The sequence below is a fragment of the Furipterus horrens genome, unplaced genomic scaffold (genome assembly GCF_987537825.1).
Source record: "Furipterus horrens unplaced genomic scaffold, mFurHor1.1.pri manual_scaffold_5, whole genome shotgun sequence".
Taxonomy (NCBI): domain Eukaryota; kingdom Metazoa; phylum Chordata; class Mammalia; order Chiroptera; family Furipteridae; genus Furipterus; species Furipterus horrens.
In genome coordinates, this window is record NW_028327175.1 from 47,399,601 (window position 1) to 47,543,779 (window position 144,179).

The 144,179-nt window shown below is 39.3% G+C and overlaps 2 protein-coding genes and 2 pseudogenes across 2 annotated transcripts; 1 reads left to right on the plus strand and 3 right to left on the minus strand.

Moving 5' to 3' along the window:
- Positions 1-4,025: 4,025 nt before the first annotated feature.
- Positions 4,026-50,477, plus strand: ANKDD1B (ankyrin repeat and death domain containing 1B). Its single transcript, XM_090276397.1, has 15 exons — positions 4,026-4,353; positions 8,564-8,667; positions 11,173-11,271; positions 18,250-18,348; positions 18,455-18,559; positions 23,839-23,937; positions 24,668-24,766; positions 29,137-29,235; positions 34,355-34,453; positions 36,792-36,890; positions 39,791-39,889; positions 43,908-44,003; positions 44,344-44,545; positions 46,473-46,604; positions 49,818-50,477. Exons 1-15 carry the CDS (start codon positions 4,185-4,187, stop codon positions 49,877-49,879), a joined length of 1,662 nt encoding a protein of 553 aa, XP_090132523.1. The 5' UTR covers positions 4,026-4,184; the 3' UTR covers positions 49,880-50,477.
- LOC150008539 (small ribosomal subunit protein uS8 pseudogene) lies at positions 16,436-16,828 on the minus strand (annotated as a pseudogene).
- LOC150008540 (high mobility group protein B1 pseudogene) lies at positions 48,303-49,390 on the minus strand (annotated as a pseudogene).
- A 2,073-nt stretch (positions 50,478-52,550) lies between the features above and the next one.
- Positions 52,551-87,400, minus strand: POC5 (POC5 centriolar protein). Its single transcript, XM_090276396.1, is given in 12 exon segments — positions 52,551-52,894; positions 55,892-56,068; positions 59,988-60,265; positions 64,639-64,792; positions 69,270-69,449; positions 73,212-73,316; positions 75,987-76,163; positions 77,581-77,786; positions 78,840-78,923; positions 81,193-81,334; positions 83,768-83,863; positions 87,255-87,400. Coding segments are annotated over 11 exon segments (1,731 nt in total). The 5' UTR covers positions 83,852-83,863; positions 87,255-87,400; the 3' UTR covers positions 52,551-52,750.
- Between the last annotated feature and the right edge of the window lie 56,779 nt (positions 87,401-144,179).

Sequence of the window (144,179 nt, forward strand, 5' to 3'; positions counted from 1 at the left end):
TTAAGGAATAATCACTTTTCCTTGAAATACACAATTGGACTACCAGTTCCAGCAAAACTCAGATGATAGGGCGAGAATTGGAAGCATGCTTCCATTTATTAAGTAAGTCATAATATTGAACTGTCCCCCTTACAAGTGTGAACTCATGGCAATGTCTCATTGTTGCTGTTCACATGAGGCTCAGAGAGACAGAAGATCATTTAGAGGCAAATGGTGCTAACCCTTTCTTTCTAACTTCAGTCTCTTAAGTTTATTATAATTTCAAATTCATACGTATACATAGATAAACATACATTACACACACACACACTCTCTGCTAAACCTATATTGATTCTTAAATCCTGTCTACCCTTGTGGTGCCTCTTGAAAACATCTACCACTTTCCATTCCCTTTGTCAAGCCCTTACCAGTTGCTTAATCAACTGGTTAATAAATTCATTTCTCAACTTTCATCAGTTTTTTTCCCTTCGCTAAACCACCTTATGCATTTTATAGACAATGCTTCCCTAATATCACTTTTATGTCCGTGCGTGCGCGTGTCGTCGTCAGCAGCCGTCCGTCTCGAGAGACGATGGTGTAGCTTCTTAAGAGTCTATCTGCACCACTGAGAATGGCTGTGCAGTCCAACTCGGGAGTGACACGGTATCTGTCTCCTCCCGTGTTGAATCGACATCTTGCGATGACGCTGGAGTGTCCTCTCCAGTGAAGCTGAAGCTACAGAGCCTGGGCAGGGAGATATGGAGGATCTGCTGTTGCCCATGCAGCAGACCCCCCCTCTCTTCGCAGCTGAAGGATCCAAGGGAAAGACGGAGTCAATACAGTTTGGCTTCAGGTGTGCCGCAGGAGTTGCCGGTGTTGACTACAACGTCAAACCGCCTTAGGGACTCCGGCTCCGGATTTTCTGTCGGGGTTTACTCCCTTAGCCTTTCCCCTGAAGAGGTATGCCGCAAGGCAGCGGAGGTTTTTTGGAATCAGAGTTTTCCTTCTCTGATGTGCCCTGACTGGAAGATCGAACCAGCGACACCTAGCTCGCAGGCCGACGCTCAATCCACTGAGCCAAACCAGCCAGGAATATAAAGCTATAGTAACTAAGAAAAAATGTGTGTGTGTGTGTGTGTGTGTGTGTGTGCGCGCGCGCAAAAATAGAAAAATAACCAATGGAGAGAATGGAGATCTCCCAAACAGATCCACACACAGAGGCAACCTTTTCTTACAGTGACGGTAGCACTGTGGGGCCAAAGAAAGGAGCATCTTTTTAATAAATGCTATTGTAGGGAGGAAATGAAACTGAGCTTGTACCTCATACCATACACAAAATCTCCTCCAGGAGTGCTCTAGATCAAATTATGAAAGGCAACTGATGAGATAAACTATGTCTTTTTGACTCCAGTTTAGGAAAGATTCCTTAGACAAATCACAGAAATAGTGATAAACTGGACATTAAAGAACTTCACCTTACGAAATGACATCCTTGCCCTGACTGGTGTGGCCCATTTGGCAGGGCATCATCCCGCAAAGCAAAAGATCGCCAGTTCCATTCCCAGTCAGGGCACACGCCGAGGCTGCGGGCTGGGTCCCTGGCCGGGGCACCCATGAGAGGCAATCAATCAACGCCTCCAGTTTTATTATGAAAGGTCTCAAATTTTTTGCCGAATTGGGGACTTCCAGCCAATATGGAGGTGTAGACAGACACGCTGCATCTCCCTCCGCAACTAAGAAGGAGTACAGCTACCTCAAAACTGGAGGCAATCAGAGGTTCCAGAAAATTAAACTGCATGGAAGTCCAGCAAACAAAGATATAAAGAAGAAATACTCATCCAGACAGGTAGGAGGGATGGAGCTGGGGTGGAGAGGACGCGGTGTGGTGGTGGCAGCAGTGGCAGCAGTGTCAGGCCGGCAGAAAGTGCAGTCAAACGTTTTAAAAGTCAGGAGGGACACCTGGGGAGCGTTCCCAGCTCCTCACTGGACCTCGCAGCTCATGGTCCCAGCACCAGGGAAAATCAAGCCCCATTGCTTCTGACTGTACAGACCAGTGGGGGTGGGGTGAAGGCAGAAACTGCTGGTCTCAACATAGTCTGCTTGTTCAAAGGGCCCCACGGTCCTAGAACGTCCGCAGACCCACCGACTCTGGGAATGATGGCCAGGGCAGTAGCTAGAGGGGCGCCAGTCTGGTGCAGAAGTGGGAGAGGTGCCTGGAAAAGGGGCAAGCGCGGGGCAGGCAGCATTGTTCCCTCTGAGACCCCTCCCCCACATATAGTGCCACAATGTGGTGAACAGGTCACCCTGTACTGACGAATCCCTAAGGCTCCACCCCTTACAACTTAACAGGAGCGACAGCTCTACCTGGAATGCGGGGGCAAACAAGTACAGGAGCCTGTCAGAAAGAGGAGGCAGAGAAGTGTGGCCCAAAAGGGGGAACTGATCAAGGTTCCAGTGGGAGAACTAAGTGACGAGGAGATAGCCAACCTAACAAACGAGGAGACAGACAACCTAACAGAAGCACAATTCAAAACACTGGTGATAAAGATGCTCACAGGCTTGACAGATATGCTTGAGTATGGCAAATGCATAAGAGAAGTGAAGGCTATGCTAAGTGAAATGAAGGAAAATCCACACAAAACCAATGGTGAAGGAAAGGAAACTGGGTTTCAAATCAATGATTTGGAACATGAGGAAGAAAAATAACAGTCAACCAGTGCAGAATGAGGAAGCAAGAATTGAAAAAAATGAGGAAAACTTCCCAAATTTTGCGAAGGAGATGGACATAAAGGTCCGGGAAGCACGGAGGGTCCCGGGTGAGCTGGATCCAGAGAGGACCACACCAGGATGCATCATGATTGAGATTCCAAAGGTGAAAGATAAAGAGTCCTGGGGGCAGCAAAAGAGAGGTGGAGAGTTGCCTACAGCGGTGTGCCTATAAGGCTATCAGCTGATTTCTCAGAGGACACTTTGCAGGCAGGAAGGGACTGGCAAGCAGTATTCAATGTGATGAAAAGCAACCTACAACCAAGATTATTCTATCCAGCAAAGTTATCATTTGAAATGGAAGGGCAGATGAAGTGCTTCCCAGACAAGGTGAAGCTAAAGGAGCTCATCACCAAGCCATTATTATATGAAATGTTAAAGGGACTTACTTAAGAAAAAGAAGATCAAAACTATGAATACTAAAATGACAACAAACTCACAACTATCAATAACTGAATCTAAAAAATAAAAAGAAAATCCAACTAAGCAAACCAGAATAGGAGGAGAATCATAGGTACGGGGATCATTTGGAGGGTTATCAGCTGGGAGGGGGGAGGGAGAGAAATGGGGAAATGGTGCAGGGACTAAGAAGCATAATTGGTTGGTACAAAATACACAGGGAGGATGTTAAGAATAATAGGAAAGGGTGAAGCCAAAGAACTTATATGCATGACCCATGGACATGAACTAAGGGGGTGGCGTTGCTGGAGGGACGGGGGGGTACTGGGTGGAGGGGAGCAAAGGGGAAAAAAATTGGAACTCCTCTAACCACATAATCAAGAAAATATACTTTAAAAAAAGTTTTCCCCCCTCCTAGAATATGTGAAACTTCCCACTTGACTGCTGAAACCATCCTACAGGTGTGAGATGGCTTTCTTTTGTCTTTTTGTAATCCATCGTACACACTATGGAGTTCAGGGTAGAGATCCTGGTTGACCCTCAATATTCTGCTTTCCTTGCATATTATTAGGATTTTAGCGAGGCACATGATTGGTCAAAACAGATGCTGTATTTCCTCAATTCTTTATTTTATAAACAACTAAGAAAGCGATCATACCCAAGATGGGGAGTGCGGTGACTTACGACTGCATTAAAATTGGATACCAAGCTTTACACTCAGCTTCAGAGAAGAAACTGAGAGTGTCATTTTATTTAAAAGAAACCTTTGTAAGCCCACGTAGAAGTGGTTTAATAGTGAAGTTCCAAGAGTGTTGGTTATAAGTGCAACCGCCACAACTCTCAACATCGTACGAAGAATTACTGGAGTAGGAGCTGGGACCTTCCGCAAAATGTTTTACTCCAGGTAACACCAAACCGTATCACGCGCCCGCCACACCTGAAGGCGGACTTCCCCGCCCGCCGGGCCGGGCAAGCTGCCCAGATACCCGCGGGACGCACAGCGACCCGAACTGCCGGACTCTGAGGCCCGCGGGGCGCACATGGACGCCGTGGCGCGCTCCCCGGGCCGCAGGGCGGCGGTGAGGACGCTGCTGCTCGCCGCGGCGGCGACCGCGAAGGGGATTCAGCCAGGCGGGAGGGACCCGTCCGGGACCCCCAAGCAGGAGGGGCTTCCCGAGGAGGAGGTCGAGGCCGCGGGACACGAGCTCCGTGAGTTCGGGGACAAGGTCTGGCAAGTCTGGCGGGGTCAGGGGCGGGGCGGGCCGAGCGCTGGGGACTCGTTGGGAACTCGTGGGACGGAAGCCTCTCCCCTGCACCCTCCGCGGGCCGTGCTCAACTCCGAATCCCCCCGCGCCCACGTTTGCGTCCACATTTCCCACGTTGTTTTATATCGGGTTAAACCTGTCCCGTGGAGGAAAGGAAACTGTACCTCTTCCCACATAAGAAAGAATTTTTATAGAAATAATTAAGCCTTTTTACAAATAGCTTTTTCTGCTGTTATCTCTTTCTGACTCACGTATTGATTTATTGTGACTTTAAATAAGTCACTAAATTTTTTTGTACTTAAAGTTTTTAAAGCATGGAGCAAATCAACTATACCTTGGGAATAAATTTATATTATAAGCCGAGGCACGCTGTTGAAGAGTTTCCAAAAATTGAGAATGTATCTCTGGTCCATTGAAGTCTTCTGGGTTGTTTGTTTTACTGTTGACTTTACAGAGTTCTTTATATATTCTGAATATAGTTCGTTTACCACATGTGTGACTTGCATATATATTCCTTCAGTCTGTAGCTTGTCTTTTTATTCTCTTAATGGTACTTTTCACAGAGCAAAGTTTTAACTTTTGACGAAGTCCAAGTTTATCATTGTTTTCTTTTAGGGTCATGCTGTTGGTGTCACATTTAAGAACTCTCTTTGCCTAACTCCAGCTTATGAATTTTTCTCCTGTGTTTTACATTTACATCTAGTATCCATTTTCAGTTAACTTTTGTATGAGGTGTGAAGTTTATATCAAGATTCATACTATTTTTTTTTTCATTTGGATGTCTAGTTATTCAGATACATTTTATTGAAGTTATTATCCTTTCTCCATTGTCAAGGCCTTCAAACCTTTGTCAAAAATTGATAAGCCAGCCCTGGCCAGGTGGCTCAGTTTATTGGAATGTCCTTCTGTACACCAAAAGGTAGTGGGTTCAATTTCTGATCAGGGCACATACCTAGGCTGCAGGTTTCATCCTCAGTCAGGGTGTGTGTGGGAAGCAACCAGTTGATTTTTCTCTCTCACATTGATCTCTCCCTCTCTCCCTTCCTCTCTCTCTAAAATCAATAAACATATCCCCTGGTGAGGGTTAAAATAAAATCTAAAAAGAATCTATAGGGCTAGGCCTTGGCCAGGTAGGTCGGTTGGTTAGAGTGTCATCCCGATACCCCAAGGTTGCAGTTTTGATCCCCAGTCAGGGCACATACAAGAATCAACCAGTGAATGTGTAAATAAGTGAAACAACAAATCTGATTTCTTATACTTTCTCTGTACACTGTTATAAGCCGAGAATTAGATGATAGTAATGGTGGCCAATAACATAAATTAGTAGATCAGGATATTTGAAGAAAAAGAAAAAGGTATGAAATTTTGGAGAATGGGAGCCTAGGGAAATGTGATAGGGTTGCTGTGCTGAGATACTATTTGAGAATAGTGGGTAAAAAATGTCAGAGTATGTTTGTTATCTGTTGCATGTTAGTATGTATAATATATCAGTCAGGATAGAATAACTTTTCCTGCAGTAACAAATAACCCATAAACCCAAGTAAAGGTCTACTTCTTGCTCATACAACATGTCTTACATGGGTTAGGAGCATATCTGCTCTACCTAGACTCTCATGTCAAGAGAGTCTTGCAGGCTAAGAAGTTAGCCTACCATGGTATCATAGATGCTGGCAGAAGACATTTGTGGATACAAAGGATTTTATTACTCACAGCAAAAGCAGTAGCCAGAGTGCCAGTATTTGTGTCAGTTTTATCCAAGCCCCAATTCTCATAGTGAAATGCAAAGAGCGTTGAGAATTACAGAATTAATACCTACCTGTACACACAATTAAGTTGTGTTTTAGAAGGACCTTGACTTAGAAAACCCACGTATTTTGTAATGGACAGTAAGGATGCCTTATTCTCACTATTTTTGTAGGCTGTAAACAAAGCTGCCCCTTGCTCAGAGGAAAACATTCTCTCTCTCTTTCAATGCAGTTCACTATATAGAATCCTTGAGAAGATAGTCCAGAATAAGGCAGTCAGTGATTCTCCTTGTAAGATGTGCAGAAATGCAAGAGACCCATGGAGGACTGTTGCACAATACCATGCTGATGAAGGCACCCCTGCCTTGTGACTTGTAGTGGTCTGCTTAGGGCTGCCATAACAAACTACCACAGACTGGGTGGCTTAAACAACAAAAATTTATCTCATAGTTCTTGAGGCTAGAAGTCCAAGATCAAGATGTGAGCAGGATTAGTTTCTTCTGAGGCCTGTCTCCTTGGCATGTAGATGTTCCTCTTCTCCCTCTGTCTTCACATAGTCTTCCCTCTGTTGTGTCCGTATCCAAGTTTCTTCTCTTGGAAGGATACTTGGTCATACTGGATTAGGGCCCATCCTAATGACCTCATTTTTACTTAATTACTTCTATAAAGAACCTATCTCCAAATAAAGTCACATTTTGAGATTCTAGGGCTTAGAACTTACTTCAAAATAGGAATTTTGAGGGGACACAATTTAGTCATAACAACCCTACATTTAAACACATGGCTTCCAGGGTTGACAAGATGGGGCAAGAGAGACCTGGAAGGTGACACAGGCTTTTCACTGGCTTAGCCAGTGACACACCATCACTTCTGCTCTCAGTTCAATGGACATACCTCACCCAGCTGCATCTAGGCTGGGATGTGTACTCATCCGTGTGTTCAGAAAGGATAGGAGAACCAGATTTTGATGAACACTAGCTGTGTCTACCACAGCACGGCTGTGCGCTTTTTTCCAGTACCATTTAGGTGTTCAGGTGCAAAAATGGAGGAGATGGCAGTTGGGCTTACCCTAAGAATTAGGATTCTGACCAACTAGTCTGATGAGGGGAGAGAGTGGTGAGGGAGGAAAAGGTGTTTACGTGAAGTGATTTCAGAGATAGACTATGGGATCTAAACTGGGTAAGGAGGGAAGTGAGGTCATAAGGGATGAGTATGAAACGGTGGAGGAATAGTGGATCGGAGGACTTGATGAGGCTGCAGAATTTCTGGACTGGGAGAACTCGAACTGAATGGATGAGGCGGTGTTCAGAGAATGAGATTCTTGAAGATGTCAGAGGTAGTGTAGTTTCTTGAGTCAGGTCAAGACTATGACCCTGAAGTTAGATGGCTAAGGTCAGATAGATTATTAGAGGCAGGGGAGGAACTGAGAGGCTAAGGTGCTGGATTAGTCATCTCTGTGGATGTAGAAGTCACAGAGTGGTAACAGTAGGAGAGGCAGAAAGGAAGAGAGGGATCTAGGTGATAGAAAGAATAAAGATACTCCCTGGTCTTTGACTGGACTTGGTGACATTCTAAAGAGTCTTGGGCACATACTAGGGAAACCACTCGGGAACATATCTACAAAATCTCTCTCAGGGTCCTTGCTCTGTGGAGATGGTCTGTTGTTGATTTCACGTTGTTCCAATTCTGACTTTATCCTCCAATGCTGAGGTTGTCCCCTGTGAGCCCTCTATCTCCCCTACATGGCAATCAATCAATCAATCAATCAATCAATCCCTAATCCCCAATCCCCAATCTTCTCTATGCCAGGTAATGAAACCTACCATCTGAATGTGTATATGTGTGTGATATATAATGTTTCTAGTAATTGTGAATCTGCTTTTATTTCCTTCCATATAAATGAGAATAAAACATGTTCATCCCTTTTAGCCTTTGTATATATGATGTGCTGCATTTTAAAGTTTTGTTTCAGCTGGCCTGGCATCTTCACAGAGTTCTGCAGACAACAATTTTATCTCTGTATGGAGCATTTGGGCTCCTCCCTGTCTAATCTCATACAAACATTTTACAAACAACGTCCCCTGGGAAGTCCTTGGCCACCCTACAACCTCCTAGAGCCAGATATTACATTACTGACTTCAGGGTGGTCCTCGGGAATATATTTTCTTTGGGACCAGGAATATTTTTAAGTATGTGAAAACACTTGTAGAGCGAGGAGAAAGCAGAATCTTAACAATACAGCTTTATAAAATATTGAAGTAGAGTTCCCTTGTTCAGAATAACAAAATGAAAAAGGCTCGAGGTTGTTGTTTCAAGTTTTTAGAGTTAAAAGGTTTACCACATGAGGTTTGCTTTTTCTTCATCCCCCTAAATTCCCCTAGTCATGCTTGCTTGTTTGCTCTCTTTCAGTGTTGCCAAATGAGAGAAGCTTCCAGAATGCTGCTAAAAGCAACAATTTGGATCTTATAGAAAAGCTGTTTGAAAAAAAGGTTAACATTAATGCTGTGAACAATGTGAGTAGAAGTCATAAATGTGACAGTGACTGCTCTAAGGATGGCTTGGTTTTATACAGGTCAACTGAAATATAATAAAAATAAAAATGATTGTGCTGGTTAGATAAGAGAGATCTCTTTGTTGGTAATTCCAGAGTATTTTTGCTAAAGGTGAAATCAAGCACTGTAATAGGCTCCGGGTGGTTTAATTTATCTAAACAGAGGGGAAGTGCACGGGGCCTTTATGCACATCTGTGCAAAGTCTGTGGGTGGGCGGTAAAGCCAGCTGTCAAGGTTATGGGTCTGGACTTGGTCCTAGCTTACAGCCTGTGGATGACTTTGGCACTCACATTCTGGAAAGGCAGAACATCTTTTGCTACACAATCTGGGTTGTTTTCTCTCCAGTTATGTCCTTTGTGGTTGGTTCTTCCAAATTTAAAATCTAAAGGAGAATATGGGTTTTCATTCTACTGCTTTTGAAATATAGTGCTTCTGCATGTTGGGCAATGGGGTCTTTTCTGAAACCTGTCTCTTACTTAGTTTTTCTTCAAATGCTTGGGTTTGGGGGAGAAGCCCATGCCAGAATACGAATTTCCTATGGCTTGGTTTTCTGGGGATTTCCTGACGGCCCCTCAAAGCAGAGCTTATTAAAGTGAACTGGCTGGGGCTGTGTCAGTTGTTTAGAACAATGTGTGGAGTGGTTCAAAATAGGGATGGCGGAGGTAGATGTAGTGCTAAACAAAAGAGAAGATTTAGGGCCCATGCTTGTATAGCCCCCTTCCAGGGCACTTAGAAGGTTCTAGCAATACATTCCCATAGTTATATGGTTTTGTAAAATTTGAAAAAATGAGAAATTTTAACTACAATCAGTTAAGTTTTCTGACTCAGGCATTAAAGAGGGCTCACTAAAAAGTGTAAACTTCAAGTTTCCCAAAACTTGAACCTCACTGTCCCAGGTAGTGAGGTCATAGAAACTGAAGTTCTGCATCATATGCAGTGGAAGGATGTTTAGCAGTTGTTCATGTGTGTATGTGAGGAACTATGTGTTTATGTGTATGTGGGAATTTGTGTCTCTGATGTGTATATTATGTGTGTGTGTGTCTTATGCGTTATGGGTGTATATAGACATCCTAGAAAGAATAGAAAAATAGCAAATTTTGCAGCATAATAATTTTAGTAACAAAAAAGAAGAAAAACATCAAGCAATCAAGGAAGAAAGGGAGATAAAAGAAAAGAAATAAGCTAGGACCTTTGAAGCTATTATTTAGAGTAATTGTTGAAAAAGTAAAGCAATAATCATTTTTCCAAGTAGCAGGAAATAGATTCTTCAGTATACTTTTGTAACCATTTAAAGTTTTTTACATACAAGTTCCTGATATTTTAAACCATGTTTTTATATTAAAGTACTTGGAGAAATAGTACAACCTAGACCACGTTAACTTACAGTCAGTGTGGCAAGTTATTATAAACTCCTGTGAAATGTGTTATATTTTCTAAGGGTATCTGTTTTAGGCCTGTTTACAGCAAATTGTTGACATGGTGACTTGTAACATTCTTTAAAATCTGTGATGATAGAAATGGAAAAAAATGTGGATGATTTTATTGAATTATCTTGGATATTGCTTTGGTTTGCATTTTTATTCACAAATAAAGTTAATAGGGAATTGTATAAGCCAAAATTTGACATGTTAGAACATAGCTCCAGATTGTAGACAATGTCAGGAAAACTAATGTTTTGTCAAACTTATTTTATCACCAATTTAGCTACCAAGGAAATCAGATATTTAAGCAGTTCTCCTATTTTTGCAATAAATTACTTATGTGAAACAAAGGCTGGTAAATCCATGCCCAGGCACCCTCTTTGGAAGAAAAACAGTGTCTAGAATATGGGATATATGACATGAGTTTTACTTACAAGCAAAACATCCATTGTCTGAAACACATTAGTCTGTCCCTGGACATATCTGGAGCACCACGGTGGCCTTCCTTTGAAGCAGAAGATATTCATAGCTTTCTTTCTCTGCGTCTGTCTCATTCTCTCATCTTCCCTCTTTCCTTTCAGAAGCAATTTGTTTGCCTCAATAAAATTTACAGTCCAAAAAATTACGGAAGAAAAACTATATGTATTGAAAATCTAGAAAAAGTTTTGTTATAACGTTATCAATATATTCTAACCAGAAAACATTTATGATTGTTAATGATTGTGTATACAGGAAAAACTACAACTTTTGCTCCCTAATTGAAATGCATTATATTATTACAAGCAATGATAGGTTATGCAGTGGATTTCAGCCTGGGGCATATCCTCTGGTGGGTTGCCAAATTCTCTGATATTATCTGATAATAAATGAAGGCGAGATTATGCTAGACACAATTCTCAATACTTTCAAAGACAAAAATGAAGAGGAGATAAATAACAAAAATACAAGGACCTGATAGAAAATTATGGTCATTCAAGAAACGGGAATCTTAAAAAAGGGCTAAATAATAATGAGAAGGTTGAAAACACAAATTCTATTTCCTCAGATGAACCGCACAGCCCTGCATTTTGCAGTGGGGGCAAGTCATTTATCTGTGGTGGATTTCTTGCTTAATCACAAGGCCAGGGTGGATGTTGCTGATAAGGTAAGCTCATCTTCCTTTTGTAAAATGGATTGGAAGAGAACGAATATATGGGAAATCTGGTGACTTTGGTAATCTTTTCTTCATATATACACAAAATATTTCCATCGGCAGTGTTCATTTGGGAAAGGTCTCTTTGAGAATATATGTAATTGTGTGCTCTTTGTATTTGGTGATTCAATTGTTTACCCATTACCTATAGGACTTGGGCCTTTATTTATTTTCCCATATTGACCTTATGGCCAGTAGCATGCATTTGTAAGAATAAGATGGTTGCCCAAAGTATAATCTGGGACATGGAAGAGAAGCTAACTGGCCTCAGGGACTTTGCCCTGTGAACTCTGATAAGTAAGTAGACTTGTTAAACACATGGTATCTATTAGGCACCCATCTTAGGACTTCAGTATTTAGCTCTTCAACCTGGTAAGAGAATTAATACCCAAGTTATAGATGAGGAGCCTGAGATACAGAGAGGTTAAATATCTTGCCCCCAAAATTACATCTAAGAAGGGGTGGAGACAGGACTTGAACTTGGCTTAACTGATTCCAGAGACCATACCATTAGCCACAAATCAGCCTATTTGCCTACCGAAATATGAAAACCCATCCTGAGGACTTTCTACCTACTTTTTCCAACTTTATTTAATACTTTACTATGGCACAAGGAAACCAGTTGGGCTGGAGAAATCCAACATCACGTTTATCATCCCCAGTTGCAGAAAAAGATGATAGCCTTGGTTTTTAGTTAATTCAGTGGACCATGGTTCTTAAAGTTAAATTGTTCAGAAGATTACCACAAAGCTAGTCTATTTCCTCTCTGAAATGACTCTTTGGAGGGTAATGTCTTTCAGGGCTTGGATTTAGTATGTGTTTAGAAGTCTTTAAGAGAAATGAATGAAGTCAGTTCAAACCACCTGTCCATTTTGTTAGTTTTGTATGCAGTTATAGATGTGGTCTAGACTTGATAATGATGAGAGTGTCTCTGTTTCATGAGTAGAGTACATCCCTCCCTGTTTATTTTATTGCTCTGGTATTGGTGGACAGTAGATTGATCTGTAACTAAAAATTGGCACCAAAAACACTCCCACGTTTTAAGTGTAATATGTTGTATTATGGTAATGTTACTTAAGGAGCATGTTTTTTAGGTTATTTGATTATTTTTCACTGTTAGTTAGCCTATAATAGATGCTTTGGTCATAGACCTGATTGTCAAGAATCTATTCTTATTTTGACATTGAAACCCTGTACAATAAGTTTTTATTTTACTTTAATTTTTAAATTAGTGTACTTACAATTAACATTCTTTTTGGTAAACAGTGCTATGAATTTTAACACACTTATAGATTCATGGAATCACCACCCCAACCAAAATACACAAAAATTGCATCACCCAGAAAATTCCCTCATGCTGCTCTTATAGTCAAACCCTCCCCAGCCATGGCAATGACTTATCTCTTATACATCTCTATAATTTTGCCTTTTGGAGAATGCCATATAAATGATATTGCACAGTATATATAACCTTTGACACTGGCTTCCTTCACTCAACAAAATGCCTATGAGGTTCATTTATGTTGTTGTCTGTGTCAATAATTCCTCCCTTTTATTGCTCAATAGCATTCCAGTGTGTGGATGTACCACAGTTTAATGATCTATTCTACCAGTTGAAAGACGAGAGTTGTTTCCAGTTTTTGACTGTCACAAATAAAGCTTCTATAAACATCCGTGTACAGGTATTTGTGTAAGTGTAAGTTTTCCTTTCTCCAGTGTAAATACCTAGAAGTGAGATTACTGGATCAGACAGTAAGCTATGTGTAAGAAGCTGCCAGACAGTTTTCTAGAGTGGCTATTCCATTTTCATTCCCACCAGTAGTATAGCAGAGTTCCAACTGTTCCACATCCTCATCAGCATTTGGTATTGTCATTTCCCCCTCTTAATTTTAGCCATTCTCATAGGTTTGTATGGGCTTCTCATTGTGGTTTTAATTTGCATTTCTTTAATGGGATATTGAGCATCTTTTCTTGTGTTATTCACCTTTTGTATATCTTTTTTGTGATGTATCCAAATCTTTTGAATATTTTCTTAAAATTCAGTTGTTGAGTTTCAGAGTTATTTATGTATTTTGGATACAAATCATATCGAATACATGATTTGAAAGTATTTTCTCACATTCTGTAGCTTTTTGTGTTTTTCAGAGCAAAAGCTTTTAATTTTAGTGAGGTACAATTTACTTATATTTTAAAAATTAATCTGGATATTGGTGTTATATCTAAGAATGATTTGCCTAACTGAAGGTCATGAAGATTTTCTCATATTTTTTTTCAAAACTTTTATAGACATGCTCTCCCTCTGGGAAGCAAACCATGCCATTCCCTTTCCCTCTTCTTCCCTCTCTTATTCCTCCACAGGGACAGAATCTCCTAAATTCTAAGGGTCCCCATGAGACTTGCAACCAGGGAAGCAATGGGCAGCAGCAGCTTGTCCTGGGCTAATCCCCTGAACCTGTCCACAAGGCCACTTTTTCTCTGATTTTCCAATGAGCTAAGGCAGCCCAGCCTAGGCTCTCTTCTGTTGCTACTTGTACCCTAGGCCTTTCCTTGTTTCACTGTCCCCAGCTTCAATAAACATTCCCTCATAGTAAAAAAACAAATAACTTTTACAGCCTTGTGTTTTACATTTAGATCTATTGTTCATTTTTGAGTTAATAAGGTGTGTGGAATAGCTTTAGGTTCTTATTTGTTTGTTTGGTGGGTGGACAATTTTATCAATGCCATTTGATAACAATGCCACCACATTTTCAACACCTTTACAGTGCTATTTGGATCTGTCCCACATGCCTGCCATTCAGGAGCCAGTCTGAGACCTGGACCGTGATCTAGTCCCTTGTTCAGTTCTCCAAGCCTTTAGGGTCAGGTCCATGTACAGGTCAGAGGTGAGGCCAGGAATTCATTCACAACATTATGGGATTGCTTTCTCAATCTCCCACCTCTACAAGATGATCTCTCCCTTATTCTCCAGTTCCAGGGCCTCTTGCCCCCTTTTCTGGTGCTCCTACTATAGAGCCAAGGATGTAGTTTCCCGGCTCCATTGCATACTTCCCACAAGTGGTTCGCTCTTTGGGACTAAGAGAGGAGAAAAAGCAATGGGTTCCTGACCCCAACCCTCAACCCCTTTTCTGACCGCAATCTCTCTAGTCAGAGAGAAGGATTCCCACTGTCACAGTTCTAGGTGCTTGCTCACTCGCTGCTGCTACCCCTCCTACTCTAAGGTTCCAGCTTTGGGAGTAAGGCTTGCCTGGGGCAGGGCCAGAAGGGAAAAAAGAAAAAGGATTTCCTTTCCCTTCTCTGTCCTTTAGGGTGCCCTTCCACTCTTTAGACCAGAGAGGGCTTCTCTTGGAGCTCTTCCTGTCCATGCCCAGGGGGCAGTTCTGCGATTTGTGCTGCCATGAGTTCAAGTAGGAAGGTATGGAAGGAAAACACACAAAATCAGGAAATTTTTATAGTTTATAGTTTGGGTTCTGGTTTTCTTCCCCAATCTATCCGAGTTCTCAGATAGCTTCTCCATGCATTCTGTCCAGAGATTTTAGTCACATTTGGTGAGAGAGACAGAGTAAAATATGCTTACCTCATCTTAACCAGGACCAAAACCCCAAATCTTTAACATGCTATACAAGTAAAGAGAATCATATAGTAAAAACCTATGTATCCATTGTCCAGGTTGAGTAGCATCTTTTCTTTTAAATGCCACATTTCTACTATATTAACTATACTATTGGCTTATGTCAGAGTGTAAGTCAATTATTCCCAAAATGTTTTATCAAATTGTTCTCTTGAGGCTTTTCCCATTTGGAAGCCTCTTGTAACTAACCTTGTGAAATTGAAATGCTTTCAGTAATTTCTGATGTATCACTATACTCTGCTTTGAAGAGTTCACTAAGTTAAGTATTTCTAGAACTAGTTTAATTATCCATAGTGGCATTAGTACATAACTAATAAAATGATTTTTGTAATGCATGCAGTCCCATGTTTGATCAGACCTGGTAAATTCTTTATGTGGGTGATGAGCCCTGAGTTTGTCTTGGCAGATAAATCTGTCTTGTAAATTCTAACACCTGTTTGCGAGGGAGACAGCAATTGAAGCCCTTCACCATCAGTATTTATTCAGTGCCCGTTGTGGGTAAGTCTCAATTCCAACTACTGGGGACTCAACTATTGATAGATATAAGTTCTTGCTACTCAAAGTGTGGTCCTGGGACCAGCAGCACTGGCATTACCTGGGAGCTTCTTAGAAATGCACTCTCTCGGGCCCACCCCTCACCTCTTGAATTAGAATCTGTGATTTAAAAAGATCCCCAGGTGTCCAAAAGTACTGGCATGAGATAAAGTCCTTGTTTCAAGGGGCCAATAATCTGCTGGGGGAGCAAGGACAAGGAGTGTAAAAGGTGTGTGCCTTTCAAGACGCCACATAAGGATCAGATGCATAGCCCACATGCTGAGGACTCCAGGTTCAAAGTGGACAACATCTCCAAGTCTTGGGAAGAGGCAGACTAGGTAAAAGGAGGCTTTTCCTCCAGATGTGAGCAAAGGATCCCATGTGGAGTGCAGATGACTCTCAGAGAATAATGACAAGCATCTTCTCTCAGAGCTTCTTATTTCTGGGAGACTCCTCAAGTGCAAGTGTTCCCCAGGGGAAGTTATTGCCCTTCTCACCTATGACCAGACTGGCAATGAGGACCAGCTATCCGTGGTGATGGTCATTTAACACTTTACAGAGCATCGTGTACCAACCACTCGTGTAATCCATGACACATGCTCATAAACTGTCTCAGGCACGCCAGTTTGATATCAGAAGACTTAGTTTTATGACGGTTCTCATGGGGGAATTGACATCTGTGAGCAGTAATTCTTTGTCCCTGAGGAACAATGGCTCCATGCCGAATTTTTGTTTTCAGAGATTCAAGTTGTTTGCAGCTGAATTTCTGGCCTTTGGATTTTATGATCAGTGTTTGAAATGTTTATGTGTTGGCAGCTTTGAAATTAGGAATAACCTCTTAGGGAAAATTTGAGCTCCTATCAAAATGTGATTTATCCTCTATCCCAAATGTCTCTGGCCTTTTTTTTTTTTTTTTCCATTGAGGCATTTTATTTGCACATATGTATTACAACCCTAGAAAAAGAACCCCAGAATTTTCCCTCCTGTATGTTTTCGTCTTGCTTCTTCGTGGTCCATGATGCCCGCTGAGGTTGTCAGTACAATGAAGCCAAGTTGACGGGATGGAAGCAGGTTGTTTTGCCATTTTTCCAGATCTTTGAGTTGCACATCAAATCTGGGGCTGATTACTCCACACTTGTTCAACCTGCCCATGAGGTTCACAACAATTTTCCCAGCTCTGTGGTCATCAATAATTTCAAATTCGCCAATGCAGCCATGCTTCATCATCACAGTTAGAAACCGGACAATGACTCTGGAGCACAGCCTGATAAGAACCTGGCGCTTGCCTCCCTTTTCAGCATTGTTGATACTCTTGAGAGCATCGGCCAGGACATTCATGCGCACCATTATGGTGGCACAGAAAAATGGCAGAAAGAGTCTGGCCTTTTTTTGACCATATGTGAAACTGGATTTAGTATTACTGAATATATAGCATTGATTTCTAGAGAAGGCTAACCTCAACTAGTTATTGTACATCTTGTTCCTTGAGGAAAAAGAGTACAGAAATTGGTAAACATTTTCTTTTTAATGGAATTGTAAATATTTAAATAGACTATGTAGGCCTAACTGCATAGTACATAGCAGCAACAACATAACCTTTTTTCCCAAATATTTTCAAGTTACAGTTTGTTGAATACACAGATGTGGAATCTGCAGATATGGAGGGCCAACTGTATATACGTATACACATATGAGGGTTTGTTTTTGTCATTGCTTGTATAAAAATGGGATTATATTATATATATATATATATATATATATATATATTTAACTATTTATTTATTTTTAAAGAGAGGGGGAGGGAGAGAAAAAGAGAGGGAGAGAAACATTAATGTTTTGCACACCCCCAACTGGGGACCTGGCCAGCAACCCAGGCATGTGCCCTGACTGGGAATCGAACTGGCGACCCTTTGGTTTGCAGGCCGGTGCTCAATCCACTGAGCCACACCAGTCAGGGTGGGATTATATTATATTTTATCTGCACCTTATTTTCTGCATTTTAACAGCTACCTTGTCGAAATCACTCCAAGTCAATTGTTACAGCTCTAATTTATTATTTTTAATGGCTTCATGATGTGTTTCCTAATTTGTTCAGCATTCTTATCTCGATGGACATTAACCTTGTTCCCAGTTTTAAGGGTTCAAATTAATATTCTTGTTTATATAACATTAAACCATAAAACTTATTTTTATGGGGTAGATTCCCAGGAGTGGGATTGCTAGTTGTATTTATAATTTTAATAGATTTTGCCAGATTGTTTAAACATTACAATGATTTCATTTCCACTGATACCATTTTTGGTACATTTTTCAGTTGGTTTAATTGCCTTTTTCTTGTTGATTTGTAAGAGTACTTCAAATATTAGAGGAAGTAACCATTTATCTTCATTAAGAAACATTTAAAGAATCTATCCTTTGTTTATTGATCTTATCAGTTTTTACTTTTATAACTTCTGGATTAAAACACTGCACATTGCTGTCTAGATTTTATTCTAATATATTTGTTGTTTATTTGCTTTTGTGTGTTTGTGATATGACATAGGACTTAATTTTATTTTCTTCCAGATGGAGAACCACTCGTGCCTGCACCATTTATTAGATATATTTGTTTTCCCCATATAATTAAAATATCACCTTTGCTGTATATGAAATCCTCTCCCTATTTCTTAAATTTCAATAGTTGATGTCAACTTGGCTCCTAGTGACTTAAGATAGTGTGTTATGGCTCATCCAAGTGATGGATTCTTTTCTCTCTCTTCTTGGGGAAGCATGGCTTGACAGTAATTCATCTTGCAGCCTGGTCTGGGAGCCTCGAGATCATGCTCATGCTGGTTAGAGCTGGAGCAGACCAGAGAGCCAGGACTCAGGTGGGTATGTGGGTCGCACCTGGTCATAAGCTCCCACCTCACAGTGCAGGAGGGGGAGGTCCTATGATCACTATGTAATTATCTCCTGTACCCTGACTCTCTTCAGGATGGAATGAATGCCCTCCACTTTGCAGCTCAGAGCAATAATGTGCACATTGTGGAGTACCTCATTCAAGATCTGCACCTGAAGGACCTGGACGAGCCTGATGAGGTGTGCTTGCTCTGGCAGGACAGGTCTCACATACACCCCCACCAAGTTCTCCTTTCTGCCCCTGTTGGAGATTCCAGTGCAGCCAGCACAAACCTGCAGCAAGTTCCTCCATTGTCCTGGCAGACCGCGGAGCAGAAGGGAAGTGCAGGTGTCAGTGGTGGCCCTGACACCTGCGTGTGGGGAGGGCAGGAAGTAGTAAGAAGCCACCAGGGTGTGGACAGTATCCACCCTGTTTTGTGTTCAGAGTGGGTGACTGCCTTTTACTCTATTATGCCTGACCTTTTGGGAATCCATTTGACCTAAGGCTCTGTAGTAATGAGTCATGAAATATAATGCAATTTTACCATGTTTGTCTATACTCCTTTTCTTATCATTGGGAGATATATAATAGCAGTTTCCACTTTTGAGTATTCATTAGTGTTCTAGGTACAGAGGAAAGCTACTTACATTCATTTCAGTGAGAGGCTAGAGCCTGGCACACATGGAAGTTAATTCGTTGCTGAATGAATGAATTATCCTATTGAGCTGCACAATAATCCTATAAAGAAAGATTTTGCCCATTTTTAAAATTTTTTAAAAAGATTCTATTTACTTAGTTTTAGAGGGAGTGGAAGAGAGGGAGAAAGAGAGAGAGAGAGCGAAACATCAGTGAGACACACTGACCAGTTTCCTCCCGCATGCCCTCATTTGGGGAGCTGGCCTGCCATCCAGGCATGTGCCCTGACTGGGAATTGAACCAGAAACCTTTCAGTCTGCAGGTCAGCATTCAATCCACTGAGCCACACCAGCCAGGGCGACTTTGTCCATTTTTAAAGGTGAGGAAGTTGAGGCTCAGAGAGGCTAAGTACCTGACCCAAAGTCCCCAAACTAGAAAGTGACAGAGCCAGGAACTGAGTTCAGGTCTGGCTGACTCCAGTCACTGTGCAGGTACTGTCTCCCTTTTCAGATGACAGGGGTCATTGCCCATGTGCTAGGGATTGTCTTTTATCTGCAATATCTCTTAGACTTTTTTTCATAGGATAGTATTCTCTGTGAGATTGCCAGTTTTATTTAGAACAGGGCCACCATTTCACTGTGCCTATAGGACATTATTTTCCATAAAAGTCTTGAAGTTAATCAGTAGGATTTACTTCAGTTTACTCCATTAAAAAAAAAACTTTTACATTGTTTTCTGACCACAGACTTAAAAAGAACAAGAATAACAAAAACTATTTTTTCAAATAAAGTCTATAAATTTCTTTTACTTCCTCTGAGTGTGACTAAGCAACTATTATACATTTATAGCTTGGAGGCAGAGAGACTTGGTTAATGGTCTGGGCATATATTAGCTATGTGTCTTTAAGCAAATTCTCCAGTTGCTGGAAGCCTCAGTATCTCCATCTGTGCACTGAGAATAATAAAACCTACTTCATGGTAGCACCAAGGGAATGATGGGGGAGGGTGGGTTGACCTCCATATAATATTTTTTTCCGGCAACACTTCCATTCTTTGATATAGACAATTGATATTCTGTTAATTTTATGTAAAAATGACTATGCCGATGAGCTTCATGGTAAGCTATTCTATTACCCCTTTCCAATCAGATACCACCCCTGCGCCATTCTTATGTAGAAAATATTGGAGCAGCCACTGTTGGGTTGCTTTAATGGGTTAATAACTAAAGCACTTAGCAAAGAGCCTGGCACATGGTAAGTGCTCACTAAATGATAGCTGTTATAACAATTATTATAGGATAAAATACACTATCTGATTTCCTTCAACCTATAATCATAGTGAAATAGCATCTAGTGTCAGGGTAAAGAAGCTGAATCATCTCAGTTTGATTGACCCTAAGTAGGGATGTAGCCTCCAAATGAATTCCATTCAGTTCAATTCAGCAGATATTTGTTCAGGGCCTGTTATACGCAAGACACATGAATGGTCTTCCTTTTCAGTGGAGTCTGGCTGCTTTTATGGGAGATAGCAGTGTGCAGGGAGGACCAGGCAGGCTGAAAGGGCTCAAAGACCAACGCATATTTGTGGGGATGCTTCCCTACTTCTGGAGCTTCTGCCAGCCAGCAGCTTTCTTGTCTCTTCAGCTGGTCTGGGTTTCTTCTATTCCACCCTTCTTCTTCCTCCTCTGACTCTCTGTTGGGTAAAAGGCCAAGGAGCCATGGCAACAGATTGTGCAAGCCACCTGTCTAGCTGAGAGATCTTAAAATAGAGATGGGTTTAGAGACACAGGAGGAATGAGCAAATAATGAGCCCACTGGGTCGTCTAGGGAGAGAAGAATCTCTGAGTTCACATTTAGTCCTGTCAGAAACCTGGATTGATCAATGCAAAGGACCGAGTTTCCTCTTCCTCTGAAATCTGTGAGTGGGATCAAGGCTGTTGGCATAGGCCAGTAGGAACTGGGGACTTAGGGTCTCTCAATTCATCATGAGGTGTTTTGTCAGTGTTTGCTTAAAGGTGTTATTGGACACACCTGATAGAAAAGGCTGCTCCACCTTCACAGTTGGCCCTCTGGCCTAGCGTCTTATCAACAGAAAGTGATTGAGGGCCTGTTTGTTTGCCCAGGGTTAGTGAGATCCCTCTTTAGCCTAGAGGGAACTCCAGAAGCTAACAAGGGAAGGCCTGTTGTGAGGTCTTTATTACTAAAATGGATTTAACTAGACCAGGAGAGTTTGGGTGGCCTAGTTACATGGGAGAGATGGAGGGCTTTGGAAACTCTCTTCTGCTTTCTCCCAACCCTACAGCTCTAGAAATCATGTGTCCTTTCCAGGAAACAATTAGAGCAGCCAGAAGTTATAGGTAAATTTGGCTAGATATTTTGAATCTCCCATGTAAACTTCTGTCCAGTGATCAAAAATAAGTACTCTGACTAACAGGGCTGGGCCGGGGTGGGGGTGGGGACACAGAAAGGAATGACCTCAGAGGCCATTCATGTATTGTTGAATATTAACAAGAGTTTTGTGGTACAGTGTTAGGTTGGTTTCAGCTGCAGATAAATGGGAACTCCCGTTGGTTTAAAGGAATCTGTATGGGAAGTCTCTAAAGATAAAAATGCAAAGAAGCTTTTTTTGGGAGTGCTGGTAACAATGAGCATGAGGGGTTTGAGAAGACACATCTTATTTGGACCTGAGGCCAGGGTGTTTAACAGCCTTAGACTTAACAGACCTTCGGGCTCCAGTGTGTAAGGGAAGAACTAACCCCCGCCTACACCAGTCCCACGCCTTCACATTCACTGCCGGCTATTTCAGCACTTTCTGCCTGATGACATGTTCTTTTCCCTCTCAGATCTCTAATTACTCAAGCACCTGCTGCTTCCCCCCTTCTGTTGGTGTTGTGCTGTGAACTGGGAGAGGAAATGTGTGGTGTCCACGTGCACACAAGGCGACAGGGGCTCTGGGCTGGGTTCCGGGGGCCGCCTTCCCTCAGAGGCTGTCCAGGGGCCCTCCCTGGGGTCCCTGTGGGAATGGACGGGCAGGCTGGACTTTGGGTGCCCATTTAATGACTGTTTATAAAACTTTTTGCTGAATTTGGGAACTTGTCAAATTTGATAACCCTGGCAATAAACTTAAAAATGAAAAATAATTTCTAATAAACAATTGCTACTCCTGAGACTTATTTCTGTGCAAAAAATAATTTAAATGCATTGAATTAAAACATATTAGGTTAAATATACATTAAGTTAATAAAAGAAAAAAGGAACAGGAATTCTGAGCCCTCTTTATTTTTGTTAATTAGGAAATGGAATCAGGATCCTGAGCTGGGAAGGCATTGTGCCTTGTGTGGGGCCTGAAGTCGGGGACTCTGAGACCAGGCTCTGCTCCTCTCCCGGCTGAAACATCTCCCTGTCTCCTTGCCTTCCAAGTGACAGACAGTCTTATGAGATTGCAGAGTAGCAGCCTATCCAGTTAAAAAGGGTTGAGTGGCAAAAATGAAATAAGACACGATAGGAATCTATATTTTAAAAACATATTTTTGAAATTCCTGTTGTTATTTTGCCTATATTTTCTGGGATGGGAGAAGAGATTTATATCTCATGTTGCTGTTACTTCATCTGTATGCTATTTTTAATATGTTTATAAGATATAGGGAGCACCTTTCTGTTTACAAGCGGGTATGCTCTCCAATTCATGAATTGTTGAATAAAGCCAATGAGGTCTTTAGCTTTATTTATTTATTATTTATTGATTTATTAATTTTCTTCTGATTATTGGGGAATCATGAGCTGTGTCTTAAATTAACAGTGACCATGATCTTTTCATTACCCCACCTTAGCAGGAGATCAGATGGTAAATCTCAAGCTCAGGGACCTTCTTATAAAGAGGCTTGTATCTTGTTTTGCATATTTCAAACATCTTGCTAAGCTTTTAGTTAATAACACCCCAAGCCAATTAGAGTTTTCTTTAGATAAAGAAAATACTTCTGCTTCTATTTTGCTGCGGCAACTTCCTTTTTCTCCTTTTAAATATATTGACTTAGAAAATCAAAGTTTCTATGTGTCTTTCACTTTTCTTGATGACATTCTGGCTATTGCAAATGCAGTCTCCATTTGCAATGCAAAAAATTGAAGAAATTACCATACTCAGAAAATTCTGCTGCATTGAAATTTCCTTCCCAACAAATCACACCTGAACATCCCTGTTAAGCTGTGTTTTCTGGATAAGGCCTAATTTCTTGATTCCATTTTATATAGACCTCTCTCAGGAGTTTTTCTCTTGATCCTTAGTGAATGGTGGAGATAAACTCATGTGTAAGCAAGCAAAGCCCTAGAGGGAGCAGTGGCTAACAGGTCATGTTTGAATGAGCCACATACACATTGAGCCCTGGAAAATTTCTGCTTCGAATGTTTTTGTCAGAAAGGCAAAGCCTAATGTGTGATATGCAGGTACCTGAGACTGGTCTGGCATGTAATAAAATACTTGAGTGAAAGAACTATTCGATAAACACAGAAAGTTGGTAAAATTGCTCCATTTGAAAGAGAAACTTGTCTGACTGTGAGATGGCACCTCCCCAGGGGCTGAGGAGGACCATTTCCAAGCAGTGCTTCTCTGCCCCCCCAAATGATTCTGGAATGATGAGGAATTCCCAAAGTTTTGGGGAACAGCTCAGAACTGGATCTGGTGTAGGGTTAGAGAAATTGTTATCACCCTCCCCAAGAAGGACCTAGAATGCTGACTGGACACACCATCTTGGCTTTCTCGCCACCCTCAAAATGCTGCCTACCTTGTCAGGTGTCTTTCTTGTTCAATAAGGGTGTAATATACATTGGAGGTTTATGATTGATTTTCAGAAAGGAAGAAGACCATTTCTTTTGGCTGCTGAGAGGGGCCACGTTGAAATGATAGAAAAACTTATCTTCCTTAATCTGCATAATTTAGAAAAGGACAAGGTGAGTTGGACTTTTATTTATTTATTTATTGACTTTTATTTCTTTAAAGAACAAGAGGAAGGGGACTGACCAGTTGGCAGTAGAGTTTTTTAGTTGTTACTAGAGTCAGAGAAAATCATGGACTATCCAGATGAAATGAATGCACTTTTGCAGTGGATTGGCCAGATTGAAAAATTTTGATCCATTCGTGGTTGTGAAATTAATAGGCCACCTGGATTTTTCTTCTCATTGTCTACTCTACGCCTCTCTTCTCGTCCCCTGAAATCTGCACCTGGACTGGGGAGGGAAACCCCAGATTGACATCTATGTGTATGTACACATCATTGATTATTTTCTTAGGACAGATTTCTAGACATGAAATTCTAGGTCAGAGAGCTCTGTAAATTTTAAAATATTGTGGTATATATTGCTAAAATTTTCACCAGTTTATCTCCACAAAGGTTACATGGGATTACTTTTATTGTCCTCCTTTTGCTAGCAAATTAGCAGCAAAGGTTGAACAAAGAGTATGGAGAGTTTTGTTTCGTTTTTCTCTATTCAAACAGCTATGTATTTTCATTTAAAACAATAAAATGTTATAAATTTTACTTAAAACTGTGGATAATGTGGCCCACACGCTGGACCACAGCTTTAACCAAATATAACTTCTCAGAAGCCCCATTGCAACCTGACCAGAGAAGGGGTGTGTTCCTCGGGGCGGGGACTCTGCCTGAGTGTGTCTGTGTTGTAGGAGGGGAACGCTGCCCTGCACCTTGCAGCGAAGCATGGTCATAGCTCTGTGGTGCGGGTGCTGCTCACCGAGTGGGAAGAGGTGAATGAGACCAATGAGGTACGTGGAGGTGCTCGTTGAATTTGGGCAAGGGGCTCACAAGCGGAAGGGTAGCAGGAGTGACTTTAGAGAAAGGAATGGGAGGAAGACAAAGATGTTAGTGTCACAGGGTGTAAAATGTGATGCTAAAAGATTCTTACTGTTTTCTTTAAAGTAACCTATAGCAATTCATTTGTTAATCCATTCATTCATTCACCCATTCATCCAAAAAATATTTACTATGTGCTCTATGCTAGGTAGAGTATATATTCTTATCTGAGAAGCCTATAGGGCAAGAAGGGCATGCCAAAGTAATATGTTGGGCTAAATTAAATAATAGATATCTGTACAGCTTGCTGGAGGGATGCTGAGGAAACTTTCAGAAATTACCCAGGCTTCACAGAGGTGATATATTATCTAGGTCCATTGAAATGGACATTGGTAGGAGAAGGTTTGAGGGGAACACAAGCAAGCGCAGAGTATTTCAGACAAAGGGGAGAGCCCATATAAAGAAACTGTGGCATGAAAGAGCATGGCATGCCCTGGGGATTACAAGTTCAGTGGGGTACTCATTAAGGACACGTGGGCTGGGAAAGGTGGGAGCTGAGTGGGCCAAGGGAGAGAGGTGATGAAAGGCTATGCTTACCAGGAGGGGGTTTGGTTTTGACCTCTTGGCAGCAGAAGGGTTTTAAGCAGCAGAGAGCGGAGGGGTCCATCCTGGGTGTAGCTGGGTAAGTAACTGTCACAGTGGTCTAAAGGGAGATTGGTGCCTGGAGAGGTTGGAGGTGGGGAGTCCCAGTCAGGTGACTGTGCAATTGGCTGAAGCAAGAGCTGTGGAAAGCCTCTCATCAAGGCACTCACAGGCAGCAAGCAGGAGGAGTGACAGAAGGAGGCAAGGCCCACAGGACTTGGGACCAGAGATTAGGGGGAGGGGAGACTTTCTGACCTCCAGCCTTTGGCTTGGACTACTGGAGTGGGGGGTCCCCATCCCTAAGCTGTGGAGCACAGAGGAGGAGCAGGTGAGTGAGGGCCTTAATAAGGGTTTAGATGGGTTCACTTTGAAGTACCTGGGGCGGGGCAGGTGGCGAGCGGCAGGGAAAGAGAAACCAGGTCTGGGTTCAGTGGAGAACAGGGAGGTGAACCCTGGATATGAGGGTCAGTGGACAGGCTGTGGCCGGGGAGGTAGGTTTGTGTCAGCCCCACTGGGGAGTCAGTCACGTTTTAACCTTTGGGTCAATGAGTTTAGGGTTGGTTCTCTGGAAACTCAGATGAATGGGGTCTTCTTGGACTTAAATGCTCTGATAAGTTCTAAACTTGGCACAGTTCCTGAGAGATATTATATGAAGTAATATATAGTAATCATTTAATTTAAGACACCATTGATTTTAAGGCACATCATTATTTTATATAATACTAAGAAAAATAATCCTGCCAATTAAAGTATGGGACAAAAAACTTCCTTGTCTCTCAGAATATATACTTATTGAAAGAGTTTTTTAGACTTTTATCTTAGATTTTTAAAATTATACATATGTAAAGGAGCAAATAAGGAAGTTAAGTATTCCTGTACTTCACACATTGAGTCCTATTTTTCTAAATCACTTTCTTACTCAGAGTCTTGATGTCCTTGTTTTACCAAACAAAATATTGTCCTCTGTGCCATCAAAGGTGCTGTGACACAGCATTTCTTCAAAGGGCACCCTACTATTCTTTCTGAGATCGTTTTCTAGGCCAGCAACAGCCATTATGCACATAATAAGCAATGACAGCTCTATCATGTCTACCACCTGGCCAACAGAGTATGTGAGATGGATCCTGATCTCACAAAGGTTAACATGGGAAAGAACATGTGACTTATAATTGGTGGCATGTGGTCATAAAAACAGCAACTGTAGGTAACATAATGGAAACCGAAGGCTATGCAAGGAAGCATGTGTGATGCCTGGGATGGCAGTATTCCCGTTGGGCCAGGGAAGCCCATCAACCTGGTCCACTGCATAGCTGGACCTGGGCATGCAGAGGTTAAAAGCAGGGCTTTGACTGCTGCTCCTGGCTCCATCACTCTTCTAGCTGGCTGCTCTTGGGTGTGTTACTTAGCCCCTTTCAGCCTCAATCTCTATATAAAATAGTCTCATAAGGCCACAGTGAGCTTTAAATGGAAAGGCTGTGCCACACACGTGGTATGTGTGCAGGAAGTGATATCTGCTGTTACTATGGTGTTATCTGGGTGCAATGAATGGGATGAATTAGTATCAGTAGTTTATATTGTTACCACCTTCATTATTTTCTCTCAATATCTAGGAGAATGTAAGCCAGGCTTTTAGCTGAGGATCCTGGCCAAAAATAGAACCTCCATTTGTTTATTTTTGTGTGTGTGTTCACTCTTTTCTGACCATCTGGCATGATGATCAGGTTTAAGTGATTTAACTCAATTAAAGAAGATCCCAGGAATTTGGTCTTTTTGAATGAAAGTCAGGACCAATGTTTTAGAAAGTCAGAGAGAACATGAATCACCTCGGGTAAATCAGAGGCATGATTTGCCTTCACAAATCAATATAGAGACTGAGTCCAGTAGTCACAGGATTTAAAGCTTGCCCTGTTCTGTTTTAATGCTTTACCACTGGAATGTGCGCATTTGGGTTTCATCCACCTTTTAACTGTTTTCCAGTTAGGGCACATTGGTGAGAACTCATAACGTCCAACAAACTGTAATTGCAGGTTATAAGCTTCATTTGCACGAAGTAAAGCATCTGGCAGCGTTGTTAGCCTTTTGGATAAGGCCCGTAAGATTCATAGGGTTTCAGGCTGCCTCTGTTTCTTGAAAGACGCTGTTGCCAGAGAAGCTGGAGTTGACCCCACGTCAATAGGCGCTAGAGCAGTTGTCGCCACACGTTTTTTGGTAGCAGACTCACACCAGTAAAGGAAGTTCGTGCGTGCGCCTATCACATCTACATTTATAATTGAATTAATACGTTACAAAACATATGTCGGAAGTAGAAATTTTAAAATTTTGAGATCAGCATAACTAGCAGTTCTCATATTTTTCCGACACTGCAAGGATTATCCTGTATACATCTGATGTGTTTTCCTGCCAGTTTCCTTCGAGTTCTTATGCATGTATATATTTAGTTTATTACTTTAGTTTATTTCAGTTTTTCTTTATTATATGCTATCTACATACCTTAGTTTGAATTCCTCACTGTTTCTTTTCAGTATATTCTTAGAGGTAGGATTGTTGGATCAAAGATATGAACGTTTATTAGGCTCTTAATATGTTAAAGATGTGAATTCTTTCCTTCACAATTTTGCAAATATTTTTCCACTGGGGTTTGCCTTTTGGCATCTCTTTCCCTGGAAAAATGAGAAGGTAGATTATGAAGAGAAATTCCGTTGTAACAGATGGTTGTTCAGGCACCGAGGTGAAGCACCGGGGATACAATTTTTCCATCTTGTTGGAATGGGAATATGGGTTCCATGCTCTTGCATCCCTGTTAACATGACTGTTCATATCTAAACAGCTACAAGTAAAACTGTTTTTAAGGATGTTATTCTTAACATCCAACAGGGAGAATGGTTGGGGAATGAGGAAGGAATTCTACATTCCTTCCCGATATTTTTAGGAAAAGATCTGCCCAAGGAGGGGGAAATATCCAAGCAGCTATTGTGTGAGACCAGTTCCTTCTTTCCCTCTCTGTGTTTTGGCCTAAACTAAACTCACTTTGTCTGACTAGTGTTTAGCATGAATTTCAGGAAATTTAATTACTGAGACAGCATATTCATTTTTTTGTGTGACGTACAACATTTTAAATCAGTTTTAAAGGTTAAAGCTATACTTGGTACAAGTGTACTTCTATTTTTGTATGTTTCATTGCATCATAATTTCTTTTTCTGTGATTTTCTTTCTTATCAAGCTGTTGGCATCTGGTGGGTAGGGTCTGTGTCCTATTTGTCCTTCCAATCCCAGTGCCTAATATCATCTGACAGATCGTAGGCATAATAAGTGTTTGCTGGATAAATTAATATGTAAAGGCTAAGAGAATGAAGTTGGAGGGAAAGTCTGAAAGGAGGCGGCATAACAAAGTAGTTAAGAACACAGATGTGGGAGCCAAACAGCTGGTCTTGCATCCTAGTTCTGCCACTTTTCAGCTGAGGCTCAGTTTCCGTATCTGTAAAAAGGGGGTAATATTAATCCTGATCTCATGGGGTCGTTGTGCAATTTAATTCTGCCAAAGCATATAGCCTTGGCAACGTGTGCTGGCACATAGATGCTTAATAAGTGCTATCCGTTATTAAGAGTTATGCACAAAAGATATAGAGAAAGCACTTTATTTCTCAAGGAATTTCATTCCATGCCAAGAGGTAACTAATTTTAACATTTTTCCTTTCGTTAGAATGGAGAAACACCATTCTTCCTGGCTGTTGCAGGAGGTCACGAAGAATGCAGCAAAGTGCTGCTGGCAGCAGGAAGTAATATCAACATTCCCAATAAAGTATGTAGTCCGTGCCGCATTCACTCACACGGTGCGTGCGGGACTCGCGATGCTCTCTGGGGAATCTAGTCCTGTGTTGATCTACTCACTGGCTTTTGTAGAACTAATATTTATAATTTGCTTTGTTTTGGGTAAGAATCAGTGACTTATATCTGATAATACTTTATTAATATCTCCTCAAAAACAATGCCATTCTCCCTATTTATTTGGGGAAGGAATAATTTAAAATGAGGCAAAAGGAGCAGATAGTTGTTACTTCTCAAATACAGAGGCACCCTTATTCTGCTTTGTTTTCACCCTAGAAACTAGTGCATGCCTGGCTTATTCATAGTAGATGTTACAAATATATATATATATATATATATTGTGTGAAAGCCCAGGGCTCAGTCTGGAGCCTAGAGAAGACAGGATGAAGCCTTCTTCTAAATACAAAATACTTTGGTGCTAAGATCCTTTGACACCTACTTTCTTTTTTTTTAGATGAGAAAATTTGAATTTAGAAAAGTTAAGAAACTCATCCAGGATCATACAACTAGTTAATTGCAGTGCAGACTCAAGCTCAGTGCCTGAGCTTCTAACCATTGCTATGGTTTTGCCTTCAGATGGTTTTATGCTCTTTTTCTGTTTTTCTAATTGATTTTAAATTGCAATGAAAATAACAAAAATCTTTGAATAGTACCAAAGGGTATATGATGAAAGTATCTCATTCCACCTCCACATCTCAAGTTCACCTGTTCAGAATTAACATTATGAAAAGTTTATTTAATCTTCCATGGAAAATGTGATTAAACACATGCACATATACACACTGACACCACATAAATGGTAGCCATATATATTGCTTTGCACCTTGTTTTTGTTTTTTTTTAATTTTATTTATTTATTTTTTAGAGAGAGGGGAAGGGAGGGAGAAAGAGAGGGAGAGAAACATTGATGTGCTAGAGAGCCATCTCATATACACTGGGGACCGAACCTGCAACCCAGGCATGTGTCCTGTCCGAGGATTGAACTGGCGACCTTTCACTTTGTGGGACGATGCCCAACTGAGCCACACCTGTCAGGGTCTTGTTTTTGTTTTAATTGCCAATATTATCTTGGAGATCTCTCCTTATTAGCACAATGTGTGAACACTTCTTCAGAAGTGTTAAAGAATAAAGTCCCAACTGTTAATGTTTTACACCCTTGTGTTCTGCTGGCAGGAGTATACATTTGTTTAACCCTCTTGAAAAGCAATTTGTTACTTTCCTTTCACCCTCGTTTGAGAAATTATTTTAAGGGAATACTCTAAAAAGGGGGAAAGCTGCATGTTAAAGGTACCTCCAGTAGCCCAGAATTAGGTACAACCTCTAAGTTCAATGAATAGTAGGGGAAAGGCTGAATAAAAATTTGGTTCACCTATTTCTGGGAAAATTATGTATCCATTAAAAATATTAATGATAAATACTAAATATATTACAATATAGAAAAATGTTCATGATAGAACACTAATTGAAAAAAACAACTTTATGCATATATTTTCATCCTATAAAATTTATATATACATGGACAAGGTTGTGAAAACATGAAAAATGAAGGTAGTGTGAGGTGAGTCCCACTGACATTGCAAGGTTATTTATGCAATAAACAAGCACAAAGTTAAGAATTCTTAGGGCCCGGAAACTATTCAGAATGTGTGCCCTCCCACCCTTCTGGACTTCATGATGTGGCCCTCAGAGGCGTTTTGCTTTGTAATGTCTTTTACAAGCTCTCTTCTCCCCACCTGCCTAAAACTACAGGCTCCATGTTGTCCATATTTTTATGGCCTTGGCCTCATCGAGGCAGCCTGGAAATTGTCCTGAGTCCGTTTTCCAACTTTTGTGTTATCTTGAGGTTTCCCTCTGAGTTCATTAGCACACTTACAGGATCTATAGCCTCAGCCCCCACTGGCTGTCACACCCGTCTCTGCTCAACCTAGTGAGGACCGCAGGGAAAGGGGCCATATGAAGCAAGAGGCCAGCAGCATGGATGACATTACCCAGGGGACACACTAGACCCATTTTGCTTTCACATCTGTAGGTGATTACTGTGTTTGATCTTGGAAATGCTTCACCTGCTGATATTGATTAGTCTTGCTCTCCAGATTGCTTTTGTGTCTCCACCCCCAACCAAGGGGGGTAGTGAAGGGTTGAATCATTTCTGAGGCGGTAATTGAGGAAGATTATGGATTTAGCTGATGGTAGAGAGTTCCTCCATTAGTGCTGGATGGAGAGACTGCGCAGAGTTTGGGCAATAGGCTCTCCTCAGGGCCCTCCTAGCTGCCCTGGGTCCAGTGAAGACATCTGTAGACCCTAAGCATTCGTATTTCTGGAGACTCTATCCTCACATCTTATTAAAACTATTTAAATTTCCCCACATTTCAAGTTAAATTATTATTATTTTTCAGCTGAAATTATTTTTAAAGGATCTTTTTATTTGTGCTTTCATCATTGTTTGGGTATGATAAACTCCCCTAATTTATGATTGACTGATTTCTTAGATCTCTGTTTGTGTTGGGAAGTTTCAGGAAGGTGAAAAACTTTAACCTACAAATTATTTACAAATGTAATGTGTATTTTATGAATATTATATTTAACAGTCTGTGAAGTATGAACATGTCACTTAAATATTTATTCACTTCATTTCTTTTGGTATCTTGAAACCAACTTTTTAAAAAAGATTTGAAATATTTCTTTGGCTCTGAAAAGTCTGTAGGCCCTGTGCACTGAGCCTGTAGTACCCCATGGATAATTGCCACGGACTCCCACAGATGTTCTTGCTACAGCGTTCCTGGCTTTGGGTTCTTCACAAACTTGTTTCTCCTTCAGGTCTCCCAGTTGGGGCCCCTTCTTACCATTCTGATCTCAGCCTAAATGTCACCCTATCCAAGAAGCCTTTCTTGATTACTCGCTGCCAAGTAACCATCCAGTTCTATTTCACTTGTCATCGTAGCACTTATCAGTAGCTGATATTCACTTAATAATACCCTGAGTGTAATAAATTTATTCTGATGATTTACTGAGCTACCAATCTACAAATCTGTAGATCAATTTGTTGTTCACCCCCACTGGAATATAATATCAGAGATACTCATATTTGCCTAGTCAAAACCCTGGCACATAATAAATGTTCAGTATTTTTTGTGAAATGATTAAAATGATAATTATGATCACCATACACATTTCCTAGCTCATTTATGACCCCAGTATTTCTGTGTTATGAGAGAAAGAGGTAGGATGGTATGATAGGCAGAACAACGGCCCCAAAGATGTGCACCACCTAATCCTTGGAACCTGTGAGTATGTTATGTTACATGGCAAAGGGGAATTTACGTTGCAGATGGGATTAAGGTTGCTCATCATCTGACCTTAAATGAGATTAGCCTGTATTATCCAGTCAAGCCCCAAGTAATCATTAGGGTCCTTTAAAGTAGAAGAGGGAGGCAGCAAAGGAGGTCAGAGGGAGGCAACATGAGAAGGACTCAGCGCACCCATGCCAGCTTAGAAGGTGGAGGAAGGGGGCCATGAGCCAAAGGATGTGGGTGGCTTCTGTAAGCAAAGGAGTCTTCTGAAAGTCTCCAGAAAGGCCTTTATTTTAGTTCAGTGAGGCTTATGTAAGACTTCTGACCTCCAGATCAATAAGGTAATATATTAATTCTGTTTAAGCCACTAAGTTTGTGCCAATTTGTTATTAGCAGCAATAGGAAACTAATATAGATGGTAATATCATTTTTACAGAGGAAAACAAAGTGGCCCATACTTGAGGGGCCACTTATCCAGGGTGATAAAGGCATTTAATATCAGTTCAAGCGGGATTCTAGTTGGTTCAGAATGTGTATTATTCCTATTAGCCTTTGTTCCACTTATCTCTTGCTTCATAATAAACCAGCCCCAAAGTGAAGTGACTTAAAACAATGTACATGTGTTATTGTCTTTTGTGGCTGTGAGGGTTGACTGGGCCCAGCAGGGAGATTCTCCCTTATGTCTGTTATGTGGTTGCGGTCACATGCCAGCCAGGCCTTTAGTCCTTTGAAGCCTTAACTGAGGTGGATGTCCGCAGTGGCTCAGTTACGTGCCTGGCACTTGAGGCCAGCTGGCAGCTGGGGCTCTTGACTGGAAAACCAACATGTGATATCTCCATATGCCTTGGCCCTCTCACAGCATGGCACCTGTCTTCTGCGAGGTAGGGAGCAGACACTGCTGGGCTAGGGAGGGGCCACACCTGGAACTGGCACATTGTCACTTCTGCCATGTTCTGTTGGTCAAAGCAGTTACAGGGACCATCCAGATTCAAGGGGGTGAAGAAATAAACTCCAGTGCTTGATGGAGGAGTGGCAGGGTCACATTGCAGAAGAGCATGTGGGATGGGGGATACTTATGCAGCTATTTTAGGAAAACATAATATCCTACCGCATCCTGATTTGGAGGACTTGAATATACTTTGTAGCAATCTTACGATGAATTAATCAATAACTGTTCCTTGACCTTGTATCATTGCAAGGCACCTGCTAGGCCTTTTGGAGGATGGCAGGATCATCACCTGAAGCAGTTTGGCGTCTAGCGTGGGCACTGAGTGGAGACACTTGAGCTCGGGGAGCTGTAGGAGGCAGCTGTTGGCAGTGAAGGAGAGGAGGTGCTGAAGGATTTGAGAAAAGGGCCATGAGGGAACGCTGCACGGAGGCAGCAATCATGCTAAGCTGTGGCAGAGGGGAAAGCAGCTAGCAAGTAGTCAGGGAGGCAGGAGGCTGCCCAGGCTTTTCTTAGGGGCAGCGCCAAGCCAGCTGTTTTGGCTCAAGGTGGGGGGTTGCAGGGTGTGTAGAGAGAAGGCTTGTCTCTAGTCTACTTTGTACTTTCTAGAGAAGAGAAACAGAGTTTGAACTCATATTTGCCTGAAGCATGTGTTACCTAGGACTCTGACTCTTTTAATGGGAGACACTTAGAAGCAACAAAATACCCCACCCCAAATTATCGAAGACACGTTGGATTTTCTTTATTAAATCACTGTACTTTTTCATTGTATTATTTGCCTGCCTTGTGATCCACACCAGAAAGCATGCCCCGTTCTAACGGGATCCCCCCGTGCCCTCTCCTTCTGTCTGTTGCAGCTCAATGTCAGTGCTTTGCAGATAGCAACCCAGGATGGCCACGCAGCACTTGTCAGCTTTCTTCTCAGTGAGAACGTTGATCTGCACCCAACTGGGGAAGTGAGTCTATTCTAAAAACTCAGGCTTTGATCCTGGCGCTGTGAGGCTGGCTGTGCCGGGAGATGCTCCCGCAGATACGTGGTGGGGATGAGGTGTTCACAAAGGAGGAATTCTTCCTGGGATGGCTGACTGACTTCTTTTGGAGACTGAGTCTTAATCTTGAGAAATAAAATCCGAGGGTCGAATTTTAGAAAGTAATTGAAGTTCCTGAACAAAGTGAAATCTGTGTGCTTTAAATATTTATATTTGCTGTAATAAAACTTTCTCATGTGTCTAGAGATGCCATTATTCTTGGATTAAATTTATCAGTCTGGAAAAATGATGAAGCTGCTGTCAATAGGAAGGGGAATGATTATTTTTTACTCCTTCACTGAACAATCTTGTTTTTCTTTTGAAAGTCAATCCTTTATGCTGATTTAGGCTTTCGGAAGTTTGAATTGGCTTTGGTAAAATTTACAAAGGTTCTCTGTGCTGGAATTAGATGGGAAACATTCCTCTATTTTTCATTCTATTTTCATTTCTCCTGTGAGAATATCATTTCCTCTGATCTTGCTAAGCCATGTGATTTGAACCATAACAGATAGTTTTCAGAGAATGGCGTTAAAGGGATTGGCCCTGAACTATCCTGGTCCATCCAAAGATGCTTCCTGTGTCTCAGGAGTGGCTGGGTCCCAGCAAGGCTGGTGGTCCCAGCAGGAAGGACACTGCCCACTTCCTGGGAGGAGGGATGTCCTTCCTCCCTCCCTCCCTTCTTCCTTGCTCAGTGCATCAAGAGAGAAGGTCTATCTGAGCAAAAGGGTCTTGCACAGAAGGCCTTCCCCTGACATTGACCCTCCAGCCCCATCTGTGTCCCATTCACCCTCAGACAATCTTACTTACATAGCCATGGCATCCGACCTGCCTCCTCTTCTCCTCTTCCTCGGTGCTGGGGACACGCTTGCCAACTCACTACATCTCTCTATCAATCTCTCCGTTTCCTGGGAAGGAGCCTGGTGCAATGTTGACATCAGGAAGAGCTGGGTTCAAATCCTGTCTCTGCCACTTCCTCACTCCAATGCCTAGTGGAAATTATTTAACCTCTCTAGAATTTTTCTAAACTGCTAGGGTTATTGTGAATGAAAAGCTGTACTTAACACAGAGTACTGTTGGGGAAGTGAGCGTATAGTGAGTACCATTATAAGAATACATTGGACGTACATAACTGATGTTTATTGATGTCTGCTCCACTTGAGCACCAGTGCCTCCGTCCTCATCACCCTCACTCACAGACATCTATCTGCCTTCCCTCGTTCCACTCACTTTGCTTTCTGCTCAGCAACTGGTCAACAGTCTCACTGGATCTTCCGCCCTTGTTCTTTCACCCCTGTACCCCACTCCTGTCCTCTCTGCTGGGTGCCCCTCACCTCACTCTCTCTCACAACTGTGTTCTTTCCCACCATTTCCCCCCTTTCAGCTGCCTTCTCTGCCCTGGAAACATGTTTTCTCTCGTGCCTTCTGGGGCCAGTGGCAGCGAGGTGAGAGGGAGACAGCAGGAGGCCAAGTGTGTGATCATGGAGGCAGGCTCTGCTGCCCTGAGGGCTGGTGAGGAGCAAGGTGGAGCTGTGTGAGAGCATCAGGCTGTGGCTGGAAAATGAGTTTTAGCCACAAACGAGGAAAGGGGAGCAGGCTGCAAGGGCGCAGTGGTTGGACTCCATGTAGGCTGGAGGGCTGAGCACAGGAATGGTGTCCCCGCCTGACTGGGGAGAACTTGAGATCACATCAATTCATGAATTGCTAAATGTGAAGGCCATTTTCCTCCTTGTGGCTCTTCCCACTGCTCTGTAGCTCTTTGAAGGCTCTGAGAAGTCCTGCACTTACACCTATTGGATGTTTTCTTAGCCTTCATATTTGAGCTCAGGTGTCAGTTCTTCAGGAAAGCCTTTACAGAACAAGGTCAGCCATCTGCCCACATGCACGTATGCTCTCATACTACACTCTACTCTTCCTTTCAAACACTTATCATAATTTGTATTTGTATATATATTTTTTGTGACTAAAAAAGTTACTATTTGCTTACCCCACTAGATTCGAAGACTTCTGAGACAGGGCCATGTTCACCACTCAGTCCCTAGCCTGGCCCACAGCAGGGGCTTGGTATATAGTTCTAGAAGGAGTCATGGGGGAAAACTGATCACTGATGAGCAGGTTTGCTGCACAGCCTTGGGTTGAAAATGACAGCTGAACATTTACATTCACTACTCAGGAGATTGTCAGGAAATGTCTGCTGAAATGAGTTGCTTTTGATCTGAATGATGAAGCCAGAATGTTTTTGATTTGAAATTTCCATTTCTTCCTGTAGCCTAAGGAGTCCCCTCTTCATTTAGCTGTCATCAACAACCATGTCACCATAGTGAACAGCTTATTAAGTTCACAGCATGATACTGACATCTTAAATCAGGTAAGTCAAGCAAGTCAGAACCTGGAGTGTCTATTTTCTTATATGTTTCAACACAGTGTGTGTGTAGGGGTAGTTTTGATCAAGTTCAAAATGCTTTAAAATTTTTTGGGAGGAATGTGCATGTTCTTTTAATTCCTTTTTTTTTTTTTTCTTTTTCTGTAACCCACAAACAAATACTTTTCTTTTTCCAGTGTACAACTGGGATTCATTCAGTCAGTACATTCATTTAACAGGCCCAGCATTTCTGACAAACAATAACTCAGAGGTAAATTGCCAGAAACTCTTTAAATCAAAAGCCACTCCCCTGGTATGAAATGTTGTAACTTGGGGGAGCCCTTCACCTCCCAAAGGAAGCTTTGTTTCTATGTTACAGACAGTAAATGTGTCTTCTTTTCTTTTTTAAAAAGATTTTACTTGTTTATTTTTAAAGAGAGAGGAAGAGATGGAGAAAGAGGGGGAGAGAAACATCAATGTGTAGTTGCCTCTCGCACACCCCTAACTGGGAGCCTGGCCTGCAACCCAGGCATGTGCCCTGACTGGGAATTGAACAAGCGACCCTTTGGTTCGCAGGTCAGCGCTCAATCCACTGAGCCACACCAGCCAGGGCTAAATGTATCTTTTTTAGCCCAGAGGCAAAATCTTGGAATAAAAAATCATCATGAATTCAATCCACTGGAGAAGAAACAAATGCCTCATAAGTGGAGCCCGTTACTGGCTGGAAATGACAATGTGCAGGGGGAAGAATAAACAGGATGAGGATGGGCACTCTCTGAATCAGGATCTGCTCCTGGGGTTGGGATGCCCCTTCCAGGGGCTGTACGGAGGGATTGGGAAGAGAAACTCTCAGAGAGGAGCCCTTCTAGAATCCTGAGGACAGAGACCTCCAGACTCCTGCCTTTCTCTTCCTCTTCCCAAAGAAGCCTCAGCAGTGCCCTCTGGGTGGGGACCAGCAGGCCAGGGGTGGGCCATCCTAACCCACTGTGTAGCACTCAGTTTCTCCTTTGTCCAACCAGAGTGCCGACTGAGATCTTTGCAGTCTTCTCCTGTGAGGTCCTTTGTGCCTTGAACTGAATGGAGACTTATTTCCCCTTCCGTCCCTTCCTTCCCCAGGACCTTCCTCCTCCCCCAATCTTTTACTATCCCAAAAGTTTGGGGGGAGAAAAACTCCTCTTGTTATTAAATATACTGATGTGTTCGACTGTGTTAATGCCCCCAGCCTTTCCTAATGGGTGGGCTCTTTGCTACATACACAGACAGAACTCAGGTGTGATTTTGGTTTCACTGCAATTGGCTAGATCCATTCCACAGAAGGAGGGTATGTTAGACTACCATCCAGTTATAGAACTAGACTTTATCATTTCAATTTTTTTTTTTAGACCAGGAATACACTCAATGTATAAAAATAAGAAAATAAGCTAAAACCTTATCATTTGTTTGTAATGCCCCTCAAAAGAGAACTCTTCTTAGTATTTTGGTGCATTTTCCTGCCTTCTAGTACAGTGAAGTAGTCATTGTTCACACATGCACATTCCAGTCCACACTCCTTGGCTGCCAGGTTACAGTGATGTTATACAAACCATTCTTGTTATATTAATAATGGTTGGACTTTTTCTGGATGGACTATATATATATATAGTTTTTTAATATATATAGTTTTTTAATATATATAGTTTTATATCTATATCTATATATGTATATATATAAAAGCCCTGGCTGGTTTGGCTCAGTGGATTGAGCGTCGGCCTGCGAGCTAAGTGTCGCTGGTTCGATCTTCCAGTCAGGGCACATCAGAGAAGGAAAACTCTGACTCCAAAAAACCTCCGCTGCCTTGCGGCATACCTCTTCAGGGGAAAGGCTAAGGGAGTAAACCCCGACAGAAAATCCGGAGCCGGCGTCCCTAAGGCGGTTTGACGTTGTAGTCAACACCGGCAACTCCTGCGGTGCACCTGAAGCCAAGCTGTATTGACTCCGTCTTTCCCTTGGACCCTTCAGCTGCGAAGAGAGGCGGGGTCTGCTGCATGGGCAACAGCAGATCCTCCATATCACCCTGCCCAGGCTCTGTAGCTTCAGCTTCACTGGAGAGGACACTTCAGCGTCATCGTAAGGTGTCGATTCAACACGGGAGGAGACAGATACCGTGTCACTCCCGAGTCGGACTGCACAGCCATTCTCGGCGGTGCAGATAGACTCTTAAGAAGCTACACCATCGTCTCTCGAGACGGACGGCTGCCGACGACGGATATATATAAAACTTGGCTAAATAGTGTTGTTTTCTTGTTTCCTAAGGCTTTTAGTGTTAAATAAGTATTTTTTTCATTTTTAAAAACAATCTTTGAAGCCAGTTTTTATTGTGACAGAATATACACAACATAAAATTTACCTTTTTAACCATTTGTAAATGTACAGTTCAATGGCATTGAGTACATTCGCATTGTCGTAGAACTATCAGCTCCATCCATTTTCATAACTTTTTTCGTCTTCCCAAATTGAAACTCTATACCTATTAAATAATAACTCCCCAGCCACCCTCCCCTCAGCCGCTGGCAACCACCATCTATCTACTTTCTGTCTTCATGAACTGGACTATTCTAGGTAATTCATATTGAAATCATTAAAAAATAACCTTTTTAATAGATAGTTGCCTGCTATTCCAATATGTAGACACACCACAGTTCATCTAATGGATCTCCTTGTTAAACATGTAACTTCCTATCAGTTTTTCACCATCATAAACAACACTGCCATGAATATCCCCTAGACCTACTTAAAAATATGTGATTTTATCTTTTTCCTTTTCCCTGTGTAGGACACCTCAATTTTCCCTTTGTTTTTTCACAATGCTAGTTTTTTTTCCCCTTAGTAGTGTAGTTGGGTTACATTTTTGACATTTCTCATGGCAGAGGCAGCAAACTCCTTTGCACGTGGCTGCTGATCTCGGAAATGTGGAACTGGTGGAAATTTTGCTGCAGGCAGGCTGTGATCTGAAGGTTGTTGATAAGGTAATTTCATGGATTTCAGTCTGTTCAGCTGGGATGGTTGCTAAGGAGGCCTTTTGACTCTATGCCTTGAGCAGTAGCATAACCTTTGTGAAATGGACACAAACTGGAGAAAACTTGTGTCTTGATAGTCAGTGAAACATCCCAATTTTGATTAAGATAGGTCAGTAAGAATTTTTACTGTGAATAACAAAATATGTATTTTTAAAATTCAAATTATTTATTAATTTTTTTGAAGAAAATACATAATAGATTCATATGGTTCAAAAAAATTTTAAATACATATAATTAGTAAAGGTTTGGCAGTATAAATTTCCCACTATCCCTGTCCCTGGTTTCCATACTACCCTTGACATATATATCCATTATACATAGCTCTGTTCTTTCCAGAGTTTCTTTATGCAGAGACAAGCAAACATAAGTATATATACTCTTCTTTCATTCCTCTGTCCTTTTTGCAGAGTGGTGATATACCTCTGTATGTTGGTCTGCCTGTAATTTCTTTGCTTTAAGAATTTAAATTGGAGATTATCCCATATTAGTGCTTGGAGAGTTTCTTCATTCTTTTTTACACAGCTGCATCATAGACTGTAGAACTGATGGACATTTAAATTGTTCCTAAGCTTTTACTGTTACAAAAAGAGCTTCAATGAAATGTGTATACATGCATGTCTAAAGTTGTTTTAAAAAGTTTTTGAATTGTAAAATAAACATAACATGAAGTTTACCATCTTAACTATTTTTAAGTGTGCAGTTTAGTATTGTTAAGTACTCTCACACTGTTCTGCAGCCAATCTCTAGAACTTTTTCATCTTGCAAAATTGAAACTTTGTGAACAACTGCCTATTTCCTCCTCCGCACCAACCCCCCAGCCCCTGGTAACCACCTTCCAACTTTTCTCTAGATACCCCATGTAAGTATAACCATACAGTATTTGCCCTTTTGTGACTGGCTTATTTCACTTAGCGTCATGTCCTCAAGGTTCATCCATGTTGTAGCATGTGTCAGAATTTCCTTCCTTTTTACGGCTAAATGGTGTTTATTGTATGACTATACACATTTTATTTTTTCACTCATGAACGGATGTTTGGGTTACTCTCACCCGCTGGCTATTAATGTAGACTTGTTGGATAAAGCAATGCAGGCTGAGCCATTGGTGGGAAGTAAGACGACGGTCCTTAGGTTCCAGCCTCACAGACAGGTGCAGACGCAGGAGGCTGCTGTGTGGCAGCCTGTTAGGTCCCCCCACACACGTGGTCTTCTTTCAGTCTTTACATCTCCCCTGTGAGGTGGACAAAATAATCCCAGTTTTCAAGACAAGATTGGAGAGAGTTAATGACAGCAGGGTACACACCTAGAGCCTGGCTTCAAATTCAAGGCCGCTGGCTCGTGAACTGTCGGCAAAGGGGGCTGTTTCCAGAACTTGCAGTTTTCCCTATCCCTGTCTTCACCCATGCTGTTCATCAGCTCAGCACATCTCTCATTCCCAGAGCAAGCCTGAATCCATCCTGCTCTACTTCAGAATCACCTAGTTTACATTTTTAGGATCTGAAGTAGTGATATGCTCTTTTACTTTTCTCTGTATGCCAGTTTTTTAAATTATCTCTCTCTCTCTCTCTCTCTCTTTTTTTTTTCTTGATCATAAAAGTAATACAAGCCCTCTACCGACAATTTGGAAAACACAGAAAATCATAAGGAAAACACAGCCACCATAATTTCATCTCCCAGGTGGAATCCTATCAGTTGTCGCTTGTTAACTTCTGATAGAATTTAGCATTAGTATTAACATTTAATGTTGGTATTTTCCTATGCTTTCTTTTTGTACTTTATTCTATTTTTTTCATGAATCCATCACAGCCCCAGGGAAATCTTGTGGGCAGAGAATCTAGATAGCATTGACAGGGAATTCATGTTGGGTCTCCTTGTGCTGGTGGACTGGCTATTCCAGTAAACACCATTAATGTTAAAACCTGACTTTGTTTTCAGAACAAAAGCCCTCAGTTCACTAGACCTCACAATTTGGTTTCCCCAGATTCCCATTCTCCTCCTCCCTCTTCCTTCTCAGGTCTGGAATACAGTTGGCACCAAATACATATTTAATTAATGAATAAAAGCTACTTTTTCTATCTGCTCCCACAATATTTACCAATGATAAGTGATGATTTCTAAGACTGAATTAAGATCTGGATGGAAAAAAGGAGTCTAAGTTTGGTGTAAACTTGACTTTCCCAGAAACCTATTCTCTGGGCCTGAGGCGTCACAGGGCTCCCAAGAGCCTCTTGCCCTCATTGGCTTCAGTATTTGAATTTCCACACCGGCAACACTCCCAGGAAAGGTTCCTAGCAGTCTGAAAACTCTGACTCTCAGAATGTTGTCTTCCCCAAATAGGCTAATTATGGTGACATAAATGGCAAAAGCCAGAATTTAAACAGTGTACAATTAGAGGCTTGCTAAATGCCTGCAAAATGCAGTTCTTCCTAATTTCATGATCGTTTCTTTTGATCAGAAGCTGATTACTTTCAGCTCTAATTTTCAGGCTCACCTGGGTCTTAGCACCTGGACTAACAGCCAAATAATTTGGATTGGTAGGAATTGCAAAGTCATATATGAAAGAATTATTGGGATACATTTCTGGATCCCTAAGCATAGAAACATCGGTTCCTAAGATTGGAAGTTCTTCTGGGTTTATGTCTGACCATTCATTTTAATTTTCATCAGGATCCTTGAGCAAATTTCATGGGTTGTTTGCAAAGCAAACGAAAACTACCACCTTTTGCTCCAGAAAAACTGTATGGATGTCTAGATTGTGTACTGCATAAAATCTAGGGGGAAGATATTTAGGGACACTGCTCACAAACCTGTATGCCCTGGCTTTGAGCTATATCCATCTGGACAAAGCTGTGGCTTTTATAATTTGTATAAGGTACCATATGGGCACCAGGCCACTCATGCCCCAAGTTATGTCGAGAACAGCCCCTATCGATCATTCTGTTTGGTTAAGATTCCCACCCTCACCCTTGGTTAGAGGCAGTATGATACAATAGAAAAAAAAATATAGTTAGGAGTACAGCAAGCTGAATTCTTTACTGTAAATTAGTTGTGTTCTCATGATTGATATTACTTTTAATAAGATCCAGCCCTTTTCTGTCTTGTTACTTTGTGCTTCTTAACACATGGCTTTTACGTCCTGGTCTAAGGTGGCTGTATAAGCTCCTGCCATCATGCCAGCGTTCCACTCAGGAGGAAGAGGAAAGGAAGGAGAATGACACCTTTGCTTCCTTTAAAGATTCATCCCAGAAGTCGCATGTGCCACTTTCATTGACATACCATTGCCAGAACTTAGGTCACATACACAAAGCAAGGGAAGCTAGGAAATGTTTGGAATGGCCAAGTGCCCAGCCGACCCAAGGTCTTTTTCTATAGAAGGAAGGAAGGAAGGAAGGAAGGGAGGGAGGAAGGAAGGGAGGAAGGAAGGAAGGGAGGGAGGAAGGAAGGAAGGAAAGAAGGAAGGAAGGGCTATTGAGGGGTGGGGACTTGGCCACTGGCTAAGGCTTCAGCCACAGATGGAGTCTGCCTTTGAGGAGAAAAATGTCCAATCATGTTATTTATTTGCTGAGGACATCCCAGTGCAGTAAGCCAGGGAGACCGCTGCGGGTACTGGAGAGATGTTCAGGTTCTCATTGATAGAGCATGTGTAAAACATTACTTGTTCATGGTGGGTCCCTAAGCTCAAATTCTTTGCTTTGCCCAGTTGATACAGCACCAGACATTGCCAATATCTAGCATTTCTTGGACAGTTTGCATGTGTCATGCTCTGTCCTAAGGGCATTACATGCATTATCAAATATACCTCTTACCACTACACCATGGGGTAGTTACTGATATGGAGAGAACCTAAGGACTGGCCCAGGTTCACCTTACAATGAAGCAGTAGGGTCAAGATTTGAACCCAGGCTTTCTTGTTTTTTAGAGCTCTTAATCACGAAGCAATACCATCTGACACTTTCATTTTAACTTTCAGCGAGGGAAGACGGCCTTGGCTGTGGCCTCCAGGAGCAACCACAGCCTTGTTGTGGACATGCTCATAAAAGCAGAGAGGTATTATGCCTGGAGAGAGGTAAGGAAGACCGATTGCATTAAAGACACATTTGCTGTTGTGACATTTCTTTAGCTAAGGTGTCACCTCTGTTTTCTTTGGAGGCAGATAAATAGCAGGTTGAGACAGAAGCAAGGGACACAACACTGAAAGATCCCTTGTATTTCCTGTGTCAGACAGATAGTACTCAAGCTTTTTACTTCAGACATTTGTCTCCATTTTGAATGACAAAAATGACCAAATAGCAGGTAATATCGAAAACTGTCTTAGTTACCACCTTACCAGCTATATCTGAAAATATATGTTCTGTAATAATGCAATAAGCAGAAAATGTCTGAAATCATCTGATGCTCTCATTTAGAAGCACTGTGAGAACATCAGGGACCCAACCACCAACTTTCCTCTGACATTCAAGCAAGATCACAGTCAGGAGACCAAGCATATTCGCAGTCTCCTCTGGAACCTGGCTTATCGTCTGCTGAAGGCCAATGAGTGGCAGAAGCTGGCCCGTTCATGGAACTTTACGGAGGAGCAGATCAGAGCCATTGAAGAACAGTGGTCAGGTGGGCACGGCCTAGATGCTGTGGGCAGGAGGCATCCCGTATCAAGAACAGCAGTCCTTTCTGGTGACAGATCTTTCAAGTGCATGCTAGGGGTACAGATCCTGGCTGGGCTCCCTCCCAGGATTCCAAGCCATGGACTCATTTCAGCCAGACTCCAGATGTTGGGATTAGTGAGGTCAGGTCAGCTGGAGTCCTTAGCTTCGTGTTTTTTTGTTTTTTTTTTAAAGATTTTAAATTTATTATTTAGAGAAAGGGGAAGGGAAGGAGAAAGAGAGGAAGAGAAACATCAATGTGTGGTTGCCTCTTCTGCACCCCAAACTGTGAACCTGGCCCACAACCAAGGCATGTGCCCTGACTGGGAATAGAACCAGCAACCGTTTCGTCTACAGGCCAGCACTCAATCTACTGAGCCACACTAGCCAGCACCTTAGCTTTGCTTTTTAGTTATTTGGCCACACTTAGAAAATATCGAAAGTTTGTTTGGCATTAACCAACTAATTAAAAACAGAAGCAAACCCTTCTCTTGATAAACCTTTCTACTTATAGCACTTTCCATACATGGATATCATGAGATATGAACAAATCCCATGCTGGGGTTGGTTCACATTATTGATTGCTGGGCATTGTAAATACAAAGCCCATGGGCACGTGCGACTTGTACCACAAATGATGGTGTTTTTAGTGGCTAATCCTAGGACATGTTTTTATGTGAAAAAAAAAATGTTAAATATTGACTATAGTTTCCAAAAAGAATTCTTTATTTTTCCTTTGTCATTAATTAGACATATATTGTGTTCTGTGAAGTCTTTAGGATAGTTGTCTTCTGGAAATCTCTCTTGACCTAACGAAATGATTTGGAACTATAGTGTACCCTCAGAATACTTGCCATCAGGGTAAGGGAAACTTAAAATGTTTCAGTCCAACGTTACGGAGTGCTTAGAGCGTGTTTCGGCCGGGTGAGGGTATATCTGCTTGGTAAACTATGGCGATGTTTGAGGGAGTTGATACTCTTGTTGGCACGATATCAGTAACATTCACAACCTACTTATAGTATCATGGCACCAGGGAGTTTGTGGACTTTTGAGCAAAGGAGTGACATATTAATGATGGTGTTTGATAAAAATTAGTTTGACAAGGGTAAGATTAGGAGGATTCACCTATGAGTACATTACTTAAGCAGGCACTTCGTTCTCCCTGAAACGCCTGCCCCTCTAACAATCTGTCTAATGAACTTCTTCCCCGGAGCTCAGGCCTTCTCTTGTGGCATCTGTCTGCTTGGGGGCACACACTCAATAGAACTAGAAGCCTGTCATGTGTTTGCAACCATGAACTCCTGCTTGGAGTGCCAGTGGATTCTCAGCTCCACATCCCAGCACTCCCCCAACACATCTCAGGGTTATGTATCCAGTGAGTACTTGCCCAGTATTCACTGCCCTGGATGGTGGGGGACGCAGACTTCCATCTGAAACTGGAGTGGCAGGATGATGCATGCTTGCTGCTGAGAGCATGGGAAACAGACAGCAGCAACTGCAGCACCCAAGAGCTTGTCAGACGTGTGGACACTCACCCCAGTCTGACTGAGTCAGAATGTGCCTTTTAACAAGATCCCCAGGTGAACTATGCACTTTGAGTTTGAAAAGCTCCACGTCTCATCGATGCAGCTATAAAGTCTTTGTCTGCTCCTATGGCCTGGTAGGTGCAGGGGAAGTGCTGGCATCAGTCCAAACGCTGGCCACCCTGAAGCAGCACCAGTGGGGTCAACTGGAAGGACTCTCATTCACTCTGCCTTTGACCTAACAGTCGTCAGAAGAGGAGTGAATTGTCATCCACAGTCATAGAGAACACTTTGTTAGAACTGAGATCATGGTAATAAAGAGACATCATCAGCAGGTGATGTTTGGCCTCTGACTTCTTGTATGTGGCACAGGAAAGGACAGCTTCCGCGAACATGGTTACAGGGCTCTGCTCATCTGGCTGCATGGGACCCTGGTGATGCAGGACACGCCGGTCAAGCACCTGTATGAAGAGCTGCTACATGCAGGTTTCGCAGAGCTAGCTGGTGAGTGGCTGTGTTCAGTAAGTAAGACACTCCTCCCTTAAACTGTCAGGGCACCCTTGACAGAAATACTAACAGCAACAGTCCCAGCTTGGTGATCCTTGTGGCTCACTTAGGATATGCAGCTTCTCCTTTGGTGAGTGACTAATCAGTACTTGTCCTGGTTTTATTTTTGTTTTTTTTTTAAGCCCTGTGGTTCTCAGTGTCTATCTCAGTGTCAGCTGGGTATCTGAAAGAGTATAGGAGTATTTTTGTTTATGTGTCTGTGTGGGCAGGGGTGGGAGGGTGGGGAAGGTGACAGGGACAGGAACGCTGAACCATGTCATAAGGTTATAGGTTCTCTGCAACTAACAATTGTCTCACTCCAAATGCTATTTGGCTCCTGTTCGAAAACTGCAAGTTAGTGTATTTTAAAATGTTATGTCTAGGTTGAAAGAAAAGAGCAGACAGGCTATTGCTTTGCCAGCTGAGGTTACTGCTAAAAAATCACTCTGTCAAAGATTGTATTGCCAGGGAAGATGCTTTGAAAACTTATCAGTAAGTTATGTGTTGTTATAACTTGCATGTAATAATAACCATTCAAACAAAATATAGCAACATCTGCCATTATTTTCTTTTTTCTTTTCTTTTTTTTAAACCTCTGCAATTATTAGTTTATTAGTATCATCCAGGACTCAGATGTTCATATTCCTCCTGAAATTACACGAATGCAAATGGAAAGATCCAAGTCAAAATTATATAACAAAACAGCACTCCATCACAAAAGCATGTAAAATTACAAGAACGCTATTTTAAAACACTGGCACTTGTAAGAGAATGGTGATGTCAAAAATTACAATAATCACCAAATTGTTTTCTAAATGGCTAAGCAGATAAACATGACCTTAATGAGTTGTTTTATAAAAAATTAAGTTCAAATAAATTGGACAAGTCATACCGTGACACTAAGTTTAAGTGTCCTCCTCCCTCATTATCTATTTGATTTATAAAGGGGCAAATCATAATTCGGAAAATACACGTTATTTTAAATGTGGCATACAATTTTAAGTTGGCCCAATTAATTAAAAATACCTTTAATGGAACCTCATTTTCTAAGCGATCCATATTTAAATAGAAGACATTTACAGCCAGCACTTTTTTTTTCCAGAGGCTTTGCCAGGACTAATGTCAACAGAAAACTTCATATGACAGTCTGGTATTTTAAGCTCATGCTTTTGGGGACACATTCTCAGGTCTTCTTTAATGTGGGAACTGCAAACTAACTGCCATTACATGGTAATGGTAGTTTTAAAAATGTAGAATCCTCATGTAAAGATTAGAACATACTTTTCTATTAGTCCTTCAAGGACAGACTTTAAAAATGTTTGATTCTAATCCCATGCTGTGAGTAAGGTGGTTACTTTTCACTTGCTAAATGTAACTGGGCTATGTGAAATTTGATTATCAACTGATCACAATTTTAGAGCTTCAGTTATGGATGAAAACTGTCTCAATTCAACTCTTGTTACCCTCATCATGAGTATGCACGGTCTGTAGACAAAAGCTTTTTATCCACTAAGTATATGAAAAGATAAACACTGTAATAAACCATGATCCAAAATCTGCAAAAGCAAGACTAGCTTCCCCTCAAGAAGAAAAATTTCAGACCTATGAAAAGGACAACAAAACTAATAAAAAAAAAATTGTATTTACTTAGAAGCATTCAGAATGTCAACAAAACAGCTGCAACTTTTTTTGCAATTACAGAGTGGTATTCAGTTAACAGAACAACAATTATTTCATATAAGCTGCATCAGACAACTGAAGATGAAAAAACTACCATCCCCATATATAACTAATTTGTGCTGTGCACCAACAAGAACCTGCTTTAAACTTCCATGCCAATTTACAACCCCCTTACTGTACCAGGCAAGGTTAGTGGCTATTGAAAATACCACCAGGACAGGGCTATCTAAAGACACATTCGGTAGTGTGTTAACTATACATAAAAAGACACTGTACAGTTTAAAAACAAATCTTACACAGCCTTACATTTCAATTTTTTTCTTTAAAAGGAGTGAGTTGTGTACAGGGGGGTTAAATGCTTTATAGACAAGAGAAAAAAACTGCGCTAGAACCAACTTATTCATCATCTTCTTCATCTTCCTCCTCTTCATCTTCCTCCTCTTCCTTCTTTTTCTTGCTTTTTTCAGCCTTGACAACTCCCTTTTTTGCAGCATTAGGCTTTCCTTTAGCTCGGTATGCAGCAATATCCTTTTCATATTTCTCCTTCAGCTTAGCAGCCTTCTTTTCATAAGGCTGCTTGTCATCTGCAGCAGTGTTATTCCACATCTCTCCCAGCTTCTTTGCAACATCACCAATGGATAGACCAGGATGCTCTCCTTTGATTTTTGGGCGATACTCAGAACAAAACAAGAAAAAGGCCGAAGGAGGCCTCTTGGGTGCATTGGGATCCTTGAACTTCTTTTTTGTTTCCCCTTTAGGAGGAATATAAGTTTTCATTTCTCTTTCATAACGGGCCTTGTCCGCCTTTGCCATGTCTTCAAATTTTCCTTTCTCTTTAGCAGACATGGTCTTCCACCTTTCTGAACACTTCTTAGAAAACTCTGAGAAGTTGACTGAAGCATCTGGGTGCTTCTTCTTGTGCTCCTCCCGGCAAGTTTGCACAAAGAAAGCATATGATGACATTTTGCCTCTTGGCTTCTTAGGATCTCCTTTGCCCATGTTTGATTACTTTTCCTCAGCGAGCACGGAATCGCCCAGTGCCCGTCCGGCTCGCACTTGCCCCGGTGCTGTCTCTATGGAGCTCAATGTACTGCAATCTGCCATTATTTTCATGATGCAGCTTTACCTGAAGATGAGAACATAAATGAATGGATGATGCCTGCTTTCTATGACATCATCCTTGTAGTGTTAGGGTTGTTCCCTCAACTTTATATTTATTCGTTCCTGAGAAAGTGTATCCATAAGAATTCTCAGAGGGTGGCTAGAGGCAGTTCTCTGAAGTGGTGAAGGGCATGAGCTGTGGACGCTAACAGGCTGTGTGGTCTTGAGTTCCATAACCTCACTGTGCCAGTATTCTCAATTAACTAGAAAAAGAAGCTGTTTATGATGAAGGGCTGATGTGGGATTAAGTGTATAATAGTGCCTGGCACATAGTACATGCTTAATAAATGTTAGCCACTAATAATAAATGTTATGCTATTTTTTTTCCAGAAAAGATCCGTCAATTCAAAAGTGAAACTGACTCAAAGCCCAAGAAGTGTGCAGTTTCATAAATGCCTAGAGAAATTGTATTTAAATGATATTCTACTCCGCATGCAGTCCTTTTATATTTGGTTCTTTAATGCCATGAAGTTCCTCTAGCAGTAGGACTGATTTTCCTTTCATGAAGATGGTGGTAACAGGATCCTTTAACAGATGAAAAAATGGTATACTTTCTAACGACTGAAAGGGGAAGTCAAAAATATTTTCTTGCTTTTTGCTTAAGGCAAGTGATATATGACTTCCCTATTTCTTTCATTTGATGCAACATATGTGAAAGCATAATCTAGGATTTGGTACATCATGCAGGTGGGAGCAGCATTGTGGCACATGGGAAAACCAGGGGTTGAAAGATAGACATGATTTTGAGTCATAGTTTTGCCACTTATTAGTTAAGAACCTTTGGGAATTGTAATATTCAAATTCCCAATTCTTTGGTTTCCTTCTCTACAAGATGGAAGGAAGAAATGCCCACCATGGCATTTTGTGAGGACAAGGGGAGAATGCCTGTGAAATGTGTAAACTCATGCCCAGAGTATTGAAATCATTAACTGTTATTTCTTTTCTAAGAGAAACTGGCTTTGGAAATTTTTAGTTGCTGTTGGCTTTAAATAACATATATGTGTAATATATTACTTGAAAAAGACCATAAGTATATAAACTGACACTTTTTCTCTCTTGGAGATTTAATTATAGGTGATTTTATATTCTTTGTACTTCTTGGTATTTTCCAATTTTTTTCACAATGAAAATACATTATTTTTGTAATCTAAGAAAATTATTAAATAAATATGAAGTTATGTCAGCATATATACACCTATCCATTATAATTTACAGCTCTTCATTCTTGAATTCTGACTCTAGGTCTCTAAGGCCAGAAATAATGTTGTGGGCAATTTCTGTCCAGTTATTCTATCATGAATTATAGTTCTACATTTTTGGCCCACTTAATGTAATGAGTATTTAAAATGGGTAATATGTTCACATGATTCCCAAAAGTTTTTAACAAAGGTCTTCAGTGAAAAGTCTTGTCTCCATCTGTTCTTCAACCTGGCCAGTTTCCAGTGACTTCACTATTCTTCTTTCCCCCCAAATCTGGTAACCCCTTTATATATATATAAAAAAATCAATACCTATTCTTTGTATAAAGTGTTTTAATTGTTGAATTTAAGTTTATTTAGGCTAACACTAATTACCTGATGCTTTAGACACAATATAGTTTCTGGAGCTTGGGTAAATTAAAAAAAAGATACTTATAATATTCTTAATTACAGTATTCATAATATTGCCCTCAGTTTGTCCACATGGTTATGGCTTGCATACTGAAAACTGTTCCTAATTGTAATCTAGGTTCTTCAAAAAGCAGAGCCCAAAGCCAAAGCTTATGTGCCACTGCTTTTTTCAGGAATGAAAATTCAAGGAAACAGGAAAGAAGGAAGAGGGATGATGTAGGGAAGGAGGGAGCGCCAAGACCAGAGTGAATTACTAAATTGGCTGCTACTTGGTGTCAAGCACAACTGATTTGACGTTGAGGGTACTCTCTTCCAAGAGCACCCTCTGCATCTCAGGACAGTTCACATAGGCGAGAAAGGAAGATCTGATCTGTTCCCCACAATGGTGGAACCTGCCCGCCTCATGACTGGACTGGGAGCAGAGGAAGCACCAGGGAGGGGGGTGCTCTCTGTTCAGGCAGCAGATGAGGTGCTGTTGGTTTGTGCTTGCACCTGAGCTGTTTGCCACAGTAGTAGCTGGGCTGGAACCCAGAACAAGTGTTGCATAAGAAGGATTTAATACTCTTTTTGGCCAGGTACTCCTAATAATTCACAAAAGCCTGTCTTTTTAGAAACTGGGGTGTTTGCCTCTCTCCCATTTATTCTCTGATGTCCTGTTAACAATGTACAGCAGTAAGAAAAACTGCTCCCTCTAATACTATTAGAGCCTAGAGGTAGGCCATATTCAAAATGGAAGAGACTTCAGATTATTCAATATAGTAATTTCTGTTAAAAATAGGAAAATTGAGGCCCTACACAGATTCTTCAGAACCTACTTGTTTTCATGTAACCCATAAGTACTATAACCCAGGCAGCTGGCAATAAAACCATTAGAAGCCTGCTCCGATTCTGGATCAGTTTTGCCCAGATGGTTTCCTTCCTAGTGGCCAGCCATTGGAAAGTCTCTACCAGGCTTGGAAGATTTGCTGAGTTGCCCAGGGCTATACTACCACAGAGAGAACAATAGGAGTTCAAAACTGTACAGTTTCAAGAGGCAAGGGAGAATATCAGAAATAGGATCACTCTAAAAGGAAATTTTCTTCTGATGCTTCTGTACCTGTTTCTGTGCTGGTAATTTTTTTTCTCTTTTAACATTAAAAATTATTAAGAGGTACTGCTATCCTTATTTGTAACTGCTAGAGTACTAGAAAAATGAAGACAAATATACGAGTCATAAAAATATCCTTACTCTTGGTCTTTATCTTTTTCACTTAAAAATACCTTAGTTTCTATTAGTTTTAATATTCTTAAAGTAAACTTTTCAAAGTTTACTTGGTAATATTGGAAATGAGTTACCCATTTGGAATAATGTAGAGAAAACAGAATTTACATATTTTGATGATATCATCAGCCATGGGCTGAACCTATTAAAAAATATAGTCCAGTTTCTTTTTTAATTTAAAAATATTTTACTTAAGTTAAAAAAAATAACCTTAAAATAATTCTACATATAGTTACAAAGGATGGTGTGGCTTGAAAAAGTCTTGTGATTTTTAAAAGATGAACATGATGTATCCACGATGTTCTAAAAATATGGAAAAAGGTGAAACTAAAGACTTCTAATCCTTGGTAAAACCAGAGGACTTAAAAGATCTTAATATGAACATATTCGTTTTAGTCAACCACTTTGATGGAATGAGCGCTCGTGAGAGACTGAGTATGAGTTCATCTGGGTCCGAGAGATCTGGAAGCTGAGGTAGTACTTTCAGGATGAATAGTCCGGGGATATTTTGCTGCAGTGGCTTGCGGAATGGTTTGCTGAAAAGATAAAAATCTGTTTTAATAACCCTATAAAATTACACATATTAAATATCATTTTATCATCTATAATGTAATCCAACAATTGTTGTTAAGTGTCAGTGGATACAAGCAATGGATTGGATGAAGCAGCCATTAAAACAAAGAAGACGTGGTCTTTTTCTGTAAGGAACCCACGCCATTAGACCCCTGTGCTCAATACCCACAATTTAGATCAGAGCTGTATTCTAGAGGAGCACAAGAAGATCCACAGGAGCCATTCATTCCTCAAGGAGGACTCAAGTGGGTGGAATCTGACAACATTTATAGAAGCTAAGCATAGAAAGGGACTTTGTGGTGTTTGGAAGAAGGGTCCGCCCTAAGCTCTCCCCTCTGCTCATTCTATCCAACTTCCCCCTCCCTGTATCTGATTGTTAATCAGCAGAGTCCAGTCCTGGGGAACATGTGTGGGAAGACCTGAGGGATCCAGTGTGGTCCTTGCTTCAAACCAGCATAAAACATGTCCCTCAAATTTTACCCGGTTCACCTGGGAGCTGACTAAATATTTTATGATCACATATGAGGCAGTCTTCCCAGAGGCCTGGTGCTCTCTTGATACGGACCACAACTTTCTAAATAAATAACTAGAAGCTGAGTACATATGTTGAGGAAAGGATATGCACACTACCTCCACGCTCAGAGGAACATCGTAGACATGCGCACCGTAGCATTAAAGTTGGACACATCTGCCTTCATCTATACATGTAACATGTTCAAGTTCATACTATGTTCATAAGTACAAATTACATGTATACACATGGGTAATATGTACACATATACGGCTTTCCTGCATTATATCCAATACAGCTTCTTAGGAGGCAGTAGTGTGATCCATTATGCAGATGAGTTCTCAGTCCATGTCACTGACTAGCACATGTAGATTCTGTTTAGGGTCTTCCACTTAGAAAAGTCATCTCTAAAATACTTGAAGTAAAATTATATATATTTTATTAAAACATTCACTATCTATTTCAAAAGCTCTATGATACAGCTATGCAGGTCTTCATTTCTGATTCTGCTCTAAGAATAAAAGCATCTCTTTAATAAAATGGAAAAATAACATTCTTAAAGTATTTTATATAAATGTTTCTTTGTACAAAAATAACTGTGTAATCATTACAAATGGGAGATATTCTTGCCACTAGTATGAAATTGTAGTTGCTAACCCCCTAATCTGACCCTGTCGAAAGAGGTATTTTTCCTTGAGGAGGATGGACAAGAGGCACTGCAGAAACAGATTCACATTACCACCGGTATCATGACCTACAAAATCCGGCGCAGAATGTAGCAGCACCAGGAGCAAGCAGTCATCCAGCAGATGGGGCTAAAGTGTCAGAGATTTGATTACTGGTTTATCAGTATAAGTGTTTCTGGTAGTTCTAGATCTTGATTCCTGGGAAAAATGGAAAATTGAACAGAGGACTGCCATCGTCTGTCACATCATCCAAACTAGGTAATGATGGGAGCAGTTTGTGGCTTTCTGGTCCATGGCCAGTTACTGGAGAACTGCAGGAGCTGAGTAAGCAACGGGTAGTTTGGGAGATAAACACCAGAAACAGGGGTTATAAGTCTTTAGTTCCTTATTTCTCTTCTGTAAAATATGAATTTCTATTATTAATCCAAAGACAAAAGGTTGTCTAAATTAAAAAAAACAAACAAACGTTTGTTCTCTTTAAGCCTTCTTCATCTTAGTGGACATCTTTATATATATCACAAGTGCTGAGAAGAATAGAAATGTGTTCATGTCTTCTCATTTTTGGTTTTCTCACATATTAAAAAATACATAGGAAGCCACCTAAGGACTTTCAGAGTCTGTCCTACTTATAACGGCTATGGACCCTCCCTCCTCCATGTCCTCTACCCGGACCTGGTGCCTCCGTCTCAGTCTTCCACTCCCCTGTGCCCATACTTTGCCTGAGACTAAATTAAAAAAGTCAATCCAGCTTCTCTTGATATAATCCAGTAACCAGACAGAAAAAAAAGGACTTAAAATCATTCCATATGTCTTTATTTTGCTAATACTTTGACATACTAAACAGGCAAGAATGTTGTCTAATACTGAGAATTTATATAGAGGGCTATTCTCTTTTAAAATCAATCCTGTTTCTCTTTAGGGATATGTTCTTGTAACTTCTAAAAATTAAACTTTTTGAGGTATTACTGATTACATATAGTTATAAGAAATAATATAGAGGTATCCCTGTATACTTCTCTAGTAATTTTTATTAAATTTGCTTATAGTTTTATAGTTTACAAAGTGCCTTTCTACATCTCATTTAATTTTCACTATCTCATTTAATCCTAAATTCTGACAATAAACTCTGGGAGCTAAGTACTCTTATCATTCCTGTTTTACTTAAGAGAAAATGGAGGCTTGCATATTTATCTTGTTTTCTATATGATCATAAAGGCAATAAGTAGCACAATTGGGGCACTAACTTATGCTTTTTAAGTTTATTTTTGCTTAAATGTACTTTTCTTTATAGCACATGAATTTATTGCAAGTTGAAATTTTTTCCAAACTAGAAACGTGCTGACAATTGTATTGAAAAAGGGGAAGATAACTTTTTTAAAAGAAGCAAAAATTAAAAACTAAAGTAGAGAAATGTCTCTTGTGATCAAAAAGGTGCTACATGAACAGCTAGTTAATGAGTTAACAGTTTTTGTTTCTTTTTTAAATTAATGAGGAATCATTTATATACTTTATCCTTCTGATCACTGACATACTAGATTATTTTTTGTATTTGACAATTTTTATACTGTTGAGAAGAAACAATGTTTCTGAAATTAATTTCCTAAAACAAAAAAGGCAGATTCTTAGAAAGACCTAACAGTAAAAGGCAGAATAAGAACTGGTCATCATGAATGTTGATCTTCTCAACATGTCATTAAAGTCTTTGTTAGTCTATAAATCTCAGGAAAAAGATTTTGACAAAAGGTTATCAAATGTGGACTTACCACTGTGACTGGATGATGTTTTTCCACGACAACTGAGCTCATGGGAGGAGAAACTCCCATTATAGCCAAACTGCTGCTAACTCTATTTTTTGAAGCAAAATCACATCTCCCTGTGATCCGGGCTGTAATGGTTCTTCCAGCTTTCTGCTGTGCAGATGTCACGACTCTGGGTACATACTAAAAAAGCAAAGAAATATCTAGTTGGTAGAAAATCCACAGAAAAACTGAAAACAGTGAGACAAAAATCAAAACAGAAAACCAAGCACCACAAAACATCCCTTTAACTTTAGTATACCAACTATTTTATAGGACTGCATAAACTTTAAAAAAAAAATTTACTTAGAAATAATTATAAGCCCTGGCTGCTGTGGCTCAGTGGATTGAGTGTTGGCCTGTGAGCCAAGTGTCGCTGGTTCGATTCCCAGTCAGGGCACATGACTCGGTTGCACATCAGGTCCCCAGTTGGGAGTGTGAGTGAGAGGCAACCACACAGTGATGTTTCTCTCTCTCTCTTTCTCCTTTCCCCTCTCTCTAAAAATAAAACAAATAATTAAAAAAAAAATTTAGATTTATAGGAAGTTGCAAAGATGGTGGAGAGATCCTGTGTATTCTTAACTGCAATAATTATGATATCAAAACCAGGAAGCTGATATTAGTGTATAATGCTTGAGTACAGATCTGTATCACTTTATTACACGTGTGGATTCCTATAACTATCATGGCAATCAAGATGCAGGACTATTCCATCATCATAAAGATCTCCCTCATGCTACCCTTTAGTCATATCCATCTCCCTTCCCCCACCATCCTTAACCCTTGGCAACCACTCATTTGTTTTATGAACTCTTTTGATCCTTATGCAAGATTAATATCATTATTACACATATGCTTTGTGTTCTGCCTTTTTTCTTAGCTTTGTTAGTATACTTTTTTCATGAATAGAGAACTGCTATAATTTTTGACAGATTTCAATAACAACAAACTCGGCGGCGGCGGCAGCCGTCCGTCTCGAGAGACGATGGTGTAGCTTCTTAAGAGTCTATCTGCACCGCCGAGAATGGCTGTGCAGTCCGACTCGGGAGTGACACGGTATCTGTCTCCTCCCGTGTTGAATCGACATCTTGCGATGACGCTGAAGCTACAGAGCCTGGGCAGGGTGATATGGAGGGTCTGCTGTTGCCCATGCAGCAGACCCCCCCTCTCTTCGCAGCTGAAGGGTCCAAGGGAAAGACGGAGTCAATACAGCTTGGCTTCAGGTGCGCCGCAGGAGTTGCCGGTGTTGATTACAACGTCAAACCGCCTTAGGGACTCCGGCTCCGGATTTTCTGTCGGGGTTTACTCCCTTAGCCTTTCCCCTGAAGAGGTATGCCGCAAGGCAGCGGAGGTTTTTTGGAGTCAGAGTTTTCCTTTTCTGATGTGCCCTGACTGGAAGATCGAACCAGCGACACTTAGCTCGCAGGCCGATGCTCAATCCACTGAGCCAAACCAGCCAGTAATTATCTCAGTTCTCTTACTATTATACATACCAAAGTTTTGTAAAAAAGAATTTCCATTTTCTTTTGAGTTATTTCTATGTAATATATTGCAAAACAATGGAGTTATCAGATCAAAAGGTAACAAACGGTAGCTTTTACAGCTTTTGTTGCTTACTGATGGACAACACTGCATAAAAAATTATATTTACATCAAGAGTAATACATACGTGCACTCATTTTTTTCCCTCTGTCTACTAATTACATTAGCTGGGCAAAAAGCAAAAGGAATAAGAAAAGAAAGGGAACTGACATTCTTTTTCTGTTACTAATTGTGTCCTCAGGCAAGCTACTCTCTCTAAGCTTCAATTTTCTCATTTACAAAATGGGAAAGCAGCAACAACTGCCTAATGATACCCTTCATATTCATTCTAATGAAGAGAAACGTTACTACATAGCTTACAAATCCAGCTTAAATCAGTTATATATTTCAAATGGAGTTAGAAAAAGTAAAGTGCCATCTATTGTTCAACCTCATGAACTGCAATTTATTTGCTTGTATAATTGCCTAATGTATTTTTCGAAAAAAGTTTCCCACCATGAAATTCTGACATTTAACATACTGAGGATGTGTGCAGAAAGGAAAGACTTTTACAAATGAAGAGATTATTTATTTGTTTCTCAAATCACACACTTCCCTTTAGCTACTGGAAATACCGAGGAAGACTGGAAAAAGTTTTAAGTGTACACAGATCGCCTCTGTGATTAAAATGGAGAGAAAGATAACTAAGCCTGGATCACAAACCTCTCTTCTTTTACTTCCCCTAACAATGCTGATTTCACATTAGGTAAGTTATCCAACGAATGTACAAGGTAGGGAAAAGTAGGTTTATAATTGTCAATGCACAAAACAAAGAGTTTATTCTTGTATTATTTCTTATTATATCACATACAAACAACTATAAATCCTACTTTTGCTATTATGCTTCTTTTTAAAAACAAGAGGACATATTGAGGTGACTCTGAGTATTATAATTATACAAGGACAAAACTAGCATTACACTTAGATTGATTGATTTGTGATTCTCCCTCTCCCTAGCTCTAAATGCTGTACTTATGTGAATCAAACTGAATGTGTATTTGTTTCTGAAGGAGTAGAATGTAATTGGAGGGGTAGGGGAAAAGAAGGGCTGTTTTTCAAGTTGCAAAGACTTCAAAATTATCTCAGGTGATCAAATTTTGTTTTTAAAAGTTAGTAACAACGGGGGTGGTAAGCACACTCATTCATTCACTTCTTCCCATGCATTTTCAGATTTATATGTAAATGCAGATGTATAAATGGTGTAGTCTTACTTTTAAGAGACTTTTGAAAAATCTAGCTCTTGTGTGTATTATCTGAATGTGCAACATGAATGACAAACCAGAAATTTAAATAAGCACTATCTATTTAAATGAGATCATCTGTATAGAATCACAATTCAAAGTGAGTAATCGTGAGAAATAAACACAGCTTAACATATTTAGGGTTGAATTTTAGTGTCTTATTTCTAAGTCAAAGCTCCCTCAAACATTCAGAATTCTCTGACAACCATATATTTTTACACTTCTTTGAATCAAGAGCAAACATGATAAACAGCATACCTCAATATATTTTCCCCTAAAATTAGAAGTTTCCAAAAGGCAGAAATTCAAGTCCACTGGAATACTAAAGATGACCAGTTGTCTGGCTGACTTGAGCAATGGCACCTTCTGATGGCCTGCCAGGGGGACCGTAAGACCTAAAATCTATTCTCCCATAATCTTTCCTCCCATTGTGAGGCAGGTGGGGACAAAGAGGGAGGCAAGCAAATCAAAATCAGCTCAGGATCTTTACAAAACTATATATGCCTTTGTGTCAAGCTAGAGGAGAGAAGGGTATAGTGTTTTCAAAGAAGCCCTGCAGAGGTGAGTCTGATAAGCTTGACTGGCATCCCTGCATGCACCTTTCTCTGAGAAACACTGAAGAGTACAGGTTTAACACCAGGAGGCTGAGGAGTCAGAACCATGATGTGGCCTCTCTGTGATTCTTACTGTATTAACAGCATGATTTCCACTTCAGGCCAGTTCTCAGAGTTACTTCATCCCGACATTATTCTTCCCCTCTAAGCACTCCTGTAATGGTGACTCTAGGAAAAACTATTCCTATCTTCATTCCAATTATGAATTAAAAATTAAAACCTAATCAAGATGGAATTACTAGAGTAGTAGTGTTAATAATATGTGTGCATCCAGGAAAAGGGAAAGCTGTAGTTGAACAGATAATGTATAAAAGAGCCATTACCTCCTGAGCCCTTTAATATACCAAGTTTTCTTTAGAATTAAAAAACAACAACTCTAAATAAATCTATTTTTCCCAAGTAGTTTTGGCAAGAGTAAAATGAAAAAGTTAATTTAGTTTTGTTCAATGATCACTACCGTAATAGAACTTACAAATAAATGTTTTAGCCACTTTGAGTATTAAATATTTTCTGTGACTTGGCCTAAAACCTTATAGGCTTTTTTCTCTATGAGAAACTATGTTCTGAGTTCAAAATATCCAATATGCAAACAAGTTGGGAACAGGCACCTGCATGGACTGCACTCACCATTTCTTCTGGTGCAGCCGGAGCAGTAGATCCCGCGCCAAGAGCAGCAGAACCAGGAAGGGGAGCGGAGGAAGTAGAAGCAGCCCCGGCAGAAGTGACGGGCGCAGCAGAGGGAAAGGCAGCCGTGCTGCTCACTCCCACGGCTGCTGCCGACAGGGACGCTGATGGTGCGACTGCTGAGGATATCAGAGGAGCGGAAGGATCCAAGTGAACAGGATGTTCTTTTCCTTGAATAGCAGGACCATACTCTTCCTTTCTATTATTTGTTAAGTCTGTCCCTATAAATCACAAGTTAATTCAATTAAGATTTTTCCAAGTTAAGTTTACTTTTATCCCCCAACAATAAAAATATATAATAGCTACAATTTGGTTTTAATAGAAATGTAGAAATTTGTCATATATTGGATACAAGGTTCAGCTAATAGCTTGTCAGTATTAATGGGTTAACGTCAGCAGTAACCACTAAAGACTTCAGACCACTTCCTTCAACAAGTGAAAGCTAATGAATGACTTGCTTTTACTTAAAAGATAAAAATAAGCAATGTATTCAGCCTGTACCCCAGTTGAGAAAAGTGTATTGCCATCACAACCATTATTACAATTAGGTAGCACAAGCCTAAGGACATACACCATTTTGCATTATTTCATGCAACTGTCTTGGTAAATGGCCTGTTATTTAGAATAATTTCATATCACCATATCTTCTCTTTTCCTTCCATTGCTCCTCTCCTAACCAAAACAATGTATTTTCATTTTTGATTTTTCAGCAAATAATAATAAATCAATAAGTACATTTTGACTCTGTAAAAGAAACGAACTCTTGCAGGCAGATTATGTAAGTCATGAATTAAGAGCATATCTGCACACTTAACTGATTTTAGTGAAACATATAGATAAAAGGAGTGAATATCATAGGGCAAAGGGTACTATTTTAGATTTTTTCCCTCCCAGTATTAGAATTTGGTTAAAATTTCTAAAACTATATATGATGCCAAAGACCAGGGTGACCAGTCACTGAGATGTTTCAGACTATTTGAATAGAGTATGGAACCCTACAATTAAATAGTTTTCTATGTTGTTCTCTTCTCATTTACAAATTTGGGGTTTTGAGTAAGTACTTTTCTTAGACTAAATTTAGATAAAATATGTAAACTTTATTAACAAAGTTTAATGAGGATTATAATGCATAGGTCTTTTGAAATCATTTGATTAAAGGGTCTAATTCAATATAAAATACTGCTTTTGCTTTGAAACACACCCACCCACACACACACGCACACACAGAGTTTTAACATGTTTTTGATATAAAGTGATTCTGTCACTTTTTAGGTGGTTGGCAGACTTCGTGTGGGACCAATACAGGTCAAGTCTGGCCACGGAACTCCCTGGAAGAGAGCAGGTGACCAACTCTCATGAATGTGGGCAAATGTATGCAGTTCCTGTTTGTCAGATAACTAAGTTTTCATAATTATTCTTACTTTAACTGCAATAAACTGAGATGCACTGCAGATGACAGACAGCAGAGAATTAGGACGAATTTTAAAAAAATCAAATACTAGTTTTGTTTTAACAAGATACATTAGGAACACTACATTATTAAAAATTTCATTATGCACTGGCTGGGTGGCTCCATTGGTTGGGGTGTTGTCTCCTACACCCAAAGATTGTGGGTTCGATTCCCAGTCAGGGCACACCTATGTTGCAGGTCCTATTCCTGGTTGGGATATGGCAGGCAACTGATTGATGCTTCTCTCTCACATCGATATTTGCTTCTCTCTCTCTCTCCCCCTTAACCCTCTCTCTAAGATCAATAAGCATATGCTTGGGTGAGGAGTAAAAAACTTCTTTAAAATAAAAATTGCAGTATAAAAAGCAATTGTCTTAAGAGAAGAAAGGGAGCCAGATATATATTTTTTCTTGTGAGAATTAATAGCTGTTATTAAAATGCCACAAAACCTAACCATCACAGAGCAAATCCAGCATTAGATTACAAGGGAGGACCCAAAAAAACCCAGAATTAATTTATAAAAAATTGTGTATTTATTCTTACATGTTTAAACTTCCGTCGCCTTCAAAGTACTCTCCATTTCATGCAATACACCTACTGAGACTTTCTCCACTGCTTAACACAGTTTCTGAACTCATCGATTTTGATGCCTTTTAGTGCTTCTGCTCTTTTTTTGTTTCACCTTTTCCACATCAGCAAACCATTTCCCTTTGAGGACTTTTTTCATCCAGGAAAACAAGAAAAAAGTCTCTCAGGGTGAGATCAGGTGACTGGGGAAGATAGGGCACCAGGGTCATGCTGTCTTTGCTCAAAAACTGCTAAACACTCAGCATGGTGGAGTGGGAGGTGCACTCGTAAGTGGATATCATGAAGTGGACAAACACATTGAAAGCGTCTTCAGAAAAATTCACTGAAGCCAAACACAGCCTCTTACAACAATGCCAGCTGGTACACTGATACAGGTAGGTTCCTAAAACACTCACCTAGCGGGGGAAGCTCGTACTACAAGGGGCCTGCCCTCCAGAAGATAATTTCGGGGTTTTTTGGTCCCCCCTCATACATCGAACTTTTGCCTTTGGTAGCTCCACCAACACTATTGCTTACTGTGTCTTATTATTCCTGTTATATTTTTCCCTCACTGTTAAGATAAAGCACAAGGCCACTCAAAACAGCTGGGTTCTCAGAACTTGGCATTAGCTGCAGAGGATAGTAAATGTAAAAGCAACAGGAGCAAAACAAATCACATTGGTTAATTATCAGAATACATTTTCTATAAATCCTGTTATGAATGTTTGCCTGTAGGAGACAGCTGTATTTATTTAAGATGTTCAATTTATAAAGGTGGTAAGATACTCTGTCCTAAGTCAATTCATAATCTTCATAAGTAGGTTATGAAAAGCAGGTTTAAGAAATTAAATGTAAGAAGTTCTAATAATAATTTGTCACTTATTTGTGGAACCCAATATATCCTCTAAGTAGACAAATAACTTCTTCAATTTAATACATATAAGTTGCTAATAATTAGAACTGACAGCAGACTATTCTATTATTGGTGATGGTGAGCTTGTTTTCAGCATTGATACTCAATTAAAAGACCATTTATTAGACAAATCAAGTACACTTGGGGTATCAGCAAGATAAACTATTTAGCTTTGATAAGCTATAATTCTAAGTTTCTAACTTACATATGGGCCACGTGGTCACACTTTTTCAGAGAGAAAACAATTTGCCTTAACCCACTGCCACCCACAACATGGAACAATTTAAATAATAAAAGTTTGTTGATGCATAAAAATGAGGGCACAACAAGCACAGAGAAGTTCTTCACTGAATGAAATCATAGTAATTCTGTTACAAAATGAAATTGTTTCATTGATAAGTTAATCATGAGTCTCAGATTTACTATAATACAGTATTCCCTCACTTACCACGGGTATTACATTCTAGACCCCCCCACGATAGGTGAAAATCTGCGAAGTAGGAACCTTACATTTATCTTAGTATTTATATATATTTTAAGGCTTTATAAACCCTTCCCACAGACTTATAAACCCTTCCCAGTCCCTTATTAACCTTTTTCACAATTTTATAAACACCACTTATGTTCTTAAAGATATTCTACACTCTTAAACCTACGTAACTTTAACAACATACGTATACAGTACTGCAAAATCCCGTGATATAGTGAAAAATCCGCGATAAATAATTAAATATAATATTTTAAAAAATCCCGTGATACAGTGAGGCCATGATAAGTGAACCGTAATACAGAGAGGGACTACTATACTGCAGAAATGTTCATGTATTTGCATGAAACAAGGGAGGCCAATCTGAATGAATGAAGACTACAGTAATGATATCATGACTATCATCTTACATGCTAAAGTATTTTTTTTGTCTTTTAAAGTGTTTTCAAGCATATTTCACTGCATTCCCACAAGAACCCCCTATTAAACAGGTAAAAAAAGGTTTAAAATATCTTCTTTATTCAGAGAAGAAAACTAAAACCCAATAAGGAAAACAGGCCTCATTGTAAATGGGTGGCAAAGGATTCTTGTCATGTGCTCTTCCAAGCCATGCAGATGAAGCTGACACAAAGAACTCATATATGAGCCAATACATGGACTCTTCTTAAAATAAAATGATTATTATTTTTACTTCTATAGATATTCCTGTATTTATAACTGTTGAAAATGAGTTTTAGTTGAGGTTCTCTTAAACTGGAAAACAAGCAATATTTAAAAACAGGAAACCATGACTAGATCAGAAATATTTAATCAACAAAATCGTCCAAGGAATTTGCTACTTAGGAAAAAACAACAGTAGAAGTTTTGAACTTAAAGGCATTATAATTATTAAAGACCCTTAAAAATGTCATACAGTCAAACCATTATTGTAACACTGAGCCTAAATACTTAAGAGCTGACAGTTTATTTGCTTGGATCTAAGATACTGTAAGTAACCCCAAGTGAGCGAATTGGCATGACATTTAAAACTGGACACGGGACAACACTATGAAGGTAGAAATACAGTGCCTGGATGGGACACAACTATTGCAGAAAATTAGCACTGCAGGCCACACCAATCACTGAAATCTCAAATCCTTTTTGAAAGTAGGCAGAGAATCTTAAGTACAACACTAACCTGTATCATTTCTGTTTTGAAATATTGTCATGGCTTCAAGATTTAATGCACATACACCCCGCATGAAAGCTTTCTTCATGGAATCTTCAAAGTGCTCTTTTTCATGTTGCATTCTTTGGATTTCAGCTTTTGCATTTTCCAAAGCTCCAGATAACTAAAATAAGGAGAATTAAAAAAAAAAAAAAAAAAAAAAAAAAGAAAGAAAGAAAAAGATTCATGACACAAGTAAGAATATTATGTATCATTAAAAAATAAACTTATACTGTGAAGTTATTTTTAGGTGAAATATTAAATACAATTTCCCACATATCTCTCCTGCTATGTGTCTCAATCTATTTTGTCTCGGTCAATAAACAATTTTCATTTCTAACCATAAAGTCAAAGTCCAAACGAGGGGAATTTAATGCTAGTACCACTGAAGGTTGCTGATGTGTTTTAATTATACAAAAAGATATAACATTTCTTACTATAAATATTTTATGTAGGATGTTAAACAAAATAAATTAAGGCCAAAGACAGACCTCAACTCTTTAGGAAAAAAATAACTAAATGCCTGCAATATTAACAGAATTAAAAAAAACTCAATGTTACTATAGAATTTAAAAGTGCGAAGTGATATTAGTTACAACACACTTTCCCATAAACCAAATCTAAGGGGACTCGATTATTTGCATGTCATTTTCAATCGCAGAAAATTATCTGTATTATGACACTGATTTTTAACATTAAGAACTCAGTACTCAAAAAACTAAAGTGGAACTGCCTTTTGATCCAGCAATTCCACTGCTGGGATTATAACCCTGAAACACCAATTCAAAAGAACGTATGCACCCCAATGTTCATAGCAGCATTATTTACAATAGCCAAGTGCTAGAAACAGCCTAAGCACCCATCTGTAGATGAGTGGATCAAAAAACTGTGGTACATTTACACAATGGAATACTTCACAGCAGAAAGAAAGAAGGAACTCCTACTTTTTGCTACAGCATGGATGGAACTGAAGAGTATTATGGTAAGTGAAATAAGGTAGGCGGTGAAAGACAAATACCATATGATCTCACTGGTAAGAGGAATCTAATAAACCAAACAAAACAAACGAGCAAAGTAGAACAAGAGGCCCGGAAACAAGAAACAAACTGACATTGAACAGAGAGGGCAGGGTGTTAATGGGGGAAAAAAGGGGAAAGGTCTAGTCAAGCAACAAGTACAAAGGACCCATGGTCCTTTAAGGGTGCAGATTGACTGTGGGAGTGGGGGGAGAGCAATGGGGGGAAATCTGAGACAACTGTAATTGAACAACAATAAAATTTATTTATTTTATTTTATTTATTTTATTTCATTTTTTGGTTTTTCAATTACAGTTGTCCCATTTTCCCCCATTGTTCTCCCCCACCCCGCCCACCCCTTCTCCCGCAAGCATATCTCTCCCCGTTGTCCATGTCCATGCGTCATTTATACACGTTCTTTGACTAAACCCTTCCCTTACTTATCCCCCTTCTCTCCCTCTCCCCTCCCTCCTATCGACTGCTATTCTGCTCTTTGTTCTATTCAGTTCTTTTTTTTGTGTTGTTCTTTAGTTTCCTGTATTAGATGATATCATATGGCATTTTTTCTTTCTTTGCCTGACTTATTTCACTAAGCATAATTCTCTCTAGTTCCATCCATGTGAACAATAAAATTTTAAAAGATTAAAAAGAAAAAGAACTCAGTATTATAATGATGATTTTTTTTTTCTTTCAGTATTTGATTTCAAGAGGCCTACTGCATTCTTCCATATGGTTTTTATTTCATTTTGAGTTTCAAATGTTTTCCCATGGAACCAATGTTAATTTTATAATTAAAAGTTGGGGACAGCCAACCAACCTGGAGTCTGCAAGATCCTTCCCCATGTGGGAAGGCCACCATCTCCTCCACACCCCAACTCTTATTAGGGATTTCTGGACCCAAGGGTAGGTAGGATGACGACCATGTCCAGCTTGAAGCAGTTAGAGGAGCACAAGACCTTCGACCATTGTCCTTTATAAGATTATAAAGGGTCTTAAGTCTGAGAGGGGAGAATTGTTATTTTTTATTGTTATAAAAAATTAATTAATTTAAAAAAATGGAAGAATATAGGAAAGGGTGAAGCCAAAAAACTTATATGCACGACCCATGGACATGAACTAAGCGGGGGGTGGAATTGCTGAGGCAGGGGGGGTACTGGGTGGAGGGGAGCAAAGGGGGAAAAGAATTGGAACTATTGTAACAACATAATCAATAAAATATAAAGTCAGAATTCCGGCCAAGATGGAGGCTTAGACGGACACGCTCGGTCTCCTTCTACAACTCGAGAGGAATACAACTACTTCAAAACAAAAGATAACTAGAAATTCCAGAAAATAAAACTACACGGAAGCCCAACGTACAAAGTTATAAACCAGCGGCGCCCTTTGGGCAGGTAAGAAGAGATAAAGGGGGCGGTGCTGTTTGCGGTAGCACCAGGGACAGCGGCAGGGAGAGCAATCTCAGCTGCAGTCTAACCCTGGCAGCTTGTGACCCCAATGCTGGGAAAAGCAGCCACCACATCACCTCGAACAGTGAGGCCCAGAGGGCGGGAGGACGGATCCTGGTCTCCTAGTGGAATAACTGCAGGAATCCATCTTGGACCCCCGCCCACACACAAAGCTCCGCAGCGCTGTGAAATAGGTTGCGGATCACCACTGGTCACTGGGCAGTGACGACAAAGTGCCACAGCGTGGCGAGAAAGGTTGCTGGACCACCACCAGTCGCTGGGTTGTGACAACAAAGGGCCACGGCGTGGCGAAAAAGGTTGCAGATTGCCGCCGATCGCTGGGTTGTGAAGAGTACACAGGCACTGCCCCCTATAGCGGCCCAAGAAAACAAAATGCATCTGTCAAAATGAGGCAGACAACTATAGAAATCCCGGTGGTGCAGCTCACCAGGCAACAGATGAAGAACCTGACAGATGAACAAGTAAGAAACCTGTCAGAGGCTCAGTTCAGGGCCATTGTTATCAGGTGGCTTACAGAATTAACAAAAGATCTGGAAAAAGATGAGAAAGAACTGAAAAACACTCATACTGAAAGGAACAAAACCACATACGAGAGAGATGGTGAGGAAATAAAATCCAGAGTTCAAATCAACAAACCAGAACATAGAGAAGGAACAAACAGTCAACCAGTGCAGAGAGAGGAAACAGGAAGCAAGGAAAATGATGAGAGGATCAGAAACCTCTGGGACAGCTATAAGAGATCCAACATACGGATGATCGGATTGCCAGAGGGCGAAGAAGAAGAACTAGAAATTGAAAAATTAAGTGAAAATATAATAAAGCAGAACTTCCCAAACTTGGGGAAGGAAATAGACTTACAGGTCCAGGAAGCACAGAGAGTTCCAAAACAACTGGACCCAGGGAGAACCACTCCAAGACACATTATAATCAAAATGTCAAAAGTTAAAGATAAAGAGAGAATCCTAAAAGCAGCAAGAGAGAAGAAAAGAATCATGTACAAAGGGTTCCCAATTAGACTATCAGCTGACTTCTCAAGGGAGACCCTGCAGGCAAGAAGGGACTGGCAAGAAATATTCAAAGTAATGAAAATCCAAAATCTACAACCACGAATACTTATCCAGCGAAGCTGTCATTCAGAGAGAGGCGGAGAGTTGCCTACAGGGTGGTGCCTATAGGACTATCAGCTGATTTCTCAGAGGACACTTTGCAGGCAGGAAGGGACTGGCAAGCAGTATTCAATGTGATGAAAGGCAACCTGCAACCAGGATTACTCTATCCATGAAAGCTATCATTTGGAATGGAAGGGCAGATGAAGTGCTTCCCAGACAAAGTGAAACTAAAAGGAGTTCATCATCACCAAGCCATTATTACATGAAATGTCAAAGGGACTTACTTAAGAAAAAGAAGATCAGAACTATGAACATGAAAATGACAACAAACTCACAACTATCAACAACTGAATCTAAAAAATGAAAACAAAATCCAACTAAGCAAGCCAGAATAGAAACAGAATCATAGGTATGGGGATCATTTGGAGGGTTATCAGCTGGGAGAGGGGAGGGAGAGAAATGGGGAAATGGTGCAGGAACTAAGAAGCATAATCGGTTGGTACAAAATAGACAAGAGGATGTTAAGAATAATATAGGAAAGGGTGAAGCCAAAGAACTTACATGCATGACCCATGGACATGAACTAAGGGGGGTGGGATTTATGGAGGGAAGGGGGTTACAGGGCAGAGGGAAGCAAAGGGGAAAAATACTGGAACTACTGTGAAAACATAATCAATAAAATATATATATAAAAAAAAGAAAGTATATTAGAGATGTAAGAATCTATGGGTGATGTACATTTTTAAGAGACAGGTACGCATAAGAAACCTAACACAAGTTTGGAGGCCATAAGAATTATAACTTTTGAAAGAATAAATAAGTCTGTAAGTCTGACTTATTAGTGTTGTTCTTTCCCAAATAGTCAAGTTACCTCATCTGAAGATACACTGCATTAAATGCAATTAGAGAAATGGGTCACTTTGCCTAACTATAGACTAACTGTGAGTGATGCTACCCATCTTTTTTATTTCTACTAAAGGAAAGTGAAAATTAAAAAAAAGAAGTTTTACCATAGCAACTTGGTTTTCATAATCATTGGAAATCTGAATACAAACTTCTTCAGCTCTTGCTTGACAAGCTCGCTCCACCACATCTTTCCACTTCTTTTGCACCAAGGAACGCCAGCCTTTCCAGACTTTCTTCAGTAAAGCTCTTTGGAAGTACTGGTCAGCTAGTTTATTTTCATAAACCTAAATGAAAGTAATAGAACCTTAAAACAAGTGTACTGGAAAATATATTGGCAGTAATAATAAGAAACATAATAGCATGGTAAGCATTACACATACATTATTCAATCCTGTGTAACTATTCTTATCTGCAGATAGAAGAACAGGCTTAGAGAGGTTAAGTAAGCTGCTCAGGTCACACAGTAAACAGGGAGAAGCAAGCCATCCCTGCTTTATCCCAGAGTGTGAACTCTTTCTTACCCATTACATTGTTTTAAGTAACTAATCAAGTTAGGGAAAAAACCACCACCAAAAAGAAAAAAAAAAAACAAATGAAAGAAAATGAGTAACTTGTCACATGCCATCTTAGTTCTGAATTTGCATGACCTTTTCGCTGAAAATAAAACTAGGAGAACAAAAGGGACTGGAAGGCAGAAAGCTGACTGTGGCTTCAGATGGCACTGCTTTCTCTTTGCTTTGGTGGTCACAACCAAAAGCAAGATTAATTTAATTTACATACCTTGCGTCATATACAGTGCCAAACTGATCCAAACAGGACATGTGCTATTCTTTTTACCAATGAATTTAAATTGTTTTGAAGAAGTGGTTCTAATTTTCATATTTTTTAAATTTGAAAAGTTATTCAAAAAGTGATGGCAGCCTCAACTACTTCACCTAACTTTTAAACATAATATATTCTCATTATGTCACTTGATAAGTAACTTCCAAATATGGTATAAATACTCATTTTAAATAGCTTTTTTCAGTCTGAGTAATGTAAACTTAATCTATTGGAATTAATAAAAAATGAAAGTACTAGGAAGTATGCTTAAAGGAGAAATCTATAAGAGTAGCGCCTTTTCCTTAAATACTAATCTCTTAGAACTAAATGCAGAGATAATGTGATGGCTCACATGAGCATTGCATGAAAGATATATACATCCATATTTCAATTCTCAACACTGTTGAGCCTTTATACTCTGTCTTCTTATAGGATATATACATACTCATAATTCTTTTATTTAAAAAAAATTTTAAACTTCATTGATCATGCCATTACAGTTGTCCCAGGTTTTCCCCCTTTGACACCCTCCACCCAGCAACCCCCATTCACTCAGGCAATCCCCCAACCATTGTTCATGTACATGGGTCATGGGTATAAGTTCTTTGGCTTCTCCATTTCCCATACTGTACTTTACATCCCCATGGCTATTCTATAACTATCTATTTGTACTTCTTAACCCCTCACCTCTTCATCCATTCCCCACACACCCTCTCCCATCTGGCAACTGTCAAAATGATGTCCATATCCATGATTCTGTCTCTGTTCTTCTTGTTTGCTTAGTTTGTTTTTGTTTTTTTTTAAATCAATTTTTGGTAGATATGTATTTATTGCCATTTTATTGTTCATAGTTTTTATCTTCTTTTTCTTAAATAGGTCACTTTAACATTTCATATAATGGTTTGGTGATGATGAACTCCTTTAGTTTGTTCTTGCCTGGGAAGCTCTTTATCTGTCCTTCGATTATAAATATCTCTGTTGGGTAGAGCAATCTTGGCTGAAGGTCCCTGCTTTTCACGACGTTGAGTATTTCATGACAATCCCTTCTAGCCTGAAAAGTTTCTTTTGAGAAGTCAGTCAACAGTCTTATGGGAACAGCCCTGTAGGTAACTAAGTGCCTTTTTCTTGCTGCTTTTAAGATTCTCTCTTCATCTTTAACCTTTGGCATTTGAATTATGTGTTCTGGAGTGGGCCTCTTTGCATCTGTCTTGTCTGGGACTCTCTGTGCTTCCTGGACTTGCATGTCTATTTCCTTCACCAAATTAGGTTAAGTTTTCCTTCATATTTTTTCAAACAGATTTCCAATTTCTTGCTCTTCTTCTCCTGGCACCCCTATGATGCGAATGATGCGAATGTGGCAATGCTTGAAGTTGTCCCAGAGGCTGCTTACACATTATCCTTGTGTGTTTTTTTAATTCTTTGTTCTCCTTGTTGTTCTGATTCGTTGTTTTTTGGTTCCTTATGTTCTACATCATTGATTTGATTCTTGGCCTCATTCATTCTACTGGTGTTTCCCTGTAAATTGTTCTTTATTTCAATTTGTGTATCCTTTGTTTCTGACTGGATCTTTTTATGGTGTTTAGGTCCTCACTAAGTTCCTTGAGCATCCTTATAGGAAGTGATTTGAACTCTGCCTCTGATAAGATTGCTTATCTCTATTTTGTTTAGCTCTTTTTCTGGAGTTCTGATCTGTTCTTTCATTTGGGGCATGTTTCTTTGTCTCCTTTTTTTGACAGCCTCCGTGTGTTTCTAGGTATTAGGTGAAGCTGCTATGACTCCCTGCCTGGGGCCACTTAGCAAGACATACTGGGGCCTGAGGGCATACTGAAGCTAGCTGTTGCTTGTTTGACAGGATTTAGGAAGTTGTGAAGCATGAGCCAAGACCAGCCAATCATATGTAAAAGCCACTGTTAACAGCTGTAAGTTGGGTCAGACAGACCCTCAGGGGGTCTCTAGGGCAGGGCAAACAGTGTTAGCCAGGTTGATGGAGTCTCAGATATGGTACCCACCAGCAGGCTCTGTGGGGGGAGGATTTAGATAAGGGACAATGGCCTCTGCCTGCCCTTCTGTCTGGGAGAAAGCTGTCCACCAGATCCCACTCTGATGCCATATGCTTCAGTCCCTCCTGATATGCCACCAGTATCTTTCAAGCTGCTACCATAGTGCTGGAGCTCAGAGGGAGTGAGTCTAAGTAAGTCCCTCTGTGGGTTAAGATGAACTGTTTGGGACTCCAGAATTTTCATCCACTGACTCAATTACCCCTGGTTTTTGCAGTCAGAAGTAATGGGGATTTATCTTCCTGGCACTGGAACTCTGGGCTGAGGGACCTGGCATGGGACAGCAACTCCTCACTCCTGAGATATCCCTCCCAAATTTTCGTCTACCACACATGGGTGTGGGACCAGCTCGTTCCATGTCTTTGCCCTTCCTACCAGTCTGGATAGATGCGGTTTAATTCCGTAGTTGTCAGACTTCCATTCAACTCGATTTCTTTGTGATGGTTCTTCTATATTTTAGTTGTAAGTTTGATGTGGTTGTGTGAGGAGGCAAGCAATGTTTACATATGCTGCCATCTTGACTGGAAGTCCATACTCATACTTTCCCACTTTTAACACAATAAATCATTATTCTTAGTTTATATTTACTCTGATATATTGAAACAGCTCTTATTTAATTAAAATAAATAATGTTCAAATTTAAATTATATACAAACTGTATAATTTTACAAAAGCTATAAAGACATGGCTTTCTTTAATTCTTTCTCTAAGGCAAAGACTTGCCTTAACAAAAATTTATAAAATTTTATAATGTATACTGTAAATATAGTATTGCCTCTTTTTGAGGAAAATATATTCAGGCATTTTAGAAGTAGAAACAATATAGGAAGCATATGATATGTTAAAGATTCTAAATTTTTTTCCCACATAGTCACATCTGAGTCAAATCTGTTAAAGGGTTCCATAACCATGGCATTTGTAATTTAGGTAGAATTCTTATTAACCTATTATGAAGTAGAAAATGATATATCAATAGATCTATAAAATACGTGCTATCTTCCCCAAAACTATTCTGGATCAAACTCCTTTAAAATCAGAGCAACATTAAACTGTAAATTCATTTTGACTTATTAGAAAATAAATCTTTAATTTTTTTCCTAATATATGATCCTAAACACCTTTGAGTTCATAAGTCTAATATTTGTCAATTGTCATTTCGATACTTACATCCTGTATGGCTTTGACGTGGCCAATTCTCCAGTGAAAGAATGTTCTCATCAACTCTATCCTTTCATTTTGCTTGCCTATAGCATGAGACAAGCTGGAAATCACCTACAAAGAGCAATTAAACCAATTATTGTTATAATAACAGCAACTGGTAAAGTGATTTTTCTCATATATCAAAAAATGCTAGAGAATACCTATGGATCACTACTATATTCATCCAGTTAACCTCATTATTACCTTTAAAAAGACCAAAATACTTCCCAGTATGAATATACTACATATCAATGAATGAAGGGGAACAAAAGAGAAGAAATCTCATGTGTGTCTTGGTAATCACCAAAAAAATTTTATATACACAAAGATGGTAATGGAAAAAATCCAATTAAAAAATAAAAATAAATATAAGTTTAAACTAAAATAAAAATAAAAAGAAAGTTAATACAGGATGCGGCAAAAGTAGTTTTACAGTTGTTCATATGGAAAATAATGCAATTAAAAAATAATACAAGAATGAACTTTTGTACTCTTTCATGTACTCACAATTATAAAACTACATTGCCTAAACCTGGTCACTGACATTTAATTTTAGAAAAATAACCATACATTGGAAGTTTTCCTACATACACAAAAAAGTCTTTATTGATTAGAATTGAAGGCAGAGACCTGATTTTAAATATCTTTTTAGTCTCTAAATACCTTTAGTAACTGTTTAATGATTTTCTTTGGCTTAAATAAACTCATAAAAGCAAATAATTGTTATACTTTGATGTGCTTCTTCATTAATATTATTCTTGATCCTTTAAAAAAAAAAAGCTACGGAGACTTTTAAATCCTAAGACAATATTTTCTTTTATAAAGAACTGAGTAACTGAGCCTGACTGCTGTGGCTCAGTGGATTGAGCATCGGCCTGCGAGCCAAGTGTCGCTGGTTCGATTCCCCGTCAGGGCACATGACTAGGTTGTATGTCAGGTCCCCAGTTGGGGGCACGTGAGAGGCAACCACACAGTGATGTTTCTCTCCCTCTCTTTCTCCTTTCCCCCTCTCTCTAAAAATAAAATAAACAAACAAACAAACAAACAAATAAATAAATAAATAAAACCTGAGTAACTGAAATATATATCTAAAAATATGGCCATATTAAAAAGAGATTTTGTAAACTGGACACATTTACCGAGAGACATTTATTCTGGTTCTTTAAACAATTTTCATTTAAAAAATTTTATTCAATTACAGTTGTCCCAATTTTTTCCCCTTTGCCCTCCTCCGCCCAGCCCACCCCCCATTCCCACAGTCAATTCCCACCCTGTTGTCCATGTCCATGGTTCATTTATACAGGTACTTTGACTAGATCCTTCCCCTTCTTTCCACCATTATCCCTCTCTCTCTCCCTCCTCCCCTCTGGTCACTATCATGTTTCCGTGGCTGTGGTTCTATTTTATTTGTTAGTTTATTTTATTCATTAGTTTCCTGTTACAGGTGGGATCACATGGTATTTGTCTTTCACCAACTGGCTTATTTCACTTAGCATAATATTCTACAGTTCCATCCATGCTGTCTCAAAGGGTAGGGGTTCCTTCTTTTTTTCTACTGTGTAGTATTCCATTATATAAGTTTTCAAAAGTGGAAAAGGGCACACATTCTAAGATATTGTTAATATTCTCTTTCTTAAGCTGTATGTTGGCACATGGCTATTAACTTTTTGTTTTCAAAAATTCGACATATATATACAACTTTTTATATGTGATATTTTAAAATTAAAAAATTTAAACTTAAAATATTCAAAAACCTTAAGATAGAGTTTTGAGAGTAATAGAGAAAATGACTGACATTAATATCTATTGTTTCAAAAAAGTATGAAAACACTCAACTTTATATTACACCTTGTAATATCAAAAGGAATGTTTTTCTAATAAAAACCATAATTTTTATCTAGCTAATTAAAACTGAGTGTTGGCATCTGCAGACAAGCAACTGAGGTGTTTGCTGTGAGTCCCTCTTCCCTGAAAGCCACCATCCTCCTGGGGGCAGCCATAGATTTGTTGCCAATCTGCTTTGTTCATGGTGTAGTCTGGTGGCACAAAAATTAACACAAACCTGAACCTTACTCTCAAGTTCTTAACAGGCTAACAGAAAGTGAAATAAAAGGTGCTGTTTATTGCCCTGAATGGTGTGGCTCAGTTGGTTGGAGCATTGTCCCAAAACCAAAGGGTTGCGGGTTCAATTTCCAGCTGGGGCACATACCTAGGTTGTGGTCTGATCCCCAGTCTGGGTGTGTAAAGGAGGAAACCAATGGATGCTTCTCTCTCTCCCTTCCTCTCTCTCTAAAAGCCACGAAAAAAAAAAAAAAGTTCTTGGGTGAGGATAAAAAATAATAAGAAGAAAAGTGCTGTTTATCAATAAAGGAAGAAAAGACGTTATCCATGAATAAAGACATATCATAGCTTAAAAAAAAGGATGGTTTAAAATGTGGATAATGCTGGTTCCCTAAAGTTCTCTTAAGGGCAGTCAGGAAGAAAAACTTAGTGTTCCCATATTTAGCATGCACTCTTAAAGCTTCAGGTAACTGAAGCTGATTTCAAAGATAATAAAATGGCATGACCATGGCATGTTTAATAAGAAGAATAAATTATATATCTATGCACCTCTTTTTCTACCAATTTCTGAAGCAATCTTCCCTTTGTATCTTGCATGACCTAAAGCATCACTTTCTGGAATTTAGTATCCAGCAAGACATTTACTGAATCTTACTTAAAAAGAAATATAAAAAAGAACACCTCATCTTTTCTCCGAATAGAGATTTCATAGACTTTTTGCAGCTCCTTCAAGCTGTTGATCTGGTTGCACAGTTGTTTTAAATGTGCTGCATGTTTTTCTTTTTCTTTTTTCGTTTCCATACGATGCCAGTCAATAAAATTTAGTCTCCATTTAGTTAGTTCAGATATGACGTTTGTCTGAGAAGTAAAAATACTAATAACTAAGCAGTTTGTTCCCTAATAGTGCTTCTTAAATTTACATTGAAATTTAGAAACATTTTTTAAAAATCAGAACAAGCAATCAACATGAGAGCTATTTTTAGAAAAATCATTACTGAAAATATTTACAAATTCAAGTTACAGTGCCTCTTAGTTCACATTCACCATACTAAGGATATAATTTTCCCCCTATTTTAAGTTACTTTGTATGAAATCTTATAATTAAAAAAATTTTTCAGGTCTCAGTCACCAATACGCAGGTTCTTTGTTTATTCAAGGAGTTAACTGTCCATATTAAGATGGATCAGGAAAAAAGAAATGTAGGGACTATGTCTTAGAATGAGCCATAGGACTGAGAAGTTATTTAGGGAGGGGTGGATAGTGGGAGCCACAGGAGTCGATGCTTTCTTCCCCCAAATCATTTATCATAATGGCCACTTTAACAACTTGCTAAGTCTGATCCCTTTTCACCTTACTGACTGGCCTAAGTAAAAAGACCAAATAATCATGTTATCAAAAATTAGATAACAATATGGTTAACTAAAGAACAATTTAAATGGTTGGTGGTACACAATTTCAGTTGTCTTACATCATGATTAGAAGTATGAAACCTCTTCCATTGAAGAAAATGGAAGAAACTATACTAAAAGATTTTATCTGGAATTTATAGTTCAAATAACAGAGAAATATAGATGTCACAGAACTATCATGACCATTATTTATCTATGCATGTGAATAACTCAGCTTCGTTTTCTCAAACTGTTTCAGAAAAATGATTATTTTCTCAATTATATTTTAAAAAGTAAAAAAAAACCCTGCCACTTCTGTAATTCTTTGTTTTACTTAAAGGCCACTAACATCACCAAAATAAAAATCAATTTTTATAGAAATATCAGTTATACATTGTGGTTCTATAAGAGTGGCTATAAAATGAATATACATTGCTAAAATTGGATTTTGCACTTCATATAAAAGGAGACATTTCCATTAGTCATAGGTATGATATAGTAAAGGTTTAATGAAGCTCTCAGTCACACACAGGCTGTCTTTCAAAACCTCTGAGAAATTCAGCAGAATGTTCAAACCTGTTCCGGCAACTATTTAAAACTATGCTATTCAAAGTACATTTTCTGAACCAGCAGCATCACCTGGGGGCTTGTTAGAAATGCATCTCAGGCCCTCACCAAGACTGATGAAGAAGCTGCAGTTCAACAGGATTCCCATGTGATTCATATGGACATTAAAGACTGAGAAGCACAAATTTAAGACATTGGACTGATTTAAAAAAAACTACAGATAAAAAAAAAAAAAACAACAACAAACAACCACCTTTTAATTCAAAGAAAAGAAAAACAGTAGAATTAAAAGCAAAACTGTTAAACTAATTCAACAATACCTTAAGGCCTGAACTCCAAAGATCCAGTACATTTTCCACCTTTTGAAGGTTTTCTTCAGAAACAAGATGATCACCCACAACTATTTCGTGAACACCTGCATGACTAGAATTAGACCCTGCTGAGGAAGAGTCGCCTAAAAGATTCGAACTGAAAAAATCCATGACTGGGTGAGAAGACTTCCTTGGTGATGACACTGGTGCTGATCCTAGAATTTGATAAAAAGTTGTAGTGGTCAAGGCAAATTGAAAACAACCCAGATTGGTCAGGACTTATATTGGAAGACTAGAAGATGTCAGTTACAACAGAGGCTGGGAAAAATGCAGAGAAACGACTTTTCAGCGTACTTAATCTGGCTATTAAAAAAAATTTTTTTTAATTTTTAAATTTTATTTCAGAGAGAGGGGAAGGGAGGAAGATAGAGGGAGCGAAACATTGATTGGTTGCCTTCTGCCTTCTGCAAGGGCCCAACAGGGCAGGGCACAGAGCCTACAACCCAGGCATGTACCCTGACCAGGAATCAAACCAGCAACCTTTAGATTTGCAGGACTATGCCCAACCAACTGAGCCACGCTGGCCAGGGCTAATCAGGCTATTTTTAATTTCAGTATTGTCGTTGATTTAGGACTAACCAGCATAAGATGCCTCCTATATTTCAATAATTATGCTTCATATGAGGGGAGAACCCCCAAAACACCCTGGAGTTATCTCCTAGAGGGTGGTCCCCTTGCAGGATAGGCTTGCACTGCTAGAGAGTGTTCTAGGAACCCATCTGTATCAGCGAGCCAGCTGGTATTGTTGTGAGAGGCTACATTCAGCTTCAGTGGATTTTTTTGAAGACTCTACCAACACAGTGGCCCATTTCATAATGGGTGGTTTACGAGTGCACTGGCCCACACTGTGCTGGGTGTTCAGCAGGTTTTGACCAAAAATGGCATGCCCTCCGTGCCCTATCTCCAAAGATCCAGTTCATTTCACCCAATCTCACCCTGAACAATTTTTTGTTTCCCTGGATGAAAAAAGTCCTCAAAGGGTGAAAGAAAAAACGACAAAAGCACTAAAAGGCATCAAAATCAACAAATTCAAAAACTGTTTTGAGCAGTGGAAAAAACTTCTAAATAGGTGTATTACATCAAATGGACAGTACTTTGAAGGTGACTGAAGTAATATGCTAAAATTGCTCCTCTTACTACATAGAGAATAGTCATCAAACCACAATATGTTGTATATTAATAAAAAATGAGCTAAGGAAAAGTCATACCTTCTGTCTTTGCCTGACTTAAAATATTTAAATCACATCCTCTTCCAACTTCCATCCTTATTTCTGTCTCTACAGGGCTATTTCCTACTGAAAAGAAATAGGTATTTTTAAAAAATTAAACCAAAGCACTTAAGTAAAATGCCTAATCACACACACCTCATTTAAGAAGGTGAGGTACATAAGTAAGATTTTAAAACAAAAAATATACAACATGCTGGGGTTATTGGAACATTAAAACAAGGAAAAGAATAAAGAAAAGACTCTGAAACTAGAGAAAGTGTTATATCATTAATAAGCTCAATTTCACATACCAAATACAGATAAAGAGAATTCAGTCTACTATGGCGTTCAGTTCACACTAAGAGAATCAGTGGGTGAATGACATTAGAACTTAGAAGACTATGCTATCTAATAATACTGATATTTCCAGGGCCCTGCTGCTTTCCATGAGCTGTAATCAAACTAAAGTGACACTGGCTTCCCCAAAACAGAGACTTCCTTAGTTCTACCTCAGGAACCTTTAGTCAATACAGTAGTCCTTCTCTATATTGCGGTTCACTTATCGTGGCCTCACTGTATCGCGGGATTTTAAAAAATATTGTATTTAATTATTTATCGTGGACTTTTTGCTATATTGCGGGATTTTACGGTACTGTATACATATATTGTTAAAGTTACGTAGGTTTAAAAGTGTAGAATATGTTTAGGAACATAAGTAGTGTTTATAAAAGTGTGGAAAAGGTTAATAAGGGACTGGGAATGGTTTATAAGTGTGTAGGGAGGGTTTATAAAGCCTTAAAATATATATGAATACTAAAATAAATGTAAGGTTCCTACTTCGCAGATTTTCACCTATCGCGGGGGCGTCTAGAACATAATACCCACGATAAGTGAGGGAATACTGTACATGGTGAAAAGGGAACTGGGAAAAACCTCATAAGAATAACTTTGTCAGCTTTGACACACCTCGCTTACACCAAGCAATGGCAATACTATGAGTAAAGAGAATGGGATGATAAATTTACATAGCCCATTCTAACCAAGTCTATGTGTGAATCGGGATAATCTAAATTCACTGAATGTTGTATGCTTAGGTCCCAAGTCCTTTTTGATAAAGGCAAATACTGTCTCATATGCTAGAAAAGAGCAGGGTCTTAATCCCAAGTGATTACCTTGAAAGATTGCAGAACTGGGGCAAGGAAAGGACTCCTCCATTGTGTCACTGGGAACAACAGTACAGTAGTACTGTAACCAATGGAAAAGAAAACAAGCTTTTGGTGACCACCTTAAGGGCAGAGGATTAGAAGGCTAACAACAGCACTTTGGGCCTGCTCAGTACAAACTCCATCTTGAGGTGCCATTGTAACCAAAACATGATCAAGATCACTGATATTGAGTGAATAAATCTAAGGGTCCTATCTCTTCAATATCAATAAAGTTTGGGTAGAAAATATTCAGTATTAGAAGGTTTCAGTGGTAGAATAAATATATTTATTTTACAATTGTGGTCTATTTGTCGATCCAATGCAGTAGGCCAAAGACTGAGAAGCAAAGAAAACTCCATGTCTGCAGAGGGAGAAGAATCACAGACACTAGGGCTGTGACTTAGCAGAAACCCAGGAGCCTGCTGACTCTTGAGTAGGTTTGTCATGTGCTTTCAAGGGGGGAACCTTAGAGTTATACCTATTGTTGGTAACTGTGCATTACCAGGGCTGTTTTACAAGGGCTTTCTGCATGCTTATTTAGAGTGAGCTGTTTGGGTTCCTGTACTGTACTGAATAAGGAGCAAACAGGTAAAAGGAGCTTCATTCTCCTTTTTCAACCTTTTACTCATCTATCAACATACATCCTGCTTTGTATTAGCTCTCTATTCTGCCACTGACGTAGTCCAAAGATGGGTTCATGTTTGTGGTGATAATCCAAACAGTCCTTCATGCCCACAGAAATACTGCTGACAAAGTCCTAGCCCTGGTTTAAGAAACTTAAGGAATTCTGAGGGCTACCTATGGATCATCTTTAATTTGAGGGACTGGGCATTTATTTTCCAAGATAAAACTGGCAAACTACCATTGGACCAAGTACAGAGATGCAACATACTCCACTAAGAGACATGCAATGTTGCTTTAACTTTATTACTTTTCATAAAATAGTCAAAAGAAGCTCAAATAAAAACCCAGCTGCTATATAAGAGCCCAGAATAACATATTCAAATGTAAGAAGTTTCCCCAGATAACAGTGATTTACACCATTGACTGAGAAGAACCACTAGATAAGCATTTTCACAATCATAAGTCAATAACATTAATAAGCTCAAATAACATCTTAAATTTAGACATTGAAAAATATACATAACCTTGATTATGAAGAATATCATCAATTATAGTAGGAAATCTAACATCTGTCAACACTTCTCCCTTAGGATGAGATGGCTGTGAAGCTCCTGATTCAATATTTGGAGTCACTATAGCATAACGAAGCAGTTCTTCATACTCTTCCTATGAGAAACCAATAATAAGTAATGTTTGATCACACTGTCGCAATGGATGCTCAGGCGAAAGAACAACAAAGGTGGTACATATTTACTATGTATATAAAAGTGTATAGCTATTTTATTTTTAACATCATTTTCTGGTACTTACATTTTGAAATGTTTTCAATAATGGAACATGGGTAGGCTTTCAACTGTAGTCAAGAACCAGTAGGGTCATAAGTTGAGGGTTACTAAGAAACAGAATCTTAGTTGGGCTGACATTCTAAGCAGATAACCAATAACACAAGATGATTTGTGGCATGTCTAGAAGATCCTTCCCCATCCCTCTATTAAATTCTACTCTAGAGATTTATTCTTTTGATGTAAAGCTTTGTCTCCTGACAAAACAACAGCTTGAGATCTTACAAGGTATTTATATTTTAGTAACAAAGGGTTCTAGACCCAGCAATTACAATGTATGGGTTTTCCCCTACCACCAACAAGCGATTCTTGGACATCAGTTGGGTGTCTTACAATTCAACTCAATTTTGATACTATCCACCAGAGTTAGCATCAGATCACACAGGTCAAGGGCTCAGTCCCACAAGACTGCTCCCCTACCACCAACTTCAGGTTACCAGTGCTTCTAACGGAGCAGCTATGGATTGGATGTTCCAATGACCCCCGCCTCAGGTTCAATTAACTTCCTAGGGTGACTCACAGAACTCAAACATTTTACTTACTAGATTACCAGTATATTATAAAAGGATATATCTCAGGAACAGCCAGATGGAATTGAGGCACAAGGCACAGTATGGGAAAGGTGCATGGAACTTCCACGCCCTCTCCTAGCATGCCAGTCACCTAGCACCTCCAGGTGTTCAGCAACCAAAAAACTCCCTGAATTCTCTTTTTTTTTATTTCTATGGAGGCTCCATTACATAGGCATGATTGATTAAATCATGGCCACTAGTGACTGAACTCAATTTCCAGCCCTTTTCCCTTCCTGGAAGGTTGGGAGTTAGGGGGTGGGACTGAAAGTTCCAACCCTCTAATCACATGGTTGGTTCCTCTGGCAACCAGTCCCTCTTGAGGTGAGGGTTCAAAAATCACCTATAACCAAAGGTACCTTTATCATTCTCATCACTTAAGAAATTCCAGTGGTTTTAAAAGCTCTGTGCCAGAAATCAAGGTGAAGATCAAATATATATTTTTTATTATAAATCATAATATTACAACTACACATGAGTTAATCAGTTCCCTCTTGAAAGAAGCTTGGATGAAGCAGAGATCAAGGGTACAGGAAAGCACTGTCACCTAAAAAGATAGCACTAAGTGGGAGAGCTACCATCCAAAGGGAAGGCAAGGATAAAATACCTGTCACAATTCCAGACTACATTTTTACTCGTAAATAATCACATATATTTTAAAAATAGCCTCCCATTTTCTAAATCTGCAATTTCAATTAAAGAAACACATTTGTATCATAAAGTATTTTTCTAAAGCTTTTCTTATATTATAGAGTGTCGATAAGAACTTACTATACTTAACATAATGTCCAGCTTTTCTCTTCTTAAGTGATATAAACATAACACTCAAGATATACCACGTCAGTATTCTCTCAAAATCTACTCTAGAAATCTGAATCCATATTTTTGATGATAAAACAGTTAGAAATAAAACATTTCATGTAAAATCCATACGCTCTGTAGTCAATTTATGTCATTGTCCAGATCCTGGGCAGCAGAATGTGCTAAAATGTTGTGGCAACGGGGATTAGAACCTAGAGTAGCACACTAAGGAATCTAGGTCCCAGAACTTTGGATGGTTTGATATTGTACCAATCGGCATTAAAGTGAAAGCAGCATTCATAAAAGATAGCTACAATAAGAAAATTTCAAGAAAAAAAATGTTTCCTGAAATTTCTAGCTTCTCCTTGTGTTGTTAGAAGCTTTGTACAAAGAGTGAAGAGTTCATGATTATTTTATTTTATTTTCCTATTACAGTTGTCCTATTTTTCCCCCATTGCTCTCCCCTGTCCCCTGCCCACCTCCATCCCCTCCCACAGTAAATCCCAACCCTGTTTTCCATGTCTATGCGTCATTTATACTTGTTCCTTGAGGACACCCTTCCCCTTCTTTCCCCCTTTCATCCCCCCCACTCTGGTCACTGTCAGTCTGTTTCTTGTTTCCAGGCCTCTGGTTCTATTTTGCTTGTTTGTTTGTTTTGTTCATTAGGTTCCTGTCATGATTATTTTCTGAACGGTTAAAACAATGTAAGGTATTTTCCAAAGTTCATAAAGTAATTCTCCAAGTTTTATATACTTTGATATACATTATATACACATTATAATTATAAGTGTAAATGGAATGAATGAATGAAAAACGTATTCCTAGTTTTCCCTCATATTATTACTTGTTGAAAAAAAGTCAGAACAAATTTAGACATGTCTTCCTACCTGAAGGTTTGAAGAGACTGAACTGCCTGGGTTGGAGTCATTCTGCATAACTGGAAGTGAGCATTTCTCCTCATCTGATGACATTCTGCACAGCCACTAAGAAACATAAGTTAACTTTATTTTTTTTCCCTCAATATTTAAAATAAAATGTTTTATAAAGATAGGAACCATCCTAACCTATAAACAATAATTGCGACATGTTAAAATTCTTCAACATATTGAGCAACCATAGACAAAAAACACTGGACAAGAAAAAATAAAGACTCAATTCCTAATGTTAGTGAGTTTATAATGTAGCAAAGGATTGTGACAAATACATGAAGAATTGAAGAAAAATGGAGGCTTCTCAGGAAAATCTGCAGTAGAGACTGTTGAAAATAAAAGATTGTGATCGTTGTTCTTCAACAATGTGTGACAACCTAGATGCTGTGCACTTTCTTTGAAGATACGGAACCAAGGAGAATGAACAAGTTGTGCAAATTCCCTGCTTAGGAAACTTATCTTTTGGGAGTATTATTTTAAGAAAAGCAAGCCTATATAAAACAACAGATTCTAATTACACACATAAAAAAATTATTGAAAGTCTGAACCAAAAAAAAAAAAAGTACTTTTAGTAACAAATAAATAATTTAAATGACAAGTAATGAGTATTCAAACTATCTGAATACTAGTAACATGTAAGACATTGGTGAGGAAGTAAGATGAAGAGTCCTCAAGGACTTTATAATCTATAGAGAGAGCCAGATATATATCTAAGTGAATGATGAAAAAAGTGTTGTTAGACCCTAAAAAAACAGAGGTGCAAGGAAGGGACGTAGGAGCAGCCACTTTGCATGGGGTGAGATCATGAGGGGGTGAAGCAGTAGGAATGGAGCCAGAGAAAATTTTAATAGTGAAGATAACCCCAGTGTTGAGACCTGAAAGACAGATAAAAGGATATACTCAGCAGTACAGTAGCATAAGCAGAGACACAGAGGTATGGACACGTATGCTGGGAACGGAAGTAGTGTGTAAGGCTGAAGCAAAGCGTGAAAAGCAAGGCTTGGCTATGGATGAACAGGCACTCATGAGGAACAGCCAGATCATGGAAAATCATGATTATGTCATGATAAAAAGTTTGGTCTTTATTTTAGAGAAGTTATTAAAACGTTTTAAATGAGTGATAACCAGATCATGCTTGTCTTTTAGAAAGAGCACTCTGCCAACTTTCAGGATGAATTGGAGAGTTGGGGTCCTGAAAAAAAGAGAGATCAACTGGGAGCCAATGCAGTAGTCCAAAAAGTAAGTGTTCCCTCTGACAGTAATCCAGGAGATAATTGAATCTCTGAATGTAGGAGTCAGCAATGGGAAGTGGATAGAGGGTATGATTATGACACAGTTTTGTTATTGCAATGAGAATGAGATCATGATCAATAATTGGTTAAGGGGTTAAAGCGAGGAATTGTCTATGGCTGCCAGATGTCTGGCTTGAATAACTAGATGAATGATAGTGCCACTCACCAAGGCAAGAAATGTAGGAAGATGAACAGGTTGGGAGGAAGAACAATGGGCTCAATATCAGATGTTTCAGGTATGAGGTTCCTATAAGGCACAGAGTTGAAGCTGCAGGTATGCAGTATATGGCCACACCCATTATGCTGTGCACCACTCCATGGACTGCCATTAACAAAGGCTGCAATGTGAATGTGCTTCTTGGAGTTAAGCAATGTGGCAGCCCTGCACTGGAACTTTAGGTTGGCGATACAGTCTGAGGAATCATGAGCACAATGGGAAATGCTGAAAAAAGGAGAGGATAAGATCACCTATGAAAAGGAGTGTGAGAAAGAATTCTTACTCTGAAGTATGCAATATTTTTAGTATAAACCCACGTTTATTTTTCTAGGAAGGGGATCCTTAGCTTCCAGTATGCGTTCAGAGGGAACTATAACCCTAATAAAGTTAAGGACCACTATCATAGTGAGAAGAGGTTAAAGCAAGAACCACTAATATTGAAAGGGGGAAGAGAATAGCCAGTAAAGAAGACTGAATATTGGTAGAACTTTCAGAAAGAACAGCATCACAAAACCTTGGAGAAGAGAGAAGTCAGAGTCATATGCCAAAGAAAGATGAGAATTGGATAGAATCCCTTGAATTTGGCAATCAGGACGCTGCTATGACATTTGCCTGAACAATTTCAGTGGAAAGTAGGGCAGGTGTCAGTCACAGTGGGCTGAAAAATAAGTGAGAGATGAGTAAACAGGAGAAAGGGCAGACACAGGGAAAGTGCTTTATTTGAAGAAACATGGTTTGGGGCTAGATTGTGGAAAGGTTACTTCAACTTTATTCGATGAGTATCACTGAGTATACACATGATAAGTAAACTAAATCGCAGCATGATTGTCTTTAGTTAAGCCAATTAGGGAGAATAAAATAAGCATATACATCTCAGCAAGGAATGACTGCTTCTCAGGACTTCAAATCCAACACTGTGGTAACTTGGTCCATTTCTGCTTTCATTCACTTCTTTCTTTAGGATGTGTTTGCTGACCAGTTAGCTATAGGAGTGGGGGTGGGGTGAGGCTATTAAAAAAAAAAAAAAAGATCTAAAAAGTATGATTGGACTTAAGTTTCTAAAATAGATAATCAGACACAAAACAACTATTATACTTTTTGAAAATACACTGTAACTCTACCACCTGTACTGCTTTGATGAGACAAGGTATCACAGTTTATTTGAAACTCAACAAAGTAGCATTCTTCTTACTGCTTCTGGGTTCAGAAACAAAGGAGGAAGATGAAGCTTGCTTTAATAGGTGGCGGGTGTATATCAGTTCACTAAATTTTCACTTTTCTCTAACCCAACACATCAGAAACCAGGAGATAAAAAGTTCCGAGTGCTTCTCTTTTGCAAGAGAAATCACATTACATCTTGGTAATCACCTGGGTAATGGGGAAGGAGGGTTCCGGGAACTCAAAAGGAACCCCTAAGAGGCAGAGGAAGAATGAATTAAGGCGCAAGCTGGCAGCAGGGTGACGTCCCTGCGTCCCTCAAGGATCCTACCTGCAGGCAAGGAAAGAGGGTGCAACAGCCGTTCCTCACGGCAAGGACTAGAAGTAGCGGGGAAAAGCAGTTGCGAGTAAGCAAAGGCGGTAATCTCTTCGATCACCTTCCTACCAATCCCTGTTTTAATCAAATTCTTACTTAAAAACAAGCGTCATCCATGGTTATTTTTCCCCTTATGTTTTAAATGACCAGAACCTATGGCGACAGTAACTGCTATACTTCAGGCACTCCTTCCTCTTGCCCTCTCTTCTCGACGCCTCGGAGAGGAAAACCTCTCGACCTTGCAGCCCCGCAGAACAGCAGAAAGGCCGGCGTCTGGGGAAAGATACTCCCAGTCCCGTCCTGTACGAGCCCTGGGAGCGAAAATCCCGGCCAAGGTTCTTTAAATCCCACTCCACTGCGTCCGCCATGGGCGCGGGGTCGGCCCGGGGCGCAGCTACCCACCGTCGCAGCTCTCCACGAACCCGGACTCCTCCGTCCGCGTCTCCTTCTCGCGTCACTGCTAAAAACCACAGCCAGTACAGGTGCTGTGGGTTTCAAACTGCAGTTTCAAACTGACCAAACTGACAGTTTCAAACTGCAGCGAGGAATTAAGGACAGCCCTGAGCATTGGTCCCAAGCTTCAGCAACATGCCGTATGATTGGTCAGAGAGCCGGGGGCGGGGTTCCACACCGCGGCTGGGACAAACCGAATTAGGTTACCAAGGAGAGTCCCGCCCTCTGCGCCGGCAAGTCCTGAGCAGGCGGAGTCTTAAGGAGCCCGGCCCAGCATGTGGGAGCGCATGCCCAGTTCTGTTCTGCGGCTGCATACTGGGAGGCGGCTTCTGATAATGCATTTGGTTGTGCTGAGCAGTGCTGAAGTCAGCCAGGGTTAATGCTGTTGTCTTTGGATAATACAAGTCTATGCATGCCGTCCTCATACATGAAAGTCACCTTCGTCTACAGGTGCCTTGCAACAGGATCACGTGGAGGTGCTTTTTTAAAGTACAGATTCGTGACCCGCCCCCCACGCCACCCCCCGACATTTCTTCAGTCTTGAGCAGGGCCAGGGACTGAATTTTTAACTGTGTTCTGGAAACTGTACTCAGTTCACTTAATTCTCAGATTAGCCCTGTGATGGAGATGCTGTTTACATCCTCATTTTACAGTTTTGAAAACTGGAGCCTAGAGAGGTTATGTGACTTGTCTATGATCACATAGCTAATAAGAGCAGAATTGGTATTCTAATTGAGACAATCTGGGCTTGGGAGTTCGTTTTCTTATCACTCAATATGTTCTGTTGGGAACAGCGAGAACGGTGTCCTCAAAAAGTATGTTCAAGTCTGAACCTCTAGTACCTGTGAATGTGACCATACTTGGAGGTAGGGTCATTATAAATGTAATCAAGTTAAATTAGATCATACTGGATTGGGGTGAACCTAAATTCAATAACTAATGCCCTTATAGAAGGAAATCCAGACACAAAAAGAGATACAGGGGAGAAGATTGAGGCAGAAATTGGAGTGATGCATCTATAAACTAAGAAACAGAGGATTGCCAGTAACCACTAGCAGCTGGAAGAGGCAAGGAAAGATCTTTGGCTAGAGCTTTCAAAGACAGCATGGCTCTGCCCATACATTGTTTTTTGACTTTCCGCCTCCAGAACTGAGAATACTTTTGTGTTGTTTAAGCCACCCAGTCTGTGATAATTTGTTATGGCATCCCTAGGAAACAAATACAGTGGTTCAGACCTTGATATAAGAAAGTGTTTATTATATTTGGATAATGAATAAAAATCTTAGTGAGGGGCAAAGTGGCACAGGATAAGGCTATAGATGGAGGTGGGGACCTATGTTGAGGATTTGAGATTTTATTTCAGGTTCAATGAGATGTTTTTAGATGTTCTGGAAAGAGATGAAAACTTGAACTAAACGGATGACAAGGGTAAATGTCACTTCCACTCATATTACATTGCCTTACTTGACTTCAAGGTAGACTGGGAAATGTAGTCTAACTAGGCAGCTATTTTCCCAGCTTCAATTTTTTTACTATAGAAAGAGGGAATAAATGTTGATCGATGGATAAGTGGGTATATATGTATCTATTTGTGTATGTGTCTATCCATCTATCCATCCATCAATCAAAAGAATGTGGTAGATTATTTTTGGGCAAGTGACTCACAATGCATGTCTCCAAACAGATCTTTTGTAGCTGGATTACACAGTTTATTTAGAATCCCTTGATACAGTGAGAGTCAAAAAGATGGATTCATCTGACACATTTAATTGAGGCAGAGCAGAGGAAGAAAGACTGTCAATAAGGAAAGACACAGCATGTTGTAGGTATCATGGCTGCAGTGGACAGTGCTTTGCAGGACTGGGTATTTGTAGTGGAGTAAGATCTTTTTCTGAATATTTTGTTTGATATCCTGGATTCCACAGTTGCATTTTGCACTTCCTGCCTCTTTTACTGCAGGAGGGACTTTAGTTCTTAGTCCTCATCATCAGCCTTCTGTTCTTCCTAATTATCAAGACTCATCCCTGAACCTCTCTTGTTACCATCCTCTAGCCATATAACAATTTTCTTATCCTGAAACTTCCGGCCAAGTAGGAGGCCTAGACTGACACGCTCCATCTCCCTCCACAACTAAGAAGGAATACAACTACCACAAAACTAGAAATAACCAGAAGTTCCAGAAAATAAATGGAAGTCCAATGTATGAAGTTATAAAGAAGTGGCGCTGGTCCGGACAGGTGGAGGGGCAAAGGTGGGGAGGAGAGGTCAAGCTGTGCTGTCCGTGGCAGCAGCAGCGACAGCAGTGGGACGGCGGTAAGCACAGACACCTGTATTTAAGGGGAGGTGAGAAGTGCCTGGGGAGCACCCCCAGCTGCAGCCCAGACCCATCAGCTTGCAATTCCAAAGCCGGGGAAGGCAGACCTCTATTGCCTTGGACTGTGAGGCCTGGAGGGGGTAGGGACAGAGGAGGAGGCTCCCGGTCTCTCAACAGAGCGTGAATGGCAGGAATCCATCCTGGACCCCCCACCTCCCCCTGCAGAAAATGCCTGGTTGTGATGAGTGCATGGGGCTCCACCCCCTATAGTGTAGGAGGTGTGACAGCCCTGCCCAGGAAGCAAAGGTAAACACAAAACGGTCAGGATGGCACAGATCATGATAGAGATCCCGGTGACACGGCTGACCAGACAGCGAATATCTAATCTAATGGACCAGTAGACAGATAATCTTTCTGAGGCTCAGTTCAGAGCTTTGGTTATAAAAATGCTTCAGACATAACAGCAGATCTTTAACAAGATGGGGAAGGAATGAAGGCTAGTCCTGCTGAAATGAACAAAAATACATATGAAACCAGTGGTGAGGGCAAGAAAACCAGGGATCAAATCAACAAATCAGAACATAGGGAAGGAACAAACAGTCAACCAGTGCAGAAAGAGGAAATGAGAAGTGAGGAAAATGAGGAGAGGCTCAAAAACTTATCGGACAGCTATAAGTGGGCCAATATCCGAATCATAGTGTTGCCAGAAGGTGAAGAAGAACAACAAGAAATTGAAAAATTATGTGAAAAAAATAATGAAGCAGAACTTCCCTAACTTGGGGAAGGAAATAGACTTACAGGTCCAGGAAGCACAGAGAGTTCCAAATCAACTGGACCCAGGGAGAACCACACCAAGACACATTACAATCAAAATGTCAAAAATTAAGAATAAAGAGAGAATCTTAAAAGCAGCAAGAGAGAAGAAGAGAATTACATACTAAGGGGTCCCAATAAGACTATCAGCCGATTTCTCAAAAGAAACTCTGCATGCAAGAAGGGACTGGCAAGAAATATTCAAAGTAATGAAAAGCAAAAACCTACAATCATGATTACTGTCATTCAGAATAGAAGGGCAGAGAAAGTGCTTCCAGGACAAAGTAAAACTGAAGGAGTTCATCAGATCCAAAGCACTGTTATATGAAATGTTAAAGGGACTTGTTTAGGAGAAAGAAGATCAAAACTATGAACATTAAAATGAAAACTGTATCACAACAACCCACAACAGAAGCTAGGGAACCGAAACAAAGGCAAACTAAGTAGGCAATGAGAGTGGAAAAAGAATTATAGGTATGGGGAACATTTTGGGGAGAGGTCAGTGGGGAGGGGGAAGGGGGAAAGGGAGGGAGATGGTACAGGAATTAAGAAGCATAGTAGGAGGGAGTGGAGTAGATAGGAAGATGTTGAGAAGAACTATATGCACAACCAATGGGCATGGACTAAGGGGTGGGGGGACATTTGGAGGGAGGGATGTCACTGGGTGGAAGGGAACAAAGGGAAAAGAACTGGGACAACTGTAACAGCATAATCAATAAAGCATATTTTTTAAAAAACCTTCTTATCCTTCTTTCTCCTGATAAAACAATCTGGGACTAGCTGTGAGGCAGGATTAATTAGTTTTTCCGAGAACAGTGTTACTGAATCCCACTGATGATTGAGTACTACACAGAGGTCTTTAGGGTTTCTCAGGGTGGGTTTGCAGATGAGGGTAATTGAGCTCTGAGAGAAAGGGCAGGTCCTTACATTTTGGGGTGCTTAACCCAAAATGTACTTGACTACTTGTTATGTATCAAGCAATATGCTACGCCCTTTCATATATATTCTGCTATTAGTTGTTACAAAATTTTGCATAATTAAACAAATGGAAACAGAAATACATTCACAGTAAAAATGTAATTTGATAATGTGCAAAAAATTGTGATGTACTGTTGTTTTAAAGACTACTTTATTTTATTTTTAGAGAAAGGGAAAAGAAGAAAGAGAGGGAGGGAAACATTGATGTGTGAGAGAAATACAGATTGGTTGCCTCTCACACATCCCCAGCTGGGGTCCTGGCCTGAAACCCAGGCATGTGCCCTGGGCCAGGAATGGAACCAGCAACCCTTCTGTCCACAGGTCGGGCTCAACCCACTGAGTGACACCAGCCAGGGCATGTGATTCACTATTAACAATTATTACAATATTGTATTGTATATTTATTTATCTCTAAGGTTTAAGATTTGCTTTTTAGAATGATTTTTGCCCTTTAGAATTTTTATTTTTATAAATTTTATGTATTTATTATAGCAAATACATGGTCAGATTAACTAAAGGTTATGTCTAGTCTATAAACATCCAGAAGAGAAATGACATTAAAAAAGTGAGATTTTGAAATTCTCAAGTGTCACATTTACCTATTAATATGTATAAGATACATATCCAAATACCATGTAAAGCAATCTATCATATAACTTTTAAAAATATATAGATTTTGTTAATAAGAAAAAGCAAAAATAAAATTTAAAAACTATGGGTTAATGGAATTTTATATTTAAAAAACATTTTGTGTTGGGTATTATTTAATTTATATGAATCATTATTTTCCCAAAATGGGTTGGGTATGTATTTAAGACTATTATAATGAAAATTCAAGTCATTGATTTATTTCTATGATACTGAACACTTATGAAATTTATGCAAACAACCCAGAATTCTAAGAAAAACATATGCTAAGAACACGCTTTTGTGTAAAATCAAAATTTAAATTCAAGATTGCAAAATAACATGACAGCCCTATCTAGACTATAATTAAAATAATTGAAATGACATTTGAAGATACTGACATATACAGTATAAAAACATCAATTTTATAATTAGAATGAGAGGATGAAGTTTATTTGCTGAATTTCTGAGAATCACCACCCAAGCATCTTAAAAAAAACATTGAAAGTTAACAGTTATTAATTCATTATGGCTAGTGAATATGTAATTGTATTAACATAATATAAATATATTATCTAAATTATTTTAAGTTATAATTTTAATAAAATGAAAAATCTATATGGGAGGATTTTGTCTTTTTTTGAGGCAAAAGGGATTTAAAGAAGAATTAAAGTATTGCTATCAAATATATCACTTAGAAGTTACTTTTTAGGAAAAGAAAAAATTAATTGTCAGTTTTGCAATTTAAATATTCTTCACCTTTCTAGTAATAGATTTCTAATCACAGGTGACTGTGAAAACTGTAAATTTTTCTTGTACACTTTACTGATGATAAAGTAAGACATTTTTTTAAACTAGAAGCTTTAATTTATTATTTTAATATTTTTGGCATGTATGTTCCTCATCCTTTTTAGTTCCCTATCTTTGACCAGAAAATCCCCAATCTCCTTCTAAGCTTATCCCAAATACCACCCCTCTAAGAAGTCTGTTTTTGTTCTGTTTTGATATTACTTCTTATGATCTTTTACCCATTCATGCACTTTGTATGCTTAATTCATATTGGATTCTGCTGCAGGGATTGTGCCTTCCTCATTTTTGGGTCACCTGTGGGACCAAGCACAGACCTTACCTGCGGGGGGCCTTAAATAAACTTTTGTTGAATTAAAAATGCTGAATACTTATGATTTCCCCCGCTCCTCTATAAAATGAGTTGTTTTTGCTGTTGATGCAAACCTCTCTCCTTGCTTTCTGTAGGCCTGCAGGATGACTCAGCAATGCAGTGGTCCCTGCCCTAGTAGCTTCCAGAGACTGGAAGGAGGTTTGTCTCAGCCACACCAGGTGGCAGTGTGACCCATACTTGCATGGCAACCAAGGCAGGTGTCAGGAAAAACAAGGCAGTGATTCTACAAAGAAAACATTTGAAAATAAGTTAACACAAAAGGGCTAAATGAACTCAATTTTCTGTATTTTTCATAGGAGATTCCAAGATTCATGTGATTTACACAATTCCTGCTGACAGAAAAAAGTGGAAAAAAAGTTTTATTATTTGCACTGTCAACAGGTACACAGACAGAATAAATATGTGTCCTGGAAGACCAGAGTAAAATTTTACATTTGTATAAAGGAGTAAAAGTGATCATATTGAAAGTTAATGTTTTGATATTATTTTGTAAATATGAGAATAGCTTTAAAAGGCATAATTATTCTTCAGAAAGCAAATGGTCAAACTATCTTACCTATAAAAAATTAAGATATTAAACTGATTCTCAAGAAACAGTATTTTGGGGGTTACAAGATGATTGGATTTTGGTGCAGGTGAATTATTTGTGCAAAATGTTTTTTTATGCTTTTAAATACCATCATGGTCTTAAAGTTGAGATTATAGCTGAAGTTCCTCTGAATCTGTAATATGATGAAATAAGGGGCAATTGCATTATTCTGGTATTCCTCTCTGAAGGAGCGCATTCTGCTGTATTTGGTATCATCACTTCCATATTTCATTTGTTTTTTTGAGTATTTCCTGGAACCCTAGGGTAGAGGAACTGTTGGCAGAACTCAAGAGTTGGAAAATTTTAGTTTTAGGTAATAGTTAATAAGCTTAGTAGTTAATGCATGTAAAAAGCTATTGTGTCAGGAACTGAAGATACAGCCCACCATGACTCCAGGAGACCACAAGCAATTCAACCTTTGTGCTCCATAGGCAATCAAGATGGTATCTGAGCCATTTTGTTCGAGGGAGAGACATCCCCCACCCAGGACACAGATGAAGAAAATCACCCAGGATACAGGACATAGGACCCGAATAAAAAATCACCAGTCAAAGGATAAAAGGATGTTAGGGAAATTGCTGGACTACTGCTTTTACCTAATTAACCTCTTTCCTGAATTCCAAATCCTTTACTTACATGGTTTTTTCCCTTCAATTTCAAATGTCTTACCTACACTTTTTCCTCCTTATAAAAAGGCTGGCTTAAAAAGAAATGTAAGACGGTCTGTTAGGGTACATAACCCACCATCTTCTATGATCGCCCGCCATCTGAATAAAGCGTCCATAAAGATTCAATCCCTGTCTCTGCTTATTGGGTCTGGTAATGACAAGTAGCATAAACGCTGACTTCTCCAGTTTCAGAAGCACTCACTAACAGAGAGAAATATCTCCCTGTGGACATTTGTCTTGTGCACAGTTCTGATTGCCCGTCACCCTTTAAACACTCTTTAATGTCTGGGAAATGTCTTGTCTTATGAGTTTCACTTCCCCAGGTGGAAGGAGAACATTGGCTTTCCCAGATTTCCTTGCAGCAAGGGCACAGGTGTATGGCCTGGATTTCACCAATCAGATGCAGTTGTGTGTGACTTTGGTTCAGAAGCGAGCAATGGGAGAAAGAAGGCATGCAAAATTTGTCTGCTGGAAAGCATGACAACAGTAGTATTGGTCTCTTCAAGGGCATCAGTGCCAGAGTTTCTGGCATTTGCTCCTGAGCATCACCAATGTGAGCTGGGCAGCATCTGTGCAAGTCCTGGCAGAGGTGTTGACTCGTGGCACCAGGGGTGTGGGAGCCGTGGTGGCTCCTGCAAGAGTAAGTGAATATTGTTCCTGACTGTTCAGCATTGAACCTGATTCTTATGTCACCTCAGAGCTTCTGTGAGCTACCTATAGGCCTTTAATTCTTTTTCCACCTAAGACAACCCAAGGTAGATTTTATTGGTTGCCACTTAAAATCCTGATAGAAACAAGGAATAACAAGATCTACTCTTTTTTTTTCTGGACATAAATTTTGGGATAACTTGTAAAAATTCTACCATGTTATAAACCTAGGGAAATTTTCATATGAAAACAAGAAGGGAAAAAAGAAAGAGTATAATATAATAATTACAATCTGCAACTGATTAAAATCCAATAAATGAGATAAAGCAGCCACAAGTGAGTAAATGTAAAGTCATTTTAATATTTACATCTATAAGTAGCATGTTTTCTATAAGGGATGTTCAAAACTAGGGATTTTAATGTTCATACTAGAAAACACTTAAACTTGATATCAAAGAGGAATTTAGCAAAGTACCAGTCTCTTAAAAAGCAGAATAGAAGGCTGTTGCCACTCTCTGACCAGAACCCCATTTTACTTCTAATTACAGAATTCCTCTTTATTTGGGGGAACCCTTGGCATGGGACTATCCATAAGAAGATAATAAATAATTACTAAGAAGAGTGAAGCAGAAGGTTAACTAGGGCGATGTTGGTAGTACTATGGGCCACCTGGAGTTAGTGGTCATGAATTTAAAATGAGTTGTCATCCTAGTTGTGTAGTTTTCTCCAACCGCACTCAGCTGATTAGATTAGAGTGTGAAGTAGGCGGAGTGATTTAACTTGGGATACCACTTAGCCAATTGAAGCTCAGGGCAAGGATGATGAGGAAAGCAGGGGAGTGATTTTAAAGATAGACAATGGAATCTAAGTGGGATAAGGGAGTAAAGAGGACATGAGGTAGGTGAAGGAGAATGAAAAGTTGCAAGGCCCACTGGGGTTAAAGAATTGTAGTATTGGTAATATACAGAGTGAGTGGGAGAGGAAGAGGTGGTGGTTGGAAAATGGAATAATTGAAATTGAGATTTAAAATTTTTTTAAATAAAAATATTGTTTATTCATTACATTTTAATAATATGTTTTCTTTAAATCAGTTTAAATGTGTAATTTATAATAATGAAACACATATTTTAAGTATATGGGTTGATGACTTGTCTGATATATCTACCTATGTAATTGCAATCAAAATCAAGATATAGAAGATTGCCATTTTTTTCATAGTTCACTTGTGTCACATTGCAGTTATCCCCCTGCAATGGACTGAATGTTTGTTTCCCCTCACCAAGTTCATATGTTGAAACTCTAACCTTTAATGTGATGGTACTAGGCGGTGGGGCCCTAGGTCATGAAGGTGGAGTCCTCATAATTGGCATTAGTGTATTTATTAAAAGAGACAAGAGAACTAGCTGGCCTTCCTCTACCACGTGAGACACAGAAGACAGCCGTCTATGAACTAGGAAGCAGACTTTCACCAGACACTGAACCTGCCAGCTCCTTGATCTGGGACTTCCCAGCCTCCAGAACTGCGAGAAATAAATGTTTGCTGTTTAAATCATCCAGTCTGAGGTATTTCTGTTATAGCAGCCCTGATGGACTAAATACTCCCCCACCCTCACCTCAATGAAACACTGGTCTGATTTTCAAAAATCACTATAGATAAGGTTTAACTTATTCTAGAATTTCATATAAGTGGAATCATATTGTATGTACTTTTTTTACCCTGGCCACTTTCACCCAGTGTAAGGTTTGTGAAATTCATCATGTTATTGTGTTTCTCAGTAATTTGTTCCTTTTTAATATCAAATGCTATTTCATTGTATAAATATACAACTGCTTATTTATTCACCCGTGGATAGATATTTGGGCTATGTCCAGTTTGGGCTGTTATTAACATTCACATACAAATTGTTTTATGGGCATATGTTCTCATTCTTGGGTAAATAACAAAAACTATAGTTGCTGTTACGTATCATCTGTATTTACATATTGTTGGATTTGACTTGCTAATGTTTTGTTTAGGAATTTCCTGTCTATACTAATAGGGCTAAGGGAAGTCACCTTATCTATCATCAGTCAAAGAGGGAAACATTTAATCCTGCGCTGGAAGGTGAAGGCAAAACTAACCCTTCGGCTCTTTACCTGTGTTGGAGCCATCCTAACAACAGTCTCTCGGTCCTAAACAATGACAAGTGGAACCAGGATGCATATAAGCCAAGTGGAATCATCCACCACCACAGAACAAAGGCATAAGAAATAAATATGGGGTCATGGCAATAAGGAAAAATGCAGATATGCAGGGGCCACATCACTCCCTCCTCACAACTAAATAAACTTGTCCTCTGCTCTTTCCAATCTCTGTTTTTTGGGGGGTCTATGTGCCTATATTCTTAGGCAACTGATCATTAAGTAGCTTGTGTTTCCTGAATTGAAATTCCCCTGCTGTTCTGAATAAACTCAATTTCTGGTCATTTGAGTTTGCTTCAGTTTACCTTGCTATTTAGGTCGACAATTTGCTCTCAAAATGTAAGTCTACAAATCACAGGGCTGAGAGTAGGTGCCGTTCTTAGAAAAGTAAAAACACGGGCAGTTGGAGACTCCCCAAAGAGCCACTACATTTTTGGGAGGCAGACTGTTTTCATTTGTAGCAGGGTAACTATTAAACCACTGTACCTGAAGGTGGGTCCAGAGTGAAGCAGCCCTTCTGGATTCATGGAATTACAGCTTTTGACATCCGGGTCAAATATTTTCTCCCTTAAGTGTGAAGTGACTCTGGAGGATTATTGCTTTAAAGACTGTCAAATATCCCTAAAGTAAGAATTATTTATTCCATAGTAAATGATTCAATTTACAACTTTTGATTTATAACTAATTTACGGGAATATTTCTTTCTTGTATACTTTTTAAATACCTGACCAAACCTCTGGCATGTACTAAGGCAATCAGTAGACTTAAAAAAAAGCAATCAATATTCCAAAAAGTCTCATCACAAAATTAGGCATTTAAGTAAAGATAATTGAAGTAAAAGACAAAGAACACATTGTTTTCTTCACTAATTTCAGTACTTCCCTGACAATGAATTTTCATGAGCTGCTTGGATTATTAAGATAAATTGACATTTTAAAGTCTGATTATTTGGGACAGGAGTACAATATTTGTAGGCTTTTGTTTGTATATTTATATTTATACTAACTATGAGCAATTGTGAGTAAAATATCTTCTGTTTTTAAATTGCTCATTTAGTATAGTATTTGTCAAACATCACTTAAATGAATATTTATTACACAGTGAGGGGCAAAAGTAGGTTTACAGTTGTTGAGTATAGAAAACACAAATTAGTTCTGTATTATTCTTTATTAATTATTGTATTATTTTCATATGAACAACTGTAAACCTACTTTTGCCCCACCCTTATGTGAAACTTCCAAATGCTTTAGGATTTGGCTTTAAAATAATTAAGAAATGGAGGGTAAAGTATCTTAAAGCACAATGTAAATGGCTTATATGACTTTGAGGGTAAGGTCATGTTAAAATAAATTTTCTGAACACCTAAAACTTATACCTTCAAGAGCTGCCTTTTTTCTTTTAACCAATGAAATACTTTAAAAAATGTATTGAATTCTTGCCATATTAAGCAGAACATATAGAATATAACATATGCATTCTGTAGGTGATAATGACACATGTCAGTTCTCCAAGAGGTGCTACCCTTGAGGTTTATTGAAGTGCAGACCCAAAGGAGGAGATCAGAAAATAAGCAACATAGCAGTTTCAGGCCATATATTAAATGATGTGGCCGCATATTAAATGCCTCCTCTCTCCCCTACTACCCTGCTAACCACACCCATTTGCTTCTATCTTCTGTTTATTTACAGTCAGAAAGACTGAGAGTTGGTACAAGGAACTAGATAATCTTGGTTATTCCCTCACTAACCTAATTTTATATTCTTTTGCATTTTGATTTTGCAATGGGGCCCAAGGGTGACTCTAAGTGCTTTCATGTGGATGTCAAGTGGATATATTCTTAGGCTTTTTTCTTTCATTTTTGTGCCATAGGTTTTCCAATTTATTAAAGTTGCCAAAGAGTGACTTCTGGAGACATGGCACATTATTGGACTAAGGTCTGTGTACTTCACAAACTTTCAGTAATAAGATGAATAACTCATGGGGATTTAACGTACAGTATGGCAATTATAGTTTATAGCAATGTATTATATACTTGAAATTTGCCAAGGGAGTGGATCTTAAGTGTTCTCATCTCTCTCTCTCTCTCTCTCTCTCTCTCTCTCTCTCTCTCTCTCTCTCTCATACACACACACACACACACACTGGTAACTATGTGAGGTGATGGATGTGGTAACTAACTTGATTGTGGTAATTATTTCACAACGTACATGTATTACATTTTATTGTATACCTCAAATATATGCAGTTCTCATTTGTTAATTATACCTTAATAAATCTGGGGAAAAAAAGATCTGTGTACTTCAAAGTTAGGAAAAGCATGAATGGCCCACTAAAGACACGATATTTTCCACTGTCTCTTGTCTTAGATCTCAAGACAAGGATTCAAATAAGAGTAAAACAATATCTTGAATGAAGTCATTTTGTTTAACGTCGTTTTATTTTAACATTCATGAAATGCCATAGGAACTTAATTTGTTTCCATCAATTAATGTATGGTAAAAATGGTTTCTTTATACTTCTTTTCACTTCATCACAGAATCTATAGACAATGTCACCTGAGTACATACTTAGTTTATTTGGCAGGAGAAGAAAATACGAGGGAAGTGGGGGCTTAAGAGAAGGAAGTGAAGGCAGCCCAAAGAGTGTATGTTATCAAACTTCAATCCACTGGGCACTCTAGAGGACAGTGTGGCGCCCACCCTGAGAGTCACTAGGACCGACCCCCATTAAGTCGGTGGAGAAGTATACTGAAAGGTTGATTTAAAAATGCTATCATTTTATTATTCAGAAGCAGACTTAGAGAGTACCTATTATTACCAGGCACTTCTAAGGGCATGGCATGTGTCAGTGGACAAGATCGCTCCCATTTTGGAGGTTATTTTCTAGAGGTGGTGGTGAGAGACAATAAAACAATAGATATAGTAAATAGGTAAATTTGGAGATGCATTAGGAGATAAGTGCTATGGAAAAATAAAAAATAGAGCAAGGTAAGGGTGATTAGAAATGCAGGTAGGTGACAAGGAGCAGGTTGAAATGTTAGAGTGGTCAGTATGGGCCTCATTGCAAAGGTGATGTTTGAGCAAGCTCTTAAAGGAGGTGAGGGAGTTAGCCATGTGGTTGGTTGTCTGGTGGAGGAGCACTCAGTCAAGGGAACAACTGTATAAAGACTGTTTAGTGGGAGGCTTGAGTGGGTTACTGGGAGTCTCTACTCCCCCTTCCTTCCCTCTTCCTTGCCCCTTGCCCCTTGATCCTATAGGCCTTCAAGTTGGTCTGGGAGTTTTCTCTTTCCTCCACCCCCTTCCCCCTTTTCCCCTCAATAAACCCATTGTTTAACCCTTAAAAAAAAAAGTAAAGACTGTAGAGTGGGAGTATGCCTGGCATGGTCAAAAAAGCACCAGGAAGTCAGTGAGGAGGGAGTGGAGGGATTGAATGGTAAAATCCTAGCATAAGTAGCCAGAGATGGAAGGGAAGATGCAGATCATGTAGAGAAATGGGAGCTACTGAAGGGTTTTTAGTGGAAGAGTGATCTGATCTCTCTTATGTTTTTAAAAGGTTGTTTTTATTGCTGTGTTGAGGGTAAACTGTACAGGACAAGGAAGGGATATGGAGATTAATTAAGAGTCATGTGTAGTAATGAATGAGAGATAATAGTGGGTTAGGCCAGAGTGGTAGATGTGGAACTGGTGAGAAAGGAGAATCAGAACTTCCGAATGGTTTTGATGTAGGATGTAAAAGAAAGAGACAAGTCAAATGTAATTTCAAAATTTTTGGCCCAAGTAACTGACAAGATAATGTATCACATACAAAGATTACCTCAAATTTTACCATTGGTTTAAGTGTAGAATTCTCCATGAGCTTTATGGGTAGGCAAAGAGTTCTTAACCATGACATCAAAAACATGACTCATAAAAGAAAACAACTGATACATATCAAAATTAAAAATATTTGCTCTCTGAAAAACACCATTAAGAAAATTAAAATAGTTACAGTATGGGAAAAATTATTGCAAATCACATATCCCACAAAGGATTTATACCCAGAATATATATAAAAAACTTGAAAAAGTTCAACAATAAGAAAACAACGAATCCTATTTAAAAATGAGAAAAAGAACTTTAACAGATACTTCAAAAAAGGATGACAAATAAGCACATGAAAAGTTGCTTAACTCATTAGCCATTAGGGAAATGCAAATTGAAATCACTATGAGATACTAATTTGTACTTATTAGAATGCCTAAAATAAAAATACAGATAATAGCAAGTGCTGATGAGGATGTGGAGCAATTGGGTCTTGTACTTTGTTGGTAGAAATGTGAAATGGCATGACTACTCTGGAAGACAGCTTGGTGGTTTCTTATAAAGTTAAATACCTGCTTCTTATAAAACCTAGAAATCCCAATCTTTGATATGTACCCCAGAGAAACCAAAACATATTCAACAAAAACCTGTATATAAATATTCATAGGTTTTATTTGTAGTAGGGAAAAACTCCCTGGCTGGTTTGGCTCAGTGGATTGAGCATCGGCCTGCGAGCTAAGTGTCGCTGGTTCGATCTTCCAGTCAGGGCACATCAGAGAAGGAAAACTCTGACTCCAAAAAACCTCCGCTGCCTTGCGGCATACCTCTTCAGGGGAAAGGCTAAGGGAGTAAACCCCGACAGAAAATCTGGAGTCGGAGTCCCTAAGGCGGTTTGACGTTGTAGTCAACACCGGCAACTCCTGCGGCGCACCTGAAACCAAGCTGTATTGACTCCTTCTTTCCCTTGGACCCTTCAGCTGTGAAGAGAGGGGGGGTCTGCTGCATGGGCAACAGCAGACCCTCCATATCACCCTGCCCAGGCTCTGTAGCTTCAGCTTCACTGGAGAGGACACTCCAGCGTCATCGCAAGAATTCGATTCAACATGGGAGGAGACAGATACCGTGTCACTCCCGAGTCGGACTGCACAGCCATTCTCGGCGGTGCAGATAGACTCTTAAGAAGCTACACCATCGTCTCTCGAGATGGACGGCTGCCGAGGGAAAAACTAGAAACAAAACAAATGTTCTTCACCAAGGGAATGGATAAACAACTGCTGGATTTCTACATTAAAGAACACTGGCATAGAAAGAAAAAATAAATGGAGTACATGGGTGGATGTCAAGGGTATTATGCTGAATGAAAAAGTCGGTCTCTAAAGGATACATACCACATAATTTCCGTTATATAAACATTCTTGATATGGCAAAATTATAATGAGGGAACAGATCAGTGGTTGATTGGTGGTTGCCAGGAGTTAGGGCTGTCGTGAGAAGGATGTGACTATAAATAAGTAGCATGAGGGAGTGTGTTTAGAGTAATGAAACAGGTCTAAATACTGATTATATGTACTGCTGGTTGTAAACATCTAAACCTGTGATAATGTTACAGAACCGCTGGGCTGCTCCAATTGGGCTGCTCCAATTGAAAACAAACCCACGGGCTCTTTAGTTAGGGGTCCGATTGCCCGCCGCCAAAATTACAACTCTGAATATTATATTTGAGTGAAAAGAAAAATTGTTTATTTAACAGTTACACATATCCTTGCCTCCCCTCTATCAAACCTAACCAGTTTTGGGGGGGGGGGGGGTCAGAAACACCGTTTCCCTACTTCCTAGGCACAGTTCAGCTTTACCAGCAGCTGCCAATCACTCAATCTGATTGGGGAGGTCCTTTCTGTGCTGTGGTGTCCTCCAGCTCTCAATGCAGGACCACCTGGATTCTCAGCCTCCTTGCGAACTGTCTTCTTTCTGTAAACCGCGTGGATCTCCTCTCCTTCGCCAGAGCACCTCTGCGAACATCCACCAGCGAGGGAGACAGCCCGAGAGCGTGCCCCCCCTAAAGTGTCCGCAGCTGCCTATATATCCCTGACTGCATCCTCTGATGCAGTGGGTGTTGCCAATAGTTCTGACCATTGACAGAACCCCACGTAGGCTCTGTGCTTTCTCCATACCGTCACCTGGTTCAAGATTCCTCCCATCCACCTGAGGCTTTGGATGCATTAAAGCAATTTACATAATGAAAGACACCGGCCATCAGCCTCAGGCATGTGGAGGCATTCTGAAAGCTGCTTCCTTCTCCCCATCCCCCAGCCACAAACTCCGGGGATTTTTGGACTCCCCTGTTTCTGTAACAATAACATTTTGTAGAACTGTGTACCAAAGGAAAAAAGAATACATGTAAAAACTCATGAAATTCGAATAAGTTCTTTATTTAGTGACTAGTATTATACCAATGACAACTCCCTGGTTTTTTATGATTATGCTATGGTTATGTAAGATGTTATTTTGGGGGGAAGGTGGATGAAAGGTTCACAGGAAATTTATACTATTTCTGAAACTTCTCAATGAGCCTAACATTATTTCAAAATAAAAAGAAAAAACAGCATTTCCATTAACTGGAGGAGGTGGAGAAATGGGAACCCTACTGCACTGTTGGTGGGAATGCAGACTGGTGCAGCCACTATGGAAAACAGTATGGAATTTCCTCAAAAAACTAAAAATGGAACTGCCTTTTGAACCAGCGATTCCACTGCTAGGATTATACCCGAAAAATCCTAAAACACTAATTCAAAAGAACTTATGCACCCCTATGTTCAAAGCAGCACTGTTTACAATAGCCAAGTGCTGGAAACAGCCTAAGTGCCCACCTGTGGATGAGTGGATCAAAAAACTGTGGTACATTTACACAATGGAATACTATGCAGCAGAAAGAAAGAAGGAACTCCTGCCATTTGCGACAACATGGATGGAACTAGAGAGAATTATGCTTAGTGAAATAAGCCAGGCAAAGAAAGAAAAATACCATATGATATCACCTAATACAGGAAACTAAAGAACAACACAAACAAAAGAGCTAAATAGAACAAAGAGCAGAATAGCAGTCAATGGCGGGGGGGGGGGGGAGAAGGGGGGTAAGTAAGGGAAGGGTTTAGTCAAAGAACATATATAAATGACTCATGGACATGGACAATGGGGAGGGATATGATTGTGGGAGAAGGGGTGGGCTGGGTGGGGAGGAGCAATGGGGGAAAAACGGGACAACTGTAATTGAAAAACCAAAAAATAAAAGAAAAATAAATAAAATAAACAACAGAATGTTTTGATTTCCTTTGGCAGAAAAGACTGCGCTGCATTTTACCTGTTCTTTAAAGAATGCAATAGTCACGACTAGCTCTTAGGTAACTAATCAGCAGTGTAGCCTTCTTTCTCTGTATCACAGGTTGCCATTTATTTCTTCAGCTGCAGTTTTGTGCTGTTATTTTTTCCTCTCCATCTGATTCATTCTGAGTCATGGGGAGCACACTCTCATTGTGATGGGGTGCACTACAGAGAGCCTGCCTTACTTGTTCTGCACCATTAAATGTTTGCATGAGTCTATCAGAAATAGTTTGGAGAGTCACACAATAAGGAAAAAAGTGTGTCTGAGACTTCTGCCTGGGAGGACTTGGATAAGGAGAAATGAAATTAATGAAGAGAGTTTTCTGTTGTGTTCCAAAAGTAACGTGCTAATGTCTTGATGGGTAGCTAAATCTTTCTCTGTCGTTATTCTCAAGCAACCAAAGAGCCATTTAACAATGGCATTCCCTCCTGATGAAAGATTCCATTTGAGCATGCCAGGTTTCTAGGGAGGGGTTAGGAGATGAGGTTACCTTAGTGGCACAGTAGCATTACCAATGTCAAATATCTTTGGTCATTAGTTTTCCCAAATATATTCACTTGTAATCCCTCAGTGGGGAATTAAAAGTTATCATCTCAGTCACAGTGAAGGGATGTGATTTTTCAGGGCGTGGGCGGCTTCTGTTCATTAAGAGCCTGCTTAAACTGAGCATAGCTTGAAAAAATTTAATCTGAACAGAAGTGGCCCTGTACTCAATGGAAATAACTTCCAAGGAAAGAAGACAAGGGTAATATATACCTTGAGGATGTTAAAAGCTAGAATGGAATGGACTTGTGCATTTCTTTTCTTTCTTCCTTTCTGTGCTTAATACAATCATTTCAGACATAAGTATAGTACATGTAGAAGACGGAGACAATGAATCAAAAACTCACTCTTTGTACTCCTTTGTCTCAAAACATTAAACCCAATCAATTTACCGTAGGTGCAATAATTCCATTTGCAAGAGAAGAATCATAGCACCACTGAAATGATAGAAAATTGTAATTTGTTACATTAGTGGCAAGCAGTTGGAACAAAATGTATCATAATTTAGAAACCATTCTGTGTGTGATTATGTGTGTGCTTTTTAAAAAAAAAAATTATTTATTTATTTATTTTTAGAGAGAGCAGAAGGGAGGAAGGAAGAGAGGGAGAGAGACATCTTTCAGTTGCTTTTTGCATGTTCCCAACCTGGGACCTGGTCCACGACCCAGGCATGTGTCCTGACCAGGAATTGAAACAGCTATCTTTTGGTTTGCAGGTCAGTGCTCAATCCACTGAGCCACACCAGCCACGTCTGTGTTTTATTTTATTATTATTATTTTTTAATTAAGAAGAAATACACAAAATGGAAGGACATGAGGAATAACAGCTTTTCATTGGCATGAATCGTTTTACTTGTTAGTTCTTCTATAGTTGTAAGTGATAAGAAAGCATATTTGCCCCGAAACTGTGTAGTTTGCAGTAAAATCCATTTTCAGTACTTCTGAATTCAACTCACATAGTCTTCTTGTAGGCTATAAGGAGGTTAAAGCTGTTCTAAAACAATCATTACAATCCATTGCACTTTGTTCCCTGTAGCTTTTGCTCCTGGTTACATGTGATACTGTAATTGAATAAGGCATTTAAAATATATGCAGATTTTATATATTGAAGGATTATAGTTTTGCTTGTTCTAAACATTCTTGAATATGCCGTCCAGAATGTAGAATGAATGATCCAGGGCAAAGGTAATGTTTCAAAAAGTGATATATTAAATTACCTTAGGAGAAAAATAATTCTTGAGATTGTGGTTTGGTTTATATGTGGGAAACAGAAAATTCAAGCCAATAATTTAAGCCTCAAAGATTTACTGTAAATACCTATATCACAGAAGGAAAATAATTTTTCCTAAGTACACATTTAAGTAATTTTATCCTCAGTTGGAGAGTGTATTGATTCCATTTCTAATAAATGATAAAAGGCATCATATATAATATTCTAGATTATATTTGGAATATAATTATTCTCTTTTTGGATGTTTCACATTGTATCTTAAGATCTACTTTGAGAGGATTAAAGAACAATGAAGAGAAAATACTAGTTTATCCCTCAAACTAGGGAAAACTCAATGTTTTCTCCCAGGAACCAACTCCTGCTCCTTTTGATCATTATTGCTTTGTATCTTTCAGTTATTCAATCTTCTTAGAGACCTTCCCTTCTTCTCTATGCAGTCAGTTACAAACCCTCATAAAGTCTTTTCTTGTAAAACTGCTCTCCTCCACAGAATCTCAGAATTTTATCTCTTTGAAGAAAGCCCTTATAGTCCAGCCTTTTTCAAAACTTTTCAAGTAGCAGTAAGTGTTCTTCAAATGGTACCCGGAAGTCCCCAATTAACTACGATAATGACAACTACTGCTACTACTACTAAATCTGATTTGGTTCATTCTTGTTGGCTTGCTGTCACCTTCAAAGATGCTACATTTAATCTCAAGGAATCCCTGGAGTGGAAAAAAAAGAGGTCCAGAGTTTAAATGTCTTGTCCAAGATCATTAAGCCAGGTAGTACGAAGCTGGGACTAGAAGTCAAGTTTAAGTTTACTGCCCTTTTGGCTACATTGACCATACCATCACTATCACCACTTGAGACTAGGTTTATTGCAGTGTGGTCTTAGCACTTTCCAAGCTCTACTCTTACAGTTTCCCATTTGTAAAACGTAAGATAGTTTGTATCTCTCCTCTGTACATAGGCTTCTGTGGCTCTCCCGTTGTTTATAAAATCAAGTTTCAGTCTTTCTGTATTCATTTCAGGCACTTTATAATCTGAGCTTTTTCTTACATTGTTCCCAAATTCAGTGTCACTGTGCCAGCCTGGTGGTTTCTTCACTGATCCACGAATCACCTCCAAGTAATTCCTTACACTCTTCCAACTACCTAGAATGCTGTTTTTCCTTTTAACGTATCTTTTAAGGCTCAGATCAAGATCCTTGAAGCCTGTTCTAACCATACCAGTTCACAATTATCCCTTTGGTCTTTGAAGGACTATATTCTGTACCATTTTTTTGCTTTTAACTTTCACATCGGTAAGAATATGTATTGTCTTTTCAGTAAAAATATAAGTTCTGCTAGAACATGGACCATGGCTTATTTTGTACCTAATACTGACACTGTGTTGTGTAAAAATCAACAGTATTTTGTTAATGAACTACATTGGACTGGTGTGGTGAAAACTATCCCTATTTTCGACATCACACAAGTATCCATGGCAAAAGTTTTCATGTAGCTGATGATGTGGTTCCTCCAGTTGGCTCTCCTCCATTTCCTTTCCTATCATAAAATATTGGATCTAGGAGTCTTTTTTGGTTCCATAGAAATTTTTGGAGTACTCTAGGTCTATGAAATATGTCATTGGTATTTTAATAGGGATTGCATTGAATCTAAAAATTGCTTTGGATGGTATGGCCATTTTGATTCTTCCCATCCATGAGCATGGTATGTGCTTCCACTTATTTGTATCTTCCTTAAATTCTTCATTGTTCTGTAGTTTTCTGAGTACAAGTCTTTTACCTCCTTGGTTAAGTTTATTCCTAAGTAATTTATTTTTCTTGTTGCTATAATAAATGGGATTTTTTTCCTAGTTTCTATCTCTGATATTTTATTGTTGGTGTACAGAAATGCCTTCAGTTTCTGAATATTGACTTTGTACCATGCTATTTTGTCAAATTCATTAATTAGGTTGAGTAGTTTTTTTGTGGAGTCTATAGGATTTTCTTTCTTTCTTTCTTTTATGGTAGATTTTATTGATTATGTTGTTACAGTAGTCCCAATTTTTTCCCCTTTGCTCCCCTCTGCCCAGTACCCCCCTTCCCTCCAGCAATCCCAACCCCTCTTAGTCCATGTCCATGGGTCGTGCATATAAGTTCTTTGGCTTCACCCTTTCCAATATTATTCTTAACTTCCCCCTGTCTATTTTGTACCAACCAATTATACTTCTTAGTCCCTGCACCATTTCCCCATCCTCCCCCTCCCCCCTCCCATCTGATAACCCTCCAAATGATCCCCATACCTATGATTCTCTTCCTATTCTGGTTTGCTCAGGAGGATTTTGTTTTCATTCTTTAGGTTCAGTTGTTGATAGTTGTGAGTTTGTTGTCATTTTAGTGTTCATAGTTTTGATCTTCTTTTTCTTAAGTCCCTTTGACATTTCATATGATAATGGCTTGGTGATGATGAACTCTTTTTGCTTTATTTTGTCTGGGAAGCACTTCATCTGCCCTTCCATTCCAAATGATAGCTTTGCTGGATAGAGTAATCTTGGTTGTAGGTCCCTGCTTTTCAGCACATTGGATACTTCTTGCCAGTCCCTTCTTGCCTGCAAAGTTTCTTTTGAGAAATCAGCTGATAGTCTTTTGGGCACCCCTTTGTAGGCAACTCTCTGCTTCTCTCTTGCTGCTTTTAGGATTCTTTCTGTCTTTCACCTTTGGCATTTTAATCATGATGTGTCTTGGTGTAGTCCTCTCTGGGTCCAGCTTGCCCGAGACTCTCCGTGCTTCCTGGGCTTGTATGTCTATTTCCTTCCCAAAATTTGGGAAGTTTTCCTCCAGTATTTCTCACATAAGTTTTCAATTTCTTGCTCTTCTTCTTCTCCTTCCGTCACCCCCATGATTTGGATGTTGGCACGTTTAAAGTTGTCCCAGAGGTTCCCAAGCCTCTCCTCATTTTTTTTTCAATTCTTGTTTCCTCATTCTGTACTGGTTGACTGTTTTTTTCTTCCTTATGTTCCATATCATTGATTTGAACCCCAGTTTTCTTTCCTTCACCATTGATAATGTGTGTATTTTCCTTTGTTTCCCTTAGCATAGCCTTCACTTCTCTTATGCGTTTGCCGTACTCAAGCATATCTATCAAGCCTGTGAGCATCTTTATCACCAGTGTTTGGAATTTTGCATCTGTTAAGTTGTCTATCTCCTCATCTGTGAGGTTGGCTATCTCCTTGTCACTTAGTTCTCTCACTGGAACCTTGATCTATTTCCCCTTTTGGGCCATACTTCTCTGTCTCATCTTGACAGGCTACTGTGTTTGTTTGCCTGTGTCGTAGGTAGAGCTGTCACTCCTATTACGTTGTAAGGGGTGGAGCCTTAGTGATTCATTAATACAGGGAGACCTGTTTCACCACGTTGTGGCGCTGTGTGTGGGGGAGGGGTCTGAGAGGGAACAATGTTCGTTGCCCAGCACTCGCCCCTTTTCCAGGCACTTCTCCCACTTCTGTATGAGACTGGTGCCTCTCTAGCTGTTGCCTGGCTGTTGTTCCCAGAGTGGATGGGTCTTGGGGCCCTTTAAACAAGCAGCCTCAGCTGAGAGACCAGCAGTTTCTTCCTCTGCTGCAATGCCCACTGGTTTGCACAGTCAGAAGCAATGAGGCTTGATTTTCCTGGTGCTGGGACAATGAGCTGTGCTGTCTGGTTAGGAGCTGGAAACGCTCCCCAGGTGTCCCTCCTGACTTTTTAAAATGTGTAACTGAGCTTTCTGCAGACCTGCTGCTGCTGTTGTTGCTGCTGCCACCACCATACTGTGTCCTCTCTGCCCCAGCTCCGTCCCTCCTACCTGTCTGGATGAGTATTTCTTCTTTATATCTTTGTTTGCTGGACTTCCATGCAGCTTGATTTTCTGGAACTTCTTGTTGTCTTTAGTTTTGAGGTAGTGGAGGGAGATGCCTGTGGAGGTCTCTCTAGGCCTTGCCTCAGAGTCTGCAGCTCTCTCCATCTACTGTTGCTCTCTCTCCCTTTTATCTTTCACAGGCAACTTCCTCAATAAATCTGCACATTTAAGCCTATCTTGGTGACAGCTTGTCCAAGAAACCAAATGATGTAGAGAGTTTACATGGAAGAGTCAACATCTGAATATTGACTTTAACTCTCTCAAAATCTTTTTTGTTCATAATCTTATTTGATTCATGTAACTCTTTGTAAGGTTTTATTGAGATCTTAGAAGTTCTTCCTCCTTATTTGCTGATGACATGATAGTATACATAGAAAACCCTATATACTTCCGGCCAAGATGGAGGCATAGACAGACATGCTGAATCTCCCTCCACAACTAAGAAGAAATACAACTACCTTAAAACTAGAAACAACCTGAAGTTCCAGAGAGGGAGGAGGGAGGAATATTTGACAAGGAGAGTCTCAGACTGCAGCGCAGTTCTAAGAATATGTCAGCCAGATGAATGGAGAGGTCCCCAGCTCCTCTCCTGTTGGAGTTTCACATCCTACAGGATCGACTGCACTAGTACCCGTTCCATGCACAGTCAGGACTCAGGGCAGCCGATATGAAGCATGGCCTTGGTGCAGACATGGTGATGCATGTAGCTCAGCTGTCAGTCCATTCTGCTCTTGTCACCAGGAGACCTGAGCAGTGCATTCTCATGGCTCCCTCACCCCAGAAATTTAGAGGAGCATCATTGGTGCTATTCTATTCTATTTTATCTATCAGGTCACTCTATATAGGGGTGGGGGAAGCCCATTCTCTAATTTCCAGTTTGTAATTCATGGGGGGGGGTATTTATTTTTGATAAAGGCTGAACTTACTCAATAATACCACCAAGCTTCTGGGTTTACCTGCTGTTTCCTGTCAGCTCATTGCATATTCCAGTCAATATGGATCTCATTTCTTTGCCACCCCTAGTCCATTTGCTACATGGAACTGACAGGCTGGTCCCTGATTATTCCAGTGTTGGGTTAGGGAATCAAAAAAACAAATGCAGAATAAAGGCAGGCCTTTAGCACACAGTCCTTCACTGTTGTAAAATCTCTCTGGGATAACCACTTATAAATTTTATAACAAGTAATAAGAATTCAAAGGAACAGAAATATCTTAACATTTAACTATAAAAGCACCTCCAATTTTAATAGCTGATATCATTACCTGGTGGTGAATTTCTCTTTGGAGAAGTGCATAGACCCAGGGGTAATATCTTGGCACTTACAAAGGCCAGAGAAGACCAGCTCCTGTCTTCTCCTTGGGGCTTCATCTGTGCCCAGTAGCTATAACTGCACCATTGGTTCCATTTGTCTCTGGAGAAGTTTTGCTAATGGTTCTGCTACTATCTGTTGTCAAGTCACACTTGGAGGAACAATTTCAAGGATAGTCACCATGGTGATGCCACAGAGGTCATTTTATACTCTTGCATGACACAGACTTCACAGACCGTGATTTTAGGCCCAGCTCTGTAGTTTCTGTTTGAGATATATAATTATGAATCAATCACATAGAGCATTAATACTAATCTAATATTAAAATAACATTGAGGGGTAAAAAAATCTTTCACATTTTAGTCCTCTCGTTATTTTCCTCAGAGCAGCGTGATTTTGAGTAGCTATATAATTGCATGATAGTTTTGCTGGCTGTTCCTTTTTTCTTTTTCCTCTCCTTATTTACATTAGACCTTTGAAGGACTTTCTGAAGTAGAATATTGATTAGGAAATGCAAAGAATATATGTTTTCTATATATAATAGCCACCTATTTTTATTATCAAAGGAATGTAAGAGCCTCTGGTCAAGATAGGATCAGAGAAATGGGTGAAGGGAGTCAAAAGGTCATAAACAAACAAATCCCTAAAGACCTTGCACACTATGTGTGTGTGTATGTGTGTGTTTAAGGAGCAAGATCAGGAACTTCTCTTGATTTCTCTTTTGCCTTATGAATTATGAATTGCCATGGTGACAGAAGGGGGATAGAATTGGGAGAAAACTAGAACTCATTGTAATATTTAAAGCTCATAAAATCCATGTGAACATTTATTTCTGACTTGGACATTGACTGGTCCTCTTACATATGGATACTATCTGTCTACAAAGGTCTTCTAGCATCCTCCCTGTTCTCTCAGGACTTTAGAGATTGTGTTTGAGGGGGAATATGTTCTTGCATCTGTAACACTTTTTAGTTTCATCCACACAATATCAAGAACCAAGACGAAAACTATAATATCCTGCGGTTGCTTGAGGGTATTTAATGGAGTCAGGCAGGAATTGGAGAAGCTCAAAAGCAGGGTCCCTTTTTTACCTACTCTTTTAGAGTGTAAGAATACTGACACCTGCAGAAAGAACCTGTGCTGTGGAGAGAGAGGGAGCGAGACCTCTATCATAGCCACAACAATACTGTAGAACTAACTCTAATTAGAGGGAAGCAAAGCCTTTCATACTAATCAGTGGTAATGACTTAATCCTCAATGACTATGCATGCACAAGTTCATGGACAAAGAGTGAGAGCTCTCTGTGACCAGACACGAGGGGATCTGAGGAAAGGAGACATCACAGCATGTTGGAAAATTGGAAAGAGAGACAGGTACAGCAGGGTTCACAGTAGAGAATTCAGGCAGCAGCAACTCATATACTGCTTTCTAGTCCCTTTGGTTAAGACAGTTTCTTGAACTGTGTTCCACAGAACATCAGTTCTGCAAGATGTTAAGATAGGACACACCAAAAAGAGGGTCCCTTGGTCAAATAAACTAGGGAAGTGCTGCCTACCATATTCTCCTATGTGGAGATGTATTATATGAAGTAAAGAAAATGGTTTAACTTTATTTAAACCCAGTGTTTCTCAAATCTTTTGAATATAGAAGCTTATTTTTATTTTCTCATTTAGATATTTATTTATTATTCACATTTCATGGAAAGCATGTCCTGATGAATATAGTATGGAAGTGGTTAATGGTTATTAGTTATGTGGAAGAGTGAGAATTGGCTATCAGAACCCAATGAATGGCCTCTTGAGTTCTTATATGTATACATATATCCAACCCTAGGGGTGCATCAGGATCATGGGATGGAGCTTGTAAAAAATGCCCATTCCAGACCTCACTCCTAGTCTAAAAAAACCTGAATCTAAAGGATAGGGCCTTGGGATGTGTATTTAAAAAAATGTTTTCCAGGTGATTCTTATGAGCCAGCGTAGCACTGTTCTTCAGACCAGCACTTAGAAACCACAAACACATCCACGTTTTCTCTTACTCTTTTGAGTGGTTAACTTTCAGTTCTTATGGTTCTCAGCTGAAATGTTACTCCCGCACCAAAGCCTGCTCATTGAATCACCATTATCCAGCAGTTTCTAAAATATGTTAAGCATTTAATTAATTAATTTCATTCTTTCTTTTGCTGATGAGTAATTTTGCAGTTAACATCAAAGTGCACTTCTCCATCCACACTTCAGGTTATTTCCTCAGGGTACATATGTAGAGGTAACTGTGTTTAAAAGGTGCAAACACTTTTAAGACTGCAACTATATATATTGCAAAATTGCTTTCTAGCAGTTGTCTCAGTTTCCATTGATACCATTAGTATGACTTGTCTACATCCCAAAGAGGAAGCAATTAAATTTGGGGGGCATTGTTTTCAGGCATCCTAAATTCTGCAACTTTATTTTAAATTGATTGAAAATGTATTTTCATTCCCTTTTTATTTTCCTCTGTTGCTGCCTTAATAAAAATATCTCATTTCAGTGGGCAGGCATGTTTCTGTCACACAATTATTTATTCTCTTACAGTTTTCTTATTCACTATCACATGACCTCTATTCCAAAAGGCTATATATATATATATATGTAATCTCCTTATAGAGATGGCAGTCAGCTTTACTAAACTGTAGTGGCTTAAATGATGCAAATCTATTTTTGTCACGATGTAGGAGACCGTTTTGTGTGGTATAGGAAATTTTAACCGCTGTGCAAGCCAGGCCCGAAAATGAGACTGTAAGACTTGACTGAAAACGGGAAGCAGCAGGTGGCATGTTCCAAATACCAAACCACTGGTTATGTGCTAGGGGGAAGGAATAGGAATGCAATGAATCTTTTGAGGCCTGCTCTGCTTTATCCAGATTTAGATGTGTATTAGCAGGATGTTTAAGTATCAACAGAATGCTTAACTCAAGGAGTACAATCTAATCTTTTGCAATGTGCTCCGACCAGAAAGTCTAACTGATAGTTACAATATATTGATCTATGTTCCTCCTTGATGATCCTCTTGATATTTGGGTGGAGGGCTGCTTTTGCAAGCCAAGCATCTCTGCGCATAGCTAACTCAATAAGCTCTACTGAGAAAGGGATCAGCAGCATTCTCCTCTGAGGGGTGCTCTGCTCCCTGTCTCCTCCCCCCGGTCATTAGTCTCTGGGTCAATTTCTTCATCTGCTAATGGTGGACTGCGGGTCCAGGGACCCCCGCATCAAAACAAGTTCAGAGGTATATAGTCTATACTCCTTTTGTGCCACCATTTTTATCCGTGATTTTTATCCTCATGGTTGCAAAAAAGCTGCTTGTACCTTCGGATCCTATCCATAGTCCAGGCAGGAACAAGGAAGATAGGAAAAAGTTGGCACCAGCAGGCTTCTACATATATATTTATGGCCAGAACTCTTTCAAGTGGCCATACTTAGCTGCCAAGAATATCTGTATATTATATATGTCTATCTCCTCTAAAAATAGTGATTGGGTTAGCCAATCTGTACTGAATTCTCAACTTCTTGTCTATTTAATTCCATGAGTAGGACAGGCCCTTCTCCTAAGTTCCCCAAAGTATGGTAGATACTGAACTATAACTTACTAAGAATAGCTCTTTTAAAAAAATAGTTCAAGACTCACCAGTTGCAAAATGGTAATATAATTCCTGCATACCTTTTATCCAGCTTCCCCAAATGATAATATTTTACATAAACATAGTACATCACCACAACCAGAAAACTGATGTTGGCACAATACCATTAACTTGGGTACAGACTGCACTGAAACATGGTGACATGGATTAATCTTTAATAACATTGAGTGAAATAAACCATACCAAAAAAGACTACATACAATGTTTGCATTTATATAACAATTTTAGAAAAATGCAAATTAATCTGTAGTGACTAAAAGCAGAATAGTTCTTGCCTGGTGTTGGGAGGTATAAAGTGTATTCAGGAGGGAGATTACAAAGGAACGACATGGAAACTTTTCAGGTTGATGACTATGTTCACTATTTTGCTTTGACCATGGTTCTGGGGTGTGTATATATGTCAAACTTCTCAAACTGTACATTTTAAATAGATTATTTTATATCAATTATACCTCAATAAAGTGTTTTGAAATAGTAAGACCTAAATAAAGTAAACTAAAATTTAATTAAGTCCATGTATCACCACCCAAGTTACAACAATGATAAATGTTACAATTTTGTAAGTGATTACTATTTTCCAGGAATGCTAAGCACTTTACATGTTTTCAAGCATCTAGTAATCACATTAACCGTGTGAGGTAGTACTATGCTTATCAGCTTTTACAGAGGAGGATACTGAGGCATGTGTAGAGGTTAGGAAATATAAACAAAGTTGTACGAATAGAAGGTGGCAGAACCCAATGATTTGGCTGTAGAGAATGTACTTGTAGTACTAGCTATTTAGAGGTGAAAGCTGGGAAAGACTATGTAAATATGTGACAGCAAAGATCCAGAGTGAGACATGTATGTATCCTTAGCAAGCTAATATTTCAGGACTCTCTTCAAGCCAGTATTAATTAAAAATTTCTTAAATATTTGTTTTGTGGAGGTAGAAAGAAACTGATTTTAGATTAACCATAAAATTACAGTTTTTAAATGTTAAAAACAAACACTGACTTCAGAAAAATTCTAACTTTTTAAAAGTCATCTTTCATTTCTTGATTTTTCCAGCTGATTTGAAGTTAGAGGATTTGGGGAGAGAGTCTTGTTCATATCTAAAAGTTTGTTTATGTTTTTTTTCCCATGTGTCTATGCATCTTGTCCTTTCTTCTGTTTTCTTGGGAAAACAAAAAAGTCAAACAAGTTGTTGGGAGGTACATTAAAGAACTTAAAATTCCTTTCTTCTCAATAAATGCACTATATTATGTGCCACTTAACACAGTAATTTTTTCAATTTCCAGACTTCTGTCAGATGACTATTTTCAGTGTTGATGCCATAGATTGTTGGGCCATGTAACCTTTGTGTGTCACAAAAACACTCAAAAGACATGGATTGGCTCTAGCAAGGAGTGTTTTTTTCCCCTCACTAAAAGTTACTTTCTATTTCAGGGGAAACTGGGGAAAAATTACATTTTACCAGTTATGTAAGGGATTGATTTTGAAAACCTGAGTTAATGGCATTCTATTTATGATTTACTCCAGAATTCTTTAAATGCCCATTAGAGTTGGCTGCTGCTTGGTAGCCTATCTCTTAATTCAATTCTGGGATAACCCAAATCCTAACAGTTGAGTTAGAATTACACTCAGAAATAGAAAGGAATAAGACAGTAATTCAAAGGCTCCAGCCATACTGAAATCTCTGTGTGAAGAGCTAGAAAGTGGAGTCCTTAAGAACTTGTGTAGTATTAAGCTGGCAATGTTAAAGACTTTTGGTAGTTTTCTCCAAAACAGGAATAATGGGTTAATATGGGAGGAGGGGAGAATGTGTTGGATCTCTTCAGTTCAAATGAAAAGCTTCATTTTCAAGCTCATTAGGAACTCTCTCACTCTTTTGAGAGTCTTTTTTAGCTCATTTAAGAAGAAAACCTATCCTGAAGTGTAACAGCACTGTGGTTATTGATTTCTTGTCTAATAACTAAAGCTCGATTTACTTATTTGTGTGTGAGAATCATGTTGACCAACAATGGGGAAAACCCCCTGCTAGTTTTCCCACCATCAAAAGTATGCTCCACAAAAACAACTGAATAATCACATTAGGCTTACTCATACTCTTTCATCTCCAGGGATTTCATAGGCTAAATTATTGATCAATATGTATTTCGATTTATGATCTATAATAACAGTATAGACTAGGGGATGGAAGATACTGATTTGTGACTTGGAAAAAATGGTCAAAATGTTGATGTGCTATCAACATGTATAACAAGTCAATTATTAAAATCCTGACTAGGAATATGGATGTGTTTATCTGAATGTGGAATAACAAGAAGTCTTTGATGATGGCTAGAACACAGTAATGAAAAGAAAGAGACAGGTCTCATGTTTACTGTTGACTCTAATGAAGTGACTCTGTTTGAAGCACTTCACCTTTGTTATATCTTGGTCTTTTCATAAAAAAAGAAAACAAAAATAAAAAGCAAAAAATAAAAACAAAAGCAAATTTAAAGACTGTCTCCAACTTTCTGAGTAAGGATTTCTTGACAGGGCTGAATTTGAAATGTTTCAAGGACTTAATTTAAGAAAGATGGACCCAGATACTCAGATGAATTGAGCATATACAAAACTATTAATAATGGAGGTATTATACATGATTTTTATTTTCAGTAGTTCCCAAAATTCTGCTATAAATAGCTATTAATGTTATAATTAGGAAAAATTAATAATTTAGCCAAGAAAAATAAACTCAAACCTCATTAGTGACAATTGTTATGTCTAGATGGGCAAGTGGGTGCATTAAATTATGAAAAGAGAACAATCTGGAGCCTAGAGGAGGGTATATGACATTCTTCACTTTTTCCAATCTCTATAAACTCAGTCTTGGACTGACCACCCCCTGTCCTCATGCCCTTCCCTCTTTCCTATGCTTTCCCTTCCTCCACATGGCCAGCTTTATTCTGCTTATGTGGTGAAGGCTGGGCAGTCATGGTTCCTGGCTGTGGTAAGGTGCTGAATAATGGTCTCCAAAGAGATCCAGATCCTAATCCCTGGAATCCTTGTGAATATTACCTTATGTGACAAAAGGGACTTCGCAGCTGTGATTAGATTAATGATATTGAGATGGGGAGATTATCTAGGGTTATCTGGTTAGGTCCTAAATATAATCATGGGATTCTCATAAAAGGAAGGCAGAGTGAGATTTGACTACAGAAGGAAAAGAAATGAGAAGACTGACACAAGATGCTTCTCTGCTGGCTTTGAAGTTGGTGGAAGGGACCATGAACCAAGGAATGCAAGGTAAGCAGCTCTAGATGCTGAAAAAGGCAAGGAAACAAATTTTCCCCTAGAGCCCCTAGAGCGAATGTGGCTCTGCATCTTGATTTCAGCCCTTCCCATGTCCAGAACTATAAACTATAAGAGTAAAAATGTGTGTTGCTTTGAGCCACCAATTTGTTGTGATTACAGCAGCCACAGGGAGCGAATCCACTGGTCATTTCCTGAACAGGCAGTAGTGGGCTCTTGTCGGCAGCTCCCTTAGGTCTTCCATTGTGACAGGAGCACCCAAAGCAAAAGCAAACCTTTCTCTAGTTAATAAGGATTGATTTTCATGGCTTAACATTTTTACTAAAAGACTCCCAACCACCTGGCAAGGAATGAAACAGATGAAGGAAACTGAAAACTACCCTGACACAGTGAGCATCCCATGCCTTTCTTCTATGCATTAATGTTGGTCTTGAGCCAATTTCTTTGAACCAGATAAGGGAAATGTACCACAGCAGTCTAATCTGCTCTGGTTGATAGGTTGGCAACATGGAGAGGTTTTCTGTTCTGGGATAGTCTTCTCAAGAAGAAACTCTTAGAGTAAGCTTGCTGTCAAATATTTATTATGCTTCTCTATCCATGCAAGACATAAATTGATCACAGCATCCTTCCCATGAAGCTGGCATTTGGGGTTCGGTCTCTGAATGTCTCAATACAGAGCTCCAAAGGCTCCTGCCAAATGAGGAATCTGGCTAAGAGATTTTTCCATCCCAGTCCTAGGCTGAGAGCACTCATGACAACTTGGGAAGATAATATTTGTCCCACCAGATGGTGGACCAAAATGACCTGATTTGATTTATGAATATTTCTTTAATACTTATTCTCCCTGTTAGTTGTTTTTTGCATGTTGGATATCAAATAGTAATGTGTGCCTCTCTATCATCAGCACCTTTGCCCTCAACTTTGGGTTGCATCAAATTCCAATTTGGTTTCTACTGAAGGTATCCAGTGTCCTGTCTGTGCCTTTGAATGATCTTGAGCTCAGTATTGCACCTCTCCTCTAGCTCTGTCACCATCCCAACTGACATGCAAGGTAGTGTGACATTTACTACCTTTGCTAGGTCCCCTGGAGCCCAGTGAAAAGGTCTTTGTACCTCTGGTTGCCCTTAGCCATGCTATCTTCTTGATCTCTACAGAGGAAATTGCACTTAGCAAAGGTAGGTTCAATTCATTAGTAGAGAAGACCCAGTTGGTGAGCTGGGCCTTTAGCACATGCGCTGGCTGAGAGGGGATAATTTTATGTCTTGGTGAATTCAAGGGTAGCAGAGCTGGCTTAATTGAATCTCTTATGTGTCTCTACATTTTCATTTTCTTTTGTTTTTAAGTAGCTTAAGCATAAGTAATAAGCTTTGAGATGGGAATCTCAAATGAGAGCATGCTTTATAAATTAGGAATTGAGTCACTGAAAGTAGTATATATGTCTAGAAGTCACAAAATGTGCTCATTTTGTTGGACAACTTTTCTCAGTGCCCACTACTTGCACCTTCACAGCCACTGTTCCAGAAAGCTGTTTAGAGTAATTCTGAAAACTAGCCATCAGATAATTAAAGCTCTCTGCAGAAAGGAGAAGCTGACATTCCAATTTGAAAAGGAAAAATCTCTTGACAGGTTGACTGCTAGCATTGGGTTCGTGCTATTATTGTTCTTAAAGATACACATTAAGTTGACAGGAAGAGTCAACACACTTAATTTTGGTGGAAACATACAAAAGAGGATGACCATAGTTATATTCTATAAATTGCTAAATGGAAGCAGCTGGCTTTTCTCAGTAAGGAAAGGAAATCACTGAATTTTGATATTCGATAACACAATTTCCTCTCTGTATGGTTTGATTGGACCCTGGTGCCGTTAGGTATAGTTTTATTTCCTGCTCCAGAGTGCTGTCATTCTAAGGTCTGGATCCTTTACTTTGGGATTCTTTTGTGGGCCTTTGCCTATGTGCAAATCAACACAGCTCTGAAAATCCCATCCTTCTGGAGGTCATTATTAAATCTCTATTTGAACAACTACCGATCATCTCTGCTTTCCTAATAGGGACTTATTTTAATTGACTTCTGCCATTAAACTTTCTTCAAATCTCACATTGATTCTATGTTATTAATGTAGTCTAGGCTGCACTGGGGAACTTTCATTAACTGAAAATCTCTTTTCTGCCTTCTTTGCTGATCCTAGCTCATCATCCTCCATCATTACTAGCAATGCTAAGGAGATGTTAAGACAAGGTTGTACCATTCAGGTGGGTCATCACTTTGGGGAGTGTGAAGACCACTTTGTCCACAGGGAAGAAGAGGTTCTTCAGATGAAAAACTGAGGGATGCATTACTGCAGTACACATAAAGCCATGAACCTGGGGCCTTGGGCTGAACAACAGTCATAATAGTGGTTATGATGGTGATGCTACTTGTCTTAGACAGAGATTTGTGTGCAGAAGTTTATTAGGAAGAGTTTTCAGGAATAACACCTATAAGGAAATAAAGGAGACAGGATTGGGCAGAAGGAGAAGTTGAAATAAGATGCAACTACAATGGAAGGTTCTGCCAATTCTACCTCAAGCTCAGGAGGCAGATGACCCCTCAGAGTTGTCCTAAATTGAGTGAGGCAAGGGGACTGGGCATTGAGAGCCATTATGTACTGGTTGAATCCAACTACACTATGAGAAGAATATTATTGTTTTCCTTATTTTATAGTTGGGAAATCAGGGCCTAGTGAGACTAAGAAACATGCCTAGTAGCACATGGTTGGTATGTACCAAAGGCAGATTTTGAATGCAGAGCTGGGGTAAAGGGTGCATTTCTAAATTTTGTTGTTAAATTGCTTACCACTTTATAGTCCCACCAAGCGCACATTAGAATCTTATTTCTTGACCTCCTCTACAATATTCGTTATTACCAGATATGAATATTTTTGCTTGTCTGATGGATATGATATGAGACCTCCTCTACAATACTTGTTATTACCAGATATGAATATTTTTGCTTATCTGATGGGTATGATATGAGTATTACATTATAGTTCTTATTTTCTTCTCTGGTGTCAACCTTTGGTAGCAGGTATTATTGTTAATCTCAAATTATAGTTGGGGAATCAAAGGCTTAGAAAATAATTTGTCCACAGCTTCACATCAGTAGGGGACAGAAAGTCAGGAATGACCCTGGAGTGTCTAACTCTTAAGTTTCAACATTTTAGCTTCCATGTCACCGTTAAGCCAGTATGTGTCATTACAATGTGGAAACAACACAGGGAGTCATAGTTTTCTCTTTATTCTGTACTCTTCCAGGAGTGTGCTCTCTCTGAACTCTTTTCAAATCACCTTTTTTATTCTTTTCATGTTTCTTTTCTCTCATCATTTTCTTCCCTCCTTCAATCACTCTGTCCCTTACCCCCTTCTTACTTTCATCCCCACATTTAAACAAGCAATTTTGCTGGGTTATTCTGCACAGCTATCCATTGAATTGAAAAAAAGGAAGTAAATAGGCATAATAAAATTTTGAGATGTGAACTGATTTTTCTTTATACCATACGTGAAAAAATTACAAACCTGCACACATCAAGGTTGAGAGGGAAAGCTACAAGCTGGATGCATTCGTGTGTGTGTAATTTGGAAATGACGGTCAGCAGAAATTCTTTCTGGAGCAGCTGCTTCTGATGCACGCCACTTGTCTCTTATAATTAGAACTAAATGTAAGCTTCCTTAGAAAATGAAATTATGCAGTAAATTTATAATTAACTACAAAATATTAAATGGAGAGTTGCCCTATCATTCATTCCTGCATTAACTTTTCTCTTAAATTTCTTTGGCATATTCTATTTTTAGCTAAAAGGGAATGACCACCTAAGCAGGTAATGTGAGAAATATGATTGCAAAACAAAATATAAGCTTAAAATATAAACCTTGCAGTTGGAAGAGCAGTGAAGCAAATCGGACCTAGTCACCAAAGCACCAAGTTCAGTAAGTTTCTAGTCCACAGGGTTTGCTAGAAAAAAAGATACAAGAAATAGAATCAATATTTTTATGCAGAATATTAAATTTTGATTTTGTCATGTTGCTTTTTTCCCCTTCACTCAAGGACATTTTTTTTTTCATTGTTTTTAGAGAAAGAGGAAGGGAGAGAGAGAAACATCAGTGAGAGAGAGAAGCATTGATTGATTGCCTCCTGTAAGTGCCAGGACTGGGAATCGAACCTGCAACATAGGTATGTGCCCTGACCATGAATTGCACCCACAACCTTTCCTTTACTGGATGATGTTCCAACCAATTGAGCCACAGCAGCCAGGGCAAAGATTTGATTTTGTCATGTTCCTTTTTTTCTTACCTAAATAGGAAGTCTCTCTTCTTTACCTACACAGCCTCTCTGCATCTTTAGGACATTTTGCCTCCCGTGAGGCTTTTTGGTTTATATGGTTGCCACCATCACAAAGTGAAAGGTCATCGACAACAGGGCCCATGACTTGCTCATCTTTAAGTCCTTGTCTGACACAATATATGATTATTGAATTAAGTTAAACTGATTTCAATTAAGGTAATATAATAAATATTGTTCTTATTAATTCTGATCATGTCTTTGAAGACATGGCTCTGAAAACACGTTGAACTCTTGATTACAGCAAATCTCTTGATTTCCAGAGCCCCAAATTCAGGAATATAACACTGTTAATAGAAAAATATTGGTAGTGAGTTGTGGTATAGGTTAGCAGATCTCCAATAAGAGCAATTCCATTTCCTGAGGTGCTCCTGAATAAGTGACAGTGATGCTTTATTCTTGGGTAGGTAGATTTAATCTTGCACATTTTTTCCCCCTTAAATCAGGACTTACCAGAGTTTTGGGTTGGGGTCAGATTGGAAAGAATATTCTGAAATTAATTTGAAAGTAGAACTTGCAAAATTTCTCAAAACATGCGAAACACAGTCTTAAAATGTATTACTAACTATAGTTATTTTTATTTATTTATTTTTCACATGATTTTTAGTTGTATTTATCCTTTCTATACCCTCTTCCACTTCCACCCCCCCCCATCACCACACTGTTTTCCATGTCCATGAGTTCTTTATCTTTTTTTTTCCTTTTTGCTCAATCCCTCTACGTGTCCCCATCCCCCCAGGAGCTGTCAGCCTGCTGTCTATGGGTCTGTATCTATTATATTTTGCTTGTTAGTTTAGTTTGTTCATTAGATTCCACACATAGTGAGATCGTATGGTAATTGTTTTTCTCTGACTGGCTTATTGCACTTAACATAGTGTTCTCCAGGTCCATGCATGCCATGGTGCTGGGGTAGAAACAGATCAACTTGTTTATTTGTTCACATATTGATAGATAATTGTCTTGTTTCCATTTTTCATATATTGTGAATGGAGCTTCTATGAACATTCTTGTACAAGTATTTATATTCTTGTAAAGTCCTAGGAGTGGAATTGCAAAATCTTATGGTAAGAGTAGGTTTAACTTTATGAGATTGTTACACTCTTTCTCAAAGTGATTGTTTGATGTTGCATTTCCACCAACAATGGATAGTTTAGTTGTTTCACATTCTCTCCAACAGTCGATATTGTCAATATTTAAAATTTTATTTATTCTAGTGGGAGTATGGTGAATCTCAATGTAGCTCTAGTTTGCATTTCCCTTATGACCAATAATGTTGAGCATATTTTTTATGTGCTTGTGGTACATTTGTCAATTTTTATTTGAATTGTCTTCTTGTGATTAAGTTTAAGAGACTTTATATAGTATTTTAAATACAAATGCTTTGTCAGGTATATGCTGTCTTAGGGTTCTCTAGACAAAAACAGAGCCAATAGGATATCTATAGAGGAGATTTATTATAGGAATAGCTTACGTGATTGTGGAGGTGGAGAAGTCCCAGGATCTGCCATCTGCAAGCTGGATAACCAGGAAAGCTGGTAGTGTAAATCCAAACATGAGGATCTGAGAGTTGGGGGACTGATGTTATATCTTATTCCATCCTTTTACTTTTCCCATATCTGTGGATTTCTTTCAATCCACTCTGATAATCTCTGCCTTTCAGTTAAAATGTTCAGATTATTTACATTTAGTGTGATTATTGATATGGTTAGATTTAAAACTGCTGTTCTGTCATCTGATTTTTATTTGTCCCATATGTTCTTTGTTCCTTTTTCCCCTCTTTTTTGGGGGGGTGGGGTGGTCAATTGAGTCTTTGTAATATTTCATTTATTTCCATTATTGACTTCTTAGCTATGCTTAGGGTGTTTTTTTTTTTTTTTTTTTTTTTTTTTTAGAGGTAGTTTTGAGTTTAGATGTACATCCTTTGCTTATCACATGCTACTGGGGTGAGAGGGTTTGCTGCCCTTCCCCTAGTTCCACAGAAGAGAGAGGTTTCAGTGGACTTTGTGCCATTTTTACTTTACTGAGTGAAGCTCTCTCCTGCCTCCCACCCTGCCCAAATCTTCCTTATGAGCACCTTTGGGGATCTGTGGAGAACTGCAAAAAAAAAAAAAAAAAAAAGCATAAACTCCCCTTGTGTCTGAAACTCCCATGGATTCTATGATATCACACTAGTCCACACAGAGCCTTTAGCAACTTGTTAGGAATTTCAGCTGAGTTCTTCTTGCCTGCTTGCTTGGTGTCCAGTCTCTCCTCCTCTCATACTCTGCCAAAAATCAGCAAATGTGTCCATCTCCTTGAAGGGTCCTGTCTTTCCTTGGCTTTTGGTCTACTTGGTTGCTTTTTGATCTCAGCTCTCTGATGGGTTAAAGAAAGTAATGAATTTGTAGTTTACCGTATTTTTCTTGTATTTGAAATGGGAATGACACCTTTCCAGCTACATGCTAGGCAAAAACAAATAGGGGACCTTTATTGCAAGAATTAGTAATGGGAAAGCTGAGAGACCAAACAGGGATTGGTGAGCCACTCAAAGATCTGTAACATTAGGAAGCCTTGGGCTGGAGAGACATGGGAGGAGGTGCTGTGCAGGCCAGTAGCCAGGGTAACCAAGCAGAATCTAAAACTATGGGGGACTTGTCTGGTGAAAGCTGATGTAATGGGGGAAACACAGTGCTTGAGATGAGACCTGAGGCATAGAAGGGGAAAAAAATGTGGTGTTTTTCCTCCTCCTCTTGCTATTTAGCTTCCTGACAGAGCCACCCATTGTCCAAACTATCTGTTTCCAATTGACAGGGCAGCTTGAAGAATAATGCCTACAGAGATCAGATACCTCCCTTATTAGAGGAGAACAAGTGGAGGGTGAAATATAGAGCTGAGAACAAACACCTAATACCAGCACAGGTGTTTATCCTCTGTTTCTGAAAAGGGTGTTTATGCTATCTTTTCTTTTTTGTTTTTCCTTTTGGTATTTGGCTTGAGATTATTTTACAATAGTTTTATTTTTATTTATTTTTTTCTGTTTTTCATTCTCTTTTTAAAAAATTTACTTTTTAAAATTGTTGTTCTATTACAGTTGTCCCATTTTCCCCCATTCTCTCCCCTGCCCCCCATTCTCCCACAGTCAATCCCTGCCCTGTTGTTCCTGTTCATGGGTCATTTATACTAGTTCTTTGACTAGCCCCTTCCCCTTTTTTCTCCCCCTTTACCCCTCCCCCTGTCACTGTCAACCTGTTCCTTATTTCCATGTCTCTGGTTCTGTTCTGATCATCTGTTTGTTTTGTTCATTAGTTTCCACTTATAGGTGAGATACTATGGTATTTGTCTTTCACCACTTGGCTTATTTCACTAAGCACAATACTCTCCAGTTCTATCCAAAGGGTGGGCATTCCTTCTTTCTTTCTGCTGCATAGCATTCCATTGTGTGAATATACCACAGATTTTTGTTCCACTCATTTACTGATGGGCACTTAGGCTGTTTCCAGCACTTGGCTATTGTAAATAGTGCTGCTATGAACATAGGGTGCATGTGTTCTTTTGAATTGGGGTTTCAGGATTCTTCAGTATAATTGCTGGTTCAAAAGGCAGTTCCATTTTGAATTTTTTGCGGAATCTCCATACTGTTTTCCACAGTGGCTGTACCAGTCTGCGTTCCCACCAATGATGTTCTAGGGTTCCCTTTCTCTGCATCCTTGCCAGCACTTGTTGTTTGTTGATTTGTTAATAGTGGCTATTGACACTGAAAATTTGGTTCCCTTGAACTTTTTCCATCCTCCTCTATGCTAAACTTACTTTATTTTGCAAATGATGTTACATCACGATTTCTGTCTGAATACTGAATGCTATATTATTATGAATATGTATGTACATGCTGTTCACAGCTGAGCTCTGTAATGCATTATGATTACATTTACATTAATCATTTTTTAAATTCGGGCTAAATACACAGAGCATAAAATTTATCATTTTAACTACTTTTAAATATATAGTTCAGTAGTGTTAAGTATATTCACAGTGTTGTACAACCAATCTCTAGAACTTTTTCATACCTCTTAATGCCCCATTTTCTCCTACACCAGCCCCTGACACCCACCATCCTATACTCTGTTTCTATGAGTTTGACTACTGTAGAACATCATGTTAGTGCAGTTGAATATGCAACATTGATCTCAGCATAACATACTCAAGATTCATTCATGTTATAGCATGTGTCAGGATTTTCTTCCTTTTAAAGACTAAATAATATTCCATTGCATATATATACTATATTTTGTTTATTCATTCATCCATCAATGTTTACTTGGGTTGCTTCTATCTTTTGGTTATTGTGAATAATGCCATTATGAACATGGGTGTATAAATGTCCCTTTGAGACCCTGCTTTCAATTATTTTGGACACATATCCAGAAGTGGAATTGTTTGCTTATATGGTGTTTCTATTTTTAGTATTTTTAAGGAACCATCATGCTACTTTTCATAGTGGTTGCACTTTTTTTTATTTTCACCAACAGTGTACAAAGGTTCCAATTTCTTCACACCTTACCCAACACTTGTAACTTCCTATTATGATTTTTTTTTAGCATCCATCCTAATCGATTTGAAGTGGTACCTTATTGTGGTTTTTTCTAAGCAATCAAAAATGTTGAAATGAATTTACTAATAGAGATAGAAAACAGGCCTTTGCCACACAAAACTCATTAGAAGTACAGTAGTTCCCCCTTATCAGCAGTTTTGCTTTTTCTTTAAAAATTTTTTAAATTGCACTTTTTCCATTACCTTTTAAATTTAATCTTTATTGTCCATTACCATTTAGTCTCCTCCTCTCTCCAGCAGTCATCACATTGTTGTCCCTGAGTCTTTTTTTTTCTCAATCCCTCTATCCCCTCACCTCTTCCCCACCTTAGCTGTCATCCTGTTCTCCATCTATGAGTCTGTCCCTATTTCCTTTGTTTGTTCAGTTTGTTCATTAGATTCCACATATGAGTGAAATCATATGGTGTTTGTCTTTCTCTGACTGGCTTATTTCACTTAGCATAATTTTCTTCAAGTCCATCCATACTGTTGCAAAGGGTCAATTTTACTTCTTTTTTTTATGGCCGAGTAGTATTCCATTGTGTAAATGTCCCATGGTTGTTTTATCCACTCATCTATTGATGGACACTTGGGCTGCTTCCATATCTTGGTGATTGTAAATAACACTGCAATGAATATAGGGGAGCTTATATTCTTTTGAATTAGTGTTCTGGGTTCCTTTCGATTTATTCCCAGAAGCGGGATTGCTGGGTCAAAAGGCAGATCCATTTTTAATTTTCGAGGTATCTCCATACTGCTTTCCACAGTGTCTACACAAATCTGCATTCCCACCAACAGTGCAAAAGGTTTCCTCTTTTTCCACATCCTCGCCAGCACTTGTTGTTTGTTGATTTATTGATGATAGCAATTCTGACAGGCGTGATATGATATCTAATTGTGTTTTAATTTGCATTTCTCTAACAATTAGTTATACTGAGCATCTTTTCATATGTCTTTCAGTTATCTGTATGTCCTCTTTGGAGAAGTGTCTATTCAGGTCCTTTGCCCATTTTTTAATTGAGTTTTTTTTTTTTTTTCTTGTGTGTTAAGTTTTGTAAGTTCTTTATAAATTTTGGATATTAACCTCTTATCAGATGTATTGGTGAATATATTCTCCCATTCTATGGGGTGTCTTTTTATTTTGTTTATTTCTTTTGCTGTGCAAAAACTTTTTAGTTTGATGTAGTCCCATTTGTTTATTTTTACTTTTGTTCCCCTTGCCTGGGGAGATTTACCTGATAAAATATTGCTATAAGCAGTGTCTGAGATTTTCCTGCCTATGTTTTCTCCTAGGATTTTTATGGTTTTGGATCTAACATTTAAGTCTTTGATCCATTTTGAATTTATTTTTGTGTGTAGTGTAAGAAGGTGATCCCATTTCATTTTTTGCACATATCTGTCCAATTTTCCCAATATTCCAATTTATTGATAAACTATCATTAGCCCATTATATGTGCTTGCTTCCCCTGTTGAATATCAATTGACTATAAAGGTGTGAGTTTATTTCTGGACTCTTTATTCTGTTCCATTGATCTATGTGTCTGTTTTTATGTGAGTACCATGCTTTTTGATTACTATGGCTTTCTAGTATAGTTTGATATTAGGTAGCATGATTACTCCAACTTTGTTCTTCTTTCTCAGATCGCTATTGCTATGTGGGGCCTTTTGTGGTTCCATATAAATTTTTGAAATATTTGTTCTAGTTTGGTGAAATACATCATTGGAGTCTTGATAGGAATTGTGTTGAATCTATAGATGCTTTGGGTAGTACGGACATTTTAATGATGTTAATTCTTCCTATCCATGAACACAGTATGCGCTTCCACTTATTTGTATCTTCTTCAATTTCTTTCTTCAGCTTCTTATAATTTTCCATGTATAGCTCTTTTACATCCTTGGTTAGGTTTATTCCTAGGATTTTATTCTTTTTGAAGCAATTGTGAATGGGATTGTTTTCTTAATTTCCCTTTCTGTTAGTTCATTATTGGCCTATAAACTTCAATTGACTTCTGGATATTAATTTAGTATCCTGCTACTTGCTGAATTCATTTATCAGTTCTGGTAGTTTCTTGGTGGAATCTTTGGGGTACTCTGTGTACAATATCATGTCATCTGCAAATAAAGACAGTTTAATTTCTTCTTTTCCAATTTGGAATCCTTTTATTTCTTCCTCTTGTCTGATTGCTGTGGCTAAGACTTCCAGCACTATGTTGAATAAGAGAGGTAAAAGTGGACATCCCTGTCTTGTTCCTGATCTTAAGGGGAATGCTTTTAGTTTTTGCCCATTGAGTATGATACTGGCAGTGCAGCGGTGGATTAAGGTTGGTTGAGGCCCCAGGCACAGAAGAAAATATTGGGCCCCTTAAAAAAAAAAAGAGAGAGAGAGACAGGGAAAATAAAAATACATGTTAACAATATTTTTAAATAAATAAAAAATATTATGTACTATTAATGTTTCATTTCAAATAAAATTTGAATATATGTATAATATAATTAATAATAACATAATAATCACAATGTTTTGATGTTTCATTTTTCTAGCTACCAATGGAAAAATATATATAAAATTTAATAGTCTGGATGATTAGAAAACTAGAGATTTTTTGTTATAGTGCAATAAGTTAATGATTAATTAAAATTCAAAAATTATTCTTAAACTATGAAAATCCAGGCACTGATGTAACAACAGGAATTAATTTTATCTTAATATAATTTCAACAATAGGAATTAATTTTATTTTAATATAATTTCAACTTACCTGAATATTTATTTATACACACAGAAAACTTTTTAAAACCATAAATGAAACAAGTACATATCCACAAACTAATTTACATCCCTGCATATTTGCATATATTGTAAGTCTGCACTGCAGGAGAAATTTTGTAAGTACAAAGTAGCAAATATGATTCAATTGCTCCGATGAGGGGTAGCACAGCTGTGAGGGGCATATGCAGCTTAGTATGTGTATAATATGCAGCGTAGTAATGAAAATAAATGAATATAAACATACTATCAGGTTTTACCACCGATTGTGAACTTGTATGTAATTAAAATTGCACATATGAAACCAAACTTGGTGTCATTAGAAAAAAGTGTAAAGTTGGGGCTTTGTGGGGCCCTTCAGAAGTTGGGGCCCAGGGTATGCCTGTTGTTAAAACCGCCTCTGTGGCAGTGGGTTTGTCATATATGGCCTTTATTATGTTTAGGTATGTTCCCTCTAATTCTACTTTGCTGAGAGCTTATATCATAAATGGATGCTGGATTTTATCATCTGCTTTTTCTGCATCTATTGATATTGATCATGTAGTTTTTATCTTTCATTTTGTTTATATGGTGAATCACATTTATTGATTTGCAGATGTACCAACCTTGCATTCCTGGAATAAATGCCGTGTGATCATGGTGTATGATCTTTTTGATGCATTGCTGTATTCAATTTGCTAGTGTTTTGTTGAGGATTTTAGTGTACATGTTTATTGGGGATATTGGCTTATAATTTTCTTTCTTTGTAGTGTCTTTATCTGGTTTTGGAATTAGGATAATGCTGGCCTCATAAAATGAGTTTGGGAGCCTTCACTCCTCTTGAATTTTATGAAATAGTTTGAGAAGGAGAGGGGTTAGTTCTTCTCAGAATGTTTGGTAAAATTCACCAGTGAGGCCATCTGGTCCAGGGCTTTTGTTTGATGGGAGTTTTTTTGATTACTGCTTCAATTTCGCTAGGTGTAATCTGTCTGTTCAGATTCTCTGATTCTTCCTGATTTAGTTTTGGAAGATTGTGTGTTTTTAGAAATTTATCCATCTGTCCAGGTTTTCCAGTTTGTTGGCATATAGTTGTTCATAATATTTTCCTACAATCCTTTGTATTTGTTTGGTGTCAGTTGTTATTTCTCACCTTTCATTTCTGTTTTCATTTATTTGGTTCCTTTTTCATTATTCTTGATTAGTCTGGTTAAAGGTCTGTCAATCTTGTTTATCTTTTCATAGAACCAGCTCTTGGATTCATTGATCTTTTGTATCATTTCTTCAGACTCTATTTCATTTATTTCTGCTCTGATATTTACTCTTTCCTTCCTTGTACTTACTTTGGGCTTTGTTTGTTGTTCTTCTCAAGTTTCTTTAAGTGCGAAGTTAGGTTGTTTATTTGATTTTTTTTTTTTTTTTTGAGATAGACCTGTAATGCTATGGATCTCCCTGTTAGGATTGCTTTCCTAGTGTCCCATAGATTTGTGATTATTGTGTCCTCATTTTCACTTGTTTCAAGGTATCTTGATTTCTTCCTTGATCCATTGTTGACCCATTCATTGTTTAATAACATTTTATTTAACTCCATGTCTTTGTGTGTTTTTCATTGTTCATCCATTTGAACAGTGTGTCATTTAAGGCCACTGTCTCCTTGTTGATTATCTGCCTGGAGGATCTATCCATTGAAATCAATGGGGTGTTAAAATCCCCAACCATGACTGTATTTCTGTCTGTCTTTCCCGTATGTCCATCAAGATTTGCTTCACATATTTAGGTGCTTCTCTGTCAGGTGCGTAAATGTTTAGCAGGGTTAAATTCTCTTGGCAGATTGTTCCCTTCATCATTAGTGTAGTGTCCTTCTTTGTCTCCTACAATAGCCTTCAGATTAAAGTCTATTTTGTCAGATATAAGTACAGCTACCCCAGTTTTTTTTCCTTTCCATTTGCATAAAATATTTTTTCCATATCTTTACTTTTAGTCTCTGTGTTATCTTTTGATCAGACATGGGTCTCTTGGAGGCAGCATATATATAGGTATTGTTTTCTTTTTTTTTTTAATGTTTTTTATTGATTATATTGTTACAACAGTTCCAATTTTCTCCCCCTTGTTCCCCTCCCCCCAGCACCCCCCTCCCCCAGCGATCCCCCCCAAGTCCATACCCCTGGTTCGTAAAAATTAACTATCCCCCCCCTCTCAAATATTAGGACCCTTTGTAATCTTGTAAAGGACAATGGGCGAAGGTCTCAAGCTCCTCTAGCTGCTTCAAGCTGGACATGGTCGTCGTCCTACCTACCCTTGGGTCCAGAAAACCCTAATATGAGTGGGGATGTGGAGGGGAGGGTGGCCTTCCCACATGGGGAAGGATCGTGCAGACTCCAGGTCAGTTGGCTGCCTCCGGTCAACGGCGTGCTTGGTTCAACAGGCTGGTGTCCTTGTTGTGTTCTGAGGGCAACAGATTTGGCGAAAAGGGTTAAAAGACATCATTCAATCCATAACTACTAGATGACAAAAGGCAGGGATTAATTTTTCAATGTTCCATATTAGGGGAAAAAAAAGTTTCTTTGTAAGAAGGTGTGCTAGGCACATCTCGCCTGTCCAAAACCCTTTTGCCCATTATACTTAGTTTGGGCTGAGGTAAATAGTTTAGGTTTTTCCCCCTCTCAGACCTCTGGGCCCTTTCTGTCCAAGCCATTAGGATAGAAAAGAGAAACCCGTTTTAAAGTGAAACCCACAGACCACCCCATTCTTCCCCAACCCAGCCATTTAGTTCAGCCAAACCGTTGAGTCTCAGGAGGCAGCGCTGCAGAGAGGATTAAGTGAGGCTTATGCGTACAGATAATCACTCAGGTAATGCGATCATAGGCTTATGTCCTTTGAAAACAAAAAACACGTGTTAATTTATGTAACATAACCCGCAAACAAGTCTCTAAATCTGGAGAAGAAACTTTTAAGACGGTTAGTTGCCCTGTTTTATACTCTACTACTGATCATTGTGATTTTCCTTGAATAATAATTTTTCTCCCTAAGGTTACCCTCCTTGTCTTTAAAGGGACTACATTAAGTCCATTTTTAATTTATCCTGTTCGTTTGCATAAACATAACAAGAGCAGCAAATGATCACTTATGATCTTTAGTTCTGCTTTGCTGGAACTTACCCAAGGAATATTTGGGGTGACCTTCAGTCTGTTCTTCAGGGCACAGAAGCTGTGCCACATATCTGGTATTCATCCTTGCCTGTACACACCTGTTTTTTCCAAGTCTTTCTGGTCTTTCCTTGTGCCTTAAGGTCCCTTCTAGCCATCTTTCAGGAAAACAACCTTCGTTCCTTCCCTGGAAAGATTGCTGTGGACCGCACAACCAACCATGGTACCAGGCCTTTTATCTCACGGGCTTTTATTACCTTTGAAAGTCATTCCCAGTTCCTCAGGGCTTTCTGGTAACAATCTGAGCCCAAGTATGTTTCCTTTAGGCTTGACATTCCAGTCAAAGACTTGGTCAAAAAAAAAAAAAAAAAAAGAACCTCTGTTGACAACTGGTCTTATTAGTTCTATGCAAAGGAACTTATGTCATTACTTACTTGTTTAGAATGCCAAACTCTGGAGGGATCAAATAGGGAGAAAAATATACAACGTGAAGGAAAATCTTTGTCCTAATATTCACTGAACTGGCATTTCCATTCTTCATATTTTCATTTTTCCCCCACTAAAAAATTTTGATTTGTTTTTCCATTACAGTTGTCTCACTTTTTTAGCCCTCTTGTTTCCCTGCACCCTGTCCCTCCCCTCCCCCACATTTAGTCCCCATTCAGTTGCACCTGTCTGTGGGTCATTCATATATATATATATATATATATTTTTAACTTGACCCATCCCCTTACATCTTTCTTTTCCTCCCCCCCGCCCCCCTTGTTACTGTTAGTCTACTTCTTGTTTACATACCTCTGGTTCAATTTTGCTCATTTGTTTGTGTTGTTCATTAGTTTCCTGTAATAGGTGACAGCATAAGGTATTTTTCTTTTGTTGCCTGGCTTATTTCACTAAGCATAATTTTCTCTAGTTCCATCCATGTTGTTGCAAATGGTAGAAGTTCCTTCTTTCTTTCTGCTACATAGAATTCCATTGTGTAAATGTACCACAGTTTTTTGATCCACTCATCTACAGATGGGCACTTAGGTTGTTTCCAGCACTTGGCTATTGTAAATAGTGCTGCTATGAACATTGGAGTGCATAGGTTCTTTTGAATTGGTGTTTCGGGATTTTTTGGATATAATCCTAGTAATGGAATTGCTGGTTCAAAAGGCAGTTCCATTTTTAGTTTTTTAAGGAAATTCCAAACTGTTTTCCACAGTGGCTGCACCAATCTGCATTCCCACCAGCAATGCACCAGGGTTCCCGTTTCTCCGCATCCTCTCCAGCACAAGTTGTTTGTTGATTTGTTGATGATTGCCATTTTGACTGGTGTGAGGTGGTATCTCATTGTGGTTTTAATTTGCATCTCTCTGATGGCTAGTGATGTTGAGCATACTTTCATATGTCTATGGGCCCTCTGTATGTCTTCTTTGGAGAAGTGTTTGTTCAGGTCCTTTGCCCATTTTTTAATTGGGTTGTCTGTCTTCTTGGTCTTGAGTCGTATGAGTTCTTTATATATTTTGGAGATCAATCCTTTGTCTGAGATGTCATTGGCGAATATATTTTCCCATATGGTTGGTTTCCTTTGCATCTTGCTGATGTTTTCTTTAGCTGAGCAGAAACTTTTTAGTTTGATGTAGTCCCATTTGTTTATTCTTTCCTTTATTTCCCTTGCCTTAGGAGATATATCAGTGAAAATGTTGCTACGTGGGATATCTGAAATTTTCCTGCCTATTTTTTCCTCTAGGACTTTTATGGTGTCACGGCTTACATTTAAGTCTTTGATCCATTTTGAGTTTATTCTGGTGTATGGTGTAAGTTGGTGGTCTAGTTTCATTTTTTTGCATGTCCCTGTCCAGTTCTCCCAACACCATTTGTTGAAGAGGCTCTTTTCATTCCATTTGATGTTCTTTCCCCCTTTGTCAAATATTAGTTGACCATATGAACCTGGGCTTATTTCTGGGCTCTCTATTCTGTTCCATTGATCTATATGTCTGTTTTTATGCCAGTACCAGACTGTTTTGATTACTGTGGCCTTGTAGTATAGTTTGATATCAGGTATTGTGATTCCTCCTACTGTGTTCTGCCTCAAAATTGTTGTGGCTATTCGGGCTCTTTTTTGGTTCCATATAAATTTTTGAAGTATTTGTTCTAGGTCTGCGAGATATGTTGCTGGTATTTTAATAGGGATTGCATTGAATCTATAAATTGCTTTGGGTAGTATGGACATTTTAATGATGTTGATTCTTCCCATCCATGAGCATGGTATACGCTTCCATTTATTTGTATCTTCTTTAATTTCTTTCTTCAGTGTTATGTAGTTTTCTGTGTACAGGTCTTTTACCTCTTTGGTTAAGTTTATTCCTAGGTATTTTATTTTTCTTGTTGCTATGGTAAATGGGATTTTTCTTTCAGTTTCTATCTCTGAGTTTTTATTGTTGGTGTATAAAAATGCCTTCGATTTCTTAATATTGACTTTGTATCCTGCTATTTTGCCAAATTCACTTATTAGATTGAGTAGTTTTTTTGTGGAGTCTAAAGGATTTTCTATGTACACTATCATGTCATCTGCAAATAATGACAGTTTTACTTCCTCTTTTCCAATTTGGATGCCTTTTATTTCTCTTTCTTGTCTGATTGCTGTGGCTAGAACTTCCAAGACTATGTTGAATAGGAGTGGAGAGAGCGGACATCCTTGTCTTGTTCCTGATTTCAGGGGGAATGCTCTCAGTTTTTGCCCATTGAGTATGATGTTGGCTTCAGGTTTCTCATATATGGCCTTTATTATGTTGAGGTATGCTCCCTCTATTCCCATTTTGCTGAGAGTTTTTATCATAAATGGGTGTTGTACTTTATCAAATGCTTTTTCCGCATCTATTGATATGATCATGTGGTTTTTGTCTTTCATTTTGTTTATGTGGTGTATCACGTTTATTGATTTGCGAATATTAAACCATCCTTGCATCCCTGGGATGAATCCTACTTGATCGTGGTGCATGATCTTTCTAATGTGTTGCTGGATCCGGTTTGCCAATATTTTGTTGAGGATTTTAGCATCTATGTTCATCAGCGATATTGGTCTGTAGTTTTCTTTCTTTGTTGTGTCTTGACCTGGTTTTGGAATTAGGGTTATACTGGCTTCATAGAACGAGTTTGGGAGTCTTCCCTCTTCTTGTATCTTTTGGAATAGTCTGAGGAGGATAGGAGTTAGTTCTTTCCTAAATGTTTTGTAGAATTCACTTGTGAAGCCATCTGGTCCTGGGCTTTTGTGTGCTGGGAGTTTTTTGATTACTGCTTCAATTTCGCTAGCTGTTATTGGTCTATTCAGACTTTCTGTTTCTTCTTGATTCAGTTTGGGCAGACTATAGTTTTCCAGGAATCTGTCCATTTCCTCTAGGTTGTCAAATTTCTTGCCATACAGTTGTTCGTAATAATTTCTTATAATTCTTTGTATTTCTGTGGTATCAGTTGTGATTTCTCCTCTTTCATTTCTGATTTTATTTATTTGTGTTCTCTCTCTTTTTTTCTTGATGAGCCTGGCTAAAGGCTTGTCAATTTTGTTTATCTTTTCAAAGAACCAGCTCCTACTCTTGTTGATCTTTTGAATTGTTACTTTAGACTCTATGTCATTTAATTCTGCTCTGATCTTGATGATTTCCTTCCTTCTACTTGATCTGGGTTTTGCTTGTTGTTCTTCCTCTAGTTCTTGTAGCTGTAGGGTTAAATTTTTTATTAGAGATTCTTCTAGCTTTTTTAGGTAGGCTTGTATTGCTATGAACTTTCCTCTTAAGACTGCTTTCGCTGTATCCCATAGGTTTTGGGTTGTTGTGTGTTCATTATCATTGGTTTCCAGGAACTTTTTGATTTCTTCCTTGATGTCATTGTTAACCCATTCATTATTTAATAGCATGTTATTCATTCTCCATGAGTTTGAATGTTTTTGAGTTTTTTCCTTGAGGTTGATTTCCAATTTTAAGGCATTGTGATCTGAGAAGATGCTTGATATAATTTCAATTTTCTTGAATTTATTGAGGCTTGTTTTGTGTCCTACCATGTGGTCTATCTTTGAAAATGTTCCATGTGCACTTGAGAAATATGTATATTTTGCTTCTTTGGGGTGTAAACTTCTATATATATCTACTAAGTCCATTTGATCTAAAGTGTTGTTCAGTGCCTCAATATCTTTGGTGTTTCTTTGCTTTGAAGATCTGTCCATTGTTGACAATGGGGTGTTAAAGTCCCCTACGATGAGTGTGTTGCTGCCTATATCTTTCTTGGAGTCTTTCAAAATTTTCCTTACATGTTTGGGTGCTCCTAAGTTGGGTGCATATATATTTATAAGGGTTATATCTTCTTGATGGATTTTTCCCTTAAGTATTATGAAATGCCCTTCTTTGTCTCTTTTTATGGACTTTGCTGTGAAATCTGTTTTGTCTGATATAAGTATTGCTACCCCGGCTTTTTTTTCATGTCCATTTGCTTGGAATACATTTTTCCATCCCTTTACTTTCAGTCTGTGTAGATCTTTTGTTCTAAGGTGGGTCTCTTGTAGACAGCATATATGTGGGTCATTCTTTCTAATCCATTCAGCTACCCTATGTCTTTTAATTGGAGCGTTTAATCCATTTACGTTTAAGGTTATTACTGATAAGTACTTATTCATTGTCATTTTCCCCCTTTGTACTCGTGTTCTTCTCTGTTTCTCTCTGTTTCTTTATCTTTTTAGAGCAGACCCTTTAGCATCTCTTGCATTGCTGGTTTGGTGGAGATGTATTCTTTTAGTCTTCCTTTGTCTGAGAAACTCCTTATTTCGCCTTCCATTTTGAATGAGAGCCTTGCTGGGTAGAGTATTCTTGGTTGTAGGCCTTTGTTTTTCATTGCTTGGAATATTTTTTGCCATTCCCTTCTTGCTTGTAGTGTTTCTGCTGAGAAATCTGAGGATAGCCTTATTGGAGCTCCCTTGTATGTTATTAGTTGTTTCTCTCTTGCTGCTTTTAGGATTCTCTCTTTGTCTTTGGATGTTGCCATTTTAATTATGATGTGTCTTGAGGTGGGCCTGTTGGGGTTCATCTTCATTGGGACCCTCTGTGCCTCCTGGATTTGCGTGACTCTTTCTCTCCTCATGTGAGGGAAGTTTTCTGTCATTAGTTTTTCAAAGAGGTTTTCTATCCCTTGCTCTTCTTCTTCTCCTTCTGGAATTCCAATGATACGGATATTGTTACGTTTCATGTTGTCCTGCAGCTGTCTTAGAACCTCTTCAGTCTTGTTCAGTCTTTTTTCATTTTGTTGCATTGTCTGGGAGTTTTTGTGTACGTTGTCCTCCAGCTCGCTGATCCGATCTTCTGCTTCCTCTAGCCTGTTTTTAATTCCTTCTACTGTGTTCTTCAATTCAGAGATCATATTCTTCATTTCCTCCTGGCTCTTATTGATAGCTTCCATGTCCTTTTTGATGCTGGTATAATTCTCAGTAAGTTCCTTATAGTTCTTCTGGAGTTCACTGTAGTTTTTCTGGAGTTCTTTGTAGTTTCCGCTGAGCTCATTTAGCTTCTCCATAATCCATGTTTTAAATTCTGTATCTGATATGTTGCTCCCCTCTATTTCATTTAGCACTCTTTCTGGGGATTCTACCTTTCCTTTTGATGGGGGGTTGTTTCTCTGTCTCCCCATTTTTGTGATTCCTTTTGTTTGTTGGTGCTTCTTAGAATGATCAGTTCTTCCTGGATCTGCCTCTGGTAGCGTCAGATCATGTACCAGACTGGCCCTAGGCAGCCTGTTGGAGACTTCCAGGGATCTACTGCCTTTGTCTCTCTTCTTTAGTTGTTACTATACTCAATCTGTGATCAGCCGTCAGGCTTAAGGACCGTGGGTGTGGCAACTTAATTCCTGTAGGCAGGGCTTTTATTTCCCCTTAGTATGACACCACTTGGAGGGGGATGGTCTGCTGCTGTACTGGGGCTGAGTCAGCACTGGCTGGTCCCTGGAGGAGGTTAGTGTAGCTTCCACTTACTCCTCCGCCCTCCTGGATCTCCGTCTGTGTTGTCCTTGATGATATTTCTTTAATCTGTCTGGTTGTATTTCAGCTACTTTTTGGTGGATCTTTTTCTCTGGTTAGTTGATTGAGAGTCACTCTGCCCACCTTGTCTTGAGATCTTTTGCGAAGGTGCTGCTAAAACATAATTACACAACCCAGGCAAGAAACCCACACCCTCCAATGTCTCCCCCAAATACAATCCCACTATAGGCTGCAAATGAGCCCGTGTTAATATACTTGTGGAGATACTGGGACTTTTATTTCATAGGAGAAACAGAAAGGAGTTGTTTTAAATGAAGGAAGGGTAATTTTTGAGCTGGAAGTTGATAGAGTATTAATATTAGCAATTGGGATCAAGGTTATGTAAGAGAGCAATTAACACTTATACTGTCTGTTTGAAAAGGAGGGGAGGGTTACAGTGTGGAGAGAGAAAGTGGAAGTGTATAGTATTAGGATTATATAATCAGTATATACTATATGATTAGCGTGGGAGGTAGGGTAGACACAACAGACATCCAGGTAGACAGACAGCCAGAAATTGAAAGAGAGGGCTGGGGAGGTTAGAAGGTAGGAAATAGATTGAGAGAGAATTTTTTAAGGATAAAAATACAGAGTAGAAAATAGCAAGACAGGAAGGGAGAGAGGAAAGAGAGAGAGAAAGTAGAGAAGAGAAGGGTAGGAGAGAGAACAGAAGAAGAAGGGGAGGTAGAAGAGAGGGGACTGGATTAAAATTCTTTTTTAAATTATATGTTATAAAAAAGATTAGGAGATTAAAACATGATATAAAGTTGCAAGATAGAGAGAAAAGGTGAATATAGAGAGAGAGGAATAGGAGATAGGAAAGCAAGAGGATTTGGGAGGAAAAGAGCTCAGAGGAGGGAAGGAAATCAGGAGGAAGAGGAGATATTAGGGAGGGGAGGGTTGAAATTGAAGAGTTGGCAAAAGATAGGATGAAGGAGAGAAATACAAGAGGTAGGGAAAGAAGTGGGGGGGTGGGGTAGAAAAAGAGAAGGGGTAAGAATAGGAGAGTAAAGGGAGAGGGGGATAGATTAGAATTATAATTTGAATATTCGTCGTCGGCAGCGGTCCGTCTCGAGAGACGATGGTGTAGCTTCTTAAGAGTCTATCTGCACCGCCGAGAATGGTTGTGCAGTCCGACTCAGGAGTGACACGGTATCTGTCTCCTCCCGTGTTGAATCGACATCTTGTGATGACGCTGGAGTGTCCTCTCCAGTGAAGCTGAAGCTACAGAGCCTGGGCAGGGTGATATGGAGGGTCTGCTGTTGCCCATGCAGCAGACCCCCCCCTCTCTTCGCAGCTGAAGGGTCCAAGGGAAAGATGGAGTCAATACAGCTTGGCTTCAGGTGCGCCGCAGGAGTTGCCGGTGTTGACTACAACGTCAAACCGCCTTAGGGACTCCGGCTCCGGATTTTCTGTCGGGGTTTACTCCCTTAGCCTTTCCCCTGAAGAGGTATGCCGCAAGGCAGCGGAGGTTTTTTGGAGTCAAGAGTTTTCCTTCTCTGATGTGAAATTAATTTGAATATTAAGAGATTAGAATATAAAGTGTAATAGGGAGAGAGAGAGATTATGTATAGGGAGAGAAGGAAAATAAGGACAAGAGATGAAAGAAAAATGAATGTAGACTGAAGGGGGACAAAATAAAGAAAGAAATTTAATAAAGTTGAAGGTGAGTAGCGCAGAGAAAGGAGAGGGTGAGAAAGGGAGAGAACTTAAAATTATAAAATTAACTGAGAATAGGATGCAGGGGAGAATGCTAAGGGGAGAGAAGGGGGGGAAGGGGAGGGGAGAAAAGGAGCGAGAATAAGAAGGGACTGACGGTAGGGGTAGTTAGAGAGAGAGTGAGAGATAAAAGATTGAGGATTTTAACTCAATTCAACTTTTATGCACAGTCTCTGGGTGTTTTTGGTTTGTTTGTTTTTTGGTTTTTCCTTGCTTCCTTCCTGAGTCTGCTCCTATTCAAAATTCCATGAGTTTCAAATCTTTTCTGGTTGGTTGGCTGGCTGTGGGAGGGTTCTGCTTGATTCTGGGGTTGCTAGTCTTTTTTTCGTAGGCCTACCACCGCTCTGCTGTGAGCTGCCTTTAGTAGTCCCCTCCTGAGGCAGCCTCAGCCCTCCTCAGGCTTGTCCAGCTACTCCTTCCCTCTGTTGGTCCAGCCTGTGCCTGCCAGCAATCCCCGCCCTGCCCCCAGTCCTGTCTCTATTCCCAGGCTACAGCTTCTGCTCTCTTTCCTGTCTATATGCCTGCGCACCCCACCTCTCTCCCTGTCTCAAGATCGTCCTTTTGTTCTGCAGGACTCTGGCACAGTCGGTCAAAGTGCTGGGCCCAGTGGCCCTTTCCTGCCCAGGGCCTCTCCCCTAGTCTGGAGCTTTGCAGTAGCTTTCCTGCCTGTGCTCTTCTCCTTGCCCCAAAACTTTCTCTATTCCGAGCTACCGCTTCCGCTGGCTTCCCTGTCTATCGGCCTGCGCGCTCTATCTTTCTTCCCGCCACAGCACCGTCCCTTTGTTCTGTGGAACTCTAGTGTGATCGGTCGGTGCAGCACTCTCCTACCCCGGAGCTCTCTGCCGGTCTGGAGCTCCGCAGCAGCCCTTCCCTGCGGGCCCTTCTCCTTGCCCTAAAACCATCTCCCCTCCAGGACCTCTGCCTCCGCCCTCTTCCCTACCTACACACCCTGCGCGTCCCACCTCTCTCTTAGCCCCAAACCTGCCCTTTGTTCTGTGGGATTCTAGCGCGACTAAAGAGCAAACACTGATTTCAAGACCGCAGTTCTCCCCCGGTCCGGAGTTCCGAAACAGCTTTTCTGTGCGGCCCGTCCCCTAGCCCCAAAACTGCTCCTTTGTTCTGTAGGGCCCTAGCGCAAGTGCTGGGCGCGCCCGGGATGCCGAGCTTTCCGTCGGAGGTTGCAGCTGAGGATGTTTCTCTCTAGACTCAGGTCACACAGTTTCTCCCAGTCCTGGTTGTTCACTGTTCTCTCACTCCTCTGGCTTTTTCGGCCAAATCCTCTCCCTAACTCCCTACAAGAACCCACTCCCGGCTAGTGAGCTCTCCGGCTTGATACTGCAAACGCACAGAGTCTCAGAATGACTCAGCCTGCAGTTTGTGACAAACCCCTCCACCCCCCTCCACGCTGCTCCCACGATCTCCTCCCCATTCACGTTATCAGATATTCCCACTCACTCAGTCATTCCTCCCCGAGTTTGTTCCTCCTGGATTGTCTCCTTAACAGGAGCGAGCTGAGAACACTGTTCCTACTCCAGGGCCATCTTGGTCCCCCCTCGGTATTGTTTTCTTATCCATTCAGCTACCCTATGTCTTTTGGTTGGAGCATTTAAGTTATTCACATTTCCCGATTGAATGGTCTTGGTACCCTAATCAAAAATCATTTGCCCATACATGTGAGGGTTTATTTCTGGGCCTTCTATTATGTTACATTTATCTATATGTTTGTCTTTAGGCCAACACTACACTGTTTTGATTACTGTGGCTTTGTAATATGTTTTGAATTCAGGAAATGTGAAACTTTCCATTTTACTCTTCTTTTTCAAGATTGTTTTGGCTATTCAGGACCCTTGATATTCCATATGCATTTTAGGATAATTTAAAAAAAATTTCTATCAAAAACATTATTAGGATTGCATTAAATCTGTAGATTACTTTGGGTAGTATTGATATTTGAGCAAAATCACTTTTTAAATAAGCTACCTCATCTTTTCAATCATTTGTAAATGGTCTTGTTCAGGTCATTATCTCAATCAATTTTCTAATTTTTTGATCTCTGGTCTTCTGCTTTTCAAGTGAATGAGCTGAAGGGGTGCTTTGGGCATATAAGGACTTTCAGCCTATTTTCTTGCTTTCAGCCCAAACTAAACTATTGGACTCAATGATATTTGCCTTATTCACTTCTTGAGAATTCCCAAGGTTTTTTAACTTAATCAAATTTTTGACACATAATTAACCACTTTGTTATTTGATTTCCCTTTACAGATTCAGGCTTCATCTTTCTCTGGGTTATTAAGCTACTTCTCATTTATTGTTTTCCAGTTTCCAGATTTTGTTGACTTCTCTCAAGTGTTGTAATTAGTTCCTTGGGTTTTTATTTTCTTGTGGATAGTTTTAAGTTCCTTTCCTGTCATGTTACTGGGATTTCAGGAGGTCAATGGAATATAACGATTATATTTAATCTGCCAAATTTACCCACAAATTTACGTATTTCATTTTAAATTAAGGGGGAAAAATGAAGTAAAATAAGTCCTTAATAGAGTTATAATTAGGTAAATTAGTTTGCTGGGCCATTCAATTTAAAAATGAAATGTTTTGTTTTTAATAGTAAGGTGATGAGGCAAAATGGAAATAGTGAATTTAAGTTACTAGATATTTGCTTCAATTTTTCTCTTCTTTTGACTAATTTTTTGTTGTTGGATATAAAGAGGAAACACATGATTGAAGAGATGATAATAACAACAAAAAGCTTACACAGGGGAACAATTTTTAACATAATTCCTGTTGAGTTCGATTTTTCAGCTCTTTTAGACTTAAATAGACATGCTGATTTCAAAACTGCACTTAGTTTTCTTCTATCACATCAAGTTTTTTCTGTACAGCTTATCTTAATGTGACCACTCTAGGCTGGATTGAACCTGAATGGAGGGAAGCACTAGTGCTCTCCTATTGGCTGAGAGCAAACCTCCCTCCAGTGGGGAGGGGTGGAGGATGACCTCGGAGACCAGCGACAGGTTCACACTTGTCTAGGTTATTCAGTTACACATGAGACAGTGTGGTGAGAGGTTGTGTGCTGTTCTATATAGTGAATCTTATTCCCAAGTTTAGTCCTAGTTTTTGTCTGTATACAAGAAGTTAGCAGAATTTATTTTTTTATTTACATATGTACTTATTTCCTTTCCTTCAGATCATGTCTGTCTCTGCTATTTCTCGTCC

What these genes read in the sequence shown, in the direction of transcription:
- ANKDD1B (XM_090276397.1), top strand. Translation starts at nt 4,185, where the DNA reads ATGGACGCCGTGGCGCGCTCCCCGGGCCGCAGGGCGGCGGTGAGGACG. An exon ending in ATATCAACATTCCCAATAAA is followed by an intron (nt 29,236 to 34,354) that starts GTATGTAGTCCG and finishes TGTCTGTTGCAG; the next exon opens with CTCAATGTCAGTGCTTTGCA. An exon ending in ATCTGAAGGTTGTTGATAAG is followed by an intron (nt 39,890 to 43,907) that starts GTAATTTCATGG and finishes TTTAACTTTCAG; the next exon opens with CGAGGGAAGACGGCCTTGGC.